The 140,548-nt window shown below is 42.4% G+C and overlaps 5 protein-coding genes and 3 long non-coding RNA genes across 11 annotated transcripts; 3 read left to right on the top strand and 5 right to left on the bottom strand.

Annotated features, from left to right (window-relative positions):
- Positions 1-8,177: 8,177 nt before the first annotated feature.
- On the bottom strand, positions 8,178-29,995 carry PLEK (pleckstrin). The gene is made up of 10 exons (XM_037392117.1): positions 29,840-29,995; positions 29,342-29,507; positions 24,959-25,114; positions 19,429-19,610; positions 18,174-18,265; positions 17,251-17,435; positions 15,454-15,558; positions 13,660-13,743; positions 12,411-12,480; positions 8,178-11,540 (listed from the first exon to the last, which is right to left on the bottom strand). Exons 2-10 carry the CDS (start codon positions 29,387-29,389, stop codon positions 11,401-11,403), a joined length of 1,062 nt encoding a protein of 353 aa, XP_037248014.1. The 5' UTR covers positions 29,390-29,507; positions 29,840-29,995; the 3' UTR covers positions 8,178-11,400.
- A 2,179-nt stretch (positions 29,996-32,174) lies between these two features.
- On the bottom strand, positions 32,175-37,226 carry LOC119150039. Its single transcript, XR_005104920.1, has 6 exons — positions 36,647-37,226; positions 36,215-36,270; positions 33,911-34,031; positions 32,982-33,139; positions 32,700-32,895; positions 32,175-32,599 (listed from the first exon to the last, which is right to left on the bottom strand). It is a non-coding gene; the product is annotated as an uncharacterized LOC119150039 (long non-coding RNA).
- A 320-nt stretch (positions 37,227-37,546) lies between these two features.
- On the top strand, positions 37,547-45,153 carry CNRIP1 (cannabinoid receptor interacting protein 1). Its single transcript, XM_037393069.1, has 3 exons — positions 37,547-38,124; positions 38,827-38,971; positions 43,705-45,153. The coding sequence occupies exons 1-3, from the start codon at positions 37,946-37,948 to the stop codon at positions 43,867-43,869; spliced, it is 489 nt and encodes a 162-aa protein (XP_037248966.1). The 5' UTR covers positions 37,547-37,945; the 3' UTR covers positions 43,870-45,153.
- Positions 45,154-71,061: 25,908 nt separating this feature from the next.
- LOC119150090 lies at positions 71,062-75,239 on the bottom strand. Its single transcript, XR_005104938.1, has 4 exons — positions 75,071-75,239; positions 73,244-73,379; positions 72,341-72,468; positions 71,062-71,582 (listed from the first exon to the last, which is right to left on the bottom strand). It is a non-coding gene; the product is annotated as an uncharacterized LOC119150090 (long non-coding RNA).
- Positions 75,240-77,924: 2,685 nt separating this feature from the next.
- On the top strand, positions 77,925-118,922 carry PPP3R1 (protein phosphatase 3 regulatory subunit B, alpha). 4 transcript variants are annotated; one of them, XM_037392911.1, is made up of 7 exons: positions 98,997-99,107; positions 99,213-99,237; positions 101,424-101,463; positions 110,866-111,042; positions 113,302-113,361; positions 114,360-114,544; positions 116,744-118,922. In XM_037392911.1, exons 3-7 carry the CDS (start codon positions 101,451-101,453, stop codon positions 116,789-116,791), a joined length of 483 nt encoding a protein of 160 aa, XP_037248808.1. In that variant the 5' UTR covers positions 98,997-99,107; positions 99,213-99,237; positions 101,424-101,450; the 3' UTR covers positions 116,792-118,922. The 4 variants fall into 4 exon arrangements, with proteins under 4 accessions (XP_037248806.1, XP_037248808.1, XP_037248805.1 ...); XM_037392909.1 differs by lacking the exons at positions 98,997-99,107; positions 99,213-99,237 and adding an exon at positions 77,925-78,167; XM_037392908.1 differs by lacking the exons at positions 98,997-99,107; positions 99,213-99,237; positions 101,424-101,463 and adding an exon at positions 109,570-109,757.
- Positions 93,843-97,426, bottom strand: LOC119150394. The gene is made up of 2 exons (XR_005105049.1): positions 95,619-97,426; positions 93,843-95,559 (listed from the first exon to the last, which is right to left on the bottom strand). It is a non-coding gene; the product is annotated as an uncharacterized LOC119150394 (long non-coding RNA).
- Positions 118,923-120,061: 1,139 nt separating the features above from the next.
- On the bottom strand, positions 120,062-125,633 carry PNO1 (partner of NOB1 homolog). The gene is made up of 7 exons (XM_037392907.1): positions 125,405-125,633; positions 125,023-125,172; positions 122,981-123,064; positions 122,256-122,316; positions 121,583-121,700; positions 120,986-121,056; positions 120,062-120,493 (listed from the first exon to the last, which is right to left on the bottom strand). Exons 1-7 carry the CDS (start codon positions 125,582-125,584, stop codon positions 120,426-120,428), a joined length of 732 nt encoding a protein of 243 aa, XP_037248804.1. The 5' UTR covers positions 125,585-125,633; the 3' UTR covers positions 120,062-120,425.
- Positions 125,634-125,673: 40 nt separating this feature from the next.
- On the top strand, positions 125,674-133,903 carry WDR92 (WD repeat domain 92). The gene is made up of 8 exons (XM_037392906.1): positions 125,674-125,928; positions 126,847-126,947; positions 127,971-128,101; positions 128,583-128,684; positions 130,068-130,183; positions 130,538-130,672; positions 132,142-132,239; positions 132,997-133,903. Exons 1-8 carry the CDS (start codon positions 125,737-125,739, stop codon positions 133,202-133,204), a joined length of 1,083 nt encoding a protein of 360 aa, XP_037248803.1. The 5' UTR covers positions 125,674-125,736; the 3' UTR covers positions 133,205-133,903.
- Positions 133,904-140,548: the final 6,645 nt, after the last annotated feature.

The raw sequence follows: 140,548 nt of genomic DNA, 5'->3' as shown, positions 1-140,548 counted from the left end.
GACAAGTAGAGCAAAATTTACTCCTTCAAACAAAATAACTCAAGATACCCATGTGAGATAACACCTTAGAGATAGATATATATATATACACAGAATAAAGTAAACTTCAGATATTTTTGTAGTCAGGCTAGAACACATTCAGAAACTTAGTTTTTTCCTACATGATGATCTCCCATCCCTCAGATTCTGCTTTACCAGCACTGGTATTTGGCTCCCCTCGTGATGGAGCAGCCCTTTAAAAGCTGCTGCTAGTAGAAAAAGAAATGCCAGTCCTGTTACTCAATGTAACAAGTTTCCACAAAACCAATTTATTACAACCTTTAATTAATACCACCTTTATTAATACCACCTTTGCCTATTTACTTTGCATTAAACAGCAAAGTAAGTGGGAAAACACTGGGAAGGTCCCTTTTGCTTGAGGCACTCCGACAAAAATCAGTCACACCAATCTGGGATCAGTTTTCTAGAGGAAGACTTCTACCATGCTTATGAAATGTGGTCAACATGAAGTGATCTCAAATCAACTGCTGCAGACTTTGGCAGAGGACCTTCTGGCAACGTAAGGACGGAAGTGTCCTGTCATGAACATGAGGTTCAATTGCACTGAATCAGGCCCTTACTAGATACGGAGTTTACTTAAATAAGGTCCAGCCCTCCCCTTTGACGGGGCCTAATAACACTTGGAGCAGCAGAGCATTTTACTTCTGAAAATGCAGACCATGCTGGTGGTTAAACAAACCGTTAATTTAAACTTGCGTCTTACTTGGGCATTTTTGTTTTCTCACAATTATTTAACCATTGCAGAATATCTGGTGAAAATACCTAGTGTTTTTTACTCTGTTGCAAGTGTCTGGGCTCACATGCTGGTTGTTGCAGGTGCCAAGGAAGAAACAGAACAGCTGGGTGAAACGGGTAGCTGTAAAATGCTTCCAAGAACAGTATGTTACTTGATCCCTTTTCTGGTTTGGAGCATTCAACAGATTTCATCAAAACTGATCCACTTCCCCTCAGCCTCCTACATCTTCTCCTATTAGAAAAGGTTTTCAGTTCCTAAGCACCGGTACTTTTTCGAAATCATGAGTAGTGTATCTAATTGAGACAAGTTTCTCATCAACATAGCATGACATGATGCGATGACTGGGTAATGTTTCTTCTACATCTTTTGTAATTTATTCGTTATAGGTAAGCGTTAGTCCCAGCATCAGGACCCCATTGCACTGGGTTTCACTAAGATGCGCAACGTCTCCTGTTTCTGCCAGAAAAGCGGATGTGGTTCTTGTGGGACAGCTGCTGTGTTAGCCAAAAGGGATGCAGTATCCAAAATTCCCCGAAGCTCCTGCTGTCACACCCTGCTGCCAAACAAGGCTGAAGTGTAACTCAGAGTAAAGAGCATTGCTAAGTACAGTGGGTGTAGCACAAAGCTCAATGAACTGCAAACACTGCTTCCTTTATTATTATCCATTCTGCTCTAAGATCATATCTAGCTAGCTCAAATTAAAAAAAAAAATAAATACACAAACACCACACCCAAGCACAACAGTTTTTACACTGCAGGTGCTGCTGCCTCACTCCCTGCTCACAGTATCTTTTACCCTGACTTTAAGAGCGCTGAAAGTGCATATATATTAATAAAGAAGAAAATAATGCTAGCAATACATTCTCATTTATTCTAGGGAATATTCAATACATTCTAGGGAATGCCCAATTTATTAATCATAAGACAGAAAAAGTGCACAATAATGGATCTAGTCTCTCAACCTTCTCACCCAGCCTCCTCCGTTACCTCCTGTAACTCCCAGACATTTATCCCCTCTTCCTGCTCCTTTCCTGCCCCTCAGCTGTCAGTTCACATATATTTGACTCAGGCTACAATTTTTAAATAGAAGAATTATTCTGGTATAAATCTAAACACAGAGTTGTTTCACTCTGCGTTTAAGCTGTAGCTTTTCCCCATTCTCGTGTGAGTGTAGGAGTCATCGCTGTCTGTCACGCCTCTGCCTCTGTCCAGATCAGGTGGCTGTGCCTCTCCGAACACATACGGAATTAAACACTCAGCTATGCAATTAGCCAAGGCCTGGATCTTTAAATGTGAAGTAGCCGTCGTGTAAGTTTCTCATTAAAAATCTATTACTGAAAGAAAAAACCCAAGTTCTCACAAAGTTGCTTCCCCTCCCCACTCTGACCCCCTCCTTTAAGGGTTTTAATTCCCCCTGGAGATTCCACTACATCAATTCTAGTCTTCTGTCCTACCCCACTCTGCCCCTGCACCACCTACTCAGTGTCTCAGCTCTGCTGCAGGCTGGATGTGCTCCCTTCCCTTTAAAGGTACCCCAGCACCATCCATCCCCCCAAACAGTGGCACTGGCTGGTTTGGGCTCATCTCTTTCCCCCCCTACCTGTGAACAAAACCTCCTGAAATGCCAGCAACAGAGAGATCACACTGGTGCCTATATTAGCACTAATACATAGGTATCCTTTCCAAGAGGATCTTTGGCAGCTAAGGCCACGTGTAAGCCCAGGACACGCGCCAGCTATCCTCACACCTAGGTGGCTGGTGAAACCCTCGTTCTGCCCTAGTGCTCTGCTCTCTTACCCGTAAGTTTCTGAGGAAGTGGAAAGTTCTACTTTAGCAAACCCCACAACCTTCCCACTGCATTCACACACTGCTTTTACCCTCCCACTCAGGAGGTGTCAGCTGCAGAAAGGTGTCCGAGGCACCCATCGCCCAGACACCCCAACAGACCCATGGCTGTCCTGCCCGCCCAGCTCTCCTAAGGCAGAGAGGTCTTTGGACAGAGCCTGTGGAGCCCGTGCGGTGCGGAGTAAATAGGATGTCCCCCACCCACACACCCCAACTACGCAACATGGGTTTAAACCAGCCAGGCTTCTGTTCCCCTGCTGCACAAAATGTCCCGAGGTGCTGCACACAGCTGGACATCCAAATACCCAGCACTGAGGCTCAACCTGAGGTCCCCTGAGGTCGGTATTTTATTTCTGTATTTCCCAAACCGCTTGCGGTGTTAGAACCTTACTTGCAACTACCCAGCGCTGCAGTGCTCCATTCTCGAAGGGAGGAGCTGATAGTGTGGCTTTATTTCATCATGGTGCAGGATGTGGCTTTGGGCCATTGCCATTAACAGTCAGACTAAATGCAACAGAATGCACGAGAAGTTTAATCACCACAGGCTTTTCTTCATTAGACCACCCAAATTTCAAAGCTAATTTTGTTGAGAGAAGTGTTTCTTCTGATAGGCTGGCACTGACATTTCAGGTCTCTGTCCAGGTCATCTCTGGAAGGTACCAAGCTATCCCAGCTTTAGCCAGAGCAGTTAGGCTCAGGACTGGGATCAGCTGCTTCAGCCCACCAGAGCTGACAGAAAGGTAATAAAGATGTGCAGATGGGAGGTAGTAGTGTTATTTTTTTTTTTATTTTCTGTCCAAATTAACTTGGGTAGAGGCACATCAGACCCCCAAGAGCATCCTGACTGAGCAGCATTGGTGGTTGGTTTTCAGCATATAGCTTGTTCAGAAAAGACTGTCCCCAAAACCATGGAAGAAATGACCTGCTGCATTTAACATTTAAGCTTCTGGTCAGCACAGCAACACTAAGAATTGGGGGGTGGGGGTGGTTTTTGTTGGTTTTCAAGCTTCAGTGCTAAGGGTTAGACCCACTTCTGCTATTCTGGTAAATCAAAAAAAACCCCAAACTATGACTGTGGTTAGAAGGATGAGAAGGAGGGAGGTGATGGACAGGAAACTCAGAGGTCCTGGGGGACCTACCAAGATGAAACCCAAGAGGACAGTTCTGTGTACCAGCACAGCTGCCTGCAGCCCCCACAAACTCCTCAGAATTGTCCTGTCCGACACTGCCACCCATGTCCAGCAACCACGGATTTACAAAGCCAGGGTGGGAATATCAGCCTGCTAGAGCATGCAAATTAGGCACCACATTACCTTATTTTGATCCACATTTTAAAATATTTTTAGAAAAGCACGTGCTGGTTTTAATGCACAGTCCTTGAAAATCTTAACAGGCAAGCAGCAGCTCCTTGGCCCATACAGGGGTGTCAGCTGCACCGGCTGTTCTGTTGCTGAGATGCCAGACGCTTAAAGCTGAACACAAAGACTTCTCCAGATGCCACAGGACACCACTGGTAATGTATCATGGTAATGCCTGATAATGGATCAGCCATAGCACTAAATATTGCTTTTAAACATCCCAGTGATACCAGAACACCAAATACAAAAGACCACAAGATGCTACCAGCTACCTGTTGCAGAGCCCAAGGCAGAACTGAACGTATAGGTTGAGCAAGTTGGGAGCAGAAGGAAAATGTCAGGCAAACAAACCACCTTAAGCCTTTAATCCTAAAGGGGGAGAAAAGAAAAGTTGAGAAAGACAAAATATCTTTTGCAGCAGCAGTATCTTACAGCTAATAAACAAAATATGACAATGCCCCAGAATAACTTTACTCATCTGTTCAACTGAGGGAACATTTTCAATAGCTTCCACTATTTTTCTATCACAATGCTAAAGAACAAGATCTCCTACTAATTTAGCTGGGAGATCCTAACACCTAGGTTCCACAAGACGCAGTATATAGCCATTTGACAGTACAGCAGGTAACAGAAAGGTGCCTCGTGTTTCATCTCATGTGGCTGACCAAAGCAATCAGCTTTTCTAATGCTCCTTTCTTTTTGAATATCACTAGTCTGTAGACAATTTTATCACTAAATTACACTGCTCTTTAAAGTCATTCTAACATGCAATTTGTATCAACACACGTACTTAGAGATAATAACACTTGGGGCTCGTCAAATGCTTAAATAGAGACTGTTAACGGCATCCGATACCCATACAGTAACCAAACATCAATACACAGCAATAGGTACGAGGAGTGGAGAGGAAGTTCTTGCTGTTCTGGAGGGGTGACTAAAGACCACATGGGGTGTTGTGGAACATCTGAATTGCCACTGGGCATTTAAGTTTCTGTATCAGAGTTTCAGTTGATGATGCCTATAAAGCAGAGTCAGAAGCTCTCTTTTGAGATTTGGAAGTTCACCTCAAAATAGCTTGAGGAAGAAGGAGGTGGGGTGGGGGGAAGAGGAGAAAGGGGAAATTTAAGATGCAACTTTGGGGCAAAAAGTTTACTTCCTTTAAGTAAAAATATTAAGTTAAAAAAAAAAAGAACCAAATCTATTTTGCCACTTATCTACCAGAATGATGCAGTATTTCCTTTTATTAAATAGAACACTATATAGAGGTGTTAAAAATCTGATATAAGTAACTCTTCCTATTATTCAAAAATATCTCACGCATGTGTGTTGTTTTTGTTACTGTCCTTTGACCATCACATGCTATAGGGAGACACACAGCAACTTAAGCCTTCCAGAGCAGGACACCTACATACACACACAGCAGAAGCAATGAAGGACAGAAGAGATTGTGTCTTGTTTTTCTTTTGATATGGTGCTTAAAAAAGGATTTTCAGACTTTTTCTTATGATGTGGAAGCAGGTGCATGAAAAGACTGATTATACATTGATTTATATAATTGTCAATATGCAGTAGATTGTTCTAGTGTATGTGATAAAGAGGAAGGGGCTAATGGCAATAGACTAGGAAGAAAGTTCTGTGTTTTTTTAAATATCTGGGGATTAGGATGGGGGAAGATTGGGGTGTCTTAGTTTGGGATTTGTTGCCTTTTTTTTAATTAAACTAGTTGATCCCCAGTTTCTCCTCCTCTCCCTCGATCACTCTGGTTTATTAATATTCAAGATTTTGATGAAAGACATACTGAAGGCAAAATTTTAAAACTGACTAACATAATTTCCCTTCCTTTCAACTGCTGAAAGCAAAAAAATCCACCAGTGTCATCAGCATTTGCCTTCGATGCCTTTCCTCCCTCCTTCTCGGTCATCTTTTAGTGGGATGGAGAATATATTGCTATCTTCAGAGTCTATGCAGGGAAGGTGGAGGATGTTACTGTACCCTGTTACACTTACAATGGGAGTCCAACTAAGTATGAAAAGCAGCATTTTCCTCAGCTTTCATACACAGATTTACTTTCCCTTCAACCAAACTGAAAGGAAAAAAAAAATACCAATCTACAAGAAACAGAAACAAGGCATGGAGAGCCACAGTTTTGGTTCTAAATGCAAAGCAGGAAGTCCTATGTTCTAATCCAGGAAACAAAGAAACAAACTTAATATGAAACCAAATGAGAAGCTCTGTTTCAAGCCTCCTGTGTAACAACAAAAGAAGAACCTTGTTTTCAGTCAGAGATTTTTGAAGGGCATTTTTCTGTTTGCTTGGCTTGCAGAACACCAACCCATTTTAAGAAGTAAAGCAATTCCTAAAATACCTTCAAAAGGTAATGAAGTCAACACGTTCAAATTATTCTTCATGCACCAGATTCAATTATATCATCATCTCACACCACAAACACAATGCATAGGTACAGGCGGCGGCTCCCTGCCACGGTCATTTTTCAGATCGGCCAGAATGAAGTCTCATTCGAATACTGAAGCTGCTTCCACAGAGCTGGCAAAAGACACTCTCCTCTTCCAGGCTGCAATCCAGCGACTGCTGAAGCCAGGTGTGAGCATTGCAAAGGCTCCGCATTGCAACGAGTCCCCCTCGAGCAGCCGAGCCACGTGCGGTGGGCAGGCCAGGTCATCTGGCACAGCACCGGCCACAACGCCGACACCGCCTCAGCCGTTTGCTTTTTGAGTCCTCTTGGTGTTCCCTGGTGTCACCCAAGTAACACAGAAAGGTAGGAGAGAGAGACTCGGGAACCTTGCTCCTGAGCGGCGGAGAAAGGGTAAGAAAGACCCCTTGGCTCACTGTGGACACGGGTCACAAGGAGCAGGACCGAGATTTCCACCCTGCCTCTGGGTGTTAACAGGGCTAACATCTGACACTGCACACTGAGAACCGCTCATCTTATGGGATAAATAATACAGCTGTGTAATTAACTGTATGATCTTGAAACAGGCCTTCAAAGCAGCGGCTGTGCGAACAGTGCAGCATTTGACGTTACCCTAGCTTGTGAAAAGAACCTCTTGCATATTGTGGCATATTATTAACCCATGAGAGCACATATGTTCCACTTCGATTTGCTTTAGGACAAACTCAAGGTAATATATTTACTTCAAAATAATTCAGGTGGGTGGGCTAAAGAACTTGGCACTGTTTATTGCATGGCACATGCAGTTTTCTCAGGCTGCCAAAGCCGTCGAACCCCAAAACTCCTCCAAGAAACGTGGCTGGTAAGAAGAAAATACTTCGAGCACACAAGTTACCCAGCAGGAAACCCCAAACAAGAGACAGGAATTTGAAGCCCAACCCCAAGTCTTCTGCTGCACACAAAAGTTCACGCTGAGCACAGTAAAATATCTACACATCAACGGGAAGACCGCAGTCCACAAAGGAAAATACATGCAACTTCCAAAACCCCAACTGAAGGCACCCCCAGAAATACCGACTACCAACAACCAGCAGGGGACTGTTACCTACTTGTTTTGCTTTTTAAAGTTCCTCCTATAGTCTCCTACGGTTTTAAATGGTACACACTCAAAAAAAGCTCCCCACAAAAAAAGCCAATTCAACCTCCCCCACCCTGGCACAGCACTTCTGGCCTCACCAGACAGGTTAGTTCAGGGAAGTTCTCGGGGTTCTTAGTTTTGCTGCTGCCCAAGCCTGAACTCAGAACAAATGGGGATGCATCACAAAAAGATAAAAAGCTCTTATCCAGGACTCTGTGAAGAAAGTTTAAACCTAGAATAACTTCTGAAGTATTTGAGAACAAATTAGGAAAGAAAAAAAAAAAAAGAATTGGTGTTTAATGTTTGTAACAAAGTGAGCTCTAAGACAAAGGCAGCAGCAGTATTACTGCACTGAAGAATTAGCTGCAATATCGCAAGAAAGAATGCAAAAAAAAACTTGGTCTAAAAGAGAGATTTTACAGTATACACTAGATCATACCTCAGAGACCTTAACTATTTTTTCCTCTTCATGAACAAACTTTGATTAAAGATTTCTTAATTAACTGCTCTATTACCAAAACCACATTTTCAGTAAACCTTTAACACTTTATGTTAACGATTCCTTCAAATAAAAAGCAAGTACGGCACACTGCAAAGAACACACCAAAATAACTACATTTAGCAACAAAATAATACTAATGTTTTTTAATTCTGAAAACATTTAGCAGGGAAAGTAAACAGCTCTTGGAAACCACTGCTAGAGACAGGCTAAGACAGAGCTCCCTCCAGATGTGGTGTTTACAGCATTATACCAAGAATTAACACCTGGAAGCTCGTTGGGTGGTTGCAGTTCTCCTGGACGTTATTTTTTTGCTGTGTGTGGTTTGCTTTGTCCTGTTTTCTTTTAAACCACGGCAAAAGGAGCTCCATGTCTACATGGGTGTTTTTATGGGTGGATGGTTAATAAACATTCCTGAAAACCTGACTGTAATAAGCACGGAGTGAACGTTCCAGGGGAGGGAAAAGTCCTCACTGTAAGATGTGGTAAGTCAAACACGAACCTAAGAGGATTTTTATAGTAGATCATACAAGTCTTACAGTAATTGGATATTATAAATATAGTCCTTATCCACAATGGTTTATTTTGTTGTCCTTTATTCTATGAAGAAAGACTAATTCATGTTACAAGTAAAAAAGGAACTGATGTTGATGTAGTAAGTGCTGAGTACGTAGAAGCAGCGTGATTTAAATAGTTAAAGGGTGAAAACAAATGGAGGAAGCAGGGCATATGAAGGTCTGCTCTTCTGTTTTTCCTCTTTCGATGGGTAGTTCCTTGCACCAGGCCTGCTTTCTCTTCTCTTGGGCTAGTACCCAGGGTACATGCCACCTCCCTTCCATGTCTTCTGAGTACTAGGCTGGCCTCATAATCTGTGACAGACTCGTAGTTGCTTTTTAATACTAAATTGCCTCGGACAAGATCTATTTAGTACCTCTAGAAATGGTAGTGATGTAAAACTAATTTTTTTTCCCTTGTACACAGACATCTATGACAGTAGCCCACACCCCCTTGTCTCAGCTCTGGTAGCTCCCTCCCGAGCGACTTTTCTGACTCAGTTCAAGGGTTGTGATGATTGTCATCATCCCTTGCACAGTTTCTAAGGTCAGGCTGCTGGTGGCAATTCAGGTACCTACTCTGATTTTCAAAAGCACTGGCATGTGTTAGGAAACTAAATGCCTGTGAAAACTAGCCCCAAAATAACCCTGGTCCCCAGCGCATCCCTTGTGAAGAGCTTATCAGAGAGAAAGAGAGGTCCATGAAACGTATTCGTTTTCTTGTCAGGCCTTGTCTGGAAATGGGCTAGAGCACATTCACCCTGGGATGTAGAGCTCGTTATTGACGTCAAGGAGTACATGAGAACCTGACTGAAAGGAAGAACAGTTGGAGTCACTCCCAGTACCAGTCTCAGACAAATGAAAGCATTGATAGGTGGAAATGTAGGTAGGCATCAGACGTAAATTTCCAATCTTCTTGTTTCCACCAAGAATAAGACACCTACAAACCCTTGTGATCTAGCTTCAAAGTAACTACCTGTGTCAGAGACCCTGTTGACACAGTCTGGTACAAACATCAGAGCTCTTCCACAAATACACTGACCAGCACCATCTGCCAGAGGACATACTGTTCATAGGCGGGCAGCTGTAACCCTGGCTGGGCACGGGGAGAAATGACAAGGTCAAAGACTGCTAAAACTTTTTCATTTTATTAAAAATTGGTAGTTGCATCCCTCTGCAAAGCTGGGTAAATTTCTGTTTGGTTGTGTGGTGGGTTTTTTTTTTTTTCTATTTTCCTGTGTCATAGGGTATTTTTGAGTTGGGGAGCTCTGAAAGCAGCAACCACAAAGCAATTATCAAGAAAGCAGGCTAAGCAAACTGGGTATCTTTTTGCCATGAGTCTTCCTTCCTTAGAAGGACAGACCAGGCTTCCGTGATTCTGTCAGCTTGCATGAGATACAGAAAATGCCTGCCAGGAGCTGATTGCCTCCGGTGTCTTAAATGGACACGATGACGATGACGCGGTGCCTGCCAGCCCACTGCCCCTGCAAGGCTGTGTTTGCTTTGTGATAAGCAATACTAAGGCAAAAGACCTGCAGGCTCACTAGCTCAGATACAGGTATAATTAAGCAGAATCAAAGAGATGCTTTAGCTGCGTTTAGATTTGTTTTTAGACGGAAGAAATCTAAATAAGAATTTTTAAGGATAAGGATAATAAGGTACCTTATTAGATCTACAAATAGTTTTACAAGTTTTGAAGTTTACTTGCACTCAGTCTGCATCAGGAACAGCCTATGTGCGGAATCTGACATTAACTGGACTTTCAAGTCCTGCTTAAAGGTTAAGACTTTGATACAGTCAGACAAAAATATAAGGATTGATCAGATAAACTGACCCTGTCAAATAATAATGTTTATTTCAGTTACAGCAAGCATAAGGTTTCTCTCATATTACTAAGGCACAGAACCAAGGACTGAATATGTTGCTAGAGGTTAAAAAAAAAAAAAAAAAAAAAAAAAAAGAAAAAGCTAAACAAAACCACTTCAACCAGTAGATCAAGTAACCAACCCATGGATTCTTTCCCTCCTCCTGTAAGGTTCTTAACTCACATACAAGTCAAATCAGCAGTACGTGACACCCTAACAACTGCGTTGGAGCCCTTAATGAAGGGAAACAATGGCACTAGGGCAGATTCTTGTGGATAAATTTAGCAAAGGTCAAAATCAGGTGAAAAAATGTTGAACTGAGATCACTTTGAGTTTGAAATGCTGGGGGAAGGGACTTTTCCTCATACCACTGTCATTGAGTTGTACTTGCTTTCCACATGGTCCTTCCATAGCAGCCTGCCGTCTTCCCTTCCTTAACACTGAAGGATTATAAAGGAGTGAACCAAGTTTCCAAGTGAATGGATTTCTTTCCTTACATCTATGGCATTACTTGTATAGGTGAACAAGCAGTAAAAAGATTGGGTAAAGAAGAAAGTGTCAAGTTTGTCTTGGGAAGACTTTGAAATATCTGAAGATACTGAGACAGGCTGAATGGTAGGTGACTACTGGAGTTTCTCGCTTATAGTCAGTGACAATGACTCTGTCCCCTGTTAATGGTGAAATTCTATCAGCTGTGGCAGCATGGAAAGATATGATTATGCTATCATTGAGTAAAATATTACCATCACACCAGTGGAAAAATGTTAGTTTGTTTGTGCCCACTATAGAATTAAAACTTACTACCCGCCCTCACCCGCATCCTACGAGCCTTAGGATGCCTTTCTGGATGATAGTGATTTCTCTCAGTGAAATGTTAAAGTCCCTGTTTTAAGCAACTAATTTCAGTTGTCTGTCTTCTCGCTGGCAGGTCATCTTCATTTCCCAGTCCTAGAAACTGCCTGAATCGCTTTGATCCACTCTGTACGCTCTGCAGATGAGGCTGCTTGCAAGTAATAGTGGATTTCATTTGCTGTGATGATTTCAAAGAGGATGTTGTCAACATCATACTTCTTGGCTATGGGGAAGAAATAAGGAAGTCAGCTATGACAGAATAAAGTCTTGCATTTACAACGTTTCTCCCTTTACAGGCTGTAAGGGGATTCCTTTCCTTTCTACAGCAGCGCCTGGTTGGGCCTTCACAGACAGGTTGCATGATGGAGCCCATGAGACAGGTCTCCCTCTTGGAGAAACAACCCGTGAATTCTGCACATTTCACCTTCAGGAGTCTCTGGTTAACCAATCTCCAAGCACGGAAGGATCTGGAATCCTGCAGACAGGTCATATTCCCCAAACCCTCCCATGCCTTGTCAGCTCCAAACCCAAGATGTTCAAGGTCATGCCACATCCAGAATCCCTGGTTCTTTTCATACCTGCTGGCAAAGCCTACGCAGGTGTTGAGATGCCAGCAGACTTTTCTGCTGGGTGTGATGGCCTCTCCCCTGGAGAGAAGAACACGTGGAACGTGTTTCTTGTTCCCTGCAGCAATGCTTAACCATTGCTGTTCCCACAACTTCTCATTTGGGGAGGGAACAGAGCGTGGGCAGTAATAATTTGTTGGCATAACCACTTCTAATGTAAAGCTTTCATCACGAATTCATCAACTAAAAAAAGAAAACTCTGCTTACTCTGTCTAAGGCCAGTTATCCTAACACAGGGATGGTGTCATCCTTTTGACAAGTCTTGTCTAAACAACTGACAAAACCCTGTTGTCCTTACAGTGTCCTTCTCCAGTAATTAAGACAGCAACAGAGAGACTAGTTACTAGAGAAATTACGGAATCATTGCACGTGGATTGCTTCTGAGTAAAAAGCCACTTGTGATTTCAGGCAGATTGAAAGAATGTACAAAAAACGTATTACACAGCTCATTCAACATGGTTCCTTACTGTCTGGCATGTCTTCCACTGCTGTCACCACGCAGCCTCTCAAGTGAATTGCTCCTAGTGGTTCTTCTCCCTAGTGAGGACACGAAATCAAAATGAAATGCAACACTTCTGGAACTGCTCAGTTGTGAATATCTGGCTACGGCTCCCAGATGGATACAAAAACGTTTGCCGACTGGGTATGTCACCTGGGAAACCAGGGGACCCTCGGTCTGTACGTGACACGGAGCGGGGGGTGCAATAAGGGGAAGATGTACAAATAATTAGGAAATCTGTTTGGGGATTTGGAATTCAGGATCTGCAGAGTGTTAAGCATGTCTTGAACAAAGGTACAAGAGGAAGATAAGCCTTGTGCCAACTGTAATGTTTCTTTTGCTGTCACAGTGAATAGAAAAAGGACGTTAGTTAGAAAAAGAGTAGATCTTAGAAGTATTGTAACCAAGCAGCAAGAGCAGCTACACCCTTATTTACAATCTGGCCTCGTGGGCACTTCAGGACAGTGATAGTTAAAGAACAGGCAAAGATGCATTTTTGTCAGCGGAAGTTTCAAAGAAGCAACCCCTATAAACTGACAGCTCAGCCCTTCGAGAGGGGCTGCCAGGAGAGGGAACAGCAGGCTGGGAGCAGGGGGGTCAGAAACTCCACGGTGTTGATTCTCCACGTGTCTAGGCTGCCGAGGGGGACAGTGTGGCATGAAACACCTGTAACCTGCAACGGCACCGCTCCCGCAGCAACGCAGGATGAGATAAAACCTGTGGGCTGAATCTACCCGACTGCCAGCTTTTGGGGGGCAGGTTTTGCCCATGGCAATGCTCCTTCCTTTCTTAGGGTGGGGTCTGACCTGTTGGACTTAGACAAGAAATGAAATGCCGTGTCTCAGCCTGACACAGAAAATACCTCGGTTATAAACTGCAAAACGTCCCTGTTGTGTCCATCTGCACTTATGACCGAGTTCATTTCAATCAGGTGAGAGCATACATTAATTCTAATTAATCACAGGTAAGAGATAAGAGCACAGTTCAGTGTTACCTGTTCCCAGGTCTGGGTGGCAATTGCCACCCTGACTTGGCAGCCCCAGCAACCATCCTTCACTTTGCTTTTCCTGAGGATGGCTACGCCGTGTGAGCACAAACAGCCCTACCGTCCTGCTGGGGCTCCCCTATCACGCATGCCCGTGAAAATCCTCCACTCAGATACTTCCACAAGGCATTGGCTTTAAAACAAACAGGGAAATAAACCAAATGTCTCTTACTCCAGCAGGATCATAGTAGTGAAGGTATGCAGGGTCTTCTCTTAAAACAAACTTTCTCACTTTCCAGTTCTTCCTGCGATGTCCCTAGGAAAATTCAAAACCAGGAATGTCATGGACTGCCTTGCCTGCAAGCACTTGCAGTCACCTTACCCACACATGGGAGAACAGGCAAATACAAAAGGGAAAAAGCTGAATATTTTGGACAGGAAATATTCACCAGATTAGGACTTGAACCTGGCCTTTCTGCATCCCACTGATTTGCGCAAGAACTGGGCTATCATACTGGTTTCACTCTCTCTTTTTTTTTGTTTTTGTTTTTTTTTGTTTTGTTTTCTGTACAAAGCAGAACAGCCTCAACATGGGAGATTCCTCTAAACACATCTCATAGTCTGGTAGTTATGACATTCACATGAGGTCAGGGAGAACTGGGTTTAAATGCTTGCCAGAAAATGGCTGCAAAACACCTTGCAAGGAAAGTACCTTGGACTATTGGCAAGAACGAGCCAAAGGTCCTTCTCTCCCTGCAAAGACAACAACAACCACCACCACCACCAAAGGGTTATCTGGCCTAGGCACCCAGGAGAGGGTTCATGGCCAAGAAGCTCAAGCAGAAATACCCCCACCTTCCGATGTGGACGCAGATGCCTTATTGCCTGTTTTTGAGGCTGAAGTGATGGGTGGGGGAAATCTAGATCTGCTGAAAGCATTCTCAGCAGAAGCAGCGACACTTCCAAGTAATGATCCACAAGTCACTGAGGGTGACCAAACACTTCCTCTCAGTGTTTCAAAATACCGGTTTCTCAATTAGCTACACTGTTAGCAAGGAAGCTTGTACTAACTAGGCAGGCATGAATGTGACAGGGTAAAAGTTGGCAGAAAGACGTGCATCTGATTTGTTCCATCGCTTCTGAGTAATCCGCCTGAGCAAGAGTAACACAAGTGAGCACCACCAAAACGTCCTTAGGCTCCCAAGGAATATTTTAACAGTGGCGGTTTAGACTTGCTGTTAGGAAACGTTTCTTTACAGACAGGGTGGTCAAACACCAGAACAGGCTTCAAGAGAGGTGGTCGGTGCCCCGTGTCTGTCACTGTTTGAAAGGCACTTGGACAACGCCCTTAATAACATGCTTTAGCCTTTGGTCTGCCCTGAAGTGGGCAAGCAGTTGGACTGGATGGTCACTGCAGGTCCCTTCCTACTGACCTATTCTATTCATTGAAGAACTCTGGTCTTGCCTTCAGTTTACTAATATCTGCTTGCAATGGCCTCAGAAAGTAAGGATTTTACCATGGCATTCGCTGTATTGCTTACACTTTTGCTGGAAATGAAGGTACACAGTTATCTTCCATCTTACAAAGGGGACAGGATGAAACTTTGGTGACTGAAGGGACTCCTTTGCTCAGGTGCGCTGAAAAAGCCTGTGAAAACTGGCAGCTGAATCCGGTTGTGTGTCAGAGGGACAGCGGATTGGCAGCCTTTTTTACCTAAGTTCAGTTCTGCATCGTATCACTGACTTGTCACATCTCTTGCTCTAGCACTCTTTCTTGGTTAAAACTATAAACCATCTTATTTTCTAATAAGAGCCATAAATCTTGTAACATTGGACAAAAGCCCTGATGCCATGCTACAGCAAGTGTTCTTTGTGCAAAAGCAAGAGGGACAGAGATGAAACCTGTCACATGGGGAGGTGGCATAGGCTAGTTTCTCTCTTCTCTAAAGCTTTGAGGTATAAAAGACTAATCTTGTACCCATGCAACATCATCTCAGTGTAAGGATGGAACACGTTCAATACTAACCTGTTTCAGCAAACATCCTTGTTTGACTACTATGCCTCTGAATTCTTCTTTCAGGACTACATCATCATCACTAGAATTTCCCTCGCAGAAAAACCCACTGTCAGGCTGCAGGACCACAAGAGAAAATTCAGAAGTTACACAGGTGCTGCGTGTTAATGTACATGTACAAATCTGCCTTCCCTTTGGCCTCCCTCCACCCTGTTTTCTGCCCCCCAGAAAACCAATCCTTTTACTGGAAAAATCTCCCGGTGAGGTTGAGGAGCTCTCCAAGTCACCACGGAAGCATTTCAGAGTGAGGTAGGACTACACCAATGGGTCTCAGGGCATCTGAAGTGAGCTGGCGCATCTGTGTTTATGCCAGTGTCTCCGTTCTCCGTGATTCTTGGTGTCACATTCCCTCCGTGACAGACTGCCTCAATCCCATGATGTTGCAGGTTTTCAAATGCACAGACAGCAGTTCACATGAAGCAATGCCAGCACAGCCAATACCCTCCAGGCTGGCCATCCCTGCACCCAACACACCCTTTCTCTTCCTCCGCCCATTACGACCATCTAGAATTTGGGAAGAAGAAATGCTCTTCAGCTAGGCTGTCTTCTCCAACAAGAACTACCCCTAATTTTGGAAATCTGCAGTTTCCTATAGCTGTGATGTTGCGCTGTGTGCACTGAGCACTGGCTGTCTCAGGACCTACGCGTCGTGTCCATTCCACACCAGATAAACTGTGACGTTACTTACTGAAACTTTACACTGTTCAAATGATGTAAATGCAGGGGACCCTTTGTACGGTTTAGAGCAAACATCTGTGCTGCCTACTTGCATGACAGCAAGTCAGACATTGGCCTGCTGTGGCCTCCTCATGCCACATTGGTGTGGAATCAAACTAGAAAGAAGCTGGAAGCAAGCAGAGTGCACGTGGGCTGCGAGAAGTGTCCCAGGTAGCCAGGAACTGCGGTGGCCACAGGGCTACCTTCACCAGCAATGTCTCTGCTTCCATTGCTGCACAGGGCAAGTCTCCCTAGCACAGACACATTCTAGGAAAACAAATGAAGTAATGGTAAAGTCATTTTACTGAAGTCAAGTGATCTATGTGGTAAATATAAACAGAATTCTAATATTCAAGCGTTTTACTTGACAGAAGGCGCACTTTTTTGTTAACTTGAGTTCATAAGCCAAATATCTTTCAAAAAAAAAAAATTTGACTATCATTGTGATATTGCAAGTTCTTCAAGTCAATCCACAGAATGCGAAGCAATAAATTGAAAAGGCTGGGTAAGCTACCCAGGACAGGCATTATTGGGGGGTATTACAAATTGTTGCTTCTTCCCTCTGTACAGCTCTGTGTGTGTGTGTGTGTGAGTGCGTGCGTGTACATACACACTAAGTCAGGTTTGATGGCTCAGCACCAAAATGGGTTTTATAGCTTGTGCCACCCTGAGAAGCCCCATGATAATGAATTACTCTCTTCCCTTCCACTGAATCATCAGGGGAACTGATTACTAAATTCTGGTTACTGGTAAAATTACCAGGAACAAAGTCTAAGTTAAAAAACCCAGCTTGAGCTCAGAACTCAGTTCACACTTAGAAGTCTGCCAGAAAAAAAAAAAAAAATCTTGCTTACAAATATTCAAGTGAGCCATTTTGTTCTGAGAATCACACAGGGAAAGACAATTAACGTGGATCTCTCCGTTTCTGTACAATCTTTCCTCCGGTACACTTAAGAAACCCAATAAGAAGCATGAGAAAAGCAGAGCATCAGTAAGTGTGAGACAATAAAAACCCCAGAATATAACACTCACGAAGTAATAGTAGGCATCGCTGAGATCTAAGAAGGGGGTGTCTGAGAGTCCCTCGGCAGCAGCCTTGGACGTGTCCCCTGCAGGCTGTAGGTAGCCTTCACTCAAGAGGGACGAGGCAAGCATGAGACCTTCTTTGCGATTTCGGATGGATTTGCTGGACACCAGCCAGTCAATCACAGAGGTGCCTGGTTACAAAGGAACAAACAGTATCAGCCACAACCCAAGACAGACACGACGAAGCCTGAAAACACACAGGCAACAAGCCTATTCCATCCATTCATCAACCTCCTGAAAGATGTTCTTAGTGACAACGCAGAGCTGATCGGGAAGGATGCTGGGGTCATCCAGTGAGGTACAGCTGATCCAGCTGATGGCAGGGGCCAGCACAACTCCTGGACACTGTAGAGGAGCGGAGAGCTGGGAGGGCAGGCAGGGCTGAGCTGGGAAGCCTCGGGGACAGGGGAGGTATGAAGGACAGCCAAGCCTGGAGAAGCCAGTCTTCCAGGCTGCTGTGTTACTGACACAGTGCTGTCATCACAGGGTGACTTTCGACTCGTGCCCTCACAGACTTGACTTGGAGCAGGACAGGAATTACAATGTGACACAGTTTGTTGATGAAAAGTTCAGAAAGGAATAACTCTTTTGTAGTTAAGTGTTTCATGCGACTTTCTACAAAGATCTACTTCAAACTTTCTGGCACTGGTTAGATTTCCTCCTCCCCTCTTGCTTTCCATGGCCATAACTGAACACTTTTCCAAGCCTCATCCTTTGAGCACCTCCTGTGTTGATCAAGAAAACATCTCCCAGGTTTTCCTTTCAAACTTCTCTGTGCTTTACAGAGCTTAGCGCTGTTTTATCTATCTTTAGCCTCTTGGCCCTTTGCTCCCTTCATTGTATGGAAAAGAGAGACAAGAGCTCCTTACCTGTAAAGCAGTGATTGAACACCTTTTTATCTTTTTCCAGCTTCAACTCCTTTATTCCCTTTTCAGGATCTTTCATTGAGAGGTATAAAGCGCTATGCATAAAAAGAACCACAAAAGCTGTTAGCAAATAAAAAGCTTTAGCCAGTTCGTACAATAATATCATTGTCATTCAGGGGATCTTCACATTTTGCTGGCACATTGCTCTCTGCAGTACTATAGCTTAACTTTAATCTGCTGAAAAATTGACGTTGCCGGGCCTGGAGGCCTCACTACGTGGCTGTCACGGCTGCAGGAGCAGAGGGGAGAGTGTGCAAACGGCCCTGCACACCCCCGTATTCTGAGACTGGAACAACGTGTGGGGCCTGCCGTACGAACGGAGGAGCGCCCACCGCTGGGGCACCTTCACAGGGCCCCTGTGTTCCCCTAAAGGTCCTTGGCCGAGCAGAAAACCTGTCACTAACATCCCCAAAGCCCACACGCTCTCAGAGGCCCTAAGTAACCTCAGCGAACCCTGGTGTGACTTTGTTCCTCCCACCCACTTCTCACTTGCTCAGAATTCTAATTCCTTGGAGCTCTGGAATAACAAGAAGGACAAATATTAAATGTCAGAGGTTAAGTCCTTTGGCTTGTCAGTCAGGGTGACCCTCTGCCGAAGCCTGTGAAGTCAGATTTAGTTGCATCTTGGCCCTGGGCTGTTTTACTGTCCTATAAGGAGCATTGCAGGCTCGCTCAGAGGCAAAAAATAAGTTGTCCCTAATTTTTTAAAGCATTGACCAACAGATGGCTTCCTGTGTGTGCCCTGTATCTCCTCTCCTTCCTTTGCCAGCTCCAAATCCTCTGGCAGGCACCACCAGGCTAACATCAGCGTTTCTCTGGAGAGCAAACAAAAGGTTTAAAATACTTTTACAATAAATTATATATTGTATAAAAATGCCTCTCCCGGAACAATCACACTTTGGCTGGAGTCTCCTTTGGCACTGCAGCATACTCAGAAATCTCATCAGCAAAATCCTTAGATAAATCAGCATGTTTTGGTAAAAGATGATGTATTAAAAATGCTTTTCCCAGTTCTGATCACTAGCTCATTTCTGCCACATTGTACGCTCTGGAACTGTTAGTCATGCAGAAAGGACCCAGTGAAACCAGAGAGGCAGCATGGGCAGGCATGCTCACAGCTCTCCCAGACCAAGGTTACAGACCTGGCACACTGTTTGTGGATGGAAGGAAACGGAGGAGCAGAGCTAGGAGAACAAACCTCAGGTTGATTGTTTCAGGCAGTCTGATAGACCTTCTCGTGGATTTTCTGGCAAACCTTTGGCCTCCATCTATGCAATGAATTGCTTTCTTGATATCCCGTACCCAGGCATCTCTCTCCTCCAGGTAGGCAGCTTGAAAAAAGTGGTCCTGCTGCTTGGCTGCAGTGAGCTTGAAGACAAACTGGAATGATAAATGATGGGTTTTTAAAAGTTACTTTGGTGTAGCCAGTTGGGCACAATTAACCTAGCACCACCACAACATACAGCCTACCCGTGCCTAAGGGACTATGGAAAGTGCCTTAGAAGCACAGTTAAATTAAAAAAAAAAACACTCTGAAGAAAAACCTAAAGGCGGCAGTGCAGGTCAGTGCTCCTTTTGTTATTTCCCTATGAGCAATCCTGGTGATGTCAGTACAGCCAAGGTGAGTAGCACTGATATAGCTGCTGATTTTAACTTTGACTGGGAAGTTCAACGCAGCTGAAAGGCTGAAGTGCCCAGCCCCTGCAGGTTTAGGGTGGGTGTAAATTCATCTTGATGTTTATAGCAATGTGGTCAGTCTGAAGGAGGGAAAAAACCCACATCGTGTTGCTTAGCTGCTGATTCATAAGGGAAAAAAAGGTCACAGTCACACTGGAGAGTAGCTGAACACATCTGCACCCTAGCAAAGCCTCAGGGGCTTGGTAGGGAGATGATGTATCCAATGCTTGGCTGTCACAACCTTGTGATCACTACCTACCTAAACGCACTAGAAACAATGGAAAGTCTGTATTTCCCAAAAATGAGAAAAGATCTTTTAAAGGTAGTTCTAAGCAGAAAAAAATAACACCAGCCTGGAAAAAAAACCCAACCAACAACAAACCAAACCACAAAGTTCACAGTTTGATCTCGTTTTCATTCAGTGATCTTTTTGATGGAAAATCTGGATGTAATTGCTCAGTCAAGACGGTTTCCACTTCTTCTAAAATATAGTTCCACATAAGTAGTTTTATTAGAATAAATAAAACAGGTTCTGACTCAGCAGGCATCTAAAAACAAGGGGCTAATCAGTAAGCAAACAGCACAGCAATATGAGGGCAAGTAAAGCAGAGACTATCGTCAGAGAGCAGCGCACAGTGAACCTATAGCAATTAGATCAGAACACTGAATGAGTCTCCTGAAGCTTCTGTTTGTAAATGGCACATTTCTGAACATCCCTAATACGCATCTTCCAGATTGTTGCCAATGGAAAAAAAATCTGACACCTTCAAATGGTGCAAAGTCCCGCTGGCTTTCATGGAAGACAGATTTCAAATGTACAAAGCAGCGAGTCCTCAAAACTCCATTTCAGACAGAATGTGACCATTTCTTATCCGACACTGTTTGCATTTCCAGCAATATCCACCTTTTCTATTATGCAGTAAAGAGCTACATCCTGAAAATCAATGTATGGTGCATGTGCAAAGAAAACAGACAGATCTCTCCAAATCCCAATATCCAAGGGTGACGCTAACACACCAGATTAACAGAACAAAATATCAAAGCATTAAAGCAAGTTTTTAGCAAAGGGAAGATCAGCATTCTTCAAGCTGAAGAGCTGAGAAGCAACATATAGATAAATACTAAAGAAGTGTTTTTGTTCCCAGTACAGAGGAGACTGGGAAAATTCTCTTAAATGTAGCTTTTAGAAAGCTAGGTCACTAAGCTGGACATCCAGGCTTCCTCTGAAACTGGGGAAGAGGTTGAGTTTCCAATGCTAGAAGTGACCAAGTCTCCCTCTGATGATGTGTATCTGTTTGTGCTTTTGAGAAAGTTAGACCATTAGACCAAACTAAACACCACGATTTTAAATAGCTTAAGTTAGGACAAATTAATCTGACTATAAGCAAGCACACATGATAATGCTATCCACAGAAAAGCCGTGGGGAAACAGAGAAAGCACAAGTATAGCAGAATTAACATCACATTAAGCCATGATCAAACTTCAGATCAAGAACAGCAAAGAGCAGTGAATGCATTTTGAAGTAAAATCTCAAAATACGCAGTCGCAGCCTCTTCTGAACAGGCTATTTTTGTTTAACAAATCCAGGATTGCTCCCTTTCCCCTCAGCACCTACTTTTTGGAAATGATTTAGTAAGCAAAGGGTGCTGGTGATGTGCCCTGAGGTTTTCAGCTAGGTCCTGATGCAGATACACAAGCCGATTCAAAAAGCTGAAATCTAACCAGATGAATATAAAAACCTGCTCATGGCTCCACAGTCCCTGCTCCAAACAGTGCTAAATAATTCCGAGCAGTCCTCAATAGTCCCTGCTCCACACTGGTCAGGTGAGTGAGACTGCACTTAAAACTGACCTAATGAGAATTATCCCACTTCTCACCCTACAGAAATTCTGTCCTAAAAATTATACTCGCATTTCTAGCCATATGAAGTAAATGAATTCAAACCACTAAGAACCACAGTAATTCCCATAAGAACGGGAACAGAACAACTGTATGTTTTGACATGTGACCAACGAGAAAGCAGGACGGAATGCAGAGGCATTGGATTCAGCAGTATAGCAAAGCTGTAAAACCTAAGATACAAAAGTCATTTTTTATATACTTTATATACTACATTTCCAAGGAATACATGTAGAAATTTAGGTTTAATCATATCGGGCAGTAACTATGTGTAAGAACAACCCCAGTGATGGTGTGTTGCAGTTTTGACTATGGAACAGTTCAAATTTTTAGCGAAAATACATAGCCAGGGCTATAAGTCCATGGACCTGCAGAATGACCTCACCGACTCAGTAAGGAGAATCTGCTCCAGCACCTGCCGAATAGTTTGGATTGCTTCCACTGACTTCAGCAAACTGCGTCAGGTCTCATTTATGAAAAGGTGTTTTGGGTGCCTCAGCCCCCAGGTCTGAGCTCCTTCCTTTTTACTCTACTCTCCCTCAGAAAAGGCCCCACCAACTACAATGAAACATAATGCAAAACTCCAGATGTAAACTCATAATGTAAAACAAAGCATGACATAAAACTCAATGCAGTCGAAGGAACGATCCTCAAAGACTTCATCACCCTTCGATGCAGAGACAATGCCGCTTCTGCAAACTGCCACATCCTCAACAGGTGAGAATCTCTCTTCAGGAGGCACCAGATCCTTCAGACCTCTCTGCCTATTTTGTAGAATATGAATGCACATACGCTGGTGAATTACCTTTTCACGATTGTTAAATGCATTACTGTTACCGACGTTTCCAGGCAGCTACCATAGACCAATACTGATGTCAGTGCCTCTGTGGGAGTTAAAAAACAAATGACAACAAAACCAAATGCCCTCGCCTTGCCCCAAATTGTTTGGAAGGGAAGGCTTTGTGAGAAAAATTTCATTTCTACCATTATAATGTCAGATCTGTGATACTCTTGAACATAGTACCCTTCTCCCCATGCATTATACCTCATGTATAGAGTAAGGAGAGTTGTGCTGAGGCATATTAATTAGATAAGGTAGGAACATGGCTTATAATCGGCAGAATTAGAAGTAAATGTCTGCAGATACACTTAATTTCTGTTCCTTTTTTTGGCTGTTTAATGCTCCTGCCCTGTGCTCTAGTCCCTAGATGCAATTATTCATTCACCTTTATTATTAATGGTTTGCAATAGATGTGAAGCCAAGTGCTGTAACAAAGAGCTCCCAGCTGGTGCCCAGGCAGTGCAGTGCCACACAGCCACGCTGGCTGAAGCAGGAGGTCCGATCCAAAGCTGCAGGGGTTAAACAGTAAGGTTTTCCCAGGCATGCCCACCAGCGGCTCAGGCAGGAGCTGCCAGCAATAAGGAAGAGTAAATGGGCTTGACCAGCAGTCAGTCAAACCCTTCAGGATCAGTTGGACAATCTCCCTTGCCAGCTCAGAGAGCAAAAACCTATGATGGGCATGGGGTGGGAATGCATGATCGTGCAGTTCTCCTTCCAGGCATGGTAACAGTCTCCTCCTGTGGACAACTCCCAGTACCTAGAGAGAGCCAGGAAGAGCAGGTAGCTCTTGATCCTGCTCCAGGTGGGATTTCCAAGGTAATGGCCCTCTAAAGCATTTTGTTCCCAGGAGAAGCAGCCATCTACAACTTCTTTGACTCAGCACAGGATTAACAACAAACTTTATTCTCTACCCCATCCTTTTATTGTACTGCCTTAAAGACAGCTTTTACTCTAAGAGACTCTTTTTCTTAACAGATGTAAGTCTAAAAAGACTCCCTAAGAATCAACTTATTTTTTTTCCATATAAATGTGGGGTCTGCAGAAAAACAACCAACAAAAAAAAAAAAAAAAAAAAAAGAAAGAAAGGAGCAGAAGAAAGAAAAGCAGAAAGGAATGGAAAAGGAAAGCCAGCAGGCTCAAACTTGACACCAGGGACCCTGACTCTGCTTACCACAAAACCTAAGGGCAAGGATAATTCTCCTCAGTTTACTCATATGAGAAATTGCAGCTTGCTCTCTCCTACTTTCTTTGTATTTTTCTAATGCTCTCAAAGACTATCTTTAGTCAGGCATCCTTGCAGTAAATTGCTTTAAACCGTAACTGGATAATCTTCCCGATTGTGGGGGACCCCTTTGTCGCAGGAATTCCTGGGGCTTTAATGCCTATTTGATGAAACTGAGTTGCTGACATAAATGACTGACTAAAGATATGATTCTTTGCTCATACCAGAAACCCTGTTTTACCAGCAAATGTTTTTCAGGAACCCTGTAACAAAATACCTTGGCTTGTACAGTTATCTTCCTGCATCTTATTTTCTGTCAAATAAGACTCAGAATTTGTGCACACAGTGACCTGTGTGTTTCACTGGGCACCAGGACCTCAGCCTGTCTGTTTGCTACCCTTGACATTAGAGATCCCAAATGTCTAGGCAGCATTTGAAGTACTTTCTCTAAATCAGTTTTGCTTTTTGCTTGCAAGTCACTTAGTGACTTAGACTCTTAGTCACTTGCAAAAGCCCTACAAGTAACAACGCAGTGGGTCATTAACACAGACCACATGAATCTGAAGCGTGTGGCATCGGGTAGTTACGAAATGGTAACAAAAAGGTTTAGAATACAGCTTTACTTGGCCATTTTTGTCACAGCATTTATTTCCTTCCTGTGTGAGCAAGTCAGTCCTTGCTCTTGGACAATAAATAAATGCTTCCACCGAGTATGAAATAGTTTCTCACACCTTTATTCTGTGGCAGCTAGATTTATATTTAATGCAAGAGTTGCACCATTCAGCTGCTAAGCGTCCTCACAGCAACATAATTTAGCTTTGCTCTTTGACAGACTCAGAGATTAAAAAAAAAAAAAAAAATTAAAAATCATTTTCTGATTTGCTCCTCTGGAAGTATCCTGAATTTTTCCTGAGCAGTCACACTTTTCAAATACTACACAGGTCCAAGCCTGCTTGTGATCTTCTAAGACAAGTGAGAATTGCCACTATGATGAGTGTAAGGAATTTGTAACCCCAAGCCTTTTGCCCCTTCAGTGCTTCCAGGAGCCTAAGTATACCATCAATTTTTGTTACAAAAGAAGTACTTACCATTCTTTTGCCAAAATCTTGGCATGGGCTGTTAATAGAGCTTCCTTTTAGTGGTATCATCCCTTTGGGGCTGTTGTCAGCCTTCCGCTTGTAGAATTCAATTCCATCTTCTAAGAGCACGACCCACATTGGCTTCCAGGTATTAAACATGCTGCCCTGCATCAATAAATCACCGTGTATATTATGGTCAATAAATCACTCCTCACATGATATGCACTTAAGATACAACCTTCCAGGGAGTGCCTGGAACTCTATAGTTAGTGTTTCAAGGGGAACATACCACAACCCCACCCACCTTACGATGGAGGGGGAAAAAAAATATTGTCGCTATTCTTTTGACCACCATTAATTTCCCCTTGCGGTCACCCCAGCCATGAGTTTTCCCAAAATAGCATTGCCTGCCTGAGCAGGTGGTTCTCCAGTGTCAGGTAGTCCCAACCGCTGTCTTCAAGATGACATAGTGGCAATATCATGAATGATCCTCAACATTTCAGGGTGTGAATTAGCACATTAGGACTGTCTCATTAACTTGGGCATCCTGTGCTATATTTGAGGCTTGATGCTACAGTACAGTGCGTTGTTGAGGCTTGGCTGGCTGGTAAGAAAGCACACATCTTGGAGGATTTCTAGACATATAAGAACAAACTGTAAGAGTAATGAATAGTTTAAGGGCCTGAGGCCACAGATCTCCAGCTGCTGTGGTGAGGAATAGAAATGCTTCATTTCCTATTTTAAAGCTTTTACTTCCTATTCCTGAAACACAGCTGTTAGATGTGAGAAATACGGAGATAAAGACAGGGATGGATCCTACATATAGTACAACACACAGCAAAACTTTCAGGGACTCCGAGAGGAACGACCTGTTTCTCTGTGTCAGGCACAATTAACCGCTAGAATTACTGAGACCGTTGCACTCCAGCTAGGTGACCTCTCCGGACCTGCCTGCAACCAGCTTCAAAAGTAGTCACAGTTCCCGACACCCAGGTGACTTACTGCTCAGCCCAATCATAGAATCACAGAATTATTTAGGTTGAAAAAGACATTTGAGATCATCAAGTCCAACTGTTAGCCCAGCACTGCCAAGCCCACCACTAAACCCTGTCCCTAAGCGCTGCATCTATGTGGGTTTTTTTAAACACCCCCGGGGATGGTGACTCCACCACCTCCATGGGCAGCCTGCTCCAATGCTTCACCACCCTTTCAGTGAAGAAATTTTTCCTAATATCCAACCTAAACCTCCCCTGGCACAATTTGAGGCCGTTTCCTCTTGTCCTGTCGCTCGTTATCCAGGAGAAGAGACCGACCCCCCCTGCCTACGGCCCCTGTCAGGCGGCTGCGGAGAGCGATCAGGCCCCCCCTGAGCCCCCTCCTCTCCAGGCCAACCCCCCCAGGTCCCTCAGCCGCCCCTCACAAGGCTGGTGCCCCAGCCCCTGCCCCAGCCCCCTGCCCGGCTCTGGACACGCTCCAGCCCCTCCACGTCCCCCTGCAGTGAGGGGCCCAAAGCTGAACACAGGGGTCCAGGGGCGGCCTCACCGGTGCCCAGCGCAGGGGGAAAATGAACATTTAGACATGCTCAATACCAACAGTTCCTCTGAAGAGTTACCAAAACACAACCAACACTTGTGGGCCCCAAATCAGAGGCTATTCATCACAAATACTGGCTTGCCTTGCTCCTTCTGTTACAAAGAGAGACCTAAATTTATTCCGCCGCCCCCTACAGCTCCGTGCACAGCATCCCTGTCCTCTCCCAGTGTGGCAGCTGAGCACCACTGAAGCTGCAGGCAGCAGCAGCAAGGCAGCCCGCGGTGCTGTGCCACTGCCTGCCTTCGGCTGGTTAAACCTGAGAGCTGAGCAGGGGTAGGCGACATTTGCATTATGTTTTTTCCTGCAGAAGTGACCAGGGCACAAACCTGCTGAGTCTTTTTTTATTATTGTTATTATTCTCCAAATGAACCCTTTGTCACAGCCTTTTTGGCTGCCCTACCTTCCAAGAAAGGCTTTTTGCACTCTGACTCAGACCTTATGTTCAACTACAGGGTGGGGAGGGAAAACCTCCAGCCAAGTTCTCATTAAGAGCAGGACCCGCTTCCAGCCTCTGCGGCCCTCAGAGGTGCCCCATAAAAGAATGTTATCTTCCAAAGGAAAGTCACTGCCCCGGGGGGTTCTCTGGACACCCAGTTAAACAGGGAACTACTAAAAAAACGCCTCCTCTCAGTACCACATATGGGTTTACTGCTGTTTTCTTTTCTCTCTCACTTTTTTTTTTCTTAATAAGCCGTAAAAATTTACCATTTTCTCAGAGCTCAGACTACCCACTGGTTGATTTTCTGCTAAGAACTCAATTAAAATGATGAGCCAAGACAAGAACTGTTGCAATTTCCTCGTGTGGGGTTACCACAGGTTAGAAAACTTCTGCTCATAAAGAGGCAAGTCCAACACTTCCTGAAGACCAGACTCCGACACGCTTTGCCAATGGAAGCCACCACAGAGCAGCGTCAGACGGGCAGTCTCAGATCCACACCACCGGCAAACAAACCCAAACAGGGTCACACTGTTCCCATCTAAAACATCTCACGAAACCCTAGCAAGCAGGGTGCTGGATTTGATTTTCCTGGACTGAAAAACAAATTGTCACATCCCCTCCAAAGATGGCACATACAGATGGGTGTTGCTGGAATTACCCTCCGAAATCACCAGCCACCCTAAAAACACATGCAACTTCCCTTTGATAGAACGACTTCTTTTTATAGCATCTGTGGCACTACAAGATTTGAAAATTAACTGTTTCTTGTGCTCAGAAGATGACACATGGTCCACAAAAGATACAGATGGAGGTTTAAGCTGACCTAAATCAACACTGAAGTCTGAACCCACATTTACTGGAGGTCACATTGTCCCAGCTAAAGCACTGACCCCCAGGGACAGCACTGGTCCCCAGTCTAATGTAAATACCAGGACAAAGTCAGTGACAAATGGTTTTCACTCCCTGCAAAGAGAGCTGAGGCCGCATGGATAACTCCTTTGAGAGGTCCAATCCTTGGCTTCACTTTACAGGCATAAAGGTGAGGAGAGTACATAATTAACAGGTAAGGTTAATCAGGAGCATGCTCATCCTTGCTGGAAGCTCTGGTTGTGGGATGCACAGCAGCCTCACTGATGTATCAAACAGCTGGTACCCGTCTGATCTGTACCTTCTGCTCCTTTTGCCCTCTAGCCCTCCCTCCAGCATGCTGCTGCTCAGCACCACCAGCATCAGCTCACCCGTGAAGGACAGAGCCACCTGTGAGGCTGTTCCGGGAAATGGCCACAATTCCCACTTCCCTGTCACCACTGCAATGGCACCCAGCAGCAACTGCATTAGTACCGCACAGAAACACTTTTTGGGGACCCAGCACCCCAAGGAATATGAGGGACTGATGCTGGCACATCTGTATGCATCTTTTCCCCAGCACACCCAGCAGGCACACAGTCTGGGATTGTCCCAGTGTCCAGGTTTCCAGCCACTGCCCTATCGTGGAGGAATATACATCTCGTGAGCCGCTTGCTCTATCTATCAGGAACTAGAGATGTGCAACCTGCACAGCACAAATTTGTCTCCTTCCTCATGACAGCACCACTGGAGCTTTGTGATTACTTTATGAACATACTTCCTTTCAGTATCAGTGGAAATAAGACTGAGGAGTGGCCTCAGTCCCGTATTAAGAGATCCCTCCAGCCAGCTGTTCTAATGAGTGAAATTCTCATTTGGATGAGCAGAGACATCACAGGAGAGAGCTCGTCTCTTGCTCCAGGACTGACGCTGTTTAGTGTGGCTGCTTTCAGCCAGACTGATCTCACTAAGGACTTAAATGAAAGTCAAGGCTTTACCCTATGGGCTCCACCGCAAAAGACTCCAGAGCAGAAGTTACTGTGGGGCAAAAAAAAAATAAAATTAAAAGCAACTACCTTCGCAAAAGAGGGAAGTGTCTGTGGCCCCACACGCTGTCTCTAGGCCAAGGTGATCTGACCTCTTTAATCTCACTAGGCTTCCCTGATGTTTAACTCAGCGATTAAGCTCAATCAAGTAGGCTGCGGCCATTTCAAGCTGTTACCTGTTTTGCCAAGCTTCCACTAAAGGCATTAGGTTACTTCATAAAAACACAAATCTTTTGATCCAAGGGTACATCTGAGATACATGCAAAATGCTTTATAACTGCTAGCAAGTACCTCTATAATCACTAACACCACCTCGTTTTACTGCTCAAGGAATTCTGTTCATTTGCATTTTCTTCTTTGAAAAAAAATCATTTTGTTAATAACTGAAACCCAAGTGTGTTTTCCTACACCTCCTCAGCCTGTTCAGAGTTAGTTCCTCCCCGGCTCCGTCCAAACCTGCTCACTTACCTTCTTAACCAAGTAGCCCTCCCTGATGCGCATGGGTTCTCGCTCCATGGCTCAGGCAATCCAGCTCTCGGGTCTATCAGCACTGGCAGGAAAGTTCTTCTGCAGCGCAGTCCGTGGGCTGGCGTTCTTTACAGCACAGCTGTGTCACTCTCAGAAGTTCCCCTGCCTGCTAATCACATGAAAACAAGCCCGTTTCCTCTTACAGAGCGAGAGATAGGGAAACGCGGAAACACGTGTGTATTTATAGTTTGCCTTTGACAGAACAGCCAACAGCCTGACAAAACACTCAACTGTATCAAACGCAGCCAGCCTTGATGACAGAGCCCTGGGAAATTAAATAAGCATTTTAGTGCCCGATCCAAAGAAATCAGGCCCACTGCAAATACACAAACTCTAGCAAAACAACAAAGAGGTGGCGTGCTGTGTTGCTGCTTGGTGCATGCCAAAAGGATCTTAGCAGCAGGTTTCCAACTCACTGGTCCAGTCACTTCGTCCCACCTTTGAAGCCTGTCTCCCGGTGGGTGAGCACATGAGGTCTGGCAGCGAGCTGGAGAGCTCTCGCTTGGGTAATGGCAATGCACCCTCTCCTGATAGAAGAGGTTTGTTTATTAGACTTCATCAGATTTCAGAGTTTGAGGCTGAGGCACCCCAAAGAGGTTAGCTGTCAAATAAGCACAAACGGATTAAACCAGCGCATCACATAAAGCACCGCAGAACGTCACTTCCTACGAGTATCTTTTACTTGGTGCAGAGCTCATTTGGCTATATTTGGTAAAAGATAAGGCAAACCCACAATTTTCCAAAAGTTGATATATACCAGAGTCACAATCCCTCTTCGCCATACAGAAGGAAGGGTGGCGGTGTATGGGAGGCAATAAGGACGCTGCTGCATCACCAAGAGCAGAGTATTCTCCCATGCACAAGACCCCAAATCACTTCTACAGCTAAGCCCACTCAGATAAGGGCTGAGCCCAGAATTACTCCACCTGTCACCTCTGCCACTGATAAAGATCCCCAAACAGGGACCTTTTCCACAGACAGAAATTCCTGCTCTCCGTTTGACTCTCTCCCAGCCTTTACTCAGGAGGATCCAGGAGCCCGATGAGGTCCGTGGTAGAGGATCAGAGGGTTAGAAGAGCCCTCAGAGAGTCACTCCTCACTGATGCCTATTTAGCGGCTCTCCCACAGATGAGACCTCACTCCTTCCTTGGTTATCTGTATTAGTCTTTCCAACCATCCCAACTGCTGAATGTTTCTCCTCACTGTCTGAATTGAGATTTTCCTTTCCAGAACTTTCTAAACTAGCTGCTGCTTAAATGACCCCTCCAGTCTCACCTTCAAGCAGAGCACTTGCCTGTCCCAGCAGTCTCAGGGTGCACACTTTGCAGCGCATTCTGCCCAGAGCATACCTTTCTGTGATGACTTTATGTATCATAAGGTTCTTTAGGTTTTGTTTCTAGAACTTACAGTCTCAGTACATTGTTCCTTTGCTCATGTAAATCATGCTGTTGCGAGGATCTGGTTGCTGTTAAAGGCTCCAGCTGCTGACCAAGCCAAGCATCCACTGGCAGTTTGCAAATCCAAGAGTCAATATAGGCTTTCCAGTTCTCTGGCTGCCAAGTGTGCTTGACATCAGCCAACGGATTCTAAAATTAATCGAGACAGGAACTCACACATGGCTAATAAAAGCTTCACACTCTTTGGAAACTGAGCTAAAAGTAAAAATTGATCACTGAAAAGTGATCAAAAAGCTTTGTGCCACATTAATAGTTAAAATCTGCCTACCAGTCACAAGGACCGGAATGAGTTAAAGATGCAGTGCAGAGCTGAGAAAACCTAACTGAATTTCTGAGTTACATTTCTGTGAAGTCTCCCTTCGCTTCCCATAAGCTTTAAAATGATGCTTGGTGGACTCAGCATCTCGTAGACTCCTGCTGTATACTGTCTTTTTTGGTCAGTAATTGCTTTTGATTTAAGAAAGTGAATTATTTCCTTCTCTTCCCTTTCATTCCAGTGCTTCCATCTTTGGGAAAAGGTACAGATTTTTTTTTCCTCTCTGAATGGATAACGCAAAAGTTCAGGTCATAGAGGATAACAACTCCAATTAAATATCTTTCAATGTATGGCTGGAAGCCAAACTATCCCTTTATTAAGTGCCTTGAGGCCATAACGCTACAGAGCCTGGGGTGGGCATTAGAGACCAAGAACGGGCTTACAGTTAGCTCCTGTTCCTCTCTACCTTGCTGCCCCTCTGACCTGAGAAAATGAAACTCTTTTCCCAGCTGGAAGGGCTTATGGGGAACAAAGACAAAAGAATCTGCCAGCATCTTCCTCCCTGCAGGCAGCCTTTCCACTCGCCTGCTCCTGCTAGTTCCGTGTTTGTGCTGAGTCAGGATGACAGGGCCCTGTACGAGAAGTTGATGATATGAAATGTCCAGGGACAGATCCTCTTCAACAGAACATCTAGATGACCTTATACTAAGAAGTCGTTTAATGGGAACAGAAAAGGATGCTGACTCAACAATTTTACAAAAGCTTAGTTTCTCATTTACCTGCATGAAAAGCCCCTGGAGGTGTGAAATGCAATTCTAGACACAGTGGCACCAAGCCAACGACTCCAGAATTTACCTTAAGCTTAACTTTAGCAACTCAGTGTCAAAGCATAAAATCGCCTCCATCCAATCATAGATTCATTGAATGGTTTGGGTTGGAAAGGGTCTTAAAGGTCACCCGGTTCCAACCCCCTGCCCTGGGCAGGGCCACCTCCCACCAGCCCAGGCTGCTCCCAGCCCCGTCCAGCCTGGCCTTGGACACTGCCAGGGATGGGGCACCCACAGCTGCTCTGGGCAGCCTGTGCCAGCGCCTCAGCAACCCCACAGTAAAGAATTTCTTCCTAATATCTATGATCATAGAATTGTTTAGGTTCTAATTCTAGGTTCTAATATTACCTGGCAGCAACTACTTTTATCACACTTCTTTTCTCCATATTGTTTCTATTTCATCCTCAGAGCTCTGCTATTCCTTTTGCCCTTCTACCTTACGTGTCTGGAACAATTCTTTTAACACTGAAGGTTGGTTTCGTTTATCACACATCACCACAGGAGAATCAGCACTTCATCTTCCCCCAGGCAGAAATGTGCTGATCAGCTAAATCATTCCCAAATGGTCCTTAACCACGCGGTGGCCATGGCAGGCGTGAGGGACAGCCTGGACTGCTGATGCACATCATCTGTGTGCAGCCATTCCGAAGGAGCAGCACTGGGCATAAGAGAAAGGAAGAGCTGTGTTTCTTCCAGCTCTCCACAGAGGGGAGGATAAAGCTTTGTTTGGCAGAAAGTGGAAACCTGCTACCACTTACCCTGTTCACCCCATTTCTGCCTGAAGGAGGTAAAGGGGTGTGATGCTGGAGTAGCATCTGTCACAACAGCACAAGCTGCCACACAGCTGAGCGTCTTAGCTCATTTTACTGGTGACATGTATTCTTGTACGGGAGATCTTGCTGCTCTAATTCCTCAGAAAATTCTGGGGTTTTTCTGCTACCTCAGGGTCCACTCCTGCAAGCATTAAAAAAAAATAAATAAAAATCAACCGCATCTGTCTCAGCAAGGGATCTAGCTGAGAGACCGATGGGCGTTTATACCAAAAATTGGAACCATATCTTTGCAAATAAACATGTCAGCTGCGAGGAAGACAGTTTCTCAGCTTGTTACATCAGCTTCACTGCGCGCTCTACTAGCCCTTGCGTAGCTGTTCCTCAAATGTGTTTTCTGCACTGTAAATGCCATAAGCCCACTCCATCTGCAACAGAACACATGAGCTCTCTGTAAACATGCATCTTTCCAGCAAATCAAGCTGCATTTCCAGGGGAAAGTAAACCAAAGGCTATATATTCAAAATTATTGTCCACAGGGGAAAAATTATATACACAAGTGATTTGCAAAGGTGATAAAGACTCAGTCCATCTCATAGTTCAGCCAAACCCTTTCTCACTTCTGCACAGAGGCAGAGGTCTCAAAAGAATTACAGTATTAAATAGAGCTGGCAGGCGCAAGTCTCAGCACAATTCACTCCATATGGAATCACGCATGTGGCTATTTTTAGCAAATGAGAGATTGTAGCTTTGCATCCACTTCTCAAAAAGAAACCGAAAACCCAGAACATTTCCACATTTAGCACTGCGTTAAGAAGGAATCAAAGAGGGGCAAGCGTGCAAAGGCTATTGCAGGTATTGTCCACGTCACCTTGGAATTGAAATGCTCTGGGTTGGCTGTCGTAAACGAACCCTCTCGTTCTGACCTCAAGGCACATTTTATACTTGTAGCTATTGTGGAGCTGTGCAGCAGGATTAGCGCATTAACTTGTAAGTGGGAAGGCCGGCATAAATGGTAATGCTGAAAAGCTGCCGCGGTCGACATATTATCATGCTGGGAGAGATCACATTTAGTGGATGCAAATCCATTTCTCCAGAATGTTTTCTACGTAAATTGGACCAGCACAAAGCACAGGCCATGGCTTATGTGCGTATTAGCTCTGACTTCTCATTGGATGGATCGCTTGTAACGTACTCACCTCCCCCACAGTAGTTCCCATCGGTGATATACGCAGGCAATGCAGCCACAGCAGGAAAGGCCTAGGCATGAGAGAGAGGTCTCGGAGGATGAAGCTGCAGTCTGAGAAGACTTTCCTAGTTCTGGGAAGAAAAAAAGGGACGAGAACAGGCGAGCACGCTGGCTGCAGCTCACTTGAGGGAGCTCACAACTCCCCTCAAAAGCACTAGGGGGTTGGCCAGGGCACAGGGGAGGGCTGCAGTGCTCCTGCCCCAAGGGAACAGAATTAGGTCAATGTACCTTGCTGACTCCAGGCAACAGGTTGGAAAGTCTCAGGTACCAGGGGAACAAAAGGTAAATTTGAAGAACTTAAAAAAAAAAAAAGCCAACAAAAAAACAACAAAGCAATCCCCCCAAAAAACCCAAAAGCAGTTTTGCACTTTACAAAGTGCAAAAAGGTTCCAAACCCCACCCCTCAAACCTAGGTGTAGAGAATGAAGGAATAGACACAAATTTATCTCTTTGTTCCTGGGAGTAAAATACTGCTGTGGCTTAGGAGAAATGGGACCTTGTCCCAAGTCTATGATGTTCTCTTTAGCTTTGGATCTTGTAAACATCAGCACATTCGCTCTGTGCTCCTGGCAAAAAACACGCTGGTTCCTTCTTCCTCCAGGCATTTTGCTCCCTACAGAACAGCAAGCAATTAATATCAGGTAACCATGCCACAGCCTGGGGGCTGGGACCCATAGAAAATCCCTGTGGGGACTGAAAGGGCATGGGTTTCCCTAGCCAGGGCCCACCCCACCTCCCTCAGCATCGGGCACCTCCGTGGGGATGGGCTGGGGTCAAGCCATGCAGTCAGCCTGCACGACGAGATCAATAGCACGCATGGCTAATACGTCTGCAGCAGAGACTGAAGGGCCAGGGCTGAGCTGGAACAGGGCCCATGGGCAGAGGTGTGGGTAGAGGCCTCAGGTGAGACTGCTCAGGGCCATTAAGGTGGGCAGCAGCAAAGCTAACCTCCCAGAAAGACTTAGCAAAGACAACCCTTCCTCTTGATCTACACTGATGAAGAGCATATGGCAGGATCAGATGAGTAAATGCATTAACACATGCAAAGTTATCAGATTGATAAAACAAAAGGCAATGCCTACAGTTAAAATTCCTTCTTCGTAAATGTTCTGTTCTCACCACATTTCACTTTCACATGGTAAAACAGTTACTCAGCCTATGCATACATAATCCATAACATGATGCTTTTTAGTCCTGCTTCATGTTTGCCACTTTCTGCCATACTGGTCTGGAATAAAGTCACAGCCTGGGCTGTGTCCAGAGAAAGATGATCATTCAGGCAGAAATAATAAGAGAAAAAAAGACTCGTTATAGATCTGACCTCTCATGTACTTGGGAAACTAATTGCAGTCAATGTTTTCAGCTACACACAATTTACTACAGCATAATATGCCTCATCCATGAGGCGAGTAAAAGTGATCCCTGGCAATGGCCATTATTTTTCACGCACCACTTTAAGCGATATTATCAGATTCCCCATGTGTAAGGCCTCTGTGATTTCATACTGAATTACATTTAAACTTACAGAACTAGGAATCGCTGCAAGCGAAATGGCAAGCTACAACATGCAGCAGTTTCAGCAAAATATAATGAAAAATGAGAAGTCTCTTGCAATGAGTAAAAAAGACTGGGAGAAATGCACACGTGGAGCTGTACTGTTATTAGATACCTGACTATACATAGCAGCTGCTTCCTCATGCGAAAACCTGTGCATACCACTCGATTATCTGATAATTTCCAAGATATTTTCAAGACCATTCATTGCTGACCTTGACAGTGGGTGGAGGGATTCATTTTACCGAACTTTCTGTGACTGCTTTTGAGGACCTTTGAAGTTAGCAAAGATCTTGGCAACAAATCAATGGAGTTCAGTGTATGATTCGGGATCAAATGTTGTTCCCCACTGTGGGATGAGTTGCTCCTGCAGCTTCATACTTGATTACATGCAACTATTCTTTGATTAGGTGTCTTTTGACAAAACAAGAGTCTTAGGTGAGTCACCAAACCCAAAGGATTCGTCTCATACATTAACATTGATAATGCTGGTACCTCATCATACACAGGGAAATGTGGGGGGGTTAAATAGCATTTGTTTCATTCTTGCTGTTCTGTGGGAGAAGTGATGACTGCACTGTGTAAAACTTCCCTACAGGGGAGTCCCTGCTGCCGGTGACTGCTGTTGAAGGTAGGATGTTCCTTACAAACCTCATCACACACGCAGTTTGAAGAGACAGGGATCATGGCCTGCTCTTACCTTTGTGCAAACCTGGCCGGCTGGACACATTATGAAGGCTGTTCTTAGCTGGATACCTAATCAAGGCAAATACAGTAGGATTACTATTATTTTTTTCCAGAGGTTAATTTTTCAGCAGAATGTATTCTTTTGCTTAATGTTCACAACAAAATTCGCTAACTTGCACGCACAAAGAAATGCAGCTGAATGATCCTGTATTTGGCTTATATACATTCACCCACATGTGCATCCAAGCTTTAGAAAAACAAAGAAAAGATCAGGTCCAGCACAACATGTAGCTGTGAAATTCTCCTTACAAAATCATTAACCCTGCCATGATGTCCATTAAAAAAAGATAATGTTTGTGGCCCAAGTCCCGTGTCAGCCATAAGAACATTGCAGCTTTAACAGCAAAGAATAATAAATAGAAAAGAATGGAAAGGACACACCAACCTGCTCCTGGGTTAAAAGCAATCTGTTGGACAGGAGAGTTGAATTATGAGATGATCTCACGTCAAAGATCTTTCTCCCTGAAGAAACGGTACCAGCTACAGGTAAAAAGTAGTATTAGACTTAAAGAAATGAGATTCTGATCTGATACTGCAATGACAAAAGGATTTTTGCCTATGAAAATAAGAAGATTGCAATAAAGTGCTTCTAAACAATCGCAACAGAAACCCCGAACCAAATATTGACGTGGACCTCAGGGAGCCGACCCTCGCGGTGTCCCACAAAAACCTGCTGCCGTACAGGGGGGGAGCGAAGAGCCACAAACCCGCACCTTTGCCTCCCACCCGCCTCGGGGAGCTCTGGCCCCTGCGTGCAGCGGCGCCGCTGCCCCGGCCCGGCGCAGGGCCCGGCCAGGAGAGGGGCCAGCGGGGGGGGGGCTGCCCCCGCGGGGCGCTGCCGGCCCGGGCCGCTGTCCGCGCCCGTGGTGCTGAACGGCGGCGGCGCACGGTGGTACGGCACGGCTCGGCTCGGCACGGCTCGGCACAGCACCGCTCGGCACGGCACGGCTCGGCACGGCTCGGCACAGCACCGCTCGGCACGGCACGGCTCGGCACAGCACCGCTCGGCTCGGCACGGCTCGGCACAGCACCGCTCGGCACGGCACGGCTCGGCACAGCACCGCTCGGCACGGCACGGCTCGGCACGGCTCGGCACAGCACCGCTCGGCACGGCACGGCTCGGCACAGCACCGCTCGGCTCGGCGCGGCTCGGCTCGGCGCAGCACCGCTTGGCACGGCACGGCACGGCTCGGCACGGCACGGCACCGCTCGGCACGGCACGGCTCGGCACGGCACAGCACCGCAAGGCACGGCACGGCTCGGCACGGCACGGCACAGCACCGCTCGGCACGGCTCGGCTCGGGCCCCCCGTGCTCCCTCCGGGCCCGATGGCGAGATTAAGGCTGCCGTAATCGGGGCCGGATTAACTCCCTGGAAACCGGGCGCAGCCTGAGCAGCTGTGAGCGCCCCCCAGGCCGGGCTGCGGGGCGGCGCGGGGGGCGGGAGGGGGGTGGGCAGCCGCCGCCCAGATGCTGCGCCGCGATTAGGGGGAGGGAGAAACCCAAATATCCATCATCCGCGGCCTTTGGGAAGGGCTGGGCTGGCGAGGACCCGCAGCCCCTCCTCTTCCTCCTCCCTCCTCCTCTTCCTCTCCCTCGCAGCCTCGCTCCGTCCCGGCCAGCCGCCTCCCGCGGAGGGGGACGCAGGAGCGCAGCCTCCCCTCCCCCTCCCCCGCTGACAAGCCATGGACGACATCCCCGGCCTCGTGAAAATCAGCGTCTCCCTCAAGATCCAGCCCAACGACGGGGCGGTCTATTTCAAGGTGGACGGGCAACGCTTCGGGCAGAACCGCACCATCAAGCTGCTGACCGGGGCCAAGTACAAGATCGAGGTGGCCCTGCGGCCCGGCACCGTCCAGGCCACGTAAGTGCAGCCCCCCCGGCCCTCCCTTCCCCGGCGCTTTATTTTTAGAGGTTTAATATTTTTTCCTGGCAGGCTGACAACGCGGCGTTTCTGTCATTTCTCCCTCCCCGCCCCGTGTTGTGCTTTGGTGGCCCCGTTTCTGGGTCCCTGGCCAGCTGTTCCCGGTGCTCTCTGCCCGGCTGGCTCGGGGGAGAGGCTGCGCTTTGGGAACCGCTTCCTTCCCTCTCCCTCCCCACCTTCTCCCGAAGCTCTTCCAAGCCCAGCTCCTTTTCTCCCTCCTTCCCTGCGGTTTGCCCTGCAGACAGGGGAAGGGGCGCCTCTGGCCCTGCGTGCCAGGGATGCACCGAGCCCAAGCCTCACTGCACCACGGCAAAGCAGGGCCTGGGACCAGTGAGGATGCAGATGGAGAACCGGTGCTGGGTGGAGAGGCAGCCCTGGAGAGGAGATTCAACTCGCCTCTCCCCAGCTGCTGGAGATCAGATCCCTCCTGCCTTTTCTTTCTACACCTCCCCCGGGTGACTGCAGAGCCCTGACATTTTTCAGGAGCCCCAGTGAGTCAGCAGCACCTGCAGGTCTGCTAAAATCCCTGAGGCATCCCCCCGCACAGAGGCTGCCAGGCTGCAAGCCCACGCCGGTTCCAAGCTGCCAGGGGAGGTGCCGTGCTGGGCTGCTGAAGGTTGGATCCCATCCGTCTCTTTGCAGGACAATGGGCATCGGGGGTGTCAATGTCCCGCTGGAAGAGAAATCGAGGGATGCACAGGTGGCCTCTTACATCGGGATCTACGACACAGAAGGAGTACCCCACACCAAAAGCGGGGAGAGACAGCCCATCCAGGTCAACATGCAGGTATGAGGTTCTCCCAGCCTGGCATGGGAAGATGAGGGAGGGCATTAGGGGCTTGTCTGACAGAGAGAGGTGTGGAGGTGAAATATTCCAGGGCGGAGCTGCTGCCCTCCTCTTTGCTTTCTGTCAGTAACACCACTGGTTATAACCTAGCTGGAAAACACAAGCTCTGCTTCCCAAGGGGAAGCCAAGAGAGCAGCAAGGGCCAGGATGCAGTAGGGGGATTTCTAGAGGCGTGCAAAGCACCTTTGGGGTGCTGCAGCAGAAAGAAATGTGAGCTGAACCTCTCACCTCTTCTGCAGGGCTTCTTACAGACTTCAGGCCACCCCCACCAAGGTCCCTGGCTAGGAACCAGGCAAGCCCAAACCCAAGCCCTTGGTGTACAGCACCACCAGGATTTTTGGAGCAGAGCATGCCCCAAGCACAAGGGCTGATTACTCTCCCCTTCCACCTGTCATCTGCAGGATGCCAGAGGCCGAAAGCAGCCATGAGAACACGCACCACCCCACCCCAAAGGCTGTCTTCTCCCTTTCCCCATATGCTTCCATTACCACATGATCTCTGCATCCACAAACCTAAGTTCTTATTCAAGTGGTTCCTCACCCCAAGCTTAAAGAGAAGTTCCAAGGGCCAGAATCAGTATGTGCCATGGCCCCACAGTGAGATGGCAAAAGCTTCAACCTGAAAGGCAACAGAGCTGAGATGGAAGACAGGGAGAACCAGCAGTAAGATTTCCACAGCACTCTTTGGGTGGTAGGCTCGGGGTGCAGAGGGAGATTTGTTTTGCTTTGGCTTTGGTTTGGTTGTTTGCGGGTTTTTTCCCCCTCTCCTATTACTGTTGTGAGGGATTCCTGCTGTATGTTCTACGCCTCCTGTGCCAAAAGGGGAAAGAGGGCAGTAAGCCATCTTCATCTGAAGCTCTCTTAAGGGTCTGTTCCAACTTACACAAGTTTAGAACCTTGCCAAGCCCACCAGATTTCAGCTTTCTCACTTTTGCTCCACTGCACACAAGACTTTATCTTGATCTTTATCTTCACTATTTTTTTCTGGAATCATCATTTAGCATGGCAATACCCTTCTGAATAAGAACTGTAATATCTCCATTTGGTGTTTCTAGTAATTACAGCATGCCTAACTTTATTTTGGAGACCTACATCTCATTAACACTTACCGCTTTATAATCTTACGTTAATAAGACTGCCCTGAAGTATTTGTTCACGTTAATCACTTTTCTATACGGTCATCTCCTCTTCACACCCAGGAAACCCAAACCCCCAGTATGACTTCTCAACCAGCAGAACAGGGCTGCTGGGTGCCGTTGTTTAGTATTACAGTTATATTTCACCATGTCCTTACACCAGGAGGTGAAAGGGCCGTGCTTCCAAAAAAACCCAGCTTCTTTGACTAAAGGCATCCCTGTTTTGATAGCCACCTTTACCCTTAAGTGTAGCACTGATGTGAACTCTGAAAATCTGGAAGTTTGACTTTTCTTATGGAGAAACCAAGTCAGTCAGAAATACAGTAATTCCAAGAAACGCCTGGAGGGTCTGATTTTCAGCTACAAGCTCTGCCGTGGTTTGTTGTGGCATCAGGAGGGGTAGCCACAATATTTGCCCAAAGAGATGTTGTTACAAATGGAATCCTGCAGTACTAACCATGAAGCTAATAGGATTTTCAAGCATTAAGCAGGTCCTCAACCCCTTTTAGGATCTCGTCTTGATAGAGAGGTTCTTCAGTACAGACTTGTACATCCACAATTGATACTTCTAAGTATTAAGTATAGGAAACTCGATAGGGATTTAACATGTTTAACTCATCATTTAGCTGCTTAGCCAGACAGAGCCGTAACAGATTTAGGGGACCAGCCTCAGATACCCCAGTCTAAAAACTGCTTCTAATACCTACGTCCTGAATCTTCAAAACTGGGCTTATCGCATACAGCTTTAAATTTTCCTATTTCCTTCAGCTATGAGGAACTTCTGCCTCCAGTTCCTTTTCTGGAAGAGGCAGGATCCCGATGCATCCCAGGGAAATAAGGACACTATTGAAGGCCTAAGATCTGAACTCACATTAGAAATAGATTGTGAGGCCAGTCTTGCAGTTAAAAACCAAACTGATACAGCCTGTCTAATGCTTGAAAGACAGAAGGTCCATAGAAGTCCATAATAATTTATTTCCCATCCATTTCAAAACTTTAGACAAATAATTATTTGTGGTCCTACTTTAACTGACTAGTAGACATCTGACCTATTACAGCATAGTTTATACACATAAAACAACAATCCTGTTTGTGAATTCAGAATCAGAGGATGCATTTCTGTTACCTGAATGCTCAATTATGCGTGTTCTCCAGAAACTGCTGAATTGTCTAACAAATACTAAGTTAGAAACCTCTCTTTGGGTCTCATGTTATTCTTGGTCAGTCTAAAGTAAGATTGAATAAAGACTTCTACTCCCAGTAATAACCAGACACCAAATCATCCTAGCATGCAAATTCAGAGGGAGTGATTAAATAACTATTCACACCTATAGCACTGGATGACAGAGGACAGCAGACAGGGAAATAGGCTTCCAAGGGCCATCCCCCCTCCCTGGGGAACCCCGTACACAGTCCTAGTGGAGAAGCCAGGATTCAGTGGCAGAGCCATAGGAATTCAGGGGAGCTCTAAGCATGCAGGATGCTCATTATGCCACAGAGCTGCTGTATCTGCTAAGTACTGGGCTGGGGCGGGGTGGGGGGGTGGGGGCACAGGGTACCAGAAAAGCTCTGCAATTAATTCTTTCCTTCTCCTGGAAATCCACAGCAGTCAAACTGCTCAGGGTAGCTCAGCAGACTGGGTCATTGCGGGTAGATAGAATTTGTTTTCTTCCTCTATCCTGTTGAAATTCAGATCCTCCATACATAGATGAAATGCTGCTCTTGTACCATATCACCTTCTACAAATGCTGTTAGAAAAGCTTTTTCTTCCTCAGTTTGCACACTGAGGGTGGCTGATGCTCCTCTGACAATTGCTCTTTGTGGATTGCGCACCGTAATACCCGATGTGCTTAAGCTTTACTATCTTGCATTATGAGTGTATCAGGGTTACTAACAGAGATGTTTAATTAAAAAATATATCCTTAATTAAGCTTTTAGATTTAGGGAGAGATAAAATAGCCTGTACATCTCATCCTCTTTTAGTCAAAGGAAGCGGTAGAAATATTTCAGCTGCTCCTTTAAGGTAACACTTGGAACTGGAGATGAATAAAAACCTTCCACTAACAGCACACAGCAACTCCTGCTGTTGTCATGGCTAAATTTAACTTACCACAGTGGTCTGGGGGAAGGTTTAAAGCAAGGTCCATTATGCAGCAGCAGCTTACAAACCACATCTTGACTTAAAAAAAATAATTAAAAAGATGTCCTTCTGAGAAAACTGGATACAGAAGGCTCTGCTTGCAACTCGGGAAGAGTCACTTTGTAAAAGGGCTTTCATACTGACATTGCAAGTGTGATTAAAACGGGCAGATGATCAAAGGTCAGCTCCCAGACACGTGATGGGAATGGAAAACAGTCAAGTGAAGAAGCTGTCATTAAAGTGAGTGATGGAAATATTCAAAAGGAAAAAATGTTGAAGAACAGTGCTCTTCAGTAGCGCTGAATCCACTGTGTAGTATCTTCTAACAACATAGCACAATCAACAAGCCATACTACTGGGACCAACAGCAATATGTACAGGCTTCACACCCACACTTCAGAATCTCTGCAAGGTCTCAAGGCACAGAAACCCACATTTTACATCACCATTATAACTGAAATCTATCCTTGAAAGCCTCACTCATAGGGTTTTTCTGATATTCTAAGGGTGTCCAGCAGTGCTTAAAAAAACAGAAAGGAGATTTTATTCTACAGAACTTAATGTAACCATAGTCTCATTCACTTCAAAGTTGCAAGCACAATCAGATAACTTACCGTTAATGTCTACTCCTTCACTGTATTAGACAGTTACCGGCTAAACACACTGATTATCTCCTTCCTGGCTTCTGTTACTCCTATCTAAGTTTGAAAAGCTGCAGTATCGTAGTACAACTAGCAATTAAAGAAATGCACAAAGAACTTCTTTTGCGTAAGTTTCATGTAACTTGCAGAAGAGAATTCCAGGGAAGAAGTGAGTGGTCTCATAGCAGCGTGTCTCAATCAAGACTCTGCCAACGCAAGCCTACAAAATATAACAGAGCAAATAAAATACAGCAGAGAAAAAAAAATACAATTAAGCAAAAGAAGGAAACTTACCAATGCTAACTGCAGCCTCTAGGTAGGGTATGAAGGTGAGGTGATGACCTGTGTCATTACAGATCAGTGCTGATTGACCTACAGCATATGCAAGCCAAGATCATCAGGCCAGCTACTGCTGTGTCATCTTAAGAAGGATTGCAGCTTTGATTCTTGCTGTCAGTAACATTTATCCAGATGAGAACTTGAACATTTTTACTCCCTTGCCTTTCCCAGATATCAGTGAAAGAGGACAATACGTGGAGAATCTGATCCTTTATGTTTTACGTATGCCTAAACATAAAAGACTTTGTGACTGCTAAAGCAGGCTTTATGGGTCTTTGATTTATTGACTTGAGGAACAATAATCCTCCTGTCAGCTGCTTTACGTTCCACGGTTTCATAAGAGTGTTGTTTCTCATTAAAGGAGAGAAATCAACAAAATAATCAGCTCACTAACCCTGCTATTCCCTCTTCCTTGCAGTTTAACGACATTGGCGTTTTTGAAACAGTCTGGCAAGTCAAATTCTACAACTACCACAAACGGGATCACTGCCAGTGGGGAAACAGTTTTGGCAGTATTGAGTACGAATGCAAACCAAACGAAACGCGCAGTCTTATGTGGATCAATAAAGAGACCTTCCACTGAAGAGAGTGAAACCAATACTGCTGGACAATCTCCCTAAGGAAAAAATCTACCTTTTTAAACCAGCAAGAAGCCTTAACAAAGGCATACCGTAACATTGCTGTGTTCCATAAGGTTCTGATGACTACGCTGTATATACAGCTGGTGCCATTGAAATCTTTGCCTATTACTGTATTTTAATTTACCATGACATCTGCAACGCTCTTTATCTATCACCCTGAGAATACTGAAAAGTTCATGGTAAAGAATATTTGATAGCTGGGTAGAAAGTCATACTGTCATAATACTGTTGTAAGTATTTGGATTATTCCCACTAGATGTAACAACTTTTGTGAAGTGTTTTGCTTTATTGCTTAGAATTTGGATGCCACATCACATCAGTGATTTCTGTACTTACAGTTGTGTTTGCTCCTAAATCGGTGTGCACTTTAAGCATTTTGTGTTACATGTCATCCCAGTGGACAGCAAAAAGTGCAGATTATGGGTATGTGTAGGTTTAGCTAAATGGCAGCTACTGCACTGTTGATATTGTGCTCTCATACCGGGGGTTTGGAAAATCATTCTCCCTTTTGTTAAGTGCTGTAAGACATTCTGTGAAGTTTACTAATTTACCAAATCTCTCAAAATAGGATTCTTTGTTGTTAAGTTTCCCAGTCTCTGAAATAGCTTTAGGAAACTGTATAAAACGTGCTAACCTGAATGAAGGAAAAGCAATAAATCAGTTGTGGTATCGAAGACATCTAACAACACGGCTAATATCTATCTTAAGATCACATAGTATTCTTGAAAGATACAGCAGCCATACTTAATTTAGTTCTTAGCGTTCTGGTAGTAATCTACACATTTGTTTTAATGACACATTGCTCAAATCTGCTAAATCCTACAAATCAACTTTCTCAAGCCTGACCGCTGTATTATACCAAAACCAACAGGATTTCTGACCAACAAACACTCAGAAGCGTGAAGAGTGCAGATCCCAGCACATGTTTATATGTGCATTGCACTCTTTCAAATAAAGATAAGCATGTAAGCATTTGCATGGTTAAGATAAAGGTGCTACATAAACACTAGATAGTGTTTAACACGTACGGATGACAAAAAACAAACATATATTTTCTTCCAGTAAATAAAGCAGGGAAACAACTACACTGTCCCACCCCCAACTTGGGCTGAAGCAAGCTGTCAGTTCTTGCGTATCTGGTATTTCCTTTGTGTATAATTTGTAAATTGTGTATGTAAATGGTAACAATGACTTTTGATCTTTGTAATAAAGGACTTAAACAATTTCTTCTCTAGTCTGACCACCTAAATGACTTGAAAATACTGTATGAAAAAGGAAGCGGTTTTAGAAAGTCAGACAGCAGAGGTTATGTAGTCGGTGCTTTCTGAGAATCCAGTCCAAATTACCTTATGTTCTTTACCCAAAGCTACTGTTTCTAGGAAATAGAGATCCAATACACTAGAATGCAGACAGTTAATTTAATAACACTCAATAGAGCTTTTCAACAGAACTCAGCTGCATTTTGTTGCATTAACATAGTGTGGAACGTAGAGATTTAGGACAGAAGTGAGACATCAAAGAAATATTTTCATCCATTGACTTAGTAATCAAAAAGCTTGACTGTTTGCAGATTTCTACAGACAAAAGAGCCTGGCAGTAGCACTGAAACAGTGAGCTAGCCAGCTGCATCCCTGCTCTGAGGCAATGTTACACAGGCAGATTTAACTGCAGTGAAATTCTAGAAATAATCTTCTTTCTTAAGACTTTTCCTAGACTACAGAAAGAATTCTTCAAAATGAAAAAAATGAACTGAGCAAATTTGAATGAAGTCTGTACTTCAGACAGAAGTGTTATTGCCGGCACTTTAGCAGAAGTTTCCAGATAACAGGTTTCAATGATAGCAAACTTCCAGCTGTCAATCGATTCTATGTCTGCACTACTAGAAAGTGATTTTATTCTTCAACAATTGGCATACTTTGGTGTATTTTGTTTGTACACGTGAACTGAAAGCACATCAGCAAGAAATATGTATGATACATAACAGAGAAACTTCTGCCCTAGTAAAAACAAAACATCTAAGGTAGGCCTTCACTTTGACTTCAGCTTCTATGAAATCCTTGGCCCACAACATCTGAGCTCTTCAGCATTTAGGAGATGTTACAATGGATACATCTAGCCTGTGCTGGCACAGGAGGGCTGTTACACTCTGCTAGCTGGATGCACGCCCTTCCCGAGATAAATACTGGTGCCTGTATTAATGCCAAATGGGGCAGCCCTGTAGCAATTCAGTTCAGAGGGTGGTCAAGAAAGAGCCTGCAGATGGAGGAGCTGTTTTCCAAAGGAAGGAGAAGACAGCAAGCCCAAGCTCCATATCCTGAGCCTCAGCATCGCTGCCCAGGATTGCAGCACCCTTTTACAATGGCAATGATAGAAAGGATGGCTGGTTAACAGCTTCTCTAGGGGAAGGCGTAAATGGCATTTATCAGGTGTATATCCTTCTCCCCTAGATGAGGTTTAAACATACAGAAGCGTGGCTTGATGGCCTTGCATTGCTCCTCAATAGAAGATTATTCAAGTGGTGTCTGTTGCATATCCATACCACCAGCGCTGATGCTCTTCTGCACATGTAAAGCAAAATAGTCCCATCGGTTTCCCCTTGCTCAACAAGTGCTTTGCTAACAAAGCAAACATTTGTTCCTAATAAAGGAGACCCAACACTCCAGCAGTTCCCTGGAAAATAATGTTTTGAATTTCTTTCATCCAGGACAACTCTGGTAAATATTCATAAATCTTGAGTCACCAAAAAAACTGTTGCTGTGACAGTTTGATGCATTATTCAATCAGCAGCGTTTAATCTCCAGAGAAGTTTGTTCGTTACACAGCTTTTTCTAATTAGTATTTCCATTTTTGTACCGAACTGAATGTTGATTCAGAACAGGAAACAATACACTAAGCTTAAATATATATTTATTTTTATTCATTACAATGTCAGAAAATGCTGACAGTGTGTCAATCCAGCTAAAACCACAAAGCACTCATATCTGAAGGTTTTATACATGAGAGACTTGAAGATTTTTCTCCTGAGGTGTCCAGCTTTTTTTTTTAATAAGATTGAAATAAATATACTGAATCTTTCAGAGTCACTTTTTCATCTATATTTCAGTAGCAGTTAGCACTTTCAGACAGCTGAGTAACAGCATCCAAAAGCCAGTTATTAGTCATGATTATCACAGTTGCAACCCTGCACAGGGCTTACATTAGAACATTAAGGGTTTGCACAACGCTTTGTGTTTATTACAGCTACTACAGGCTTCTACCATCCAACAGTATCTGAAGAAGAAAAAATACTGCTAAAGTCTCCATGCCCTGCTAACATAAGGTGGGGAGGTTTCACTGGCTTCAGGTGAGGCTCTGCCCATTGGTTTGCGGTGCAGTGTGACCCTGACTGATTCCAGACTAGCAGAGTCTCAGAAAACCTTGTTCATTACAACTTCCTATAAAAGATGTGGACAGAATGTCTGTACAATGAAGCTGTAAGCTTTGTAATACAAGGCTTTTACATGCCAGCAGAGGTTGGTCTCTGCTGGGTTAAGAACACCTGTCTCACTTCCCATGTTAAATTTTGATGCACGTGTTATGTTGAACCATTCTACTCTTCTAGAGCCTCTCTGTAAAACTTTGATTAAATAAGGACATGGCATGTTTTAAATGCTAACCTCTTTTTGAGATCTGAAACAAGTGCTGTGGCTTCCAGAATTCAAAGCACTAAGCATTGCCTTAATAGCCGTGTCAACTCCGAAGCACAAAGCAGCAGTATAATGAGCCTTGCAACATTCATGCTTCCCCTTAGCTCTACAAAGCTCACAAAGCGCTAAGTGGAAAGTCCCCTCAGTGCAGCTACTCCAGATCTTTGGCTAGGAGAGACAGGCACTCCTGGCCACAGGCCTTCCCTGCTGCATGCTTGGCAGCTTTTGCCAGCATTCCTTGGACTGCTTCTTTTCCTCCTCTCCCTGAGACCAGCATTCAAGGCTTCAAACCCCTGTGAGCCCTGGCTTCCAGCCTTAGGAAGACAAGGCTGCGTCAACCCAGGAAGAGCCAAACCAGTCCTCTCTGCATTGCTTTTGCTGTCCCTACCTCAAAGTTGTTGATTATTTCTCTTATTAATCAACACAGCTTGTTCTGTGCGCTCAGGAAGGATAAACCCGTGACTGATCTTATACATGACATACAAACTTCTCTGCCTCTTCCTGCAGAAGAAATTCACAGGCATTCCAACTATATCCTGACTGTAAATAAGAAAAAATGTCCAGTTCCCCAAAAAATTAAAAAGTGACATTGGACTACAGAAAGCGCTGCTGATGGTCAGTGGTAGAGGTCCTGCAGCATCAGCTATTACTATGCTGCAGAACTGAGACAACTACGTAGATTGCTTCTACAGTGCTCTGACACTCCTGGAATTCCTCTGTATAGTAATATATACACAAGTCAAGAATCGTGAGCTTTTGCGGGTTCTCTCGCTGTTATCATTGGAGTTTGTAATCTTTTGACCCGCAGTGAGCTGCACCACTCCAGTATGAGTGCATAGATACAAACAGATCTCCATTGGAGACAAGGCTTAAAAACAATGACAGCTTTTCCATCAATGTTGATGCCAAAAATCTTAAATTAAAAAAATAATTCATACCAGCACATCTGCATTGACCAAGTGTAAGGCTTTGATATTCTTTTTTTCCTTATTTAGACAAACTTGAGTCTCAGTGTTGCCATTTACAAGTGCTTCATGTGCTATCTGTAATGGCTTTCCCTTCCCCAGAGGACAGACACTTCTACTCCCTTTATCCCAAACAGCGAGGAACAGCATGGTATCCCATCCGGTAACTTCTGCAGCCTTCGAACAGTCCTGAGAGAAGTGACAATAAACTACCAGCTGATGATGATGGAGGCAAGAACCATACGACTGTGTCGGAGGTAGGATGGACCTTCTGCCCATTCCCAGCATGGTAACTGCAAGGTTAGGTGCCATCCTGCTGTTACAGGAGTGACTGTGGTAACACTGCTGGTAATATCTACATTAAGCTACAACATATGTGCTACAGGGACCAAATGTTCTCAGAAGCTCAAACTGAACCATTATGAGTTTAATGTGAAGCCCAGAGGGCACTGTCTGCAGAGAAGTGGTAGTAGCATGCAATAACATCACAACACACACTATTTATTGCTCAATCTAAGTCGCTGTGCCAATAGATTCAACCAAGGTACTTCCACCTTTCAGACTTATTGTAGAGAACAAGCCCTGGCCAATTCTACATATAGAATATATAGTCTAAAGCTGGTGTGGTTTGGTTTGGGTTTGAATTAACTTCATTATTTTTACTTCTGGCTTCAGAGACATCTCAGCCTAAATACTACACTACAGGCAAGCTGAGCAAATGCAAGAAATGCTACTGTGTGAAAATACAACTGCAGTCACCCCTGTTCCATATGAAAATGATGTGACTGCACTCCAAAGATTTAAAAGCATTAAAACAAAACAAAAAAACTCAGACTTCATGTGTCTTTCAGTTCTGTCACAGACTGAACACTGTTCAAGAGGCTTGCAACACTCTGTCTATCAGAACAAGGCAACAGTCATATATAAATGTGCTGATCATTTCATTTTCAGATGCACAATGAACTTTGCTACCCTTGAGGTGGATGGCTAAGAAACCAAGAAAGGGTGCTAATGCACTCCTGGTGCAAAGTCCCACCAAAGCGTATGGAAGAACAAATTTGCCCCAATATGCTAAAACATGGATTAACTGCTCTTGCTTAAAACAGAACTGTAAGAATTTAGACCCAACCATTTTAATACAAATTCAGTATTTAATACAAACTCACTGAGGAAATACTTCCAGGGATGATGTTTGTTTTAAATACAGTGAAAATATTTCCTCTACAGATCATTTGCCCTAGCTTAGAAAAGTGCTTATTTTTCACTAGGGATCTAGAACTAACATTTTGTGCTTGCATACAGGTACAGAATCAGTTACATAATGAGCTAGCAGAGCTGGAAAAATTCTTGCAGGTTTGTTTTGGTGGGTTTGGTTTGGTTTGGTTTTAATAAAGCAAGCTATCAATTATTCCTTCTGCTTCAGCCCTGAAATGCTAGCAGCAGCAGCCCTCAAGCACAAATAAGCAAGCAAAGAAGGAATGCTGCCACATACTTAGCTCCAGGATTAAGATATGATCCAAACAGCACAGGAAAGAGAGATTACTAGCCACCTTGTCAGTCTTCCCATAGCCTTTCCATTCTTGGAAAACCATGACTAGGACAGGTAAGTACACTTCTTCCTCCCATGCACTCCATTCTACAAATCCACAAGTGATCATGCCTGATCAGGGACACCAGCTTCTGTCCAGGTATCTAAAGGGAAAACAGCGGAGAGGCATGAGCTTGGAGCCATGGTACTATAGAAACAGCAAGAGAGACAGGAGAATCTCAAAGCGTATTCAAAGACACTGAGCTTTTGACACACAGGCAGCAGGGGAAACAGTCACTAGGAAACTTCAAATGAAAATACAATACCAGCGAACCCACAAAAAAATTCCTTTGGTAGTCTCTATCTCAGTCACCTCTTCTTCCGGGTTCTGCTAGAAAGATTGCTCCTAACCTCAAAAATCTCCTACAGAACTTCCTGAGTTTTATTGGTAAGTAGCTTTAAGCTTCTGGCTCACTAAGTTCAGCATCAGTAACTTTCTACAGATTTCATACCAATCTCAGAACTTTCAGATCTCACTAGACCATTCTCCAGGCAGTCAGCAGTTGCTAGTGAATACTGTCATAGCTTATCTACCATCCCCTAATGTTCTGTCTCATCTGTAACAGAGAGAGAGAAAAGGCTTTCTCTTCTCTCTCACCATTTGCTGTTAATCTTTTATTACTCCTTTGCCTCGAAGGCTCTGCGTAAGGTCCCCAGTCATTCAATAACTTCTAATGTAATAATCCATGGGGATGGGGGAAACAGCACTATACTGCATATTACAGGATGGGCAAGGAAGCCTTGTATGTCCATCAATACCCTGCGGAGAAGCACCACTAAGAGATACGAGGAAGCACTCAAAGCAGACGTTGGCACAGCTCAGCCTGGCAGGGTTCATTGCTCTGATTTTGTGCCACTTCCTACTCTGTTCAAGTAGCAGTCTTTGAGCTGCATTCCCGTGAGGCACAGCTATGACAAAAAAGAACAAGTGGCTAAGGGAATCAGAGAGCACTTGTTATTCCCCAGGTCCAGGGTACACACCCCGTCTGAACCCAAATTCAACACCAGGATAAAGTGTGGACATAGAGCAGTCTCCTTGCCCTGACTGCTGCATCCTGTTTTCCCACATAAATGAAGTCCAGGTGTAAACCAAGGGACCTACTATATTCTTTTAAGGAATTCCACCTGGGTAGAACACAGTGTTTAACCTGTATCACACCAGAGCCAGGCTAGCCTCTTAGCAATTGTCACCCATCTTTTTTCTAATCAAAATACAAAAATCTAGACATTAAGCACGTTACCATCACAGCCTTCTTACCTGCTCTGCCACTACTGATTCTCTTGAAGAGCAGACTATGAAAAGGATAACTTTCTACTGGGAGAAGAGGCACAGATCCTCCCTGGTTAGCGCACACTACTGGCTTTCACTTCTCTGGCTCCAAACAAAACACGTATCTAAACTGTGTTTTCTTAGCAATCCACTTTCTGACAAGTACTTCATGAAGCTACACTTGACTGTGAAAAATCAAGAAACTGGAATCTTAAAATCCGAAGTGATTATTTCTTCAGACGGCATCATTTTTAAATTGTTCTCCCTACAAGAAGGAAGTGTTTGCTCTGTCAAGACAGTGTAAGGTAGCCCAGAAAAACTCATGGATTTCACTGTCACTGTTCCTGTTTGCTTGTTCTAAAGACTGTATTAATTTTCTTTTTATTTTTCAGATTCTTAATTTCTGCATACTACAAATCTTGATGTAAGCTAATAATTTGTGTGGATAAACAATGCAATCGCTTAAATAGCCACCTAGTTTTCTCTTTTACAGTACATCTGGTACAACAACCAGTTCTTACTTTCTGGAGAGAAAGATGAGAAGAACTCACATACTCATATGTATATTCACACACAGAAGCACATGCAAAGAAGTGTTTTAATGTGTTGAACATAACCCCAATTTTAAAGATTATTTTACAAATAAAAAGGGCCAAAACACAAGTTAACCACAAGTTCAAGTGCCAAATCCAGGAAATCTTTCTCCTTTATGTACTCATCACAAGTGCCATGCTAGAATTTTCCATTCCACAAGATTCAAGCTTGGTTTACCCCACATTTTATTTGATACTGGAGAACTTAAATTGAGGAGAAAAAAAGGTAGAATCAATTTCAGTCCATCTACTTCTATACTTTCTGGGCTTTTATTAAAAAGTCATAGAAATAAAAGATTAAGTGAAGTAATGGTCCTTAGGATGCTGTGAAAAAGTAGGCTGGTTCTATCAGCTCATTTATGAGTTACCTGCTGCATAGCCCCTTTGATGCAAAAATCCTGGAGGAGGACAAGGCTTTAGTGCAATCTGCATCGGGTAACCCAAATCAGTGTTTTAAACTGCTGCAAAAACACAAGAACATTTATCTTCAATTCTGTTTCATTCATGGACTACAAATTTTCAAGCAAAGCTTTATTTAAAATGAGCAGGTACAAATTATTAGTCATTACAGTCAAGAATAAATGCCCAGCTCTGGTAAGATTTCTCCTCTGTATTTTCATGATTATTTCAATTCCCACAGCTCCAGTAAAAGCAAACTAACTGCTGAGGATTCAGGGATTTGAAGCAATTTTCTTCCAGCTCACAGCTGCTTCACAGAAATCACTACCATGTGAATACTAAAAACAGTAAAACTTTTACTTTTGTTGTCAGTAGTATACCACAATGAACAATGGAACTTACAGAGACTAATTTCCTGTACATCTCCTATGGATTCTATGGTGTTTTAATATTATGGTTCAACTCATTTTGTAGCCCCTCTTGTCATTACGGACACTAATTTCATCCATTGTACTCTGTCCAGATATGTAATCTCATAAAACGCAAAGCAACTCAGTATGGGACCTCAGTCTCGATTTTCACGGAAAATATGTAACATTGGAGGTGGAGACGTGCAGAGAAGGAAGAAAAGCAGGACAAACATGCCTAGCACAAGCTTCAGTTTCTTAAGAAACCAGACTAGAATTGCCAGAGGAAAAAAAGCAGCAATGAAAATTACTCCAGGCAATCACTAGATGGTGCTACTAAGGGCAAATAGGCACCATGAAGGAGCTTTAAAAACCCAGGAGCCATCTGTAAGGTGTAAGCCTCTTGCAAAAGACTCCCCATCCCATTTGTAACTCCGCAGGCCACTTCTCCTCACATGCAAACACGCTACAATCTTGCAGAACCTAGTGCAAGTACTTATATGCAAAAGCGACTCCCCTTTGCTATTGATGAGTCTCTTTGAATTCAAAGCTGAAACTTCTCCTGAGGAGCAGCTGCCACGGAGCGCTCTAGGGTGCAGGAGCAAGTCAGAGGCAGACAGAGGTCTGGGGCACACACGGTGCTGAACCTCCTTGACAGGCCACGGCTGCCCGCAGCCCTCACCACCCTGCCTTGAGCCTTCGTTGTGTGCAGCCTCAGGAGAAGTTTCTGCTTTCCCACAAGTTCAGGAGCTTGCGTTTCTTGACATGCACGATCTTACGGACTACTCACCCAAACTACAACACCTTCACAGTTCTTATAAATAAGGATTCTTCCTTAATAGAGCAACTATTCCCCACTTCAGAGATAACTCCACACTGGACCAAAATAGGCAGGTATTCTGTAAATTTCTGAAGACAGAACTAAATCTCACTTCAGCACTAGATACTACAAAGAACATGCCAAACCACAAGCTTCTGTAATCAAATTTATGTCCATGTTGCTGTGTGCCAGAAGCTAGAACCGAGCTAGCTCTGAAAAAGATAATAATCTAGCGTTTTGCCAGTTAACAGGATTCTAATACCCAGTCTCAACACAGCATTTTTCTGCAGTGGGCCAGTGCACACTCTGCTGTCTCAGTCCTCTACCTGGCAATGAATCTGAGTTGGCAAATTTAAATCTCCACTGTAATGTTAAACGATCTGTCTCTCCCCACCCCCTCCAAAGTGCTTCATTCTCAGGGGAGTAACATTAGCATTTATGGAAGTAAATGCCTCAGGGTTTTGCTAATGTGCTAATGAGCTAAAGCCTTCCACCTTCAGATCACAAGCATGAATCCTATTCAGCTCAAAGGTAAAAACACCGTTTCTAGCAGAAATTCGATATCAGCATGAGTTCTAGTTCCAGCTCCTCCCTCACAAATTCATCTTTATGCTTTCTGTGCAGTTGTATTTTCCAAGTTAGACAAGGCTTTGAGCTCAGCAGAGCCTTCTGCCAAGGACCAACTGCAGCAAGATCCAAAGTCATTTTGATACAGATCTTCAGGACATACAGAACAGATTATCACCACTAGAAGGGGGGGGGGGGGAGGGGAAGAGAGAATTTAAAAAAAATATATATGTAATGTAAATTCTATGAACTGGAATTCAAAGAAGTGCCCAAAATACTGAGTTGTTTTCCTGGAAAACTACAGAAAGCAGTATTTGTATAAATACCAGCTGCTTTAGACCCCTTTAACACTAAAGATTCCGCTGTGGCCACACTATGTTATTTAAACTATGCAATTTTGCTTACACACAGCAAACAGCTACAATCAATATATTTTTAGAAAGATGTCATATAAAATCTGAAGAACTTGCTTTGGGAAAAAATAAACAGAAAAAAAAAAGTTTTGAATTCTAGCATCTGCAAATCCTCCTACAGGGCTTGTGCCCCTTTATCCTGCTGATTCACAATCACAGTATTACGCTCCATCGCTGCTCCTAGCCGCTGCAGAGGTTCTTCTCTTCCGCAGGAGGGAGCGTTTCTCTTGCAGAGAGGACTGAATCTCTTTCGCAGGTCTCATTTTGGAAACGTGTAGGAGCTCTAAACGGTTCTGGAGTGCCCCACGCCTGACAGCTTCCACACAGCATTAGGAAAGAGGATTCAGAAAATGAAGAAGAAAAAAAGAAAAAACTAGAAAATGAAATCAAGCATTTATAAGCAAAACCATTCTTGGACCTGGTGTTACCAGCATGCTATTACTCCTTCCCATCAACCCCTAATGCAATTATTTATATAGCAGAAAAACCTGAGAATATCAAGTTCAACACCATTTATGTCCAGACATATCTGACATACATAAACTTCACTCATGTGACTGAAGGTATCAGCTATCCAGACAATACCAGAAGAGGAACAATAAATCACAGTAATTCAAAGAACATAACATTCTGAGAAGAAATCTGGCCTAACAGCTGAAAGAAATAACTGAATACAAATTTGAAAATATATTTTAGAGGACACAAATCAGCCCTCTCTCTGGACAACCATTTATTAGTCCAGCAAGTGACAGTCAGCTTTTACTAGGGTTAACTTGGGTGGCTGCTTTTTCCAGAAAAACAGCTCACTTCCATCATTCAAGTTCTGTGCCACACTTGATCTGCAGCTCTGAGCTGCAATTTCTACCAAGGTAGCACTGTGCTATCATCATGTTTCACAGCTGCTACTTCCACTACTGTTTCCTTAGCAAAAAAAAAAATCACAAAATGCAGAGGTGACAAGCCACGTGGGAGTGATGCTTAACCTGTGCTGTTCTCACCATCTAATAGCTGGGGGATTTCATATTCCCTGCTGTCTAAGTTCTAGTCCAATGGGTATCTCCCCCTCCTGATGTGTATAGCTAATTGCCATCGTCAACAGTGGGAATAACATGTGCCCACAAAGGGGACAATGAGCCCTTGAGGCCTGTTGTAGCAGTAATTTCAAAGTATCAGGGTAAACATATTTTGCATGTGATAGGTAATAAGCCTGGGCACCAGTTTCTGTGTTTAAGAACACATTATAGGTTTGTACACTCAGAGCACTAGGGATACCCTACTCACCTAGTTTCCAGCTTTGTGCAAGTTTCAAGAAACGGTTCTGCCATGAATAACTAACTGCTATATATACAGATTTATACACACAAATTAATTACAGATCAAAGGTCTGTGGAGCGAAACAGGGTAGAAAGGATTAGGCAAAATACATCTGCTCCAAAGGTCTTACAATCTTGATTTATGACTAGCCACACAAAAAATAGCTGCTCAGAAGTCTTTCCTCCTATTAAAGTCATAACAAAAAAACACTACAAGTCTTCCCTGTCCTCAATACTTGCTATTACTTCAAAGCCAACTATGGTATAAGCATGCAGGCTGTGTTTTGGCTTACACATAATCAACTCTACAAAGATAGATTCATCTGCCTGCCATGGTCAGCTAAACAGAAGGCTGAATGTTAAGTCAAAAAAGCCAGTTCTAGAGTGATTAACATAGTGGTGTTCAATTTTCTCCAATCAAAGCCCTATCTAACATTCCAGGGGAAAACAAATACATCCAAACAATCTGCAGACCACATCAGATCACACTCTATACTCAGGGTAATTTTTCAGAAGAAAACTCTCCCTGTTCACAGGTAATAAAGCCTGCCAAATTATCATGCTATATGGTACTAAGTGAATTACCAAAAAAACATTAATAATGAAACAAAACAGGCCAGACAGCATAGCTTGAGAAAAGACTGCAAGTCCCAGTACAAGCAAAGGCAACCAGAGAGTCTTGTTTGTATAACACTTAACAAGTCCCAGAGGGAAAAGGGACAGCTGTGTAAAGCTGCCTTGGTTGTCCCCTTTTTTTTTTCTTCATCATAATTACATCTGTTGCTGATGTTTTATAAAATGAAATATCCAGAGAGTCTCCTGAAAGTTCAGTGTGAACGCTGATATAACTTGAACACAGAAAACAGAGGAAAAAAGCATCCTCAGTGATCCATTTTAGAAGTTAGCCAAGATCATCTTGGAAGGTTAAATCTCCTTAGATCAAGTAAAAACATTTACTGAGGAACACTGCATTTTCAGCACTCACTTTACTTATTTTGAGTACAAGGACTTAAAGTGAACTTGACCTCAAGTTTCCCAGTAGGACTTGGAGCTTACAAAGACAGTATGTCAATATTTACACTCATTCCATGACTCCTGTCTAATTCTTTAAGTCGATTTTTTTTACTTTTTTTTTTTCCCCTACATTTGCAAGGGAAGTATGGACTTTTTAAAGATCCTGAAAAGAATCACTCTCTTACAATTTGAAACTGCAACTAGAAACACAAAACACCAGAGCAGATTTTACTCTAAGATAAAAAAGCAAAGGACAGAGTACAAGGTGGGTAACTAGAATTCAAGTCTGGGAAATAATAATTACTTGGTTTCACTCCAGTTCCCATAATCAGTCTTAGAAACTGATCCAGAATGTTTTAACCAAAGCTAGATACCTGGATATATAGCCTGAATTTCAGAATTGCTAAGCATCTATCTGCTTTACTTGACTTGAAAGAAAAAGGGACATGAGAAGCTGTAAGAATCAGAAAATTCTCAGGCAATTCTGAAAAGGGAATAACTGGCCCTTCTTATTTAAAGTGTTTCTTTAATATTAAAGATCCTTCAAAAATTACTTTTCAAATAAAGTTTAGAAAAACACATGCCATGCAGCTAAAACCTTATCAAAACCTTTTAATTTTCAAGCATTTTTAGCAGAAATGCAATCTTTACAAACAAAAAGTTAACTGGAAGTTTGGGATGCTTAATTTTTTTGATCTAGTAGCTGAAAATTTTGTAACAGGAAATTTTCTACAAAAACCTGTTTTGGTCTAAAGAGCTCCATAAGTAGCATGCTGTAACTACAATTGTATACAACTAATATTACAGACTACTTACCTCTGTGTCATGCCTGTAAAATAACTATGGCTCATAGATACAAGACTAACAGTCACCAAGGGTGATGTTTTTTCCCCTTTTAAGTATTGCTTTCTAACAAGATGAAGGGTTAAAATAATCATTTGGCTTTCTAAGGTTCTCTTGGCCTCAATCCTTTCTCTTATTCCAAATTAGCAAAAATAAATGGTAGGGTATGATCCTTACTCAGCTACATATCTACTTAACCCTGAACATTAATGAGTACCAGGTCTTTTATTCCAATATGGTTCCTTTTTGTGCTACCCTTGCATAGGAGGCATACCACAATTTTAACTAAAGGGAATGTGACTGGAGAGTCCAACTGCAGTCTCCAGAGGGCATGATTTAACTCCTGCCTGGCAAAGCAAGCTCAAGCAGCAAGCGCAGAAAACCAGAACAGTTATCGGGACTTTTCTGCTTCAATTAGATTGCTATTTGAGTGTGAAATGAACTTGGGCAACTACAGTGCCTCCAGCTTAGAAGCAAAGTCAATACATTGATTTGGAAGCTCACTTTTATGGAACATGAAACACTCACATGATGCCTCGACATCCTTACAGCATATATGAAGCTTTACAGAACTGCTTGAATCCTTTTAAAAGTTTTACAGCCCAGAAGGGCTTTATTTAAGGTACCTGACCTGCCTGGTAAAACTGCGTTTACAACATTCTATGTGACGCGCTGCCATTTCTGAGTAATTTGCACCTGTAAAATATCAATGGACACAGAAGCGTTCTTACTTTGCATCCTTTGAATACAACAATTAAGTAAGAGCAGGAGCCCGCAAAATGCCTGCATTGAAGTAGAAGGGTAACTAACTAAAAATTAAAACTCTCCACAAAAATACTTGATATTTAAGAAAAAAATATACAGAAAGCATATGGGCATCTTCACTGAGGTTTGAAACATATTGATCATATTGAAGCAGAGGAACCAAAACTGATCCCCTTTTGGTAATTCAGTTCCTCCTTGATACATGTGAGCGTACTGGGTTTAGAGTGGCAAGGTGTTGGTAGTGGGGGGAGCTACAGAGGTAGCTGCTAGAAGCTTCCCCCCTGTCCAACAGAGCCAGTGCCAGACAGCTCCAAGACAGACCCACTGATGGCCAAGGCCAAGGCAATCAGTGATGGTGGTAGCACCTCCGGGATAACAAATATTTAAGAAGCGAGGTGGGGGGTGGGGAAACCAGTGCAACAGCAACTACAGCTGGAGAGAGGGGTGGGAACATGTGAGAGCAGCAGCCCTGCAGCCCCCAGGTCAGGGCAGACGGAGGCAGGAGCTGCTCCAGGTGCCGGAGCGGAGGTTCCCCTGCAGCCCGTGGTGAGGACCATGGTGAGGCAGGCTGTGCCCCCAGCCAGGGGGGGGTGCGTGGTGGAGCAGATCCCCACCCCCAGCCTGGGGAGGTTCATGATGGAGCAGGTCCCCACCCCCAGCCTGGGGAGGGACCCCACACTGAAGCAGTGGGATGGCCAAAGGAGACATGACCCCATGGGAAGCCCGTGCTGCAGCAGGCTCCTGGCAGGACCTGTGGAGAGAGGAGCCCATGTTGGAGCAGGTTTGCTGGCAGGACTCGTGACCCCGTGAGGGACCCACGCTGGAGCAGTCTGCTCCTGAGGGAGGAACCCACGCTGGAGCAGTGCATGAAGAACTGCAGCCCATGGGAATGGCTCGTGCTGGAGAAGTTCGTGGTGTCTCTCTTGTGGGAGGGACCACAAGCTGGAGCATGGGAAGAGTGTGAAGGATCCTCCTGCTGAGGAGGAAGGAGCAGCATAAACCGTGCATGATGAACTGACTGCAACCCCCATTCCGTGTCCCCCTGCACCACGCAGGGGGAGGAGGTAGAGAAAATCCAGAGTGAAGCTGAGCCCAGAAAGGAAGGTGGGGGTAAAAGGCAGGTGTTTTAAGATTTGGGGTTTATTACCCTACTCTGATTTAATTGGTAATAAATTAAATTAACTTTTCCCCAAGTCAAGTCTGGTTTTGGCCATGACAGTAATCGCCGAGTGATCTCTGCCTGTCCTTATCTCGACCCACAAGCCTTTCATTAATTTTCTCTCCCCTGTCCAGCAGTGGAGGAGGAGTGATAGAGCAGCTTTGACGGACATCTGGCATCCAGCCAGGGTCAACCCACCACAATGAGTACTGCAAATTTTCCAAATTGTTTTTAATCATGTCTATAATGGGAAACAATACTAAAACAAAAATAGATCACCAAAGTAATTGACAGTAGAAAAAAGGGCTGAGTCCAGACAAACCTCCATCAGGTTCACTGGGATTTGAGAGTACACAAGCCATGCTGAGTCAGGCCGTAACTCTACTGTATCTCCAATTCTAACACTGTTCCATGAACTTCTGCACCTGTATTTGCAACACACCAGAAAGCTAGCACAATCATCCCCCCAGAGAACAGCTGCCTCAACTTTTCAGTAACTGAAAAGTGGGGAAATAATCGGTCCATAGCACCAGAAATAAAGAAGTTTTGTTTCCCATGCACTAATATTCTATATTTGTTTGACTGGTCTTTAAAAAGTTGAGACCTCAGTTGAAGCTTTTTATATAAGCAAGATAATAAGGAGTTGGGCCTCAGTGGATTTTTGGTATTTAACAAATATTAGGTTTATACATCTTCTCTCCTATAAGGATAATTAAAAAAAAAAAAAAAGTATATTTCTCCTCTGCTCTATGGCCTGTTTTCACACAGAGAACTTAGTATTTTGGAGAATTTTGCTTGTCAAATGCAGCTGGATCATCACTGCATACACCTTGTTCCTTAAAGCAAGCTATAAAAGGCTTTGCAAAGTGTCAGTGGGAGCAATACTTCTTCCCTTGGCGATGGGTTTTGGTTTTTTAGGTTTTTGTTTTGTTTTTTCTAAGCTCAAATAGTTACTGGCATTCACACCATTAAAGATGCAGCTATCGACAAGATTTTAAACCAAAAAGGGGTGTGTGGGTGTGGATGTCTAATCCAGAACACTTACAGCCATGATGTACGCTCCACTGCAGCTCACTGCTAGCATACCTTAGCCCTCATCTGGGAGGACCACATTTAGCCTTTGTATCCATTCCCTGGAAGAGTAACAGGAACTCAAATGTTCCAACAGCATTCTTTTCATCAGCAGTGCCAGAAAGTCAATGTGCACAGTTCTTTTAGGAGGCTACCAGATCACTCAATCTGGCTAATAGATGAAAACCTTGCACGGTACTAACACCACATATGGAGAGCTGCAGACTCCAGTTTTCTTACATCTATGTTCTTTTTTAAACAGTACTCAGAACACGCACAAAATGTTTTTATTAGAGCTGCAGTCAAGGACACATCAGCTATAATGAAACAGTAAAATTTAACTGCTGCCAACAACATTCTGCTTTGCTCTACAGTCAGTCTGAGCTCCTGCCCAACATCCACTTGCTATCAGGCTCCCACAGAGTGACACGAAGCTGCTTCTTCAAGAGTCCTAAAGTTTATTTTGCTTTTACTGCAACTCTTCACTATGCAGTTACGCAGTAGTAAACATGACCTTAACATCAAGTGGAAGTTTGGCAACAGCTTGATTGCAAATGTAATCTACAACAGCCACAGAAGTTAACCAAGCCAAAAGCAGATACAGCTCTTAAAACCTCAGACTATAAATGGCTACACAAAATCACATTTCACACTGCAGTTTGCTAGCGTGATTAACTGTAATTTGCGTTACACCTGCAAATCATTTATCTTTTTGCAAATGCTGCAGAAGTAACGTAGATGCCTCAGTACCTGATTGCCTTCAAATCAGGTAACAGTACAGGAAGAGGAATAATTCAGTGGTACCAGCTGAAATATGCATCATTAAACAAATGTGCAGGTCTCCATAGGATCAGGACCTTGGATTGTGAAGTGATGATCTAAAGTGCACTGGAAAATAGAATGGCACCATAATTTTAAAGACTCAAAATGAAGGCCTGGTTAATGTAGCAGATAAAAAGTAAAAGGTTTCATCTGTTTTTAGGATAAATGTTTTAAAAGTTGAGTCCGTAAAGATTTATAGTTATAAAACACATCCTATTGCAATGTTTTATAAGACAGCCAGAAAAGAAATATATGTCAGATTTATTTACAAATAGGCTACAGAAATAGCAAGCTACTACCCTTGCTGCTGTTAAAAAGAAAGCTGAAGTAAAAAGAGGAGGCTTCTCTGAAAGTAATTGTCTAGGTACAGACAAAAAGAAGATAAAACTGAAAATAAAGAGATGCAATATGCTGATTGTAACAGAACTCCTGAAGTGAACATTCTGATTAAATACTATGGCCACTTTTCAGACGTCAGCATATGAGAAGAGACATCAGTTTTCTCTCCATTTAGCATTTTCCTTTCTCAGAACAGCACTTTGGTATAGGCAGTAGGTATACTTGGCTCCGGAATATACTGCTGAACTCACAAAGCTACTTCAAGTTTAATACGGGTTAGATCATTTCCTCACTTGACCTGGTTTAATTTCCAACCCAATACCTGTTTTCCAACGATTTCAGCTACGGCATTGTCAGGCCCTAAACAAGCAGCTTTGTGAACAGCTTAATTGGTAGCTGTTTCTCCCCACACTTATCACAGTCATACATTCCTGACTCTTCCCAGTGCCTCAATAGTGCTCATGCAGTCACGTGGTCAGCCAGATCGGAAGGTCAATTTGGTGTACACTAATTTGGGGGAAGGTTATTTTTCAGTCACACTAGCTCCCTGTTTCCACCACACTTGCAGCCACAGAATACAAACGGTGGCACAAGGAAGAGGTGAAGAAGGTATAGCAGGGACTGGCTGTGCCTCAACCAAAAACGAAACCGTGCTTTCATACGGGAGCTCAGGCCTTGGCTCACTACAGTGTTTGCAACCCTGCTGAAAGCAGCACACTGACTTGAGACCTCAGTTACTATGGTGATGAGCATTGAATAAATGTTTATATATCATTAGATAAATCCTCCCTTCAAGAAAGCAGTAGTCCTTCTTACATGCAGCTACTAATTTTTTTAAATAAACAGATTTTAAAAAAGTATTAACATTTTAAAGCTTAACGATTGCTACTATTCAAGTTAATGGCAATTTAAACCTATGGCAAGAATTTTAAAAAGCACATGAAAAACTGGTCAATGAGAATCCCATTTCTTCCGAAGTCTAAACTACTAAACTCCCTAGAGATTAAGTTAATGCTTGTTTTTATACATTTTAGGTTTTTGCTTAAGAAAAACAGGAATGATTAATAAAACTACCTTATTTTTTATTATTGTTTAAGCTTATGAAATACTTACTCAATAAAAAATGAATGTATGAGTCCTTTTCTTCTATGCAATCACTTAACTAAATCACTTTTATTTGTAAAATACAAGCAGTATTTCCTAACTCTAAGCTTACTGTAAAAGGAGTAAGCCGATATAAACAAGCTAATTTAGTTGAAATGCTTAGTTCATAAACTCATGAGTAGCTTACTTCCTTTTACAAAAGATTATGAATCAGTAATTACAGTAGAACCATCTGCCACAAAGATTAATATTCTGCTCAGGGTTTTGAGGAACCCTTTGCCACAGCATTTATGTATAACTTAAGACTTTTTATTATTATTAAGAAAATCCAGTCCTAACACGTGATCACTAGTCATATTACGTAGCATCTAAAATTGCTTTAAATTTAAGGAATACTAAACTCAGATTAGACAAGATGATTTCCTAGAATCAATGAGTATAAAAACTAATGACAAAACTTAACCAAATGCTGAATTCCTACTTGAAGAAAAACAAATTGGCAAAATGCAGCAGAAACGTTGCCAGCTGATGAGCTGCCTCATTCTTCCCACTACGATGCCATCTGTTGCCAGCTCTTCCCTGTCCACATGCACTACGCTCCCAGCCTGACCCAGTTCCAGCCCTGATCTCAATTCTGATAGCAAAGTCCTGCTTTACCCACCTTACGGGTGTCAGAAACTTGACAGCAGGCAAGTAAAGATATTTCTACTCCCAGCCATTTATTACAAGCTCTTTTCTTTCACTGAAATTTTTCTCCCTTCTCCCCAGCCTGCCAACTACATGTGTATTTGCTCCCCAGGTCAATTGTCAGAGTAATTAATTTTAGAAAAAACTTCAACCACATAAAGTGTTAAGCTAAGAGGGATAGCATTTTAACTGAGTTAGGAAGCAACCACATGCAGGCTCATGCAAGTAGATCATATGTGGGAAACTTCCAGTAAGAAGGGCAAAACCAACACCGTATACTCTTCCTACAGCACAGCAGGAGCATATGTATGCACCTGGCACCTACCCACACACTACAACCTACTGAGAATAGTGAGATCTTAACCCTAAAAAAATGATTGACTAAATTTAGTTATCCTTTACATTGAGGCTGTAAATTCCTCCAAGGCAAACACTTGCTGTGCAAGAGATTAGTAGGAAGATGTACATTTCATCGTGAAGGAGAGTGTAATTTTGACTTGCTCCAAGAACAGGCCAAACCCTTCCTCCAGTTTGCACGCAAATTTATTACTGAAAACAACGCAGGTATTTGAGGGAAGAAACTCAGCTTAGAATCTGAATATCTCCTCAGGGACCATCCAAATCAAAAACAGATCTTCACAAACACCAAGGTTTCCAGCTTTACCACCTTCTATCAAAGGATTTTTAAGTGACAAACATTTACATATTTACAGAAGTGATCTTTGTTTCAATTGAGTATTTAGCTCTAGCTGCAGCCAGCAACATGTTATAGCAAAAGACAATAACTAGATAATTAGGTCAAACTGAATCTCTTTTTATCCTTAAAACCCATTCACAAAACATTCATTTACAGTTACCAGATAATCCATAGCATGGAAGCAGACATCCCCAAACACTGACACTAGAGCTATCAGTTGTGCTGAGAGCCAGGTCAATTACTTATTGTTACAGCTAAGACATCTTGAAGTGGATTTTCTTATTTAATACCTTTAACATTTTAAACTCGTTTCAAACTTTAATGGCACACAGTCTTAAGAGATCCTGTTTTCATTTAAAGATGAAAGAGTAAAGAGTTTAGGTGAGTATCTTTACTTAAAAAACTGGATTCACCACAAATTTAGATTGTAGCACTGAAACAATGAAAATATGCAGCTTTTAAAGATTTTTCTCCCTTTTAATACCCAAAATTGTATTAGTGAGCTATTCTGTTTCTCTTTTATATGGATTTTTGCAGCTAATAAAAAACCCTCACCTAACACTTTGAAACTTTTATAAGGCAAAAAGACTCCTTTAATATTTTTTTCTCATTTTTGGTCTACAAAAAAGTATATAGGTTGGATGTGTCAAGCAAAGTTGGATTTACCATATTTGAATATCATGTACTTTTTTGTAAGTAATTATGGATTATACCACGCAAATATCAATGCACATATAAATATACCACACATTTGTGTAAGAATTTCTGAATCTTCCACCTAACCATGCTATGGCCTTTCAAAAAGGACATTTCAGAACGGGCCTTAAATTTTACACGCCCACCTGAGATACCTAGTGCGTATGGTCACACAGCAAATGAATGACAAATTTGGTGGTAAAAAAATCCTCTAAACTCAGTGGTGTGAGCAATATATTAGTGGAGGTGTTCCCAAAGTGATACCCAGGAAAGCATGTACGCTAGAAAATTTGTCTTAGACTTTAGAGTTAACACTAACCCACCTCATGGATGTTAAAGTGACTGATTTGTTAATAGCTGTAGCAAAGAATCACTGTGGTCCTGATCAAGGTTTGGCATCCCTAACTCTACAGTAAACTTACTACTTAAGTGCTTAGTAATCCCATAAACCAGAACAGAAATAACAGGGTGTAAGCTAAACATTATGCAGATAAGAATGTCTGGACCTGTTCTGTGGCCTTCATCACCACAACAGCCAGCCAGGAGCACACTACTACACATTAGGAGACATTGGCCAAGGTGTGGCTCCTGAACAGGACCACACACCGCATGGAGACATTAAGGATGCCAAAGAGCCTATATGCTAGCATTACCGGAGTGGCAAGAGGGGCTGCTCACAGCAACAGCCTTCCGTTGGTCTGCTCAGTGATTCAGCATGCTTCCAGCTGAATCTCATAGCTCAGCAAAACCAGACAGTCACTGGGAAACTATTTTCATCTCTTAACTGGAAGTTATCTGCAGATTAGCCCCAACCCAAACTCTCTCAAAATATAATTATCCCAAAATCGTTATGAGATACACAGGAGAAGACTCAAAGCTGGCTTCTCATGAATGGAGATCTCAAGCAAACACTTAAAGTGGCGGCTATCATGCCAAGTACAGAGTATTTTAAGCTTTCATTACGTTCTATAGCATACATCTATGGATGAACGCAGCCAGAACGAACACCCACATATTCAAAAGAAGATAAATGCACATGTTCACTAACAAATTAACCATTTGAGCAGTAAAACGTGCACTGAATGTTACTACAGTAACAATAAACTGAAGGACATCACTGGGGAGGTGAGTTCTTCCTTAACGATTATACAAACCAGGTACCTAATTGAACACTGTTCAATAAAGCTCTTAATTCTTAGTACTTAATTAAACAAGCTATATTCCCAAACCTGGAATTACCGTACTGCAAGTTCTTTTTTTCTTTTCTTTTTTTTTTTATTCTTATATACATTTCACTCCACATTAACAGGAATTAGATGATGGCATAGCCCCTGGTTAAATTGTATTTTAGTTTGGTTAAAGAACTCCTAAGAATTTAGTGCTTGGTAGAGTACCATGGGATAAAGCCCTGAAGAGAAGTGGAGCCCAAGATGGCTGGTTAATATTCAAGAATCTCCTCCAAGCTCAGGAGCAATGCACCCCAACAAAGACAAAGTCAGGCAAAAAATCCAGGAGGCCCCCCGGATGAACAAGGAGCTCCTGGACAAATTTGAACACAATAAGGAAGCCTACAAAGGGTGGAAACAAGGACAGGTAGGCTGGGAGGAATACAGAGAAATTGTCTGAGCAGCCAGGGATCAGGTTAGGAAACCTAAAACCCTGACAGAATTCTGGCCAGAGATGTCAAGGGCAACAAGAAAATCTTCTATACGTACACTGGTGATAAAAGGAAGACTAGGAAAAATATGGGCTTTCTCTGGAAGGAAACGGGAGACCTGGTTACCTGGGAACTGGAGAATGCTGAAGTACTCAACAATTTTTTTGCCTCAGACTTCACTAGCAAGTGCTCCAGCCACACAGCTCAGGCCACAAAAGGCAAAGGCAGGGACTGGGAAAATGACAAACCAGTCACTGTAGGAGATCAGGTTTGAGACCATCTAAGGAATCTGAAGGAGCACAACTCCATGGGACCTGATGAGATGCATCTGCAGGTCCTGAGGGAACTGGTAGATGAAGTGGCTAAGCCACTATCCATCATATTTGAGAAGTCATGGCAGTCTGGTGAAGTTCCCACCAACTGGAAAAGGGGTAAGATGGAAAAAAGGAAGACCTGGGTAACTGCAGGCCACACAGTCTCAGCTCTATGTCCGTCAAGATCATGGAGTAGATCCTCCTGGAAACTACGCTAAGGCACAGGGAAAATAGGAGGTGATTGGTGAAGCCAACATGGCTTCACTAAAGGCAAATCGCACCTGACAAATCTGGTGGCCTTCTATGACAGGGTAACAGCATTGCTGCATCAGGGAAGAGCAGCTGACATCATCGACCTAAACTTGTGCAAAGCATTTGACACCGTCCCACATGACAATGACATCCTTGTCTCTAAACTGGATGTAGATTTGGTGGATGGACCTTTCAGTGGATAAGGAATTGGCTGGATGGTTGCACTCAAAGACTTGCAGTCAAAGGCTTGATATCCAAGTGGTGACCAGTGACAAGCAGTGCTCCTCAGGGGTCAGTACTGGATTGAGCGCACCCTCAGCAAGTTTGCCACCACCACCAAGCTCTGTGGTGTGGTTGACAGACTAAAGGGAAGGGATGCCACCCAGAGGGACCTGGACAGGCTTGAGAAGTGGGCCCATGCAAACTTCATGAAGTTCAACAAAGCCAAGTGCAAGGTCCTGCACGTGGCTTGGGGCAGCTCCAAGCACAAATACAGGCTGGGTGGAGAATGGATTGAGAGTAGCCCTGAGGAGAAGGACTTGGCAGGATGTGTGCACTGTGTTGGCAGATGAGAAGTTCAACATGAGCCAGCAATATGTGCTTACAGCCCAGAAAGCCAACCACATCCTGGGCTGCTTCAAAAGAATGTAGCCAGCAGGTTGAAGGAGGGTGATTCTGCCCCTCTACTCCACTCTCATGAGACCCCACCTGCAGTGCTGTGTTCAGCTCTGGGGCCCCCAGACTTTTTCCAAGGGCAGGTAGTGATAGGACAAGGGGCAGTGGCTTTAAATTGAAAGAGGACACATTTAGAGTATATATAAACAAGAAATTCTTCACTATGAGGGTGGTGAGGCACTGGCACAGGCTGCCCAGAGCAGCTGTGGATGCCCCATCCCTGCAAGTGTTTAAGGCCAGGTTGGATCGGGCTTGGAGCAACCTGGTCTAGTGGTAGGTGTCCCTGCCCACAGCAGGGAGGTTAGAACTAGATGATCTTTAAGGTCTCTTCCACCCCAAACTATTCTATGATATGATTCTATGCTTTATCCACAGATCCCAAGTGCTTTAGAAGATTCCAGCTCTAATTGCTTCAGTGATGGATGGTTTTTTTTTTTTTTTCTTAGTACCACAAGCTTTAATGGCTTTAGACATTCTCAGCTCTTTTTTAGCACCTTCAGAAGCCCTCATCAGGTAGCACCATTTCCTCTTTAAAAAGTCCATCTGCAGGGTCACTCAGACTTTGCAGGAACTGGGAGGCTCTGAAAGCAATACAGCTCTCAGATCAGGAGAATTTTTTTTGTTTTGTTTTATTTTTAAAACATTACTTACTCCACACAACTATTTCAAAGGCTTTGACCTCCCAAGGCTTGCAACAAGCAGTTTTCAGCTATATCCAAGCCGAAATGTTCTGAGTGTTGACAACCAGGTTATGCTGAAAATTATTTCCCTGGAGAATTCATCTAAAATATGCTCTATTTATTGCACTCAGAACAGCAGTGCTTAAAAAAACCTAACAGCCCACACAAGAAGAGCTGCAGGTTGTTCAACGTGAAAGGTAGATCTGCATTTATGTGTCTGAGGAAAAAAAGGAAGCCTCCACACACACTGGACAAATTCTCTGACTGTACCAGATGTGGGTACATCTGGCATGCTGTCAAGACTGTCCTGGTCAACAGAGGGAGAAAGGGGTTCACTCCCAAGAGGATTACATACATGCTTCTTCTCCATAAGAGCAGTCCTCCTCTCTTCCCTGACCCTAGGCTAAATCCAGTAGTAACTGCTGCTGTATTTGATCAGCAGAAGACTGACTGGCATAATTAGTCCCTTTCATCCCAGGGTACGATTACAGGATGCAGGCACAGGGAGTGAAAGCTTTCAGTTGCTTGCTACTGAGGTCTTGCTCAAAGTATTGCTAGAGCTGAAGAGCTCATATCCAGCAGGGCAAGACAGCATCAATTCCCCGTATTTATCCTTTGCTACGTATGCCAAAATCAGTAAGTAGCATGCTGCCTCACCATGCCACGAGGGGCGTTTCTCAGAATGGTTTCGATCTGCAAGGGGGCCACAATATAAACATTTCCCAGACACGTCCCACACTTTTAGCTCTGCTGGTTAGCAACAGGAAGGTAGCAAAATACTCCTGTGAGTAGAAGTCAGCCAGAAGACTGCAAATTACGTTGACCAAAGAGCCACCACAGCGTTGTTTATTCTAGTCCAAAACTGGCACGAGCTGTAACAGGACAAAGGCACTGACTGCAACTACACTAAGGTTTCTCAGAATGGCAGCACTGCCTCATCCACAGGTCCAGCAGAACTGTATACATCTCAGTAAACCTTTGTCCAATTTCCAATCCATGCAGTTATAGCATTAGTCGGAGGCAACATGCTTATTACAACACTAAACAAGCTTCCATACTTTTTTTTAATACTAAGATTTACACGCATTACAGAGCTCTCACAGCATTGCGAAGTACTCTTGCGTACTTCGCCTACCTGTGCATTAACTCTCCATTGCAGTTTTACCAGCTATCCCTATGTCTATAGAAAGGGCCATGTGACAACTCCAGCTGAATGGGAGGAGATATAAAGTTGAAGTTCTTTACACACAGATATGATTTTTTTCAGCACAAATAGTCTCATAAGTATTACCCTGATAACGAATAATTTGTACTATTCTTTTTTGTGTGATACTGTCCTCTTAAATCTCCATTTGGTTTTTTATGCATAAACATATGCACCCATGTCACAAAATGTTCTGTTGAGCTCCCCACCAGCTGAAAAGCATTAGAACTAGTACTACTCTTATTCTTCCTGCCACAGACAAGGCTTAGAGGAGCAGGTCTTTTGAAACTAGACTCTACATTGAGGAGTGCCTGGAGTATGTCTTGTTGTATGATATGTGGTGCTTAAACTAGGGACAGCACATCTGAGGAGATTATCATCCAGTGGTAAAATTGTTTGGGCTGTAGGAAAATTCCAGTGGTGGCACTTCATAGTACAAAATTCAAAGCTGTTTTCAGTGTGCAAAGCAGGCTGCAAAATAAAATGCACAATTTCCGGGGAAAACTAGTACTGTATGACTAGCTCACCCGAAGTGTCATGGTATTTACTTAGGAACTTCACTTTCATTATGCATACCTTTGGTCTGCAGGGAAAGAGAAGTAGCGGGGGAAGTCTGATATGATAATATGAGCAAATGCCTTTATTCTGACTTTTGAAATCTCCTCTGGAAACTCTGCATGTCCTTCTGGAAAAGGAAAATCTCTGTTTTTTCCTTATGGAGAATTTCTTGTGGGAAGTTCAGTGACAGGATGATTGATGAGAAGCTAATGCTAAATCCACTAAAGTTATAAATCCATTCCACACCAGGAAGTAAATGGTACTTTGTCAAATAGGTATGAAGCAGAAACATCATGATTTACAGCATATCACAGTAACAAGTTGCACCTCATCCCTGGCAAGTGCCCCTTTTAATTAGGCACTCTTTTGCAACCTGAAGGCCCAAAGATTTAAGTCACACAAAATCTTCAGATTACAACTTGGCTGGACTGGCTGTTAATCAGTGTTAATTCCTGTAAGGGATTCTTTAACCTCTGTGCAAAGCAAGAGCTCCCAGCAGCTGTATTGACTCTGCACAAAAAAAAAGTTGCAGTCTTTCAACTGTTGTTTCTCTAAGGAAGAGGAGGGTGCCAGGAAGCTACATCTTTTATGATTCCTTAGGTGACCATACTATGCTAAAAGTGCAAAGTGTAAGCATTCAGCAGCAGTATCTATCCCTTCTGGCATCGAGGGGAAAGGATAAAACCTAGGATGTCCAAACACTTTGGATTCAGGACTTGAACCTGCTTTATGGGAACAAAAAACAGAATCCCCATCCAGCAGCGCGAGAGTAATTTCACTCTTCTACTGAAAGCAACAAAGCAGGACTGAAACTTCACCCACCACCAAAGAGCTAAGGCAATTTTCTAGTCCTGTGCTGCAGATCCAGAATATTTAAAGTCTACCACGGTATGAAAAAAACAGTATTCAACAGTGATCCAAACACTGGCAGACAGGCACAGGTGACAGACTAGGTGCTTTGCACTTCAAGGAAACAGCATCACCAAAACCAGTTTCACCATGTCTAAAGTAGTAAAAACCTGTTATATACACACAGGTTGTATTCTGTGTTAGCATCAAATTAGTTCCTTGCAATTCTTAGATGCACTTCTGAATTCCTGTGGCAAAAAAAAAAAAAAAAAAAAAAAAAATCACATCCTGTGGCAAACAGACCTAGTTGACATACGGGGTTACACTCTGTCCTGTGTCTCAAACTGAAACTACAAACCACATTGTCCTCAATATACACTCTGTTAAAGGCAAAATTCACACAGCCATGGGTATCACTAGGCTTATTTCAATCACAACTCAGAGTTGGGCCACCACCTCAGTGACTGGCAAAGAACAAAGGGATACAGCACAGTTTATATACACTTATCAAATCATTAGCCAACGTCTGAAGTTTTTAGAAGTTTCCTTTGGTCTTGTCAGTTCTGCAAATCCATCACCTGACCCTGTCCCAGTTGATTTATCTATTTGGTTCCAGTCTCTGCCTCAGTTCCAAAGTCCTCCTCGGATCACGATCTTCTTTCTGCCTGCTTTAACTCACACAATCCTTCAAGCACACCTAGTTTTTGAACAAGCAATTCCTACTTACATATACTAATTTTTTAAAAAACACCTGTGTTTCTGAAAGCACCCGTGTATACAAATTGATCATCTATTTTTTCTCTATTCTCCCACTGATTAACTTGGCTGAGTTTTAAATCAGCCTTGGATTAGGGCCATACAAGTGACAAGGCCTGGTTCTGCCACTTAGCAGCTTCAGCACTTTACATTTCTTCATTCAAAATACATTTTCTTTAACACACTCCTAAGAAAGTCTCTGCATGGAACAGAGGCACACAGTGGAGAATCACACACGCATGGTGCTTACCTCAGTCTGGTCTCATCTCCTCAGCTGAGGGGGCCTTGAACATTTACATGAATACATCTGATCATGCTGCATCATGTTTTCCTTGACAGCTCTAACAAGCTGCTTAATTTTTCACACAGATGACTGCACTGTAAATGAAAACAGATTACATGAGTACTGAAAGCACAGCAATCAAAGCTATGGAAAAATGCACAGCTAAGATGGATGCAATTTACCATATCACACCACAGACAGCATTTGTTAATGCAATTCTTTTTCTCTTACATGAAAACAAAAAGGGTTAACAGACACAAAAATTGATGCTACATTCATTAAATTCCCTGCAACGGATATTGATACATTAAAAGGTACTCCACATGACAACAACATCTATTTTTATTAGTTTTGAGTCAGGTTACTTACTGGTTTTCAAAATTTGTCCCCAGCTCAAACTGTTAGGGGATCAACAATCAAGCAATTCTCATTTTCTCTCTACCACAAGAAAAAAAAAGAACTAGAACTTCTGGCATTGTTTCAGTTCAGACTCCACTGTTTCACTATTAAATTATAGGTCTAGTTTGCTACCTCAGTCATCATCTTCAGAATTTATACTGGCCCAAACCTGAACCTGTCAGCCAACATGTGACCAGTAATAAAACAGGTACCAACTTAAAATAATTCAAGTAATTGTTTCCACAAGATTGAAGTTACATACATTAATAGCTCATTAATATCTTGTGCAGGCCAATCTCTACTGCCTACTCAGTTACTGCAGGAAGATAAGAACTTCACAAGTCAGACTGCCACATGTGTATCTCTAGCAGAGTTAAACAAAAGCAGCAAGCCGTTAAAACAGTGGTAGGCAAGCACAACAGTGGAAGAAAAAAAACCATAAATCACTGTATTTCTGCTTGCAGCACTTACCTCAGTTGTTACAAGGTCTCTGAGCAGTCAGCCCACAGCTCTTAAAGGTTCCCCAGAACAAAAGTCTTCAGGAAAAAATGGCCAATTATACCAAGCGTAGCTACAGCTGGATGCCATCAAGAAATCTTATCAGCTGCTAGGCAAATAAGATCACTACATGAAATTATTATGCAAACAGCACAGTCTCAAGAAAAATGTAACCTTTTAGTCTCAATCTTTCTTGCAAATTGTTTCCATATATTTGTTCTGTAGGGAGCTATCTGATATCTTCTGCCATTATAGGCACAGTGTCAAAGATATCAAATGCATTTTTATCCCCAGTTTATCCTAGCCAGAACTGGCAGTAAGGTTAGGAAATCAGAAGACCACTCTTTATAACCCAGTTAAAAAAAAAAACCCACCAAGTTTCATGCAGTGATTTTCAGTCTCTAGCTTCAAGTCTCTGGGGGCTGTTAATTACCACCAAGAGCTGAAAAGGGTACCCGAAACAATAATCCTGCTATCAGGACTTTTAATTCACGCCACCTTGGGCAGCAAGATCCACAGATCAGAAGTATTTACAACCACTGTCTCAGTAAAAGCACATGTGCTAGAGACAATCATACATCTGCACATGCTCTAGCAATTTAAAATCCAATATCCTGCAGTGATGCAAAATGAACCAACGGTTAACCCAAAACTACCCTATTAACCTACAGCTTCACAAGGCTTCTGTGACCCACAGCTTTCTTCTGGTCTTAAGGAGAGCCGTATTCTTTGTTTTCTAGGTAAAGTGAAAAGCCTTCTCCTGTGTCCCTACCCTCTCATTTGACCAGTTCTTTCAGCTGTGCCTTACTGGATCTGAAAAGCATCATCTCCCTCTCCTCCCAAATCCTGGCAATTTATACATACTCTCACAAATATGCAAGAAAATAAGGGCAGATTCCCTTTGATTTCTTTCAACTGAAACGACAGATGTAGGTGTAAAGGAGATATAATGAGGCACGCTTTATCTTTCCAACCATTTGTCAGTTCTACTCAGTATTGTATCTTCAGATTTGCTTATTATCCTACCTGTTATTACAAATGAAATGAGAGTAATCAATATGGTGCATCGCTTTTACAGACATTAGAGTTCAAGACCTGCACTAACAGGGCAATTCACAGATGCTGAGAAAGGACAGTTTTAATTTCTATCTAAAAAGGCTTCCTCTTGTGCTGATAAAATACTGCTTCTCCCACCCACTATAGATGAAAGCACTTTCCCTCAAAGCCAAAGACGGTGGTTTTCCTTTTCTCCTTCTAGAGCATCAAAGAAGTGAAAGGATTTACTTATTTTTATAACACACTACTGGAGCCCATGAGAATATGCACATGCTTAAAAATCATGTATTCTGAAGCTTTACTGCACTGTCCCAAGAGCCTACCTGCTTTGCTAGGAAAAGCTGCTTACAGTCTGTAAAGGGTCAGGGCAGAAGATTATTTAATTAGGTGGCAGCCCTCACCTTGGGTTAACAGAGGGGGGGAATGCTTCATTCAAATTGCATCCAGTTATGTTTCTGAGTAAGGGATGTTTATATGGAGACCAGCGCAAGGCAAGTCAAAGGAAGATATGCTTGGGGGATCAAAGAGACGTGCTATATTATAAAAAACTCAAAACTTGAAGACAGATAAGGCATCACAAATAGCAGTTTAAAAGAAGCGTGCTATCAAAAGAACTGCAGCTGTAGTCCAGACACGTAAGCAGAAACACAAAAACTGTTTTCCAGGCATTAGGTCAAGCACTATGTAAGCCAAGTCATTACTGTTAATAACACTGAAGAACCGAAACAGGTACAGTTTACATACCTGTTTATTTAGCTGTAGCTAAACAGGCTTACAATTACATGAAGATACATATTTATCCTAGTTTGAATGGTTGCAATTATGTTGCAGATGAGCTTTACTAAAAACCAGAAACTGACAAAATACAGACTTGTCTGAAGCTTACTCTAAAAAAAAAAAAAAGAAAATTGAAATACCGGTATTTGCAAAAAGACTAGTCAGAAATATAGATAATATAATGCAAAGTGTTAAATGCAAGTCATGTTTTTATATAGACTCTTATCTATACATTAACACATGCCATCTTGCGTTTTTAACTTTTAGAAGTCAGAAAAGAAAAGCAACTTCAACACATATGCACAACAGAAAAAGAAATTAACAATGAATTAGCTCATCTTTGTACTGCATCTAGAGGTTCAAAACTACTAGCAATGACATAACTGCATTACAAGGTAAGAATTATATTTTCTAAGTTCTTGGCTGTCTCTACTTGGAACTTAAAAAGGTAACAATTAAGGTATTGTATTCCTCATTCCTGCTTATTTCAGTCCATTAACATTATGCAATAGAAATTCTAGCCATATTCAACTTCATTTAGTTCATTTTACTCCAGAATTGCATCTGCTAGATAAGGCTGCAGTGAGAGAGATGTAAGCAGCAAAACTGTTTTACATCAAAACTTTTTTTTTTTTTTGAGATCTTAAGTTATTATAATTTCATTTTTTGGCTAGAGTCCAGTTAGTTTTAATACAAGTTTTAAGTGAAATCTAGGAATGTTTTATTCCCACACATCCTAGCAACTAGATTCTGCAACCCCCACCCACCCCCCACCCCCACCCCAAAAAAAAGAAGAGTTGTCCTAGCCACACGTGTCTGTTAATAACAAAAGCCAGGAGATTCCTTCCTTAGATCAGACTATTTTACAGTTTATAATCTCTCACTGAGGCCAGGCAGAGGATCTTACCAACAAGGCCTTTTTTTCTGATTTGCTATTAACTCAAAGCTTACGGTTATGCATTAGTGGTTGGTTTGTTTTCTTCTGTTGAAAATTACCTTTTATTCATAACCATTTAGTTTCACTCATCACCATGTTCTTTTTACTTATTTTTCCCAGATTTTTCTGTGCAATGTCCCTAATCCACTCTTACTTCCTCCTGGCCAGCCTCACCCCGTTCTGCAGATGTGAAGGCATGCTGAATATCAGTTTCCAAACTGAACCTGCATCAGTCATTAACAGTTTCTAAGATCTGCACATTTATAGCCATGCTTGGCTTCTATCTTTCAGTTCAAAACTTCTAATCTGTTCTTGATCTTCACAGTCTCCCTTTATTTATCTAGGTTCCTGAGCAGGCTTCGCACGGAGTATAAGAGATTCCCCATTCCTCTTAGAATTTGCACATTAGCATTTGATTTCAAGATCCCAGGTTTCTCCAGGAATTCTTAAGGTAATTTTTGCTAGCCTTAGACCAGCTCAGACTCCCACAAACAAGCCAACAGTGACAAGGCAGTTCCTTTTACAGAAGCTGAAGAGAGAAGAAATTACCATTTTAGACTGGAAAGTTCATGCTCGGCTATGGTCCTAAAAAATTAACCTGGTTTTAAAGTAATAATCCAGCCTTCCCTTCCCCCACAAATGAGGTTGCCATTCACCTTGAACTTGGCAGGATTGATTTGCATTTCCCTGGCAAAGTTTCTAGCTATTGTGAGCCAGATAGCAAATGCCTGAAAAACAACATCAACATCAACTGAATCTTCTCTTTGGCAGTATTAACACAACAGTATTTTATATGTAATTATTATTTTCACATCACCACTTCATTTGTCAAGTGTTATGCGCTGTGTCATGGTGCTCCAAAATAAACACATTCAGCAGATCGAGCACAGAGAGAAGGGCAAAAACAGCAAAGGGAATGTGAAATCAACCCATCATTACTCACTATCTTTCTTTACCCTTCACAGAGATTTTCAAAGGTGTCATCTGGCCTACTTAAAACTTTACAATACAGAGATCACTCCCTGAGGGTCATCCTTCCTTATGCAAGCAGTTGCATTGCCCTAAATCTTGCTTCAAAGGGCTTACTAAGACCGAATCTTTCATCTTTGTTTGCATTCAACTGTTTCAGTCATTTTATTTTGTAAACTATCCAGGATACCAAGCACACAAACATACATGTAAATGCATTTAAAGAATAATCTAATTACAGCACAATTCCTTTCCTTTTGTGTAATTAGCACTACTGAAACACAATACCCTAAAATCTGTTAGGTGCTGGAGCACCTTCCAGCCTGGATGGCCTCTTGAGCTGTAAGGTTAAAAACCCCTGAGGGAAGTAACAACTAGAACATCAGGAAAGCAAGCACCACTCCCACCTATGCTGAGGTTTCTCCCTGTCTGCGTTTTTTTTATTTTTTTATTTTTTTTAGCAAAAATAACCTGTGGAAGAAAGCTAGAGCAGCAAAGACTCCAGCAACACGGCTGATGAAGTAGTTGAGAGAGGCCAACCTAAGCAGAGGGCACGTGGGAGAACCAGGGCAACCAGCTGCTTGCTCTAATAGCTCCTGAACACCCGAGGGAACCTTTCCCTAGGAGGAGACCTGAGGAAGCTAGCACAGGCCTATCTTGTGGCAACAGATAACACTCAACGCCTTACAGAGGGGACGTCCTAGCAGCAGAGCCAAGACCCCACAACTCTGCCTTCACAAAGGCTTCTCCCCCACCCCGTACCCTTGGGGAACCCCGCAGAGCAATCGAAACCGCCCCCACATCTCCTCTGGCCGCCATTTTGTCCTGCCCGCCTCTGCCTTCCCTCCCCCGCCTCGCTGCCTGACGTCACGGCCGCGCCCCGCCCCCGGCGAGGGCGGTGCTCGGCGCGGCGGGTGCCCGGATGTGGGAGGCCCCGCCCCCGCTGCTGAGCGTTAGTGCCGCTCGCGCCCCCTCCCTCGTTCCCTGCGCGGCGTTGCGGGTCAGCGCGAGCCACTGCCGCAGTGAGGGGAGCCGGAGCCGGCGGCAGCGGTGGGCCCGGGGCACGGCGGCGGCGACGACGCCGAACGGGCACAGCGAGGCCGGGCTTCGGTGGATTGAACTGCGGGGGAGACGCCTGAACGCCCACCCGCCGCCATGGTGAGGACCCTCCTTCGCTTCCTCTCCCCGCGGAGCCCCCCGCTCCCGCCCCGTCGGAATATTCCAGACCGGGCCAAGCCGCGGGGGTGGGGGGCGAGGCAACGGCCCCGCGGCCCGGACCGGCGGCCGCCCCGCCTCGCTGCCGCTGCCCTGCCTCTGACCCGTCTCCTCCGCCTCCCGCCCCTCACCGTCCACGTCCTCCCGTGGGCGAGCGCCTCGCTGGGCTCCCCCCCGCCCCCCCCTCCCCGGGCCACCGCGCTGGCCACCCCGCCTCTCCCCGGGGGCCGGCACGGCCCCCCGCTTCCCCTCCGCCGCCCACAGCCGCCGCCTCGGCCCCCCGCGCCCCGCTGCCTCCCCGCCCCCGCCCCGGCAGCGCTTCGCGGGCCCGGCCTCCCCCCCCCCCCCCCCGCCGCATAGCTCTCAGGCCCCCCCTCCCCTCACCCCCGCCCCCGGCGCGCCCCCTTTCCCCAGGCCGGGGGTTCGCGCTCCCCGGCCTGCGCTTCGGCTGCTCCCCGGCGGCGCCCTGAGCGAGCCCGGCGTTGTGGTAGCGGTGTCTTGCGAGGGTTGTTCTGCCCTCTCGGGGGGGTGCCCCCCTCCCCCCCGCGCCCGCCGTGCGGCGGCGTTTCGCTGTTCATGTGCAGACCGGAAAGCTATAATGCACGTAGCCCATGGCAGGGAGAGGGGGCACATAATGCATACGTTAACGGGGCCGGGTTCGGAGAGCTGACGCCTCAAATGGGATGGGGATGTGGGCTTTGAGGCTGCGGGGAGAAGGTAGGGCCGTATGGGCAGGTGTGTGCATTTGGGTTGCTTTGCTTTTTAAATCATGATGGTTTAAATTTCCCTTCTACTGCCGTAAAATTCACCCGGAGATACAGTATGGAGTCCTGTAGTATTTTACGTCGACACTAGGGGTGTCTCCTGCTTTTCACCGCTGCCAAGAAATCAACGCCCTTTTTTAATAAACATTTATTTTAGCCTAAATTATCCAGTACCCTGGCTGCAGGAAGACTGGCAATATTTTGGTTTTACAGCGGAGAAATACAAGTGGTTTGAACTTTTTCGTTCTTAAACCTTTAAAAACAAGGCCAGCTGTTTATCACATTTCATGTCAGACCTCACAGGGCCTGGGAGCCAAAAATGGGTTTCCTTTTGTTTTTAAGCAGGGAATTGCAGTCGTTCTTCTGAAAAATAAAGTTATAGCAGAAACCAATGCGCCGTGCTCCTACTGTCTTAGTTGTGTATGCTTTAATGTCTTGTTAAATGTGCATTTGGAGAAATACTTTGAAATGTCTACAGGTTTTGGTTTCAGCTGGGGACTAAACCAGCGTGTTTACTGAATGCCTTCATGCAGGCTTGGAGTATGTTAAGACTGAGAAAAGAAGGCTTGTATTTTGAGAACAAGATATTAATGAAGTGGAGACTTTGAAAAAAGTTATGATTAAAAATTACACCGTGGTTGCGATACCGCTAATTGCTGTCAATATATAGATGAACAGTGATCGCCTTCCATATGACAGTTGTGCTCATGCTGCCATTAGGTGGTGGTTCTGTGAAAGTTTTGTTCTCAAAGGCTTGCCTGACAAGATGTGCTAACATGCATGAAAGGAAAGAAAATGTTGTTTAACCATGATGTCCGTGTGTGTTAGTGTCTTGTAATGAACTTTCATGTATGATTAACTTCAGTTACTTTTTCTTGATTCTGCTGTAACTAAAATGGTCCTAGCATATTTTGATGGTATAATCATGACTGATTTTGTGTATGATCAGTTGCAATGTGTAAATGCAGATGCTAGGAAAAAGTTATGCTGGATGTTATGTCTGCCAGTAAAGGTGTTTGTTTGCTCGTGTAAGCAGTAACAACACCAGGAGAGTTGTCACCCTAGCTGTATCGGTACACTGATTCTGATAACACCTGATCTTAGATGCCTTGTAGTCTGAAAACCAAGCTAAAACTAAACAGCTGGTAAACATTAAAAAACAAAACCCCAAACATTTCATTTCAGTTAATTTAGTTATTTTTACTGTCATTACCTTGTGGATTTTTCACTGAAGGAGTTGACTTTTAATGAAAGAGTAGACCTTGTTTCAACCTTTACTTTATTAAATAGAGCAATTCTCTTTCACAGTTTGGTGTAACATTTTTTCTGTGTTCTTACAGGGCCAGGGAGATGACAGTTACAGTGAAGAGAGATGAACGTATTGTTGTGTTCCTAGTAGGTAGCTTAAGATAACACATAAACGTCTAACGAGTCAAAGAATGTAGTTCTGGATGCTTTGGTATTAGCGAGTTCTAAAATAATCGATCAGGCAGAGCATAAGATGAGTCCATTACATAATGCTAGAAGTAATGTTGATAGGCTACTTCCGTCAGAGTTGACGTAGCAAGTTTTTCCTATGAGTAGTAATTTCTAGGAAAAGGTAAATAGCACAGATAGATGCTATTCAACAAGTTTTGGGTTAGGGTAGATAAATCTGTTTTCTTGGTATGGTCTGTATTCTGGTTTATATCCAGCTCTTGAGATTTATAGTTGTAGGACAGAAGACAGAATTCCACAGGAGTCACCCAAACAGTGTTATGTAGTGCACCTATCTTCTTAGACTATTCAGATATTTTAACTTGTTTTACTTGAGTGGTGGTGCTTCTGGTGCATTTCTTCCAGCTGAAGCTGATCTAACAGTGTTTCTAAATCACTGAAGCAAAGAACTACCAAAATATTTTTTGCAATAAAACCCTCAGAAGACCATTTTTAAGCATTGCTTACTATTTAGCAGGGAGGAGGGTATTAAATAAGTTGGTTTTAGCTGAAGATGACCCTAGTTTTACCATTAACAAATAATAATCTCACCGCTATCATTACAGATATCTGAATAGTCTATTCAGTGTTGTAACAGGTGGCAGGAACTGAGAGGCACTCACATGGTCCATCTTACAGCTTACTGATGGTCTTCTGCTGCAGGTGGAATGACTTGATTGAGGATTCAAACTGTGAAGCTCATGTGTTGGTCTTAAGTATTTGGTAGGCTTATTTAAGCCAGTTTGTTTAATAAAAGTTTTTATTTTGGAAGTAATTTTCAGAGGAGTAGTTCAGAGGCCAGTTTGAATATGGAAGTTTATTTAACTCTGTGATCTACAGAGGAAGAATCTTCCTGTTGGTGAAGAGAGAAGAGACTTTAAAAAGTAATCCTGTGTCACTGTGTGGTAGAAGTAGAATTCTGTATTTTTGTGGTTAAACTATTAACAATAGGGAGGATTGGAAGTTGGGTACTTCAAGAGAAAGCGGTTTGTGATGGGCATGCCTCGGGAGCTTCAGAACCACCCCTCTTCTAAGGCATGTGGCTTAACACGAAAGGGGAAGCATTAAGGGATTGAGTTAATAACATCTAAATTGAGAGTTTATTCATATTTTAAGAGATGGGAATATCTTCTGTTGATCAGTGCTAGAAAAGGAGCATTCAGTAATTCTGGTATTTCTGGGGGGACAAATGAGGCAGAAATGCACATTTTAGTGACGGTTTCTCAATCTGCTTCTGCCTCCTTGTTTCCCTTCTTTTTGTATGTCAGAAAGACATACAAACTGATGTTGAGTTGTAGACCAGGCTGCTATGAGAAAATTATTTATCAGTTTTGATTGACATAATACATACTTTGAAGAAGAATCTAGCAACGAAGCTCTTAACAGCTTTCTCGTAGCTGGATGTTGAATCAGTGCTTGCCTGACAGTGTTGCAGAAAGAGTAGCTTTTTTAAATTGTAGGTGTACTTAAATATTGTATTCTCCTACTGTAGTTCATAAATTACACTTGCATAAGATTTTCAGCATTGCTTTGATTTCCCTGCTAAAAAAAGAATTTTTGCTTTCCCTCCCCTTTTTTAACAAAACACAGCTAAACACAGGCAGTAAAGACAAATACATCCTTATGGTAGTGGAGCATGAAAGTGTTAAGACTTTTTTGGTTTAGTTTCATGGAGTGGTGACCAAAAATTGTGTTCATAGGACAAACTTTTTGTAATTTGAGCTAATATATAACTTGAAAGCAATTTGCTCTTGTTTTCCTTGCCCCTCCTCTTTCCTCCTGAGCCTGTTCTCCCAGCTTCGGGTAGTATCATTTGTGAACTTCTGACAGGAGAAAAATTTCACTGCACTGTTCTTTGTTGATTAGCAGCCAATTCATTTAGTGACACATTTCCCTGTTTTCTGTCCTTTCCTTCTTCTGGCCTGTAGGTTTTTATCTTTTCCTAAGCTTGTTTATTCCTGTGTGTTTCCTATAGAAGGACCACAGGGGTAAAGCGGGCTGGCTGTTCCCACGCTTCCTACGTGCTAGTTCTTTGCCAGAATCATCATCAGAAATAGGCAAGGTGCTACTGTGTGATGTCCTTGTCACGATAAAACTCCTCTGCTTCGGGGAGAGCAAGCATGGGAGGGATGGGGGAGTAAAGATTGAAGTGATGGGGAAGGAATGATGGGAGGAATGGGTCTACGTCAAAAGAGAGGAGTGAAAAGTGCTTATGCTTAAAGGTTACACAGCTGGAACCTTCTGAGCAGGGTATTGTAAGAAAATTAGTATTTTGTTTTACTTGCATGCCTCTGTTAATTAAAACAGAAAAAAGTTAGGACTCCTGGAAGCTGTAAGAATTTTATTGGCTGACTTTATTATATAAATTACTTAAACATGTTTTTTCTTTTCCAAAGACCATAAGAGCTTGTCTTGCTGTGCTCTCGTGAAGCTGGTAAATATTGGCCTTGTTCTACAAATGAAAAAGTTTGAGGTCGTGGTGGGATAATAACTTATCCGAGGTCCTTTTTATTGTTTAGAAGTTAATGTTAGTATGTGATGTAGGAAATGGATAATGTGTTTGTAGCTCTGAAAATAAGTAAGTCTAAATCTAACTGCTATAAATGTTGAGAATTTGGGGCTGATAAATTGTTTGAGTTGGTGCAGCCACTAGAAAACGCGTTGCGTGTGTCCGTTTGGCTTAAGGCATGTGATGGTGTGCAGCGGTTGAAAGCTTGGTCATACACTGCCTTTCAACATCGTTGTAGCGTTGTGTTAGCCACTTAAAGTGACTTATTTTAGAGATTAGACCTGGAAATGGGCCTTTTATATCTCATAAAAGCGATTCAGTTTCTTAGATGTCATGGCTTAAACTAATCTTGACACCAGCACTTTGAGAAAGATCTGCTGCAAAGATTGCCTTCATGTGCTGAATGAAGTGGGACAGACTTGAATATGGACCAACATCTTTTAATCTGGAATGGATAAATCTTTCGGTGTACCAACTCAAGTATTTTGGGAATGTTTTCACTGCAGTTTCCCTGGATCAATGATCTTAAAAGACTTGAAATTCGTGATTTCTTAGTGATTTAAGTACGGAACTAGAAGCAATATATTCTGCTTGACGTATGATGTAGCTAGATTATTTTGGTCACTATGTGAAATACTATATTTCCTTAGTAATATTGAATATTGAGATGAGTTTAACCCAGGTTAAACTATGGCTTGTCTTCCTATACAGGTCTGTTCTACAGAATTGGAATGGCAAGTCTGTGGAGAGGTTTGTGTTTGGTGGTTTTTTTAAACTTGCAAGTGTTTCTAAGAATAAACCCCACATTTTTCAAGTGAAGTGATTTTTGGAGTGATAGTTCTTTTAAATAGGAAAATTTAATCTTGACATTTTATGTAACTTTCTGAATGTGTATCTTGAAAATTTTAATTTAGTAACTATTGTATTAGGCCTTTTCCACAAACAGAAAGACCATTAAAATGTTTTATATATCGCTTTTAGATTATACCTAGCACAGTCACTAGGACATTGTTACTTTAACTGCTTGGGAAAATTAGGTAGTTGGTGCAAAATGGGCTGGAGATGATAGCTGACTTGCTTGTAACTTGGCAGTCAGTTGGCCCTGCTATTGATACTCCATTCCACAATTAAGGAAGAATCCCTAGTGATATAAATAATCCTTAACTGCATTAAAGAAGTCTCAGAAACCCTTGAAATGCTTTGGATTGAAGGATGGCATTCCTCATGAACTGCCAATAAAAATCTTGGCATCCAAGCTGTGAACAGGTTGTGCCAGTTAATACACTCAGGTGAATATTTGTGAAGTTGCTGTTGATGGACACTTTTTAACAAACTTAAGGCAAAAAACCGGAACTCCCCCAGTAAGCTGATACCATGCCTATTTTAAAAAGCTTATGCAGTCAGATTGAAGTTCACAAACACTTTAAATCATTGTCTAAGGTGAAGTAGGAATTAAAAAAAAGTACCAAGACATTTGTTAGTTGAAGAACTTCAGTCAGCATTCAGGAGGGGCAGAGAGGAAGGGGTAGGGTCACAGATAGGAAGCCCGGGAAGGAGGGCCAGGGTTAATATGTTTCTGGGAAGAAACTCAGCTACTGGGAAAGTGGATTCAGCTGTGATTCTTACAAGAATATAATCTTCAGATCATCTTTAAATGCCGTGGAAATACTTGTCTTCCTCCAGTATATTTGTGACAAATGTGGAGGCTTTTTGCCCTTTATTTTAAGCAGCTGGAAACTTGGGAAGGAAGACCTCTACTGCTTCTCTGTTATCCTGTGAATAGCTCCTCTATGTATGTTTACCAGGTGTTTTGGTTTTTTTGTAATGGGTAGTAAAAGATAAAAAACAACTGTTGTTCCATTGCTGAACATGTAAGTTCTGAATAGCATCACTGAAGCTGAAAGAAGTCACTTGGAATTCCCTCTGCTCAATGATACTATGGCTAGCAGAGGGGACTGTTTTTTGAAATAGACTCCATGAATATGGCTTTAGGCCTGAGCTTATGAGGGAGAACATAACTATGTACTTTGCTAGCTTGATGACTGAACAGCTTTTTCAGTGTTGTATCTGTAAGGATGTTCCCTTGGGCAAGTCTAATTTAGTATTGAGCTGCTGCTTAACAGGCTTAGCACCTCGGTATCTGAGCAGTCGTGGGTCCATTTTGTTGGTAACACCAAAGGAACACTTCAGATGTCCCAAATAAGTTTGATTGCATGTAGAGCTGCTAACAAGTCTAGAAAAAAGTCATGATAATCATGACAAATAGGAAAATGTTTAAATGACAGTAACAAAAAGTGCAGTATAAATAGAGACTTGATTTTTATATTTGACTTTAAGTAGGCTATCTTAGCACTCTAACCACTGTTCTTCATGGGGCATCTAGTGAAATATCTATACCTTGCTTAAACTTTTTCAGTGATTCTTAAAAAAAATGGTACTTTCCTGAAATATTTTATTGGTTTGGTTATTCTAATAATAAGATTAAAGCATTTGCATTGGGTGCCGCTGCTGTTAGCTTTTTATTTCAGATAGTGCATTGAAAAGTCAGATTAGTGATAAGTGCAATTTACAAAATATGGAAGGTTAGCGAGTTTGAACTCATGTAGTTTTGAATGTTAGAGTGCAACTCTGGTGTTGGTGCAGCTGAGTTTGCCCGAGTTCGATCCGAAAAATTCTCTTTTGAGAGGCCTTGAAAAAACGAGCTAGAAGGCGGCCAGATTCCCTTCCTTGGTGAGACACCAAAAAGTTACATAAGTGAAAGACTAAAATTGAGGGGAAATAGAAGATGGTGATTTAAGATTAAGGCATTGTATGTAATGCTGTAGTGGTACTGTAATGCTCTGTAGTAGGGGACAGAGCAGCTGAAGATCCTGGAAGAACTGGTAAGAGTTGGTTTGAGTGGGAGTCAGTGGTTTTTAGTGATGGTTTTATCTTGGCTACTTTCTCAGAGGTGGTGTTTAGCCTATGTGTAGGGTCATAAATGTTTTGTGTAGTCAATTCATGTTACCTAGCATCTCACAAAGAATAGTTAAAACACTTTGCAAATCAAAGAACATTTTTAATTTTAGTTCATACTACAGACTGGTGTACGAACGTATGCATGTATGTTGCCTTTAAGGTTTCCAAGCAGTAAATGTAGCCTCTGAAGAGAGAAGATGGGAAGTAGCAGAAAGATGGTAGCCTGTGGTTCTGTGGTCAAATTGTGTGTACGTGCACAGTTGTCTCAGTCCTTGGGGGACGAATGCAGTTACTTGTGCTGAGTCTTGGACTAGAATCACTAGATTGACTGTGAGGCTCCAGAGTGACTGGTAATTATTACTGGAAGTCACCAAGGCTCTGCAGGGGTGCATCCACTTGACTTATTTTTGGGACCTGTGGACCCTATAAATAGCAGTAATTTTTCTAATGCTGCTTTGTGTGTACTTTTATGCTTGCTTTTATGTACGTTTACAACTCTGGAAAACTTACAGCTCTTCAGGACAGCTGGTTTTAATTTTACAGCGATTAATAAGCTTTGATTTCTGACAGGATGAAGGAATATTTTTTTTTAGCAAGTGCTATTAGTCTTTACCAAATACAATGCTAACATCTATAAGTAAATGAGATGTAAAATGTTTGAAGAGTTATCCAAAATATGATTCTTTATAAGCTACTGAGACTGAGTTGGAATTCTAATTACTTTGAGTACCCTTTTATTAGCTTGTAGCAAAAGTGCTAGGTGTCTCTATGATACTCAATGTTAAATATTTGCATTCCTTTACATAAATACAAGAACCAAGTCAGTTCCTGCCCTAAAGAACTTAACATAAAATATTCTATCTTTTTAATTGCATTTGAATATTACTTCATATAAGCAACTCCCGAATGAAAATCACCTCAGCATTATGATTAAAAGAGTCAGTATTTTCTCCATGACACAGGTTGCGTAAAGAAAACAGTTTCAAGATTTTGGAATATTCCATAGCAGTGAAAATCTTAATTGAATGCAGTGTGGTAGTTTTCTGTCTTCTACTATGTTTCATTTTGCTTTCCTTTGATGGGAAGTCTGTGATAAAGATACTCAGAAGACTTTGGAAATTTGCACTGCATCCTTTTCAGAAAAAAAAATTCCTAATTTGCTGTAAATTAAGTATTCACTTAGAATGGAAGCTGGTAATGCCCAGAAGACCTGTTTAATGTTTTGTAAAATTCTTGATATTTTAATTACAATGCTTTTCATAGCTCTGTATTGGATCACAGTGCTGGTAGAGCCTGTTTTCAAACCTTATGACTCATCTTTATTCTTTGCTGAATTCTTCATGAGTCCTTGAGTGGCATAAAGTTATCTCAATTTAATAGCTGTAAGTTCTGATGAAGTTTTTTTCTTTTGAAATAATAATAAAAAAGGCACTAAGTATTAAGATTAGCATTAACTATTAGAGATGGTTAACAATACTGGAATACAGTCTCTATTTTGCAGATTCTCTGTCTATGCAACAATTCCCCTTCTGTATGGTCTGCTTCTCGCTTCGATTTGCACATCTTGCCTAGTTCTGTCTGCATCTTTGCCTCCTTGGTTATCCTCTGTTCTGACTTTGTGAAATCAAATCCCATTTTTGAACTGTCTTCTCTTTTCAGATGTGTCCTTGACACAGTTATTTGCAGTGTTCTTCAGTCTCTTTTGTGACAGACCCTGAATGACATTTTAGTAATTGTCTGCTTTCATTTATGATTTTTTTTTGTACTGTACTGTTTCCATCTTCTCTCTTCTTGTTCGGCAGCCATAAGATGCTTATCTGCTTTGTTTCAAACTCGGCTTTCCCTTTTTCCTGCTAAGTGGCATTGAACTGTTTGTAAGTTTCTTAAATGGGAAGAAGGGTTGGTGATAACATCTATTTATGCAACCTGTTTCTGTGCTCTTAGACCCTTTGATCAAGTAATGTATACTGACTGACCTGTGTGACTTCCTTAAATCTGTTTTAAGTCCTTGTGTTATAGCCCATGTGAATTGGCAGTATTTGCTGAATTGGCACTTAAACTTCCCTGCTCAAGGGTGTTTGAGTCTTTCAAACTGTTGGTAGACTTGTATGCCATAGAGCTGCATCAGCTTTCTTTTTCCTCTAGGCCTTCTCGGATCCATTAAAAAATATCTGTATAACTGTTCCCAAAGCCTTAACCTTTGCATTAACTCATTACTGAATACACTGTTAAAATCTAAAAACTTGAGATAATCAGTTGGTAGAGAAATATGAACTGGTCACATTGTTATTGGATATTTCCAACCTATTTCTGTGAACAGGGAATTATATTCAACTGTAGTATATAGCCTTGTGTACTTTATATGATGCAGTATAATGTATTTTCTTAATTTCTAGAATGTATCTCTACTGTTTGCTTCCCCTCTTCAAATACCACTTGCAGCAGTACAGTGCATCTGTTATGTTGAACCCCCGTGAAAAAATGAAACCTTCTAAATTACTTCCTAACTGATACTGATCTCCCATTCTTTGCTTGCACAAGTTGGCGAGCAGTTTGTGGCAAGGAAACTTTACCAGATACGTTGGAAACAAATAACATCAATTTGTACATTTGTCGGTTGCTGTCAGAGGATAACATGCTCCATTTCACTTCCAGCTAGGTTCTCACCTTTCATATTTGCCTCAGCCTGATAGATATGTGAGATATATCTGATCAGGCACAAGCAGGCCTGTAGCCATGTCTTAAAGAAGTTAGGGAGTAGGTTTGTTTTCTCTACTGAGGGTTCTGTGGCTACGGTAGGTCGTCTTCTGCTTTTGAAAAACCCTCTGCAAAGAGAAGTATTATTACTCCTTTCTAAGGCTCGCAGCGTTGCTGAAGAGTAGTAGTATGAAACCTATCTAATGATTATCGGTTTTCTTCCTGCCTGTGGAGTCAGGGCGTTCAGTGTTATTTCTGATAATCTTGGTACAAGCAAAATAAGGAAGTTCAGAAACTTCGGAAGAGTGGGCTACTCTTCGTTTTACTTGCTTTTTGTATTTGGAGTGTTACAAATTATTTTTAAGTGGTACAGTTTTTGGTTCCACAGATGTTGGCAACACTTGCCCTTAGCTCTTTGAAAATTATTCCAAAAATAAGTTTAAATTTGCAAGCATGGTAACAAATACTATACCTTCAAGTGACAGTAACTTCCACAACATACTGAAGCATGTTTTTTAAACAATGCAGAGAAAAGAAAGCCTACCTTTCACATCCCTCATCAATCTAGTGGCAAGAGTGCTTGATGGGAAGTATTACAGAGAATATAATTAACTTCTTGACTGTTGCTGTTAATTTTGGAGGGAGGTATTGAACTACCAATTAATTTGGCAGAGTTTTTTAATGGGATTGTTCTAGAGGACTGTTTGCTCAAGCTTCCCAGTTCTTTTTTGTTTCATTGTATCTGGAAGTGCTGAGAATTAAATTGGCATAATTGAAAGCAGCCTCATGAGAGTATATATATAGAAAATTGTATTTCAATATGGCTTTAGGTCAAGTTAATGTATTCTTGTAAAGTAACTGTTCTGTCCCTCTTTCTATGTAGGTCAGCCAGTGGTTAATTCTCAGTTTTGCTGGATAACTTTTATTGTTTTGTGTTGAAGTTTTGAATGTTGTCTGTTTTCTGGGAAGGTGCTTTGGACAAAACCTGTTTCATCTCCAAGTTATTGCAGAGAAAGAAGAAACTGAAGGAGGCTTAATTGCCTAGTGAATCTTTTACCTGTAAAATGGGTGTTTGGACTCTTTTGGGGTAGTTTTGTCTTCATTTGACAGACTATAGGATGCTAAATGATAGTTTATGTATAATATCTTTTAATTACTGGCAAACACTCTGATTTTGTTCATAGTCCCTCCAGGTTCTCAGTGATGCTTGCATAATTTGGCTTAATATTTTGAGTGAAGTTTTGTTTCTTTTGTTCTGTTATTTACTTTTCTAAATTTGAAGTTGTTACTCCACACAAGCATGACACGATTTACTGTTTGTTCTTGTTTGGATTTTCCATGTTAACATTTGCCAATGAAGGGAAAAAAAATCCTTATTAATGAAGTGAATAAATGAAAAAGATAAGTGGACGATATCCGATGTGTATCCATCAGTCTCCTGAAGAACAAGATCAGTACGCTTTGGGTTTAGTTTCCTTTTAGGTATCCCATTAAGTGTAAGTTGGTGTCATTTCTTTGTTATTAAGATGTTGACCCTTAACTGATACTTCCATGATGCTTTTAGTCATTGTCAGTCATGTTTTATGCTTCCTCCCATAAAGCTTTTGCACTATACTTACTTAAATTGTCCTCTTTGAAATGCTCTGTAAAACTCTTCGGCTCCTCTTTTGTTATGCATAAAGATCTATATTTTGTTCTGTTTAAAATTTGTCATTAATGATTCTGTTGCCTTGCAGTCTCCTCTTCTACCTTGTTTTGTGCTTGGATTACAAATTTTCTGCTTGGATAGCGTAGTCTTGTTTTCATTTTCCCTAGTGTGGTCTCTCTGTGTAACAGCGGAGTCACAAGGTGAACCTTTATTGCAGTTACCTTTAAAGTTGAGAAAGAAGGCTGCTGTGGTCTCTTCGCTTAAGTTTATTCAATTCCCTTAGCTAAAGAGGAGGCTTATGTAGTAAACCTAGAAAGAGGTTTTGTAGGTGAAACAGTATGTTAACGTAAGTGGAACAAATAAATTAGTATCCTGCAGATTTTTTTGACTCTTCCAGAAGCCATGGAGGACCAACCTGTCCTACCCCAAAGACTTCCTAATGTGAATTGTTAATTGCATCAGAACTTACTTTGATTTAGTGGTGGCAGAACTTTATTGTTCACCTACTGAAGGCTGAGTTGCTTTAGAATCTTTCTGGGAAACTACTTTCCTTGGCCTTTGGAGAATTAGTTACTCCTTTATGCTTTTAAAATTACAGGGTTCTGAGAATTTTCAAGAGTGATGCAAGCTTTAGAAATGCCAGCTCTGTAGTGATTACATAAGTAAACTGGGTCGTTGCTTCTAACAAGGAGTAGCTGGGAACTGCCAAAAGTGAAATTATCTAGTATCACGCAGGGAATTGTACCTTAGCTCATAAAGTTAACACTTCTGTTCCTATGAATGGTTTTCTCTCAAGTTTTATTTACAGATTGCAGTGATGCAAGTTTTTTCCAGTGAGAGCTCTTATTTTGTATGAGAGGTTATGGTTTCTCATACATACGAGGTTTTGTTTTTTTCAAATAACAAGATTTGTTAGTTTTTTAAATGTGGCACAGTCTTTTCACTGCCTCACCTTGTTTTTAAAACACTGCACTGTTTCTCTAGCACTGTTAATTATCTTATCTACCTGACATATTGCAAATTCCACCAGGGAGATAGTAAAATAGAATAGAGAACTTTTAATATTCACATATATTACAGGTGCAACAACTGAGATAAGTGTAAAGCAATCCAGTTATCCTTTTGTTTTTATTCTGTCTACATCAAACTTGTGTAAGGTGATTTGTGGGGATAGACAGGGATCTAGTGAATGGTACAATCAATGTATGCTCTGACTTGGTGGCTCCTTTTCTCCTCCAAATTCAGGAAGAGGACTGCAGTAAAATCATGTTCCACTCTGATCGTGCTTTCTTCTGAAGCAGCTTTGCAAATTTTTCTTCGGTGTTTCTACTGGGTCCTTATGTCTCACTCTGACAATTTTTTTTCTTGAAGACAACTTTAATTTATCTGCAGCTGAGTAGACAGTGTTGTGTGTCTGTATATATAGGTGCAGGATTAAACCAAGTACTTCACCGTACCATCAAGGTTATGCTCATTTAGACTTCCTGAAAGCTCTGTAATTGCAACTGGGTTCAGATAGGAAAAGCTATAGCATTTATGTATATGAATATAAATTGTAGAATCCCTACTATAATTGGACAGACTTTGCAGGTTGCTTTTCAGTCCTGAACACTTAGAATAAGCCCATGCATTTTAAATTTTAATGTTTTGAATTTCATTTGAACATATATACTTTTTATTCCAATGTGTTCTGTAAGATTAATAAAGGTGAGGGGTGTTTTAAGAGGATTTGGCCTTTATCGTTACAATTACACTCTTGATTCCTTTAGTTTTCCTGTCTGGTGGAGGCTTTGGCAACAGTAGCTGTCTCTAATTTCAGGTTCGCTTCTTGCTTCAGTGGTTTAGGGCTTCCCTGTGATATCCTAGAATAGCTACTTGACTGTGAGATGGCCTTAAGCCATTAATATCTCATATTGGAGGAGACCCGTGGACAGTGGAGGATTTAAATAAAGCATAGCAGAAGTGACTGGCCAGCTGCCAGCCAGAGGCCAAGTGGCTTCCCTGAAAATGACTGACGGAGCTTGAGCAGAGCCATGACTGGATTAGGTGGTGACTAAGGAGTAAACTGCAGGCTTTTCCGAAGACTTGTGCAGTCTTTCTTGCATCCTGAGGGGCGAGGTGGTAGAACCTGATGTACGTATGAAGGGAGGAATCTTCTGAAGAATCATCCCTTCTCTTGTTATCGACAAACTGAATAAATGCATCCAAAATAAGGTTTTTGTAGTAAGACTTGTTCTTTTTTAAACGTGGTAGGGGGAATTACAACACTTACTCTGTGTACTTGCAAAGAACAACAGTGCCAGAATGCTGTAACGGCTTTAACCTGACTTGATCTCTACTGTAATCCCAAATCCAGCAATCCCCTTTGCCTTGGTTCATTATCTCTGATGTCTGCAATTTAAATGCCATGTTGAAGAATTAGGTATTAATCTTTTTTTTTTGAGTTCCTCCAGCACTGAAGGTCACAGTGTTTTCTTTAGAGGCAGGATTAACAAATTTAGGCTGCTTTGGGGATAACACATTTAAAACTTGAAATGTTCTGCTTCCAAAGGTAAGTTAAAACAAGCTGTAGTTTGTTTGTTTGTTTTTCCGGCAGTGCCCTTTTTTGTCTACAAAATGCTTGTAGCCTTCCTTGATGATTGTGTTCAGGTGAGATACTGAGCTAGGATATTAACATCAGCTGTAAGACCTCTCTCTTCTACCTTTGTAGTTTCACCTTTGAGTTAAGATCATATATAAAAACTGAGAACTGATACGAGTTCAGTGGTTTATCAGAATTCTAGGAAAGCTTCCAAGAAGTGTAACTGAAAGTATTGGGCAAAAAGTTACTATAGCTTCAAGGGACAACGATTACACTCATCGGCAGGCATAGGGGAGAGCACAGTTCATGCTGTAGTTCCAGGATGGAGACTAACTGAAGATGGTGGAATGAAAGGCTGTCGGCAGCCTTATGTAGTTGGCCTTTAACAGCTAGGAATTGTAACAGGGATGCTGAGGAGCTGTGGGTGTATCATGTCTAGATAGTTGTATCCTCTTGAAAATCGTGGCTGCCAGAAAATGGGAAATGCCGCCACCTCCTCAAAGGAAACCATAAATTGACTGGACAAGTGTGTTAACTAAATATAACTAAGGGGTTTTTTTAATCCCAAATGAAATTTGTCTGCTTTCTCTAGCTTTTTTTTTTAAAGATAAACCATTAGACTTTATAAAGCATTTGACACTTCAGTTACTACATTATCTGGGCTATCAAAAACATGCCTCAGTTTTTTCAATTCTTGTAGATAATATTTGTTTATATGACTAAAAAGTAGAGGAGAGCAAGTTAGCAGTCCCTTGGCAAATTCAGAGTTGAAAAATGTGTATGTGTTTGCATTAAGGTGCAAGAATTAGACGATAGCAGTTCGCAGTTTCTCTCTGTTTATTGGATAAGTTTGGTTTAGTGTCCTCAACGCTAGAAGCTTTGAGCGTGGAGTTGTAGCTGAGTCAAGGAAGTTAAAAATCATTAGACAAATTCCTAAATGAAGGAAACTCTTGTGCTAGAATAAATAGCTTCTTTTTTTTTTTTTCTTCGTGGGTTTTCCCAATGATTAACAGTCATAGTTGGGAAAGCAAATGTGTCCCAGAAAGACATGGAATAACTTAAAAGGAAGTTCAAAGTGGAGTTCTTTTTTAATATTTGGGGTACTTTCTGAAACTTGGTGGATGTTTGATCCATTTGTTATCTCTGTGTGCCTAGGGAACTCTTAACAGCTTGTAGGAAGTACTAACTAAATACCAAGATTTAAGGTCAATACATATATTTTGTAGTCTGCTTCTATAGATGTATCTTGTGTTCAGAGGTCCAGAAGAAAATAACTGTGATCTATTGCTATGATATGCACTCTCTTTTGGGCTAACTAAAGAAAACAAATGGTGGATACTTTTCCATAGAAATGCTGTTTATTCTTTTGCTAACATACCATTGGAATATTTCTTTGGTAAAGACTATGTCTGTGTTTCTTTCATGACCCATGCCATTCTGTGAAATATACAATGGCAATTCTGGCCGTTGGGATTTTGTTAAAAATTACTGGGTTTAGTGGGAATTTTTACTCAGAAGAGCAGGAGGTCGCAACTCTTCAACTACCAAGTGAATGACAGTAGTTTACTGTCCCATTTGTGATCTGTGCTACTTACCTGGTACAATTACTGCTGCTTCTATGTTTTTTCCCTTGCCTTTTCTTTTCTTTCCTTTTTTTTTTTTTTTTCCCCTCCAGTAATCCCTTGCTTTTCTGGATAACCTGTAAAAATGTATTGCTTACTTGTAACCTGTTTAATTCATTCTGTTGCATGGCACCCAGATTTGAAGTGAAATGAGATGGTTTCCAACTTTTGAGTACTACATTGGGTTTATGGTCCGACAAGGTGATGGCTATAAAATGTGTGGCGGGAGTTTTTCACAGCTTTGGATACAAAAAATGAATGGGGCATAAGCAGAACTCAGATTGTGAACATTGTGTAATTGTGAAGGTTCAATAAATTGTTGACTTGGTTGGGTTCAGCTTGGAAGTCTTGCAGCTTAAACTGCTGTCATACTGTCTTAGGTTCAGGGTTAGAAAGGCAAGGACTAAGGCTGCCCCTCAGAAGAGTGAATGGATTTGTTGGTGGCCTGGAAAAATAATGTGAGATTGGGAAGTGTAGTACAGATGCTTCTAGAAGAAGAAACTTAATTTTGGAACTTACTGAATGTGAGGTGGGTGTCAGGCATTTGTATGTAAGTATTTAAATTCTGTGGGAATCCTAGAAACTAGGTTGAGAATTTGGGGTCGGCAGTGAAACTGTCACTGCCCTTAAGTTGCTCGAACTTCTACATGCCTTCTAATTTAATGCCCTCTAATTTCTTCGCTTTGCTTAACCTTAGAGGTAGATGTATTTTCTTAGTATTTCAGTAGAAGTCTTGTGCTAGACTGCTGCTTATTCTGAGGAGCTAGTATTTAGGGGAGTTGCACTCTGTGCCTGGAATACTTTTGCAAAGCAAGTACTTAGTAGTTGCTTTGCATAAAACAATGTAAAAGCCACCAAGTTGTTTTAAAAGTTAATTCTAAATTTTGGCAGTTAGTCAGCACTATTGCTGGCTTCTAAATTAATTATAGTCCTGTTTTCCTGTAACTGTTGTGATATCCCAATTTTAAGTAGACTTTTAGTGGCTGCAATGAAAAGCCTAAAGGTGACTTAATTACTCCAGAGTCAAACACATATGCTAGATTCCCTAGTGACCTTATCTGTGACATCTCTACAAGTTTCCTTTAGATAGTGTACAAATTAGGTATTCCTGTTAAATATACTGGAAGATAACCAGTAACATGTTTTTCTTGATTCACAGGCTAAGACACAACTTCTCTGTATTGAGTAGTTTGAGGGTGTTTTGTCTTTTTTTTTTTCTAATCAGACTTAACCAAAAAAGGTGAAGTATATTCATGCTGTTGCCAAATGGGGTATATGAAGGTGTTTTTCTTGCTGCTCTTTTCCACTGAAACTGTATTCCTGTTTGTCTTGTCTTAAACCACATTTCTTGTACTGTCCACAGAAATTTTGGGCATGTCTTTCATCTGTGCTCTAAACTCCTTTTAGGCTTTAATTGCTCTGGTAATTCACATATGAAATGTACAAATTACAGTAGGTGACATCTTGTGTATTTTTGTGACTGACATTTAATTCAGAAATTCAAACATTAAAGTGGCTTAAAGCCTCCTGACCTTTGTCTGAAATTCATTTTAAGAAATTTAAACCACTGTGGATGTGTCTGGCATGTTCAATTGATGCAAAAGTTTTTTAGAGCCTTGATAACAAATGCCATCCTTTTTAGTTTGCCAACTTGCGTAGTGTTTGTTGATGAAGGGTACAGTGCCAACCTATGACAGCCAAAGCTCTAGTAACTTATTAAACAAGGGTCATTAGAAAAAAGGAAAAAAAAAGAAAAAACAAACAAAAATCCAACCCCCGAAGTTCTCTTCAGCAAACTGGCAGTTCTTCATCATTAAAGCTTTGTGAAAATGGCAGTATATGGAAAATGAGCTTGAAGGAAATGAGGAGAAAGAAGAATTCTCTGCAGCAGGTAATTTTCATTAACTGTTAATTTTGGTGATATGGAGGAGAATGAGAAAAGATAAAGAAGCATTTTGTTTGTGGAAGAGGAAGAAGGGTCTTTTGAGCAGGTGCTTTTTAAATGATCGCTTGCCAGCTTCCACCATCTTTCTTAACACTCCCATTCTTTTCTAGTTGTAGTAGTGGGTGATGGAAAATTAGCTTTTTGTGTAACTTGAGAATTGAAATTTATTATCTTAATAATCCCCGGTTCTGACCCCCAACTGTTTCACCTGCCCACTCTAGTTTCTTTCTTGTGGTAACAAAGATAATTAGTAATGTAGAAGGTGCAGGAGCAAATGCAGGAAGCACAGCATATGGTGTGTTGACAATACCTCATGAGGTGCCTACATGTCAAAAACACAAATGCAGATACACTAATAATGTTCTGTTTCTGCGGAAAGCTTTGGTGCCTAGGTGTAAGCCAACTGGAGTGGCAAGGTGGTTTGTGTGTTTAAGGCCATTTACAACAAGGAGGAGCTTATTATGCTGCTTTCTATGTTGCTGCAAGAATTGTAGTAAATCTCAGACAGCTACTGCTTGGACATGTACTAAACAGATCTTAAGAGACCGCTCTTGCCACTTGTTAAATTAATCCGTTGTCTGGCTAGGGAAACAAATCAAACGCTTTGAAACAATCTAACTTTTCAACTCTTCCAGGAGTTCATTTGTATTTGTAGGCCCTTACAACACTGCCTTCTGAGGACTGAATTGGAACCAAGTCCTAAGCTGACACTGTGGCTTGCTGGCATTTAAACACATTTTCTGCTTTCTATAAAAGCAGAAAACTAATTGAAGACTGATACTGTAATTTAAGTCTCTGAACTATCTACAAAAAATGTTCCTTATGCAGCAAAGTAACATACAGTCAAACAGATCTAGAAAGTATCTGCTGATGTGTGCTGAAGGACTGCTCTGCAGTCTGATGTCTTAATGTGTACAAGCTGTTCTGTATGAACAACTTCAGCTAAAAATTTAGATTCTGTTGCTAGTTTTGCTAATTGCAAATTTCATTTTTATTTTCTATCCGCAGCTCTTCATGTCTTTTGCTGAGGAAACTTGTCAAGATAATTGCCTTTAACTGTTCTGTCTTGGAGGAGCATGTACAAAACTGATCTTAAGAAGAGAGAGCGATTAGTGTTTGAAGTAACTGCCAAAGAAAGAGAAATAAAGAAACATGTTTTTATGGATAATCTACAGAAGAAATAAAGACTAAAGTCCATTAATAGGTTATCCTTAATCAGTAAAGGCATGGCTGCTGGAAGGAGAAAAGGAGAATAATTACTAGAGAATGAAGTTGCAAGGAACATTTTTATTCTTAAAGAAACAAACTACATGTCATATAACTTCAGAAATACTTTACTGAAGTGGTTTAATTTCTCTAGTAAACTGATATTTCTGCAGTATTCAGTCTGTTAGTAGACTCAGCTGTTCCTTGATCCATAAGTATTTCTAAGTCATGGTTTTGCTGCTGTTTAACCAGGAATTAACTTGCAGGGATCTAACAGCATTTGAGAAAACTTCCAAGATTTTTCCAAAAGGATAAGGCTATTCAAAATAGCCGTAGTATGCCAGCCACTTGTTCTAATTGTATAACTTGAGAGAAAAGAGTTGGAACTCGAGCAGAATGGTACTAATACCCAGATGCAGCTGAGGAAAGCATGTTTTATACTAGGCGTAGGTGCCAAGTAAATCTGTTGTGGAGTGTTGATGCTGTACAAGCTGCATTTCTTCAACCAAGCATGTGTCACTTGTTTCTAAATGTGCTAATATGGTGTATATGAGAGGATACTCTCACTTCATGTGAGGTATGCTAAATATATATCTGGCAGGAAATACTAATATTATAATGAGGTTTTTAAGTTGGCAGTCTTAAGAGTGGTATTGGAACCTTACTTTACACATTTGTTTGTATAAATCAACTTTTCTGCATCAGAGATGAAATAACATGCTGTTCAGAGATTTTACAGTAATCTATGTCTTCATAAATGAGTATAATCTTAAAATCATAAAAAAGTCAATGCTGTGTTATTTTACTGAATAAGGTTTATAATTATGATGATATCTTGCAGTAACTGTCAAATTTTCTTTTAGTGCATCTAGTCTTGAAGTAGTATTTTCCAGCATTCTTTTGAATGCTACCTGGTCCCAATGTTAAGCTTTGGTAGTTCTCTGCATTAAAACTGCACAGATGAAAATATGTACCTGGTTTTCTTCCCTTTTCTTAAAGGGCTTATTTGACACTTTGAAGTCTCATAGCTGGGCTTCCCTCCCTGCTTTTTTTCATAATACATTAATGTGAGTATAGCTCTAGACCTTCCATCTTACTGTGTGCTCGTTCTTACAGAGCAAGAAAATGCACAATCTATTTAGCACTTGTGTTTCAAGGCTTATATTGCACCTTATAGCATGTGCACACATACTGATTGTATTTGGGGACAAAGAAGTGACGTTTTCATATTGCTGTTCAGAATAGGATGAAAAGTGCCTGCCCCCAAGACCAAACCATTAATCATCATCTCTGAGGTTCAAGTCTCTGGTATAGAGGAGCACCTTTGTATTTGTCCAGGTCACAGCTGTGCAAACTGGAATCTTGGCGTGAGTAGCGTGAACATTTATTTGTACAAAAAAAAGAGAAAGATTAAGTCTTTGTAAAACTCACTTTTGGATTCTTCTGTGAAGATGAACACTCAGCACATCCATAGCAGGTAACTACTTCTTAAAATACCTTAATTAAATACCGTGTTGCAAATATTGAGCAGTCATGTAATTTGTACATTTTCACTTAATATTTTTTTCTGATTTTTTTGTAGATACCCAAGTTCCAGTCCTGGATAGGTAAGTATTCTTAACACTTCTTTTTAGCAGTAACAAAGTTTCACAGTAAAATTAAGCTGAAATGTATTCACTTTTGTCCTCTGTTCTCCAAATATTTTTTATAGGCTACTTCATTTAGATAACTTGATTATGGTTTAGCACGTGCATCTAAATGCATAGTAAGACTCCTTATAAACATTACACTTACTCAGTTCGTGAACTGAAAAAAGTTATTCTTGTTTTTGTAATTCTTCCTGCTCAGTTTTCAGAAGCCTTTAATGCAGCTTTAGGGAGATTGATTTTGGTACCCTGTGCTAGAAATGAACTTTCTCCCAACACCTGAACAGGGATATAATTGCCCAGAACAGTCTTCTAATGTAGTTATGATTGTATATTTGTGTGTGCATGTGCATAAGTGCACTGGTTTTAATTCGACTTTCTCCTTTAATTTGCAGCCTTCCAGTCTGGTGTTTTTCTTGCCTCTTCATGACCTCGTGTCTTGAGCAGCCTAGCTGGATCCCCTGGTTCCTGTTTCTTCTTGTTTCAAAATTCTGCTTTCCCCCATTTTAAAACCCCTACCCTTTTATATTCATTTATGTACACTAGGCTTTTACTACCTGTTTTGATCTTCACTGTTTTTTCTAAGACTGGGTTCCATCCAAGATTTTCATGTGGCACTGTTCTCCTGGATTCCCTGCCACAGTGGGATAAGTTTCTCTTGTAGAGTGTCTCAGTCATGCTTTTGAGGTTTTAGGGACCTGATAGTCCTCATCCGTGTTTGTCTGCTACTTTGTCTTGCTATGAGTAGGCATTGGGGAAGAGTTAAGGCTGTATCTTTTGCTGCTCTACTTCTAAAGCAAATGTATTAACCTTTTCTAAAGAAGCAAGAAACCTTGTGGATTGGGGGGATGAGCAAAGTGAATGTCTTCTGGAGGTGGGAAAAAAAAGGCAACCCCCTGCCCTGAACAACACATCTCAGACATGTTTAGATTCATGAAATGTTTGTTCTGCCCCTTTCTGTTCTTATTAGGAAATGCAGTTGCATGCTTCCAGGCTAAATGTAGTTCTTCCTTATTTTTCCCCCCCCTTCTGTCAAGTAATCTCTGTATTTCTGCTCAATTTTATGTAATTTTTTGAGGAGTCTTTCTGTGCAAGTGCTCAGCTATGGAATCCCTTATGCTCCACACAGTAAGAGAATCACTGCTGAATAGTGTGTGTCTTAGACTCATCTTAAATGTGTTTTGTTTTCTTGTTTAAAACACTCCCTAAAAAAATAATTCTCGGTTATGAATCGCTTCAGTTACCTGGTCACTCTTTTGCTGACTGATTCAGAAGAGGCATTAAGCCAGTGTGTGTTGTGATCTTCTCTGGCTCAAAGCGAGGCATTTGGAGAAAAAATACTAACTTCTAATACTATTGTCTTTTGGCGTTCGTGTTGCAGTAGTTGCAGATTTCAATATGTGCAAATTCAAAGTGACTGTACCCTCAAGGTTTTAATTTTTCTTGCTCTGACTGTTATAGTGCAGCAAGGATTTAAAATCTTGGTATCTTAGTTCAACTTTCCACTCAACATGTTCCTGTTTTGTAGCTACCATAGTATGTTACAAAAGTATTTAATTGTAAAGCTGTTAACATCTGAATTTTTGGTCATGTAAACCACTTTCTTGCATCATTCTTCCTGTGTGAATCCTTTTTTGGGGAGTGGGCATGGTGGCTTGGGAGAAAATAATGCTGATTTTCCTATGCAAAGTGAGTAATATTTGGCATGGTAATTCATAAGGACGTGCTTGTTTCTGTGTATAAAATAAAATGGTAAAGCATATTATGTGAAGTTTTGAAATTAAATACTATTTTTTAACTTGAAAAGTAGCATTTGCACAATATATAAGTAGTGATTTTTTTTTTTTGAGTTTAGAATATGGAATTGAAGTTCTTATCATCGTGTGGACTGCTGATAAGTTCATGGGAATTCTCATCAGAGGAGACTCAATGGTTTTATATTTCTTTGTATGTTTTGGTAACATAGACCTATCCAAATAAAACATTGTCCCTGGTTGTTGGGTTTAAAATATGTGGTGGTTGTTTTTTTTTTTTAAAAAAAACATATAACTGGTATTGCCTGAGATGTTTACAGTGTTGAAACTTAAGATAGTTCCCCTGAGCTAATTTGGGAATAATTGCAACTTTGTTCTTTTTTTGTCTTTCAGGGAAATGAGGCAAGCTACCCTTTGGAAATGTGCTCGCACTGTAAGTTAACTGCTGCATTATATTGTTAGATTAATCTTATTTGGAGAAATTTCATGTATGAATTTACTGCATGAAGTTACGCAGTTTAGATACTAACCAAAAGAGTAAAACTAAAAGGTGAAAGATTACCTTTGGAAATAACGTAGCTTTTGCTGTTGGATTATAAAATCAAAAATCAGTCAGTCTTTGGGGGAGGGAATTGCTTAAAGATACTTTTTTTTTTTTCTCCCCATTAGAGCACAAACCAAACTTATGGTGGTTTTGCTGTCTAACTGGTAGTTCACTGATGGGGCTTTGCTGTCGGTCGCAGTGCCATTTCCTCAGAGCCGTGGAGCAGCTCATGGTGCAGCGTGTCCTGTGTTAGGAGCGAAGCGTATATTGCCTAAGCTGCCTTTGTGCCCTCAGAGGAAAGAGAGGTTGAGGCTAAAAAAGCGTTTTTTCCTGTGTATGCTTGCAGCCAGGCATTTAGGTGAGAAGCCACTTGGTGTTACTTGCTTTTGGCTGCGTGCGCATAAAATACGCTGCTCAGTCTCGTGGGGTTAGTCTGCCCTGTAAAAATAACAAAAGTATTTCTTGCCGAAAGCTAACCAAAGAAAGGGTTGTCTTGTGAAATGGCCCCATGGTGGTATGCTAAGCGTACTTATTTTTAATTGCTCTTTTCCTTGAATGTTTTTCTCCAGCACAGTTTGTGTGTAGACCTGTGTGTGTGTGTATGGACTGATGGATAAAAGTCCTCCTCTTCGGTGAATCAGATCTTGTTTTTAAATAGGGTAAATAAATTCTTCAAGATAGGGACTGTCTTCTAGATTGCTTTCACAATGCTAGTCATAACTGAACTCCAGCTCTAAGTCAAATAGTAATATAAATTACATGGAGGAATCTTTCTAAATATGTTTTTCAGAGAAATGAGACTTTATCTAGTAACTTGCAAGACCTCTATGCCTCATACACATGACCACATGAATTATAATTTGAGTCATCAGTCTGTAAATACTTGAGAATTTTACCCACAGCACTGCATTGCTGTCTTACGCTCGCTGTGTGTATTTTATTAAACATGGATGCGTGGGCAGAAGTTTCATATTTGATGAAGACTAAGTCTTTTTCTGAATCATGTATATCTGTCGTAGGTTACTGTTCCATTGGTCAGTTTTTCCTTAGGCACAAACATGCTTCTGGAGGTTTTAGTTGTTTTATAGCTAGGTATGTCTCTGCCAGTGTTGTAAGCGGTGTGTTGCCATCCTTAACTTCTGATTCTAGGACAAGTTATGTTTATTGGTAGCAACTGTCATCCTGAAGGTTTACTACTGGGCTTGTTTTCCCCCTTTTATTGTAGAGAAAGAGAAGATTTCCACATTCGATTCTGTGTTTAAACTGTATGTGGAGGATGTCGGTTGTGTAAATCTGAGGTTTCCCAGATTTTCCCAGAAAAATGAAGCTTTTTCTGCTTTGATGGCCCTTCTTGAAGTGTGAGCTGCTTCTCTGGGCAACATAACTATGGGAAGACGTTAATTACCACAGATACTCCTTTGCTTGATTGTGCCTAATCACCACAATGATTGTGCTGTGCTTAAAGAACTTGCATGCCTGAATATCCTGAAGGAGCAGAGTTTTTTGGAGACCTGTGCAGTAGCATGCCTGTGAATGAGTCCTCTGAGTAGGTGTTCACCTTTTTCTTCCAGTGTTAAATGTTCACGCTGCTTCTGGGTAGTGGTCAGGAACAGGACAAAAGCCTTTCAGAGAAAGATGAGGCAAGGTTTTTGAAGATCATTTGATCAGCTTTTGGAATGGATAGATTTTTGGGAGGCTGTCAGTTGGCAATAATGTATTTATGCTGTCTGCACAATGGCATTGGGTCATAACTTCTGCCTGGTGCTGCAGTTGCTACTTCGGTGTCTTGTTTTATAAGAATAATTTTGTTTTAATCTTGGCAGTTACAGAAAGCAAATTTCTGTGCCTAATTAAATAGTCAAGAATATTCTTTTTACCCTTCATTTTAGAACATCAGTTCTTTTCAGTGGGTCAATTAGTGTTGTTGGATTCCTTAAAGCAGTATGGTTTTGTTTCTCAGCTATGCTGTGTCTGAGAAATTACTGAAATCTAGTGCTTTTTTTACATGGTGAAGGTTTTGTCAGCCAAGCTGTGTCAAATTATTCATAAGAAAACTTCATAGCAAAAAGCTGTGAAGAAAACTATTTTATAGATTAGTAAACAATGTTTTATAGTGTAGTATTTTATAGTAGAGAGAAGTTCTTGGTATAGGATTTTGTAGTATAAACAATATTGTATAGTATATTTTGTTTTTAGGATGAGGAGGCCAGTATCTGTTTTCTAACTTAGGAAATTGTAATTGATGCATCTGAAGTCATGAAAAGGATTAGGCCAGCTGTGTGTAAGCATATACAAGACAAGTGGTTGAATGTGTTCTCAAGGGCGTCATCTTTTTGAAATCGGATCTCCAAGACTGAAATGGCTGTCTTGGTTGCTACTCTGAAACACTATATTCGTGAATCAGACAAGACTGTAGATAGAGGTGAGAGCGTTTGCTGAAGGTCTGTTTTATTTTGAGATCTCTGCAATCCATTCTTATGGGGGGAGGGAAATAACATTTTTTTTTTAAACCTGAAAACACTTAAAATTTTCACAACACGTTTTATTTACAAAACTTTTTTTCCAGTGCCTTAGCAATGTTCTTGTTTATAATGATCTCATATTTGAAAAATATGTGGAAACTGGACGCTCTGACCACACTGTGGTCTGGTTTTTGCTAGTTGTAACTTTGAGCAAGTATCTGAAATGCCAACGTTGTAAACAGAGGTTTAAACACTTAGGTAAACGCTTACTTTGCAGAAGTGCTCAGCATCTCTTTGCTGAGAGATACACAGCTTTTCTAAGGCTTGTATGCTTTGCAGATGCATACAAGGGTACTCTGCAGCAATGGATGTATGGTGCTTCTGAATACATAAGTAATTACCCTGTTAAAATACCACTGAATGTAGTGGATTTCAAGTATAGTCTTTTTATGGTGTTCATTACTTTTGACTATCATGTTAATAGGAAGCTAGCCTGTGTACCTTTATGTTGACTAGAAAAAAAAAACAGTTAAATGTTTTCTGAAATTACTTTTCAACATAGAGCATACTAGACTCCAGAAACTTGGATTTTAATGTAAGGTTTTTGGGTTGCCATTTAAATAAGTTTTATGATGCCATCTGAGCACCAGTTATGTGAATAATAGCTTGAAACAAACAATTGTTTTAAAACGTAATGGATAATCCTCTGCTGTTGTGTTGGGGGAGAGGAGTGGGTTATTCAGCATAGGTAGCAACGTATCTCCCAGTTGGATGCTCGCTAAAAAACCTCCTGTACTAAAACATTACACAAAGCATTTACGTGTAGTTTCTTGGAAATATGGAGTCCTTGCATTTTAACCCGATTCATCACATTTTTAGAGATGTGCACATGAATTTAAGATACGAAGCAGATATTGCTGGCTCTAGAGTTTTGATGCTTGGATGGAAGAGGAATCTTTTGAAAATAATGATAATTCTTTAACAATAAATCCTTAATACTGGAATGGCTTTAAACCACCTTGATGTGTTAGTTACAAGGTGAATGAAATTCAGAATGGATTATGAAATAAACATATATTACTCTGTGTGCTTTCAAACAGTGAGTAAATTGATGTTTCTACAGGGCTACCAACAAAAGCCTTTTAAAGAAAAAACATGTAGCAGGTGGTATTTCCAGCCAGGTAGTAAGTTTGTAGGCACAGGCATCTGTGCTAGGCTGATGGGATACTTTCAGATTCTGCTGAAAAGTGTAGGGAGCATAGAGCCTCGTGTTGGCTGGTGAGCAAAGCACAAAAAAGGCTAACTGGAGTTTGAGGTTGGAGGAATGCTCACTGTGACCAGAGCTCGAGGAAGCTCACACTGCTGGGATGAGTCACAGGCAAAGTCTGCCTCAAATGATGTAAACAAAGCTTGCTTCTCCTTATTTTGCTCAGTGATGTTACCACCCTTTTTACGCTGTTGTGGACTTGGACCTCCTTGGATTTCCTGGTGTTTTCATGTCTCTCCTGGTCTCCTGAGCTTGTCTTGGAAAACTTTTGTCTGCTACTGCCACCATCAGTCCTTCCAGCTTAAAGAAAGCTTCACTGTATCTGAACTGTCTTGTGCCTTACATTTCCAGTATAGCTTCGGGACGTTCATGTGGGCACTGGGATGGCTGTAAGGAGCATTAAGAGAAGAAGGAACACAGTAGTTTATCCAGGCTTTGAAAATTTAATTCAGTACTCTGTTCTTCAGTGAGATCTATGTGAAATTTTAAGCCAGTCAGTCTGTTGCTGAGTCCTGAGGAAAAAGCAGCCTTGTAAAAAGGGGGCACATCCATCATAGATGAGGACTGCTATATATGCACATTCAGGGAGGAAATCTGAACAAAAAATGAGCAGGTTGTTATTGAAATGTGCTGTTACATATAAATGTGTGCTGTTTTCATTTAAAAAATCAAAATCAAACCAACCCCAGAAAACCTATGTGGTTTTTAGGTAAGTTCAGCCCAGGCAGAGTTAGCAGAAATGGTGACTGAACAACTGAAGGAAGAAGGAAGAGACAAAGACTATGCAGATTTAAGGCTTATACTGTAATTGTTCCTTCCTTACTTTATACCCTTATTTTATTTATAAAGCTATTTTATGAAGACAAAGGTATTACTGAAATAGGAATTTTTAAGTGTCTATGCTTTTTAAATTTTGGCTTGTGGAAAGGATTTTAAAGGTAAGTGAGGTGCTCGCAATATATTTAAGGAAAAAATAGTTAAATTGTTCTGATATGAAGTTCTCATACACGCAGTTATAAAACACTGATCTGCAGATGTTAGTTTTGTTTATATATGTTCATTATGAACAGAAGTTTTCATGCTCATGAGCTATTAAAGGAAGTTTTCCTATTCCTGTAATTACTTTGATTTTTCATTATTTCCTCCTCCAGTACTCTCATCCACAGCGTGCCCACTGCCAGAAACAAAACGTTGGACGAGATTGACACTTTGTCAGGTTTTGGCAGAGATGTAATTTCTTTGGTACTGGCCTTTGACTTGCTTTTTTGTCCCCTGAGAGTAGAACCTTTCTCGGATCTCTAGTGCAGACACCTTCCTTGAATGTCTCAAGGGTTGGAATGAGGGATTTGTCATCCCATTTCTAGTAGAAACTGCTGCTGAAGGTCTGTACCTGGACTGCTTATTGCAGCTGAACTGGAATTGACTGTATGAGCTATGAAACTGGATGTGTGTTCATGTGGAGAAAAGTTAATTAACATTTTCTAAGTGTGAAGACTCTGATTTCATAATTTAGACAGCGGTTGCTTTGCTACAATTCAGCAGAATACAAAAAACATTCTTGAGAAATGTTCTTTCATGCCTTTCCAACATCTTCCCCTTCCCGTCATCTGATTGTCTCTATCATCCATAGTCTTGACCTCCTTGACTACAATCCTTAAAAGAAAAAAAATAATTTCATGCTTTCATCTTCTCTTCAGCATCGCTGGTTTGTACATTTAATTATCTGGCTGATTGTAAATGCAAGGCTGGGTAAGTGAACCGTGGTTCTGGGGCCCAGCAGATGACGGCAGAGCATGCAGTTTGTGTGGCATTGCTTGTTAACATTGCGTGCGGTGGGTCAGTTTCTGAATGTCCCAATAAAACGTTCTTTTTCAATTCATGTTGGTAGGTCCTGCTAGAGACAGATTAGCTCTAGATAGAATACCTCTCTGGCAAAAGATTTTCTTAGCACACCTTGCGTAGAAGATCTTACCTCTCCACTTCAGGCTGGTCTGGTGGCAGGGTTGCTCTTGCCTGACTTCTGTGCAAGCTGTAATCATTGAAAGCTGTCGCAGTGTTTGACTGACATACATGGTAACGAGCCCCACTTCATAGCAGAACATTCACGGAACTCTGGGTCTCGCTTTCAGTCTTTGCTTATATATTTGTGAGGAAAAACTACAAAGTTTGGCTCCCGAGACAGGAAATGAGCTGGAGTCATGAAATAAGACTTTTGCATAATGATACTTCTGGGTTCTGAGAAAATGATGCTCCTCGTGCCTGCGGGTCTCAGGCCTGGCTCAGGTATCTGTTTGATTACATTCTGATTTGTAAAAATGTCATTGCTCTGTTCTGATGCTTAGAGTTGTCTGAAGTAAGCTAGAAATGTTTCAAAGCTTGCAGTCTGTTACCTCATTGGTTTGTGTGGCAAGGGAGAGGAGAGTCAGCCTCTTTCATTTTCATCTTTATTAATGCTTCTGTCATTCTTCTCCATTGTGTTTTTTGTGAAATTGCAGAACTATGAAGTATTTCGGATTGCTTAGGAGGCTTTAATCTTTCCATCTTAGTCAGTGCTAGTCTTAATATTGGAAGTGAGATTTCACTGATCTGGTAAGAGGATAACAGTGCATTATATACACTATAGGTTAATATTCAACTTCCTGTTTAGTTGTTTTAAAGTGAAGTTTTTTGGTGTTTTTACAAAGTAATTCATGTACCTTTTATTGCTCTTGTTTTTTTCAGTAGGAAATAGTTCTAATAGTAACCCTCACAGAACTTGTTTCAAGATTCCCCACCGTGAGTTCTAGATGCAGCCGCAAACTCCTGGTTGCAAGAATAGATCATCTGTGCAGGACTTGTCTTAACAAAATAATGGCCAGTTACTTGAAAGACATTGTGATTTCTGAGTCCAGGTAAGGAAGCAGGAGAGTTGTGGTTGGACCAGGACATAATTTTCAACGTGACTAATAAAAGTAGACAGAGACCGATGTAATGGCCAGACAAGTCCTTATGTTATTGTAATATAGGTATAAATTTTATCTATTCATACATTTGTTTTACATGGGAAAAGGTATTCATGTATGTAGTGTGACAAGCCATGCTTAATGTTTTGGGGTTTTTTCAAATGCTTTTGCTGTAAGGATTTTTTTTAGGATATTAACACTTCCTATGCAAGTTGCAAGTCTGGAGTAGAGCTTGTAGTAAAAATGAGGTTTGCGTGTTAACAGCTCACCAAGGTGCTGGCTTTGCATTAAGCTGTAGTGGGTCCAATAACTGGCGGCAGGGCAGGGAGTGAGGGTGGATAGTGCCAACCATTTCAAAAACTGACTGACTCCATTTGCAGTGGCAAGGTTTTGAGGAAAACGGGGACCAAGGAGTTTCTGTGGACAGAGGTGAGAGTTGATAAATGCCTTCAGTGTTTTGGTGAGAAGCAGCGTTTTGTGCTGGTGGAACTCCTAAGCAGCTATAGGGGCTAACTGCCGGTGGAACTCTGCTTTGCCGTTTTCTTTTAATACTGTTTTTTAGTCTCATGATTATGTACCACGTGGTGAGATGGCTCCTTTTGTGAGATCCACAGGGGTTTCTGTGAGCTACGCCAACAGTAATGTGCTCCTGACGCTGTGGTGCAGTGCTGTGCCGTTAACAGTACATCCTCATCGTGTTCTGGGCTTCCACGCAAACGGGTGGAAAAAGGAATGTGGCTTAATTAATAAGGCTCTCGTTTGCAATAGAAATAGCAAATTGCGTACTGGGAACTGAGGAGAAACTACTTTAAGCCTCTACCAACGCTGTTTAGCCTTATTTTTGTAGCCTTAGGGGCAGAATCAGATCTGTAAGTCGCTGGCACGGCAAAAGGAAGATCATCCTTTTTTGCCCTCTGCCTTTGCAGTTGCAAGCAGTCACCAAGACTGACAAACTGCGGAATGTCAGAACTTACTGTTCGGTAAAATAAGTCTTGACAGAAAATAATCTGGGCTTCTGGCATGCTCTCTCCCTTTCTTTTTGCAATAGCATGGTTTATATGTATGTGTGTTTGGATTTGGGGCTTTTTAGACAAGGATATCAAGAAACTGAGCTGAGAGTTTGTTGCTGCTTTGGTGGAGAATCAGGTCTCTGAATCGGCCACCGTTTCCGAACAACGCCCTGCACGTTGGCTGACCTTGTGTATTGGGAAGGCTCAGTGCTGGTCGTTTTTAGTGCTGCACTTCTACAAAAGCCTAAGAAGGTATTAGCGTGATGTAAAGTGGACCAGATGGTATGTGCCTTATAGAAAATAAGATACAATTTTTTTTTTTTTACTGTTGGAGCAGACGCTCTAAATGGAGCTAAGAAACGTTGAGGAGACTGCGTTAGGAAGGAAATCGGTATGGGGAGTTCGAAAGCTTCAGGTTCTGTCAGGTGTTGGTGGTTTGCTGCATGCTGGCTGCTTCGAGGACTTCCAAAGAACCCCGCTTCCCCTTCTGTGCCCAGACGTGGCGAGCGATGTGTGAACTAACTTTGGGCTTGTAAATCAAGCTGCTGACAGGGAATTTTCAGGTTGTTGTGGGGAAAATTTTTCAAGCTTTTCAGCAGCAAACAGTACAAGACTTCTTTTAGTCATTTTTATGGCTTTACAGATTTAGTCCATTCCTGGCAAAATTAAGGTGTAAAGTAGGGTACTAAGTACATGTGTCATTTGAGATGCTCTATAAATTTGAAGAGGATAGGTGAAGCGGTACAGCTGCAGAACCTGAATCTGCTTTAATTTCTGGGACAAAAATAAATAAAAGTTTGTAGGTCATGGCTACATGTCTGTTTGAGGTGGAGGAAAAAAATTTAAGTCTGTTCAGGTCAGGGGTCCTCAAACTACGGCCCGCGGGCTGGATACAGCCCCCCAGGGTCCTCAATCCCTCCCCTGGTATTTACAGACCCACCCCCCGTCGGGGGTTGGGGGGGGGGGATCCAAGCAGCCACAGATGACTGCCTGCCACTGCATCCGCGCCGGCCCCCTGGTTAAAAAGTTTGAGGACCCCTGTTTTGGGTGATGTTTTGAGTAGCTGCATGATAGCTGGTCAGCAGTGGGACTGTGTTAACCTGCTTAACCTGGCATGTATCCCAGGAGACCGCAGGTTTGGTGTGCTGAAGAAGCGCTAGTTCTGCTAATGTGTTTACTAACACAATCGTCTTTCTCACTTATTACATTGGTCTAGTGTAAATGTGTAATGCTAGCTCCTTTGAACAAAACTTGGGGCTCTTATAACTTTTTTCATACTTGGCATTTGTAAGAGCTGTCTGACTAAGAACTAGCTAAGCATCCTCAATCCTTAAAAATGTTGTGTCAGCATGTGGTATTCAGTGAGACACAAGACAAACTGTTATGGCTGGTGCAGGGAAGAAAAAAGGTAAGGCTTGTTTAAAATAAAATGTATTAGTTTTCAGAATTTGTTGTTACCTTTATAATCTTCCATGAGAGCATTTAATAGCTGTAATAAATCAGGAGGATGTTTTGGTAGGAAAGCAACGAAATATGCATTGTGCTGAACTGGCGAAGGGTTTACTGAAGCCTTTCCGAGAATAGATGTCGTTTTTTTCTTTTCCTTTCAGTTGATGCTGATGAGATAAAACGACTAGGAAAGAGATTTAAGAAGCTTGATTTGGACAACTCTGGTTCTTTGAGTGTGGAAGAGTTCATGTCTTTACCTGAATTGCAACAGAATCCGTTAGTACAGCGAGTAATAGATATTTTTGACACAGATGGAAATGGAGAAGTGGACTTCAAAGGTAAGACGTGGTGCTTTGTGACAGGTTGGTGGCATTTTATCAGAATTCCTGCAGCTTGGAATTCAAATTTAGCTTCAGCTGAGCAAGGAGGGGTGAAGAAGACTAGTTAATCAAAATAAGGTGCTAATTCCTAATGAAACTGAATACCAGTAAAACTAGTTTCTCTGGCACATTAGGGCACTCCTGAATGAAATGCTTAAAAGGGCAGATTGTTTAGTAATAGCTTTCCAGGTCATACTGATTTGGGGCTACTCACTGAGTCTGTCGTAAGAGCCTGAATTAGTGTACTTTAATTGTGGTGCTGTCTGAAGTATATTCTTAGGCTGAAGAGACTGAAAAAAGTGGGACGGACTGCGTAAGTGGTGTCTGTGCGTAAGCTGTATTTATGCAAACTCTATGGGATCTGCCTTTTGTTGGAGGATTCTGAAAATAGTTTTCTGAATTGTGCAAGTGGTGCAAATTTTCTGTTGATGCTTCCTTTACAGGATTCTTTTGGTAGTTCTTAGGTGGGCGCTTGAAGTAAAAAACTAAAGTTCTGATTTAGTACATTCCTCTAAAATGTTAGACTTCCTTTGAATATTGATGATTAAAAGGGCCAGCAGGTGAAAAAAAACTTCATTACTAGTTGATGTTAAAACAGTCTCTGACCCTTAGAAGTGATGTCTCGTAGTACTTAGAATTTCTTGTTGCTCCATGACTAGAAAAGGTTAAGCAGTTTTTCTTGGAGTTTTATTTAATTGGAGAAAGTTCTTAAACCTCACTTTTATTGACAGGCTGACATTTTAAATAAAATATTAACACACAAAAGCTGCTAACCTAAAAAAAAAAAAAGCACCTTAAATTTCTATAGGGAGAACTACAGTGTAACTGGAATGTTGCATTTTTGAGACTTTTTCTAGGTATCGGCAGTAATAGTTGTATGTAATTGCTTAAAATCCCCTTGTGAAAAAAATACTGATGAAAGATGACGGTATAGTGTGTATGACATTGAGCTGTTTAATGTAATTAACAAGAGCTGTTCCTCTTGGGTGGGAAGAGGAAGTTGTCAGAATCAGTTTTCCATGGTAAAGTGATGCTGTCGCAGTAAGCGGCAATGAATTCTGTTGTTGTCTGGCCGCGTTTGGTTTTGATTCAGTTACTTTCTTTATATCTGTCTCAGAGGGAAGCTCAAAGGAAAGATCTGTAACCTGAAAGAGGGTAGATCAGTGCAAGAGATCTTTAACGATGGGGGTGGCGACATGCTGGAGGAGGCTGCCCACAGCACTTGTGGTACCCCCGCCCCCCCCCCCCCCCCCCCGGCAGCACCCAGGGCCAAGCTGGATGGGGCTGGCAGCAGGTGTCCCTCCAGGGCAGGGGGTGGACTTGTAGGATCTTTAAGGTCCTTTCCAGCCCAAACTCTTCTGTGAGCCCATTGAAAAGGAAAAATACTGGTCTGAGGAAAATGGCATTCTTGTGTTGAAAGACCTAGATGGTTTTTTAGATAGATCTTTAAGCATAATGTGGTGGGTTGTTTTTTGTTTTTTTTTTCAAGTTAATAGTCAAGCAATTTATTGATAAATCGTATAGGAATTGTTGACTTAATTTTACAAAACATACTGACACTGTAGTAGGCCTTGCAGCCTAATGCTATATTTCCATACCTCTGTGTTATTTCTATACTGCAGTTTAGTTCGTGGTTTTGCACTATTGTTGTTTTTACCACCCAGAACTCTTAAGAAATCTAGTTACAGGATCTCATCCAGACACATCGCATCCCAGGGTTTTAGTGTTTTGACAATGCAGGACTTTGCTCCTGGGATAATGACTTCATTGTTAACAGTGTAAACATATATATATTTTTTTTTTACCCTATTTCTTACAGGAAAATATTTTTTTAGGTATTTATTGTAGAGCAGTTTTCAGTTTAAATGTAACTTTGCTTTGAGAAACGCATCTCCAGGAGCTGTACAATTAAAATCCCCACTGGCGCAGCTTTAGTAGATTAGTATCAGAAGCTTGTGGAAGTCTAGCAACAAAATTACCTAAATACTGGTGTGAACAGGTCTGTTAGGGGAGTGCAGTATTGGGTTTGGAGTACTTTCTGCTAACGAACATTAAAGTATCAAAGTGTGTGGACACTTAAGTGTCTCAAGGCAGGCAAGATTTCAAAGTTTTTAGGGTAATTTTAAAAAAAAAAATTCTAAAAATTTTTTAATGTTGATTTCCTTGGTTTCTTAAAATATAAGCTTTTTTGTAAATGTTTTTTCTTACTTTCTTCAGAATTCATAGAAGGAGTTTCCCAGTTCAGTGTCAAAGGAGATAAGGAACAGAAGTTGAGGTGTAAGTATTTTGATTTTCCTTAACAAAGATTTTTTTGATCCTCAAAAATACACTTTTGTTAGTTAACGTTGAGAAATCAACAGAAGTGGGAAATCACAAGGGGAGATTGTAAGCATTTTGCACGTGTTGTCATTTGTGTGAAGAATTTGCCACTGCTTTTCTCTGCCAGGAAAGTTTGAAGAGGTTGCCTTCTAAATATCTCCAGTTGCTTCCAATTTAAATTTAAAAAAATAATAAAATTAAGAATAGTTAATTCACAGAACTGTGTAGCAATGTGCTTTGCTTTATAGGAGCATAAGAATAATACAGAAGTTCTTGCTACTACAGCAGAACAGCACTAAATTCTTGTTTGAGGCCTGCATCTCAGGAACACAACGTGACCTAAGCTTCTTGAGTGGGGAAGGGATCCGGTTTAGTCATGGATGTGTAGCTTTTGATAACTAAGGCTAAAATGTTTCAAAATAAATGGCAGGTTGTTTGTGGCAAAGTAACCAGGTGGGATTTTATTCATCTGTTCCCTGGAAGGCTGTAATTTTTTCTGCTTGCAGATGAGCTGCTGCCTGGGTGCTTTACTTGTGGTAGTGATTTTCCAGTTCATTGTTTATAGAATTCATTTACTGTTGGTGCTAAAACAATTTCAATTGAGATTATTCAAGAATTTTTTTCTTTAAAAATCGATAGAAACATTAGAAACAATACAATGAATGGTGCCGTGTGTTTTTCAGAATGAAACTGCGAGGCTGTTTGAAATCTCACTTAAAATACAGTGCTTTTCTCAGTTGTGTAGGATTCTGTCACCAGTTACTGTTAATGCAACACACGTGAATGTATCTTGCTCTTTTCCGACCATAGTCGTTACGGAAGGCTTTAAGAAATATATATTTAATATATATTTATTTTAATGTTATTAGATGTAATATAATGATATGTAATAATGTAATAATATATTATTTAATTTATATATTAATATATATTTTTAATATTTTTTACTTTTGCAGTTGCTTTTCGCATTTATGATATGGACAAAGATGGTTACATCTCAAATGGAGAGCTCTTCCAGGTGCTGAAGATGATGGTTGGGAACAATCTCAAAGACACTCAGTTACAGCAAATTGTAGATAAAACCATAATTAACGCAGATAAGGATGGTGATGGAAGAATATCCTTTGAAGAATTCTGTGCTGTAAGTAACCTCTAAAGACAACTTTGATAATTCGGAATTAAAAAAAAAAAAGAGGAAAAATGGTGAACAGTATAAAGGATAAGATTATAGAAGCAGACTTGTTTCTTGGTGTGACAGCTTTATTACAGAGGGCGGTTTTGTTGTACGGCTTCCAGTAGAGGGCTGTGTCTGATGGTGTATGAGCACGTCATGGGTCAGTTCCATCAGGGTGCAGACTTTCCTCCTGGATCTAGTGTGCCTGAGGAAGATTGCTTTGTTCAGAGCACAGTGACTTTTACAAAGTAATTTGTGTCATTTTATGACACACTAAACGCAAGACCATTCCCAGTTACTTTTGCGTGTAGACAAAAATGCTGTCCTGACACACGGACGTATTTTGGATTCCAGCCTCTGTGCCAGTAGAAAAGGGCAGCTCTGAAGATGAGTTGCAAGTGACTGGCTTGTCATAGGAGGCCGGTTTTCCTCATTTTCAACAGTTATGTTTGATTAAAAAAGAAACAGCACTTCCAGTTGTTTTAAATGTCTCTAGCTGCTTAACAGAATACACTGAGTGAAAAAAAAACCCAAACACCAAACCACAAAAGCATGGTGGGCAGGCAGGTACAGTCTGCCAAGGGGGGTGAAAAAACCCCAGTGTATGTTGTAGCAGCTCTTTCCAAAAGTGTCACTGTTGGGGTGGTGGGTGGAAGGTGTGTCCTGCAGAGGTTAACGTTGGGTTAATCCCCTGTCTCTAAACCAGGTGTCTGGCCTGCCCCAGATCACCCTTTAGAAAGGTTTATCTTTGCAGAGTGTGGAGATTATCCCCATCTGCAGAACGTGGGGATTTTACGAGGCCGGGGTAGCGGGATTTGTGTCAGTTACCAGGCGAGTAACCCCTCGAGTGCTGCCCTTGAAAAAAGGACAAATGGGCACATTGTAAAAACTTCTGGGTTGAGTGTTTAGTGCTTGAGACTTGAAATGGTTGATTTTCATCTAGTTGACAGAGTTTTCAATTCCTACTGTCTTAAAAAAAAGTAAATGACACATTGAAATGCCAACATTTGGAAATGCAATGATGAGTATTTACACGTGAATTGTAAATGCTGTATTAATGAGCATACAGCTGGCTAGCAGAGTTTGAGTTGACAGGCAGTCAAGCATTGTTGTTTCCTACTCTTTGAATTTACAACTTCAAATGTGATGTGTTCATGATCAATGTGAGTTCTAAAAAAACCAAAACACCCAACAAACAAACAAAAAAAAACCAAAAGGGAGGGAGGGAAGTAATCTGCCCTCCCCCAAACTATTAAAGCAAAAAGGTTCTATTGGCTGCGTATGTTTTGGTAGAGTTTAGTTATTTTCATGGCATCATGTGACACAGTGTGGTCATCTGCAAAGAATTACCTCGATTGGCGAGATACCCGTTCCTTTCTCGGATGGCAGGAAGGCAACAGGCCCAGTACATCACATACAGTGTTGCCATTTCTTTTGTCCTTGGGCTTCTGCCCAGGGTTCCTGTCTTGTACTATGTTGGTTTTCCTCTTCCTTTCTCTTAGTTTCTTCAATTTTTGTTGACTCTGACAAGACACCTTTCATTCCTGCAGTCTCTTATCCTCTTGTTCTTGTGTTTCACCTTTGAATTTTGTGCCATCCATCTACACAAACACTTTTTAGTCTGTGGCATTCAGCTATACCTTTTGGCCTTTGAATATTATTTCTGCATTACAAAAAGTGCCTCTGACATCGCACCTTCCCTTTTTGCTGTGCATGAATTGCTCGCCATTGAACACTGGTAATTCTTTTTTTTTTTTGAGTGTGTGCGGTTTTGTGAGAAATCCTGCCGCCTTTCCTGAGGCCCTTTGCATCTCAAAGGCACACAGTTTTACTGGGTGTTTTAGAAGTCAAGTCAGCACTTCACGTAATGTGCAGGAACGTAGTACAAGGCCCGAATGTGAGGGGGGGGGAGGAAAGCCAAAATGGTGTCATTTGTACTGTTTTTCAGACCCTTGAGTGTGTAAATTGTACTAACGTAATTATTTTGGTTTGTGTGCATTCATTGGTGTATATATCACAGTAGTTGTGAAATGTAAATGAGTTTGGAGGGGCCAGGGAAGCGTGGCAGTTACAGTGGACCTGAACGTGCGTTCAGAATACAGTGTGTTCTGTGCATCTCGCTAACTGGCAACTCTCTCGTTGTTTGAACGCTTGTTTTTCTCCCAGGTCGTAGGAGGCCTAGATATCCACAAAAAGATGGTCGTAGACGTGTGACTCTGTAGGGCACCACCCAACACTTTTGCTTTCTTCTCCATCTCTGAAGATCTGCTCAAGACGTCCAGCAATGCTCTCTGTGTATTTCAATGGAAGTATTTTTCTCTGTGAAGCCACATTTTCCAACATGAGCCTCATGAAGCCAACTAAGTGTTATTGAACTTTTATTCTCTCAATAACTCAGTGTAGCACTTTAAAGTCTGAAGGACAGCAAAGATGGAAAGAGCATATCAGTGTGGTGGAGAAAGGGAAGGGGTTGGCTTTTTAATTTATTTTTCTTCATCTTTTATAACAAGGAAATATCTATCTATATATATGTGTGTGTGTATTTATATATAGATATATATGTAGCTTTCTATATGTAGTAGCTAGGTGGGCTTTAATTTAATATACTTGATTCAGAAACAAATCTAGAGTACAAAGTGCCAAGCAGAATATTAACAGTTCAATATATGGATATACATCCTTACTTTTATTTCACACAGTTTTATATATATATAGTAGAAGAATGTAAAATTTTAACTGGGTGTTAGGTCAGCTCTTCCTTTTCCTGTGACTGTTGAGATGTTTCTATATATTGACTGGCTGACAAAGCATTGCTTCTTATTAATTCACCTTAATTACATTTTTTTTTTGTAACACAGGAGACTAAGTTTATTTATACCTGTTAATATATTACCAGGGACTGTGTCTCTTTGCTAAATAACTTAGGACAATTCTACGTAATATGATAATATAGTTTAATGCTACTGCCAAGAACGAGCCCTCATGCGCATATAGCAACTGCAGAACGCTTTGGCCGCTAGATTTTGTCACCTAGGAACAGGGAGCAGTGACAGCTGTCCCGAAATTAAGGCAAATCTGCTGTTCCGGATTCGGTTTAGATACAGCTGCTCAAGGTGTTAGATGCATTCATCATTTCCTCTTGTGCTTAGCTTAATGAAATTAGGATCGACATAACTGTGCAGGAATTCCCATCTACTTATTTTATACAGTACTTAATTATAAAACGTTCTTGCCATTTAAATTCTGTTGTTTCAAACATGATGGTTTCCCCTCTGCATTTAAAGAATACTACAGGTAGCATAAATAACTGGTAATATTTTATATATATATGTATATAGGATTCATATGGGGGAAAATCTTGTTAACCTATGCCATAGAGGAGGAAAACTTCACACTATCTAAATTTATACCTCTTGGGGTTCTCCAGTCCTTTGCCTGGAGAATTTTTTTCTTTTCTAGATTTGTCCATATCATAATTTGTAATGGATGGTAACTTGATATATTTGTGTGATATAAAAGTAGCGAGCCATGTTTTACAACTTTATATCATCCCTTCCCTTTTCTGCAGTGGTACTATTGGCTGGAAGAAAAACATTTGCTAGATTTTTTTTAGGACAGTACATCTTTCCTGTATAGTGGTTTTTCTATTAAAAAAAAATTGTTTTATAATCAGCAGTGGGAAGTGCAGGTTGTCTGAACCTACTTCAGTCGAGCACCTGTCTGCCATAGCTGTTCCTTCAACTGAGTGCTGCACATCATGGGCTCTGTCTGTGAGAGAGAAATCCAGGTGCTTGGTGTCCTTGCATGACATGGAGTTTTGCATGTAGATCAATTTGAAATGTTCCTCTTGTTTACATAATTTGCATAATTTAAAAGATAATGTTGCCAAACTTTGGTAAATGTTAATGTTCAAAACAAAAATCTCCACTACATGTAACTTTTCTTCCTCTGGATCAGTACGTGGCTTATAATCCCAGCCAGTGGTTGTATCTGTTCCAGTGTCAACTGCCATGTGCTCTGCTTCAAGGGGGAACTAGTCTTTTGTGAATTTTTTTGTACATAAGTATTTGTTACAAACATTTTAGCGAACGCTTTCGATTTCTCTTACTTGCTTGTGCATATCTTGGCTGGCATTATAGAAATTAGTGCTAATGTTATTTCCTTAGGGGGACTGGAAGGGGAGGGATGAGGTGTTTTGGTTTTTTTTTTTTTTTTTTTTAGTTTGTGTGGGGAAAAATGATTTGTTGAATGTTTAGTTTTTCCTCTGCATGCTACATCATATGTTGTGGGAACTATACGAACCTTCATACTATATGAATACAAAATAAAATATTCGAACCTTGGCCGGGGTGCTTCAGTACTTGCCTAGACCCTTCCTGTGTTCAACTTAGAGCAGCTTTGCGCCCTGCTCTGAAGAAAAGATGACTTGCTGCTCAGTCTTTTGTCCCTTCTTTGAATATGAAGATTTACTGAAAAACTGTAGAGGGTGCAGACAATCCAGAACACTTCCAAGTTTGTTTCAATGTTTTGAGACCACTTTGGTGTGTGGTTCTGTTAAAGGCACATCTGGATCTCCTTGCTAAACATCCCCAATTGGATAAAATACCTTGTTTTAAATCCTACATTCAGGATGATGGTCGAAGTGGCAGGCAGTTAAACACCCACCCCCCCCCCCCCGCTAACATTAGTGCAGGTAGAGAATGACAGGCAGCTGCTTTCTTGGGGAAGGGTCTGAGACCTGCTGGGGCAAGCGGCCCTCCCTGCGGCAGGTGCGGCCTTTGCAGGAGCCCTTTGCTGTTGCTCCTTGTGGTGTGGTTGTTCGGCCCTTCTGTGTGCTGCCCTCTCTGCTGCTCGTGGCTGGTGTCACCTGCCTTGGGATAGAGATCGGGTCACCCTTGTGTGTCCTCGCCTCGCTCTCCCCTGTTACATTTCACACTAATTGAGGTAAGTGACACAAGCAGCCAGCAAACAGAAAAGATGCCAACCAGGTAGGTGCGCCTTCACCTTGAGCCACTTCGAATGGACGTGCTCTTCCCCACTGTAGCTCAGGCTGCCAAGAGCTGTATGTTGGGGTCACTCAGCCAGTCTTAAATTTTGGTGATTGAAGCCTTGAATTTATTTGGCTATAATAATAATGCCATACTATAGAGTGCTGCGCTGGAATTGCAGACGGCGAGCAAAAACCACAAGTTTGCTAGTGGTTTTGATAATCTCATTTCAGTTTTTGTTTTCCTTCACAAACCAAATTATTTTGTGACTCGGCACTGGGTTTGGCTGGCAGGGTCAGGAGGAAAGGGCCCACATTTATGTCGGAGGGAGACTGTGACTGGTGTCACACATGTAGCATTTGAAGCAGACACAACACTCTACCGCTGTGCTCTGGTACTCTGGCAAGTTCTTAACCTGGTGCCTCTTAGCTCCATGAGGCTGCCCTGAGAGATAACTTTTGATAATAAAATGAAAAAAAAAAAAACCCCATTCATATGCTATTTACTTCTGTTGTTTTACCGTTTTCATGTGATATGCTGTTCCATCAGCAGCAGAGACCAGCTGGGCAGCCTGCTGCTGAACATCAGAAGATCCCTGATGAAGCACACTTTTGAGGTTAAGTTTAAGTCAAATGAGGTGCCTGTACTTCTGAGAGAGACACAACAGATTTAAAATAACATTTAATGACTACACAGGAACATGAAGTGTGTTCCAATCAGACAGCACTTCTGAAGAGAGTCAGACTGCAGGAGTAGTCGTGGTTTTCTTCTGGGCATCCAAATCAAAGAGAAGACAGTGCTGCTGGCGCTTGGGCCTGGAGCACACAGGAAGCACCGCCAGCCCCAGCCCTCAGTGGTGCTCAGAACCTTTCTGCTGCTCTGCTGGCCACTGCCCTGATATTGCCATAAACTTTTGATGGAGGGCTTCCTGCAGAAGAAAGCACAAATGCAGTCAGCAAACAAGGTAACGTGTGTCAAACAGGTGTTCTGCACTTGTGTCTGTGTTAAAGTGGAGAAATAAGCCCAGGGGTGAGAAGGATGGCCAAGATCAGCCACCTTCTCTGTTACTGCAAGTGCAGAGCTGAACTGCAGTGGATGGGGGTTGCCTCCTTCAGCTTTCTAGACAGTGCATTCACAACAGCCTCTTGGGGAATGCTGCAGCTAAATCAAAAGGCAGAAAGTGCTTTCTGCACCACAGAGAGGCGTTTGGAGCCAGAAACCAAGCTCTGGGCTCCCTGCTGCTTCTTCCCCAAACCCTTCTCTTTATATAAATATATATGGGCAATGAAGCCAACTCCCAGAAAGCTTCCTGCTCCAAAAGCAGGTGTGGACGCACCAGGGGAGAAGGTAAGACCCACAGAAAGCAATCTCAAACTGCCAAGATCTGTTTCTATGTAATAGAGAAGATAACAGGACTTACCTAAAATTAGATTGCAAATTGCTGTTCGAGCCATTCTGATGTTCTGAAAAGATCCCAAAATATGAATTTTCCTGTAAAAAGCAAAGTAGCATCAGTTAGGCTTTTCCCCACTATCTGATTACATAATTGATGAGTTGGATGTTGAGAGGAATGTGGAATTTCAGACCAGTGTACTAGTTCCTTTTCTGTACTTGTAAATAAATCCCCCCACACCTCAAAACAAGAAAACTTACAACATAAAATCTGTGCTCTCCTACATCCTTTTTAAAATAGATGTTAACTTTTTGTGAATTTAAGAGTGTAGCAGCTTTATGGAGGAAAACATTGCAGGGCTGGTGGGTTCAACACCGATTATTGCTAAGGAATTCTTCGCTGTGGGGAATTACTCAGTTCTAGGTGGGCTGGTGACATTGGCAGCATTCTCATAACAAAGGGTCAAATAAGTACGCAAATAGCAGTCATTAAAAACACCACTTCAATTTGTTTTACTGCTGCTCTCCAACGGTTTTGAAAAACCCTCAAGTTGTCTTTCTTCCTGGAAGAGGATACGGATCAGTTATGGGATGGTGCTCTGCCTGGAAGAAAGTCAGTACTTACGCGTCAGCAAGAACAATTCGTGTCCTGGTTACGTTTTCTATCGTGAACTTTGTTTTTCCGCCTTTTCCTGCTATTCTCCCTATTGCTCTTGACAGATGATCTCCCTTCAAGGGTTTGACTAAAATGAGAAAAATGCTCAGTGTAACAACATGGAGTGTATTTTTGTAATGCTCCCCTTGTTCAAGTTACCAGACACAACCCATTTGAAGTAATACAAAAGCAACTTTCCAATGGTGAATACAGAAGTGAAAACAGCATCCAGTGCTGCCAGCCGTGAGGTCTTTAGTATCAGAGAGCAATTCTCATACAGGGCTCCCCTTCGTTACTGAGCAGTTAAGACTGAGGAAAGAAACAGAGCCCAAGTACACGCAACACCAGTAGAAATGAAATAGAGCAGATTTAGGTGCTGCTCTGAGGGGTGCCAGTGATACATGAAAAATCACTTTGAGTGATGTAATTTTAAGGATGAGGGTTGGGGGTGGTTTGTTGGGACATGTTAGAAAAATGACCACCCATTCAAGCCACCTCTACCTAGACAGTAATTCTGTGTAACGGCACAAAGGTTTTCCTGATCCCTGAAGGTAAGTGACATGCATAGCAGGGGGGAAACAAGAAAAAAAAACCTGCAGAGGGTATGCACAACTACTTCAATACTGCAGCAGAAACTACTCACCATCTGTAACTTCAAATGATTCTAGAAAAAGATCATCTAATCTGATGAGAGCAAGAGCATCCTGAAATATTAACAGATTTGTTACTAGCATGAGTGTTACAGTACCACAAGAGTTGAAAGCTCACATTTTATTTATACATGTAAACAGGGGACATGAGTAGTAGTTCACCACTTAACAGATCAAACAGGGCAGGCTAGACTGACTTTTTCAACAGCAACATAAATTTTTATTTCTGTGTAGAGAACCCTACATGTGCTTAGCCACCACCACCTTCACCCACCCCCAGCAGTACCAGTGAAGGCCGTAGGAGACTGCCTGCAGCAGTGCGCAGCCCCCGTAGCACTGCAGAAACGGGGCTGGTTTTCTCAAAGTAAAGCTTTGAGTTTGGGAAAGACTGAAGGGTCACTGGCTGGGCCTAACGCAAAATGAGCAGTCTGCACAGCTGCAGAGCATCTCAGAGCCCTTTACTGCTTCATGCTTGCCTCTCACATACAGTATTTCCTCTGTTTCGTCATTTTAATGACGTGCTGTTTGAAGGTTACTTTTTTTATCCTGCATTAGCCTAAGAAACTAGAATTGCATGCAGTCACAATTTCAAACAAATCTATTTCTAGAAGACCACCGAAACATTTTTATTCCTTTCTTACTGTAATTTCCAGAGAGGCCAAAGATGACATGCAAGTAAATTCAATTTACGTCATGGTCCAGCCACTGGGAGACTTACCTCTACTTGAAACCCAAGTATAAATGCTTTTACAAAATCAGCTGCTTTCGTTAGAGCACTGAGATCCTTTGTCTCTTGGCAAGTCTGCAAGGCAAGAAGTTATATTTGCAAATTAACTCTCTGCAGGCAGGATGAGGACTTGAAAAATCTAAGAGATAACAGTCTAACCATAAAAAAAGCCACATTCAGGTCATGCTCCTACACCGTCTTTTACTGAAAGTCTCAAGTAACACACTTTGTGCCTTTTTATAACATTGAACCTCAAGAACAAGAATGCATCAACTACCACAGCCTGTGCCTGGAGGGGAGGGAAAAAGAGATGCTCCTGAAAAAACCCCACCACTGACTGAGGAGAACCCTTTTTATGGAAAAAACCACCCCCAAACCAACACAAACTAACCTGCAACACAGAACAGCTGGAAAAAGAGAAGGATGATGGCAGGAGGCAGCTTAAGGAGAGAAAGTTAATCTATTGACAATATCCTAAAGGTGTTTTAGCAGGTGAACAGAAGCCTGGACAGGCTTAATAAAACATACGGGATTAGAAAGATTAACAAGGTACTTGGAACCAGGAACAAACTGACCCGACAAAGGAGCAAGTATTGCAGTGTTTAAGTTTTATATATGGTTTTTCCCCACCCTACCAGCAGAGGCCACAGGATTTGCCGTTTGGCACATTTTTTTCAGTTCATGTTCTAAAACCAAGCATTCCTCTGCTACCAGTGGAAAAGCTTGCGCACATCTGCATTTACAAAGCCTAACGGGGGCAGCTTGGAAAAGAGCAGTTTTTGAAGCTGTAAGAAAAGAAAAGCAAAGCAGGAAACTCTAATTAAGGAAGATACATTAATGTCTGGAATACATAAAAAGTATTCTGAAATGCCATATATGGCTTCTATGCCACATCAAAGAAATGACAGAAACTCATTCCAAAGTTTTCAATCATTTTACGTTCATGATAGATACAGACAAAATGAAATCTGCTTGATCAGGAACACAACCACCTCACTTTCCAACCAGACATCATTTTGTATCAAAAAGCGGTGTAAAATCCCAGCTTTTTCACCTGCACAGTTATTCAGTGGAATTGCAAGAGTTCCTGCTCTTCCTCACCTTTTCTTCCAAGTTATTTCTAAAGTGTAAGTAAGGGATAGTTCTGTCACCTTTCCTTTAGTTGCTACCATTGAACTGGCAGTAAGGTTCAAAGTTAGGACGCAAAATTCCTGTTGGTGTCTATATTTTCACTACTATGTTAGAAGATCTCATAACGCCAACGTTGCTAACACAGTAAGTTGTATGTCAAAAGCACAGTGTGAGCTTTGGATGTACATTTACAAACAGCTGGGCTCAATATTCCTAAGAAGGAATAAGGCTAAAGAACGAGCACCTACAAGATGTACAATTATGTATCGGTATCTGTACCATAAGCTATTGCAGCGCAATCCATTGAAGAAAAATCAAAAGCTATTAAATTACAGGCCCTTCTGCCACAAACAAGACATTTTTAGCTTCGGTGGCCCCCTCGAAAGATGCTGTTAATTCAAAACTGTCAGTATTTAGGAGCATACCTAAGTGTTTAGTAGCCTTAAATATCTGGAGAACATTGCATTCCAAAACTCTTAACACGTAGCCTAAGATCCTTAATCCTCGAGTATGTCATTTTCTCCTGAGGAGGCAGGAGTGATGTCCCCCCACCAGCTTGTGCTGGCCCCTCCTGGAAGAGATCAACACTTCTGAGCTTTTCCTGCATCAGCTACTGGCTTCTAAGCCGTAACTGGCAGATTCTGATCCCCAGTGAGGGTTCTCTGGTCAGGTGCAACTACACAGTTCCCATTTTCCGAGGCGTTATCTGGGACTTCCAAGGCTCCTCCAGCACTGAGATCTGTATGAGCCTGGAATTCTGGCCTGCTGTAGATGTTTTTTTGTTAATCATCTCATTTATTTCCTCTAATGTCCCAGAACTAGACCAAGAATAACTCTGAAGCACCCAGGTGAGGGGGGGGCACCCCTCGGGGCCAGCCAGGGGGGGCAGGAGCCGTCCTTACCTTGATTTCAACGTTCCTCGTTTTCAAATTAAACCTGATTTGCAGCTGCAGATGCTCCACGATGGGCGTGAATATCTTCATCCAGTTCTCCTTCAGCGGCGTGTACCTGTTGGCCGGCACGGGCACCTTCCGCAGCTCGCCCTTCCCAACCTGGTGGGGGGAGCGGGCGCTGAAGCGCAGGAAGGGCCAGGAAGGCGCTGGGGGCGCCTCAGCCTCCCCCCTCCCCACGTATCCCCTCAGCCTCCTCCCCCCCCCCCCCCCCGCGTACCCCCTCAGCCTCCCCCCCCCACGTACCGCCCCAGCCTCCTCCCCCACCACGTTCCCCCTCAGCCTCCCCCATCCCCCGCGTACCCCCTCAGCCTGCCCCCCGCTCCCCGCGTACCCCCAGCGCCTCGGCGGCCACCGGCGGGAAGGCCGGCCTCTTGCTGGGCCGCGGTTCCGCCGTGTCCATAGCCGTGTCCGCGGCGGCCCCCCCGGCCGCCCGCCGCTTCCGCCGGCCGCGCCTGGACACGACGCTGGTGAAGCCGCCCTCGGCCGGGGCCGCCGCCGCCTCAGCCTCCATGGCGGGCGGCCCGCGCTCCCGCCGCGCCACGCGCCGCCTCAGCGCCCGCCGGAAAGGGCCCGCGCGCCGCCCCGCCCCCGCCGCCCTGCTTCCGCCGGTGCCCGCGGCCCTGCCGGCTGCGCGGGGGGCGGGCGGGGGGTGCCGGCCCGGGGATGGCGGCGGCGGCGGGCCCGGAGCGGCCGCAGGTGGTGGCGCACGTTCAGCAGGCGCTGAGCTACACCCTGTTCGACTGCAAGTGGGTGCCGCGCAGCGCGCGGGTGCTGTGCCTGGGCAGCGCCGCCCGCGGCACCGGGCTGCTGCAGCTGTACGAGCTGCGGGGCGGCCGCCTGGCGCTGCTGCAGGAGGTGAGCGGGGGGTGGGGGGTAGGGACCGTGAGAGGAGTCGGGGGGGGGGGGGGGATAGGGACGGCGAGGAGTCGGGGGGGTGAAACGGGTCGGGGTGGGGGCCTGTGGAGTGAGAGGAGTGTGTGGGGTGAGAGGGGCGGTGGGGGGGTAGGGGTGTGAGAGGAGTCGGGGGTGAGAGGGGGGGGGTGTGTGGGGTGAGAGGAGTGGGGGGGTTGAGGAGGGTAGTGGGGGGTGGGGTTGTGAGTGGGGGTGTGTGTGGGGTGGTGGGGTGTATGTCTGTGGGGCGAGACGGGGGGGTGTGTGGGGTGAGAGGGGGCTGCTGGGGTGCGTGGGGTGAGTGGGTGCAGGGCTGCGTGGCGGGGTGTGTGTGGCTGTGGGCTGAGACAGGGGGGTGAGTGCGGGTACGTGCAGGCTGACAGGGGGCTGGGGGGGGGAGTGAGTGGGTGCGGGGCTGCGTGGCCCTGGGGTGGTGGGGTGCCTCACCCCCCGTGCCATCCTCTCGGCAGCACGAGGCCCCCAGCCCCACTCGGGACGGGCCCAGGCCCTTGCGCCACGCCGGCTGGCGCTGGGGGCAATGCGCAGCAAGGTGCAGGATTGGGCCTGGCTCCCCTCCTGGCTGGCATCCCCTCTGCCCTATATATGCAAATCAGCAGAGACAGCAGCCTCTAATGACTATCATTAACAAGCTAAAGTGCAAATACGTATTTTTTTTAAGACCACTGAACTGGAGTCTCTGCTTTTCTCTGAAATAAAGGCAAAGTGTAATTTGCCTGTGATAGCATTTTGATTGTGTTTTATGCCAAAAAACCTATGTACGTATTTCACTGAAACGTGCCACCCACGGACTCTCAAGAACTGCTGCCGCACTGGTGTCGTGTTTTCCCATGTACTGACACAGAATGTATCCTTTTTTAAAAGATCGAAAAGGCTAAACCTCTAAAATGTGGAACTTTTGGTGCTACATCTCTGCAGCAAAGATACTTGGCTACAGGAGATTTTGGTGGAAACCTTAACATATGGTAAGCGCGGATACTCTCAAAGCTTTTTTATTTGATGTTGTCAGAGTCTGTCTGATGTTTCTGTACAATGGCTGCCTTCTGTGTAAGATGCTCCTGGTGCTGCATATGGTTGGGACCTAGTTGTAAGCTTCGCTGGCTACTGTGTTTGGACCATGCCCGTTTTGTAAAAGCAATGTGAATTCTGCACAGTGGTTGAATTCAAAGCTGTTTTCACTTGCATCTTCTGCGTGCAGCTACAAAAACCTGTTAAACCTCTGCGAGGCCCTCTTCTGAAAAAAGGCTTTTGAATGGATGCATGAGTGCAAGTAAGAGTTTGTGTTCAGCCTAATTTTGATGTCTAGATTAAATACATACTTTTAATCTTGAAGTTTCAAATGTTGTTTTCAGGTCCCTGAACGATTTGTATAATTAACTTGTGTAGATAAATTGATTATCAAATAAAGTTACAGGCTGAAAAAGAAGGTGTTCATTATTATTATTCTATTTCCTTTGCCAAGGAACTCTTCGTTCTGTTTTGCTGAAACATGGATTAGTCACTAGTTGAAATCTAAAATAAAATTCTGCAGGATTCTCAAAGGATGAGAACCTGTGGGAAAGAACTGTGAAACTCGTAGCTGGATGCAACTTCCATTTGAAGAGCAGTAGTCAGAGCTGGGTGGGGATCAGTGAATAAGGTTGGTTTATATACTTACTGAAAGTAAAGTTAATTGGAGTATTTTGATCTGTAGTGTGATTAATTTTGAGCCCAACATAAAACCTGTTTGTTAAGGGTTTCTCTGGTGAATCCCACAGCTGCCTTTACAAACAGGGAAGTCCAGAACTGAGCAGAAACTTTTGCACTCGTCTAAAGCAGTAGCCAAAGAAGGAACAAAGACTCATGGTTCTTAATGGTGACATCCATATTTTGTTCCCACTGTTAATCTGAGCTTATATACTTTGTGCTCAAGTTTCCTCTCATTTTTATACAGATCTTGAGTGTCAAGGAAAATGCCATATTGTCTGTTCTTTTTCTTTCTTACCTAGGAATTTAGAAGCTCCTGAAATACCAGTGTATTCTGTGAAAGGTCATAAGGAAATCATAAACAGTATAGATGGTGTAGGTGGCTTAGGAATTGGGGAAGGTGCACCAGAAATTGTGACTGGCAGTCGAGATGGTGAGTTAGTGAACTCTGAAAGTCTTTTCAGTTACGCTGAGAAAGTAGTCTGTGAGCTTTGATGGCCAGGCTCAGTCTGCCATCTGAACTAGTTACAAATCTGTTGCAACTAGTTCTTCATACACTGTCTTTTGAATCTCCCTTGGCACCAATTTTCTCTAATTCTTTTAGAGCTGCAGATAAGCAAAAGATACTGTTGTCACTGAGCATGGGACAGAAGGGATACAAAGCAGAATAAATACAAAATATCAGCTAGAGAACATATATCCTTAACAAATACTTTCGCTTTATTTCTGGTTTGATATTTTTTCCCCCTCCTTTTCCTCCCCCTATCCACTAAATGCAGTCTGGCTTTCTGGAATTGAAAGAGGTGCTCCTGTGTTTTGAATGGTCAGGCTGAAGAGCAGAGGCCTTCCCTGGGAAGATGAGCACAATGTGACAGTGCACCCAGAATCCAAAATCCATTGTGCTTCTTTCACAGGAACTGTGAAGGTATGGGACCCCAGACAGAAGGATACTCCTGTCGCTAATATGGAACCTGTACAGGGAGAGAGCAAAAGAGACTGCTGGACAGTAGCATTTGGTAATTTATCAGATTATAACCGTTCCTCTAATATGACTGTGCTTTGACAATTTACCAGAGTATTTCGGGATGTTATGGAATAGCTTATTTTGTATGGACACATAAGTAACACATTGTGGTTTTCAACGTTGCCAACTGTAGGTGTTTTTAATGTTTTTGTTTGGGTTGGTTTGGTTTTTTTCCCCAAACAAGCCAATTTTGTTATAGCTGGGGTTTGGACTCATTCTCTTACCACCTTTGGTCATCATCATCCATGATGTTGAAGGTCTTTTCCAACCTAAATGAGTCTGTGGTTCTGTGGTTTCACAGATAAGCTGTGCAAGCTTTATTTGTATGCCTAGGAACATAAAAACAGTATATCCAGCTGCGTTGTCCCAAGGACAGTAAATGTTGCAGTGCTCATGTAACCAATCACTGTTCTGTAGTTCCAACTATCAAGCGTTAAAGCGTTAATTTAAGAAAAGATCCTTGTAGCTGAGAGCTAATTAAAGACAACTGCGATGCTTGATGTGTGCTCTGCATTTTTCTTCTGGAGAGAACAAGCTGCTTGGGTTCTACACAAGCTAGTATTTCTGGATTAGCTCTGGTTTTGCCTCCAGAGTTGGGGACCAAGTTTTACAACTGCTAATAAGCGCACGGATTATAATAGCAAATTTGATAGTAAGGAGATGATATTTCCTGGCAAGAAAGTGCAACTGTAATGCTTGTCGCAATTGATAGCTTTGTTTTCTGCTTTGATGAACAGAGCAAAAAAGCGTCCTTCAATTTTTCTTTTGAGTTACTGAAGCTTGAGCCAAGGCCAGGTTTATCTTGAACTACGTGCTCTGGGCTAACTGATTTCAGACACTGATGTGCTTCCTTGATCCTGTGAGCTGAGGGGTTTTGGAGGTGGTGATGTCTAGTGATGGCCATGGTAACACCTGGGGCCTCCCTGCGGCTGTGTCTGCAGAAAAGCCTTCTTGTCCCACTCACATTTCATGCTTGAGAGGCTGGTTCACGGGCTGCTGAACCACTTTCCGCTCCGGTGCCATGGTCCTGTCTGAGGAGTGTGGTTTATAGCAGATGAAGATTTAAGAGAAGGAATGTATTTGTAGAAGTTTACAAGAACAGTGTGCAGTACTTAGTCTGTGCGGTTTAGGCAGTAGTTGGCAGAGGGGATAAGAATTTTGTTCGTATTTTTAAAAGAAACAGACTTGTCAGTTTTGAAGCTGTATTTTTCTGTACACTTTAGGTTTGAAAACCAGCCGGTTCTTTAAATCTTAATATCCCAATAGTAATATTTCTGTGGCATAAATGTAAGTTGAAATTTCAGGCTTAGGAGGTCTGAAATGTACAGATGAGAGAGGGTTTCTCTGTTTTGATTAACTCTTTCTCTGTGCCCAGGCAATGCTTACAATCAAGAGGAACGTGTTGTATGTGCTGGATATGACAATGGGGACATTAAATTGTTTGACTTAAAAACAATGTCACTACGATGGGAGACCAACATTAAGAATGGGGTAAGGAAACCATAAAAGTATTTTTCATTCCAGCTCCTATGCAGGATGGAAAAATTAAAAGGACTGTTCGTCTGAAACTTACTGAGAAGACAGTTCTGCTGAGATTGTACCAAGGAATCTTTTTCTTTAGGTTCAGCAAATTGAACCTCTTAAATTCCTGGTCTGGATAGCATGGGGTGTTCTTCAGTTGATTTATGCTTTCAGATTATTTTTTTATTTCCAAATAGGTGATATCATTGTAAAAATAACCAATGATTAATATATATTTACAAATCACAAAACTCCCTTTTTTTTTCTCTTTAGCAGTTGGCTGAATTTCAAGCCTGAATGTTGTTGTTTGTTTAATATTTCCAGGTTTGCAGTGTGGAGTTTGACAGAAAAGATATAAATATGAACAAGCTAGTGGCCACATCGCTTGAGGGAAAATTTCATGTTTTCGATATGAGAACTCAGCATCCAACCAAAGGTTTTGCTTCTGTTTCAGAGAAGGTATGGGGAAACAGAATTTCTTAATAAGAGACGAACCTTTTGAATATAGGCTGTCAAAGTTCTACTGGTCTAAAGCGCTGTCTTTGATAGGTGATTAGATACCCAGGGTACTGGGACGCTAACTGGTGTGGCCACAGGTGCACGCAGTGGAAGGGCTCCTGTGCGTCCAGCTGCCAGCGCTCACCCAGGTTTCCTCCCTTTTATAACCTGATATTTGGGCTTCTCCGGCCTTCGGGTTCTGTTGCAGTTGCACCTCTGTGCACTCAGCTGTGCCCCTGGTCTGGGAGTCATGTTATGGAAGGCCATATTAAATTGTGATGAGCATGCAGATTCAAATCTTAAATATATCCCCAAACAAAGTGAGCCCTCTGCAAACGCTTTTCATCCTGCAGTCATCACACCTCTTGAAAAATAGAAATAATTACTCTTCTTCAGAACCAAACTTTTTTGACTGGGATATTAAGAGTGAGTGAAAGGATATATAGGAGAGACTTAGTGGCCTGGAGGCTGTTAAATATAGAGAACTTTTATAACCTTGTTTTCTTCCATCTGTGACCACTGTGTTGGTTAGTTTAAGGTCTTTATAAAACAGTATTTTTTAAATTTTTTGTTTTTAAGTGAACAAAATCTGATGCTAATTAGAGAAAAGTTAACTTTTGTGGTGAAGTTGTCCAGGACTTGCCTAAACTAGAAAAAGCTGAGTATCAACTTAATATCTTTATAAATTAACATGTTCCAGATCACCATTCAAAGCAGATAAGATGTTGGAAGTACTTTGATTAGAGAACGCAAAAAGTATTTACTGAATTATTGTTTGTAATAATCAAAATGTGAAAATGGAATTTCTTACCTTTACTGCGTTTAAGCTTTTCGTTTTGAACATTTACAGACAAAGATGCATTAAGCCAGAGTACCTGTGTTGAGGTTTTTCCCTAAGAGGTTTCTTTTGCTGTCTAGCCTTGCTGTGCTCTGGCTGAGATGTAAATCTGAATTGTAGATTGCTTGTTGTTTTTGCACAGTGTTTGTAATATATTCCCTTCCAGTCATGATTTTGAGAGATGTCAGTGAAGTGAACCCTGTGACCGGGTCATGTGAGAGCCTGGGAATCCCGTAGTTCTTGAGCAGTTCCAAAAGCCATGCTTATGCAGCCGCGAGCAGTTTGCTCGTGTGGCCGGTCCCAAAGAAGCTGAGGTCCTAGCGAGTGGTAGCCTTGGTAGGGCTGCTGCCTTATCCCTCTGGAAGAACGGGGCGGGTTGCAGGCCTGACTTGGCTCCTCCTGTGTGGGAACTGGCTGCTCCTATGCCAGCAGGTTGCAAGGCTGGAGGAAGGAAAGGTACCTCAGAACGAATGTTCCAGTACCCATCATGGGAAGGCCAGGTTCTCTTCTTTTAAGATTCTGCATGCTTTCCTGTAAAGCTCATCCGTAACCGACTTTTATGTAATGCTGATTATTTTATTTTTTTTATTAGGCACAAAAATCTACCATATGGCAGGTTCGACACCTACCACAGAACAGAGATATATTCATGACAAGTGGAGGAGCTGGGAGCCTTCATCTCTGGAAATAGTAAGTGATGGTTCTCCAGCCTGCAACAGGAAGAGTAAGAAAACCATTTAATGTTTTAAGAAAGAATCTTCCTGAAAATGATGAGTGGGGTCCTGCTTCCAGCTTCAGAACATCTAGTTAAAATTACTGCTTACGAATGCAGTAGGAAAGGGTGATTTCAGTGTCAGTACTTGATCTGGAATCTTGAATTAATCACTAAAAGAACATAACAGCAGCACAGGTGAATTTTGCCCTTGTCAGTTTTCTTAACATAACCAAGAGCTAATTTTATCCTTGGTTAACAAGGTGATAAATGGAAGAAAGTGGATTTCTTAAAACTCTCATATAGTAACAGTGATGTCTGAAAAGAGTACTGAAAGCCTGAACTTTTAATGGTTCTAATGTTTACATCTTCTTCTGTTAGATGGCAAAATAATTTAATCATCCTGAACGCAGTGAAGTAGGTGCGTTAATTTTCAATGGGATAGCTGAGATGAAATTTTCTTGCCTGTGGTAAAAGCCAAACAGTTGAAACATGAGGGGCTATAGAAGAGAGGGGTAGGATTCAAAACTTCCTGCCTTGTTTTTTCTTTCATGAAATATTTACTAAGTATACAGTGTGAATATAGCTGGATGCGATCATTCGTTATTTTTAAGACATTTGTTTGCCTTATCTGTAGCACAGAGGAAACCCTTCTTTTGAAAATAAAGAGGATAGTGGTGTGTTTGTATCGGTAAATTCTAAGTGCGTGTTTTTGTGTACTTCTCTTATTGCCAGTGAGTACCCAGCTCAGCGCTCGAAGAAGGATTCTGAAGGAGCCGAGATGGGGGTCGCAGGTTCTGTCAGTCTCCTGCAGAACGTGACTCTGTCAACGCAGCCGATTTCTAGCCTAGACTGGAGCCCTGACAAAAAGGGACTGTGTGTTTGTGGTGCCTTTGACCAAACTGTGAGGGTGCTGATAGTTACGAAGCTTAACAAAGTTTAACAGGAAAACTAGAAATTCTGATGGAGAAAGCAGTATAGTTTGCAGTCTCTAAATATGGGAGGGAGAGCCCTCCTGATTTTAATTTAATTTCTCCCGTTCTAAAACTGGATTAAAGAAATAGAAACCAGATCTGTCTGTTGAAAGTTGAGAGACGTGCAGTTCGAGTTGTTTCAGTGATTGTGCCGCAATGGCTTGAAGTTGCCTGGGCACAGAAGTCTTACCTTCTAGAAATGTGAATTTACATTTAAAATAAAATGTGCCTTTGTGTTAGCACAACCTGTAATTTCAAAAATCACTTTAAATCGTGTTCAGTTTAAACACATTGCAAATCTGTTCACACTTGTTAAATGGCTCGACTTTTTTTATATATAGTATTGTCCATATGCATTCATGCAATGGAAGCTACTATATGCTCCCTCACAGAAACCCTGTGTTATTGGATACATTAATTAGAATGTGTGTTAAAGTGACTTAGGATTCTTTAATACATTACAGAAACTATAATGAATGCTGAAATATTCAGATTTAATGAAGTAAGCTTTTTTTAAAAGATCATATTAAAATTAAACTATTGAGAAAAATGCAGTGTTTTATTATTTTAGTTTGGTTTTGTAACAAGTTTTTATGTTCTGGTTTTGTATCTGTCTGCAACTTGGTATTCTACAAATAAAATTGTGTGGAGTGTTGTCTTAATAAGAACAAAACCTCTTATTCAAACATCTGGAGATTTAGAGAAGGAATGTACTTGTGTAAGTTTACAGGAACAGCGTCAGTACTTGGGTAAAACTTCACTAGTTTTGCAGCAAAAGTCACTAAAACTTACCTCCATCCTGAAAAACTTTATAAGGTAGCCAGCTTGCTGTCTCTTTTTAGTGGATTTGGTATTTCTTCAAAACCTGATGTGACAGGGTAGCTTTGTTACTGTAGTTTCACCTGAACTTCTCATTGTAATTCCTTTTATCTCCAGTGTGTTTCTTTTCGGATTTCACCAGCGTGTGCTGCTGGCAGTTCTTTTTAGAAGGCACATCCAGTGACTGTCCCCTATTTATGGATGTGTGGTTGGGGCTTTCATAATTTCAGTAAATGATGATTTTATTTGGCACTTCTTTGCCTGCTGTTGGCTTTCAGCTGACTCGTACGTGTTTATGCAAGTTTCAGTTTTTAACTATTGGTGAAACCAGATTGTCATAGGAAAATGTCGACTTTCTCCAGGTTAACAACGGGAAAGCCCCTGTGTGGCCGTTTTTGCAAAGAAGCTCTGATTTCTCAGACTTCGGGATGAGGAATGGGTAGCTGACAAATTCAGGCGAGTCACCTGTGGCACACCAAGCCTGACCTCCCAGGGACGGCTCCCGAAGGTGGAGGCTGGGCTGCCGGGAGAGACCTGCTGGGGCCTTATGTCTGTCCTGGGCCTGCCACCAGCTGCCATCCGAGCAAGGTGCAGCTGGAAACGGCCACGTACGGAGGGTAAGGCAGGGAAGGTGGCAAATGGGGGAAGCAGCGCGGAAGCCAGAGAGCAGAGGGGGAAACTGGCTTGAAGGGAGAGTTGAGGAGATGTGGTGGAAGGGCAGCACTAGGGCTGGGGTGAGGTATGGCACAGATGCAGACCTGGCACTGTGTGACGTCCTCGGCTCTGCAACCTTCCCCAAAGCTGTCTCTTCAGTTTGCTGGGGCTGCTGAGCGCTCTGCTGCAGCGAGTCACATGCTAGAGGCTGAGGCAGGACTAAAAGGTCTGAATGTGCTGATGGATCCAAACTGGACCTGGCTATACTGCTGTGCTACTGCTGTGTTACAGTTATTTATAATACAAAAATTACAGCTTCCCAAAATCTAGAAACATTACCCCTCCAAACAGAAAAATGTTACTGGGATAGTGTTAGTAAAATGACACTGGGATAGCAAAATTGCAAACTTAAAAGGGAAATGGGTTGCAAATTTGCCTGTGTATTGTGTATTGTCCAGCAGCTCTGTTCTGGAGAGCACGAGGTGACAAGCTTTAGACTGAGAGACTTTGGACTTTTTCTCTCATCTAAGATTCCAGCTAAATACAATTATTTACATACATAAATACAATAAAAAATGAAATAAAATTGTCCTTACTAACTCCTGGGTTTCTTAATTGATTAAACCAGGTGAGGAAAGAGAGCAGCAGGCACCTGTGGGTAGAAAAGGCTCACAAACTATTAAACCTTAAATACTGCAGAACGGAGAAATCATTAATGCTTGTGTAGTAGAAGAGGGCCAGCAGGAAAATTGCAACAGACCGTAAACCTGATGCACCTGTGGAGGTGTATGCTGTTAGTAGGCTGCTGCTGCTGCTGGGCTCTAGCCTGCCTTCAGACGCAGACTCTTGTGCCTCAGGACTAGCAAGGGCCAGCGGGGATGAAAGCCCATTGATCAGACCGGGAGGTATCTGAAACAGCAACAAAAGCTTAGCTGCCAGGAGAGCAGCCCTGAGGTTTGACCGGCGGGAGCCCACCCCCCTGTGAAGGAGGCATTGTGCTCAGTGGCTTGGTGTGGGGAGGGTGCCCCGGCTGTGGCCAGAACCATGGGGATGCTCTGGTGAGGTAAGTTCCCAGTGCTGTGGGCCAGCACCGAAGCTGCTAAGGCTGACCTCAGAATTTCAAGACCCCTGAGCAAGGGCTAATGAGGTCTGTCCATCTGTCAAAAACGTGCCTCGCTAACCTCTGGTGCAGGTATATGTGCAGGTTTCACTTTGGCTTGGCAAGCAAATGGCAGGTTGTGTAGCACGCTAGATGTACGTAGGTCCGCAAGTGTTCTTTCAAGGGATGTAGGCTAAATATTTGGTGGAAGACCAAGATTTATGAGATCCAGCTGTCTTCCTTATGACTTGATGTTTTGCCTTCAAGTGTAATATTTAGTATATGATTTTTTTTTTTTTGACACAAGTAATTCCATCTGTTTGTGTGCATAGTGTAATGCTGAGAGCATATTCTGAAATTATTTTAAATGTTGTCCCTCTTAGGGTGCATCCCAGCAGGAGGGAATAGGGAGAACTACTGCTCTGCAATCTTGGCTGCAGCTTGCTTTGAGAAGCTGGGGGTGTGGGAGTTCAAAGAACCAATTCAAATGCTTTGAGTCTAAAATGCACTGCTCAAAGATGGCCTCCATTAGCTTTGTGCTGTAAATAAAATATACTCTCTGAAAGGCGTGCTAGGCAGCAGAAATTTGTGAAAATACGGTTTCTCTCTTTAATAGTAACTGAGTCAAGCACAGAGAAAGCTCTCAGTATAGGTTCCTGTGAGGGAAAACAAAGAACTCTTGAGTGCAGGCCTGGGCTTTTGGTGATATTTTTATTATGTACTTAGCCTAGAGCAAAAAATGTCCTTTCCTTATACAAACAACTCCAGGGAGCACTCCTAGCGAGCCTACACGATGGTGATACAAATTAGAGCAAGAACTAATAAACAATGCTTCTTAAAGCTCCATGGGCCTCAAAAAGATTGAACGTATGTTGCCTCTGGGTACTTAATTTTGGGATTAATTTTATTTGTTGATTTGCAAAGGAAGGAATGCATTTCCCTCATGAGTGGCTGGTTTCATGAAAATACGTGATGGCTGGCATGGCAAGAGTTTTCAAAAAGCTGAGAGCTGGAAGGAGGCACAGATGAAGGGTAGTGCCGTCTTTGTTCAGGAAAGGTAGTATCTGTAAGTATCTGTAGTATCTGAAAGTAGCTGTATCTCTGTGCCTGGAAAATGAAAGATGGTTAACTGGCTGGAGAGAAGGGCTGTTGCTAGTGCCTGTACTATGCTGTATCTCCTCAGAGGATTGGGTTTCTGCTTCTCCCAAGCCAAACAAGAAACTTAAGCAGACCAAAAGCTGCTTGTGGCAGCCTAGCCTGCTCTATTTATAGTCCTTCCACCTCTTGCTGAAGACTGGCACCTTGCCTCTGCAGCCTGGAGGCTGAAGAGCTTAAGTGTGTTCTAAATAAAATCATAATGCATCAGAGATTAAACGCACAGGGCCAAATCCTCTCTGGTGCAGCACGGAGGAGCACTCTGGAAAACCCCTGCCTAGCCCAGGGCGAGGGAATGGAATGTACTACCGAGTTGGATGGCTCTGCTGTGAGTGACCACATTTAACAAGTATATCTGCTTGGCAGCTATCGCTTGTTTCCTGTGCAAACTATCCCTGTATGCTCATCGAAGAGAATAATCTGTTTATGGGCATGACTGCAGCCAGAGCATAGGTACGTGTCACACAATTTTGCTGGGGGTTTTTCAGTTTTTTTTGGCAGGTTTTATTTTGTTTTTACCAGGTGCTGCCCAAATCCCTTCACATTAACATAGTTACTTCGGCCTTCACCATTGGTACAGGTCCTCGGAGATTACAGCCTTCCAAGGTTTCTGTGCAGGTAGTCTGTATTTGGCTGACAGTATATAGTTTTCATCACCAAAAAAATAATAATCATTAAAAAAAATTACAGCTTTGCCATGACTTGGATTGAATTTTAAGCGAAGTAGGGCAAGTTATGGCTGTATGGGAAGCTACAACACAGTGCACTGTCAAGGTGGGTGAAACATCACCTATTGTCTCTGATTTTAGCAAAGTTCAGCTGTGATATAGAAGGTATTCAAAACCAGAATCGGCAACAAAAGAGCCATGACAGAAGAAAGGAATGAGAAGAAAGTTAAGTAGCATGCCAGCATTTGAGAATTTACCCAATCAAGTTAGAAGGGCTCATGTGTGAATGGTATTAGTTTATAATTGCTTATTGCTTGTGCCATCCAAGATAGCAACTGTAACTCTGAAGGGCAGAGTTAAAGCAGGGAATAAATGGCAAACCTGTGCACTGCACAACATACACTAACATCCGGAAGTGCATGTGCCCTTACCTCTTCACAACCACTGATGGTGTTAGGGACATCACGAAACTGGTGCACAGAAGACGGGGAATTGTGTGGAAAAAAGACACCTGTCCTCCGGTAGTAACTTCAGACACAGCAGATAGAGCTTGGCAATACTGTTCAGTTAATCTTCTCTAAATTATTGCCGTCAAATATATTCAATAGCAAATAGGGATTGTTTGGCTAAGCCGACTGATTTATAAGTGAGAAGCTATTAATTTGTGCTCTGCATATTCATCACTGTAATAAACTTGTCTGAAGTTGGTATTGACAAACTGCCAGAAAAGATGTTGATTTACTACTCTTCCCTGCCCGCCCCCCCCCCCCCCCCCCCCCATTATTAAGCCTGCATTTTCTTTCTCCTGATGCCGTTACTGCTGTATTTTCAGTAGTACATGCTCTGAACGCAACAACTGCTCACTCCTCAAAGAATGTCTGGATCACAGTCTGTATGTCTACAGCGTATTTAAAGCCTTTGTGCAGGCAAGATATTTTGCAGTAGCAAACACAAGGCCCAGCACTTTGGGCAAGGGGAACGGTTGGGCAGGAGCTGGGTGTGCAGTGTAAAGCGTGGCTGTGGGGCTGCCCGGGGCAGGGCAGGTTCAGCCCAGAGGAAAGACCAGGTGGGATTTCTGTGGAACCGGGCAAGAGCTGTTTGGTGACTCGGTGATGTGGCCAGTTCTAGCCTTGGCTGCAAAAGGTTTTCATTCCTTGCTGGCTTTTTTGGGAGGACCTGCTTTTCACCCGCATGGCCTCCCTTGCAGCTGCACAGTGTAGTCCACAGAAGACACTGGAAGGGGGTCCGTGTTGCTTGATGGTTGCAAGAGTATCTAGGGTCTCAAGGGCAGTGAGTAGCTGCCCCATGCTCTGGTCTTCCTCCTCCTCAGCCACCAAAAAGGTAATTGCCACTCTGCAGCAAAGGGGATTGCAGCAGAATATCTCCTCCCATAATACTCTCCAGTGTTACACTTTTAACTAGTTGATCTGGGCCAACTAATAATTGTCCCAGTAATTTGCTGGTGTGATTCAGGACTGTAGTGTGAACAGGAGCTGCTCCTGATAGGCAGCCTGTGTGTGGTGGCCCTGCTTTGGAGACCAGCTCAATTTAACAGTATGGTCACAAACTGTCTCTGAGCCTGAGAACAAGCCTGTCACTGTTTAGCTTAATAGTACAGCCCCAAGCTCTGGGACAGATGTGTCTGCTCCAGTTTTCTCTACTTCCAAGAGATCTCCTTCCCTTCTGCCTGTCCTCCCCTACCTCCACAATGTTAGTAAATCTTTAGTCACCGTCTCTGTGTCTGGGGATGTGCAGAGAGAGCTGAGCTGCAGAACCACATGAAGGCACCTGTAAGTTCCCTTCTCTGTTGAGGCTGGTGGTAAAAACAGCCTGTACGGAATGCACAGATTGGGGTTCCCTTCCCAAACCAGTAGCTGCTTGTTCTCCTGTCAGTGTGCAAGAAGCCACCCAAGGTTGCCAGCTTCTCAGGGTATTGCCCGATCAGAATGTTACACCTGACCTTAAGCATGGCAGTGAAGCTGAATATTTTTCATCACTGTAAAAAGCCCATCAGCAACATAAATAAAACAAGCACAGGCAAGCTCTCCTAGGTTGCTTGGGATTTGAAGGTTATGAAACATTTAAGACATTCTCTGAAGCCAGAGGACACATCGGTTGCAGAACGGCAGTAAGGCCCACAGACCTGCAGAGCAGTCGAGATGCGATGGGACCTTTTTGTGTGGCGGTCATTCAGAAATAGCAGCTCAGCCTGTTTACCAGCTTGCATTGTATCAACTGCCCAGTGTTCGACTGACTGTTACGGTCTTGCAGTTGAAACTACTCTTTCTTTCAAGTAAATTACTGTTAAAGTCTCCAAGTCCCAACTGCTTCCAGTTCCTTCTCTTACAGGCTGCTTACATTAAAACCCATCGCTGGCAGTATTTGTGTTTTATAAAATATTGAGGACCTGATTTTTTGTGTGAACATTTCCACCAGCACAGAAATGCTACTTACCCTCACTTTGCACAGACATGAATGGCTACATGTGGTGCAAAGCTGTAAGTTGTTCTTATTCATGGATTTGATGGGAGGGCTAACAGAGCTGCACCCTTCCCTGTGTCACAGAGCACAATGGAACCGTGCACCCCTTCTATTGCAGTTGTAGCCATTTCTGGCTCTGATGATGTGGGGATGTTGCTCCAGCCCATCCTGCATTCGCCCACCAGAAATAATCCGACAGTAGTGGTGTCCTCTGTATACTAAAGGCTTTTTCCTCCTGCTCTCTTCATCTTTTGTCTTTTGCTTGTTGCTTAAGATTTTTGAGAGTGAGAATCTTCTCATGAGTATTTCCAGCTTGGAAGCACCATGAGGCTCAGGTTTCTAGGTAGCACAGCAGCAACAACGAAAAATAACAAAAAAAGGTATGTGCAGCTAATGAAATCTGTTAAGTTCAGTTGCATGCCATGCTAAACCTTTCA

The sequence above is a fragment of the Falco rusticolus genome, chromosome 6 (assembly GCF_015220075.1).
Source record: "Falco rusticolus isolate bFalRus1 chromosome 6, bFalRus1.pri, whole genome shotgun sequence".
NCBI classification, from domain to species: Eukaryota; Metazoa; Chordata; class Aves; order Falconiformes; family Falconidae; genus Falco; species Falco rusticolus.
Note: the sequence above shows the minus strand (reverse complement) of the source record. Positions and strands in the feature narration are given on the sequence as shown.

Excerpts from the sequence above, each read along its gene's own strand:
- PNO1 (XM_037392907.1), bottom strand. The coding sequence starts at position 125,584 with ATGGAGGCTGAGGCGGCGGCGGCCCCGGCCGAGGGCGGCTTCACCAGC. Across the intron at positions 122,317-122,980 it reads TACTTGGGTTTCAAGTAGAG|GATGCTCTTGCTCTCATCAG; the intron begins GTAAGTCTCCCA and ends TTAATATTTCAG. Across the intron at positions 121,057-121,582 it reads CGAATTGTTCTTGCTGACGC|GAAAATTCATATTTTGGGAT; the intron begins GTAAGTACTGAC and ends TGCTTTTTACAG.
- WDR92 (XM_037392906.1), top strand. The coding sequence starts at position 125,737 with ATGGCGGCGGCGGCGGGCCCGGAGCGGCCGCAGGTGGTGGCGCACGTT. Across the intron at positions 128,102-128,582 it reads TGTGACTGGCAGTCGAGATG|GAACTGTGAAGGTATGGGAC; the intron begins GTGAGTTAGTGA and ends CTTCTTTCACAG. Across the intron at positions 130,184-130,537 it reads AGACCAACATTAAGAATGGG|GTTTGCAGTGTGGAGTTTGA; the intron begins GTAAGGAAACCA and ends TAATATTTCCAG.
- CNRIP1 (XM_037393069.1), top strand. The coding sequence starts at position 37,946 with ATGGACGACATCCCCGGCCTCGTGAAAATCAGCGTCTCCCTCAAGATC. Across the intron at positions 38,125-38,826 it reads CCCGGCACCGTCCAGGCCAC|GACAATGGGCATCGGGGGTG; the intron begins GTAAGTGCAGCC and ends GTCTCTTTGCAG. Across the intron at positions 38,972-43,704 it reads CCATCCAGGTCAACATGCAG|TTTAACGACATTGGCGTTTT; the intron begins GTATGAGGTTCT and ends TCTTCCTTGCAG.
- PPP3R1 (XM_037392908.1), top strand. The coding sequence starts at position 109,649 with ATGGGGAGTTCGAAAGCTTCAGGTTCTGTCAGGTGTTGGTGGTTTGCT. Across the intron at positions 113,362-114,359 it reads TAAGGAACAGAAGTTGAGGT|TTGCTTTTCGCATTTATGAT; the intron begins GTAAGTATTTTG and ends TTACTTTTGCAG. Across the intron at positions 114,545-116,743 it reads CCTTTGAAGAATTCTGTGCT|GTCGTAGGAGGCCTAGATAT; the intron begins GTAAGTAACCTC and ends TTTTTCTCCCAG.
- PLEK (XM_037392117.1), bottom strand. The coding sequence starts at position 29,389 with ATGGAGCGAGAACCCATGCGCATCAGGGAGGGCTACTTGGTTAAGAAG. Across the intron at positions 15,559-17,250 it reads GCGATGCCTACTATTACTTC|CCTGACAGTGGGTTTTTCTG; the intron begins GTGAGTGTTATA and ends GTGGTCCTGCAG. Across the intron at positions 11,541-12,410 it reads AGTGGAAGACATGCCAGACA|CCAAGAAGTATGATGTTGAC; the intron begins GTAAGGAACCAT and ends TCTTCCCCATAG.